The sequence below is a fragment of the Sturnus vulgaris genome, chromosome 10, assembly GCF_052056855.1.
Source record: "Sturnus vulgaris isolate bStuVul1 chromosome 10, bStuVul1.hap1, whole genome shotgun sequence".
Classification (NCBI taxonomy): domain Eukaryota; kingdom Metazoa; phylum Chordata; class Aves; order Passeriformes; family Sturnidae; genus Sturnus; species Sturnus vulgaris.
The window spans coordinates 16,113,587-16,254,559 of NC_142252.1; the positions used below are offsets into that span (position 1 = coordinate 16,113,587).

Consider the following 140,973-nt stretch of genomic DNA (forward strand, 5'->3'; position numbering starts at 1 on the left):
CCTATGAATGTTGAAAACGATAAAAAGAAGCTTATACAGCCCTAAGAGGGTTCTAGTAAACCTCTAGGAAGAGTCTAGGAATGTTCTGGAGATACAACAGGAAGCCTCCAGAAAGACTAGAAAAACATCAATTAAATGGCCAGGAAATGTCCAGAAATCTTCTGGAAAAGGGCTAGAAAACCTTTAATGAGGCCTTGGAAACCTGTGGGATCCTGCTCCTGTGCTAAGGGGTCTGACCAGTTTCTCCCAGGCAGATGAAGCCAATAGCCGCAGGACTGGCTCAGTGCTTTGAATAATGTCATTTAGTTTCAGTGACTCATTAGTGCTGATTTCTGAGGAAGTGCTGCTCTCCTGGGCCTGTCTGAGGATGCTGCAGAGGGACCCACCCTGATTGTCAGGGGCTAATTGGACCTAAATACTCCTGACTTTGCCAGAGGGAGAGGCCGGGGTGACAGGAAGCTGCTTCGATCCCTCCTGAATAATGGGTTTCATCTCAATTAACCCTTGTGCGAATTAAATCACTTCTAAAGCATAGGGCTCTGACAGATCCCAGAGTCCCTCCAGGAGGCTGTGGACATTTCCTTAGCCTCCCCTTTCCACTCCTTAACTCGGGTGCAAGCCCTCTATTTGGCACTATGGTGGGGACTGAGGTGGTGATGGAGATGTTGGAGGTAAAGTTCCCAAGGAAAGAAGTCTTCAAGGCTGAGAGCCCTCCAGCCCCCCAGCATCGCTATTCCTCTCCTGCAGTATTCAGTGGCCTCCTCCTCTCACCTCTCCCCATCACAGCAATGTCACCCTCCCTATCTCTCCCCTCCCTTCCAGGGCCAGGCAAAGCTCTTCCTCTTCCCTTTCAGTGTGAAGGGTGGGCAGTGCTGATAATGATGATAATGTTGGCCATTTATCTCCTGCATCCTGGCAGCTGCAGCGCCCTCCACCCTCACCCCTGCCAGATGCCAGCCCCAGGCTCTTTCCTTGCTTGCTGCTCTTGGCTTTGGTGATGGGTTGGGTTTTCAGCCCAGCTCTGGGGCCACCTTGAGCCTGCAGCAGCGGCAGGATGGGAGAGTTGGTAATCATGGACATTTCAGGACTTTGCAAGGCTTATATTGTTTGCTTGTAACCTCTGATGGGACCAATGGGCCTGAAGGCCCAAAGGTGGTGATCTTTCCCCATGGAGGTTTTATGTGGAAACAAGGGTCTTCGGTCCTTCAGTGAAAGTAATAGGTTGGGCAGACCTGGTTTAATGTGTTTCTCCAGCACTTGTGGGATTAGCCTGGCTCATGCTGGGAGGAGATGCTGCCCCAGCCTCTGCAACTGGCTTGACTTGGCCTCTGAAATCCTGTTCTGTGTGGGCAAATGTTCCAACTTGCAGCAGCCCGGATCTGGAGTTTTGTTTTGAGCTCCATACTGCAGTTCCTGGCATTGCCTGCACATCTAAAGCTCTGGGTCTTGCTCAGAAGAAGTGCAGGGGCTCAGGTGAGCCATCAGTGTCCCTGCCACAGGGAAATCAGTGTTACATGTGGCAGAGGGGAGACTCAAGACCATAATCCCAGACATCTCTGCCCTGTGTTCTTGGTCTGATGGGCCCTGCTGCCTGACAGGGTTTGGTTAAGCAACATGTATGTCTGGGTTTTTTCTTTGTGTTTGCAGAGCATGAGCAGAAAATGGGCACAGGAAGGTCTACACAATAAGGGTCCAGGTGAAGCAGGTCCTGGGGAGCAGGGCAGGGTGCTTGGGGGGAAACCCTGAGCTCACTGGCCACTGCCTTGGTGCAGGGTTGGCCAAGGGGAAAGACTGTGGCTTGGTGGCAATATTCCTAGCCAAGGGTATAAATAGCTGCTCTGGTGACCCAGGGAAGAATGGCTTCACAGGCGAGGTTAATTGTCAGCAGAAATTATGGGGACATTGTTCCTCCCAAGATAACCTGCAAGGGATGAAGCATGGAGCAAATTTTTCCCCTTCACAGTGAAGGAAAAAGAGCCTGAAATATTGGTGCAGTGCCTTTGTTCTCAGTTTTGGGGTGGCTCTCCCATTTAATTGTTTTTTTCCATTCCGTGTCAATGAGAACCAAGATGGATTAACTTTTTGTTTCCCCACCATGCCCTCCCAGAGGGGGAACCAAGATAGCTCCTGCAGGGATGGGCAAATTCTCTGTTTACTTTAACCTCACATCAAGGTCTTTTTTTACTTTTAGCTTAAGCGTGAAATCTGGGGTTCAGGGGTGGACAAGAAGCAGCTGAAAATAATTTGCTGGAAGCATCTGCATTGGACAGCAGAGTTTATGGGTTCCTTCACAGATGAAACCTGATGCTTTCTCCTCTTGCAGGCCTGGAGGGTTTGCAGTTTCTCCCCGAGTAGTTGGGCAGGTGACCATTGGTCTGTGTCGGTGGCAGCACCAAAGCTGTGCTGGTGTGATGAGGGCAGTGAGGCTCGCTGGGACTGGGGAGGTTTCTCCTGATGATGAAGCTCTCTGTCCTGCTGTTTCTGTGCACCCAATTCCCAGACAATTTTGTCCCTATTCTTTTTTTCAAATGGAGCCTCTCTTGGTGTTCCTTTCTCTCAGTCCCCTGCCATTTTTGGCTGGAATGCCTTGCTCTTACTGAAAACCAGCTCTCTCACACATTGGTATTTGCCTAGATTGGGAGTTTAATGACCCATGTGTGAGGTGAGCAGATGCCAGAAAGCCCAGCTGGGGCCCCTTTTGGGCTGGAGGCACTGAGCTGATGTCATTCCCAACAGAGGCACCCCCAGCTTCAAAAAAGCAGTCCATCTCCCCTGGATGTCAGCTCTTTTCCTGTAGGGAATCTCTGAAGGGTGATCTCTGCTGGAAAGGTACCATCAGCTGCTTTGTTGGAAGAAAGAAGTGCTGGAGGACTCCCTCCTTCCACACCAGGGTGGTGGCAGCAGCAGGAAGGTTTAGCAGAGGTTGGAGAAAGCAGCATCTCCTCTAGAGAGCAGTTGAGACACGCAGGGGGCTGACATTGTAGGGGAATAGGCTGTGCCTTGGATGCTCCTGTCCTCATCTGTGAAGTCCTGCTGGGAGAAGAGAGCTCTGGTCCCTTCAGCACTGGACTGCAGGTGCCAGAGAGCCTGCTTCACTGTTTTGAAGTGGAACTGAAAGGAGCTTTTTGGGGATCCACCAGCCCAGTCCCTCCTCCCTCTCTGCTCTGCACTGAGCAGGCCAAGAGGTTTCTGGATCTTAAGCAGAGCTACACCCTGCACCTCCTTCATGCATCCCAGGACACAAAATCAAAGTCTCTGTTGTGCCTCTCCTGGTCAGGACTTGGACAGGAAATTACTGAAGAACGGTGTGATATAAATAACCAGACATAAGCTCATTGAATCTTTCTGGGGAGGGGCAGAGGAGAGCTGAAACCTGAGGCTCAGCAGCAGCCAAACAAGCCCTATCCAATGGAGAAAAAGCAGCTTCATGGCAGCCTGATGTTGGGGAAAGCAGAGAGGTTTTGAGGCTCCATTGCCTTGGTTTTCTGTGCAGAAGAAACGCTTCTGGGGAAGCATTGCTGTGTAATTCAGTGTGTGAGCAGCACTGGTCCAAGCAATCCCCTCTGCCCCCAGCCAGTCTCAGCAGCAGCCAGTCTGTGCTCCAACCCAACCAACAACAACATGTCATCAACTAAAATCTCAAATAACTTCCTATTTATTTATTGCCTCAATGCTCCTTCAAAGTATTAATTGAAAATCCAAACCAAAATATTTTTGGCAATTAAGAGCTGAAGTATGACACAGAAAATAACAGGATGTTTAAGCTTTGAAAAACGTTCCTCTTTTCCCTGCTTGCTTTTAACACAACCACTTGGAAAGGCTGCTGCAAGAAGAAATTTCCTGCAAAATCTTCCTCTTGGGCACAGAGAACAGCCTTCTCTTTTTAAATCAAGCAACAAGTTATGATGCAGTCTGGGATCTGCAGCTGGCAGAGCCAGTGGCCCAGCCCCAGGAATGCTCAGCCCCTGGCAGAGGTGGCAGTGACACCTGCCCCAAGGAAAATCCAAACTGTGGAGCTGGGGTGATGTCCCAGGTGATGATGAATGTCCTTCTTTGGATACACAGGACAGTGGAGGCCTGCTTTTCAGGTTTGAGGCACAAGCTTTGTATCTTCCTGATCTTAGCTCAGATGTTGGCCAGCAGTGGATGTTTGCACTTCCCTGAAAAACTGTCCCTCCCCGAGAAGCTTGGGAGCATGACACAAAGCATAGCAGCCTTGCCTGCTCACTGGAAGAGAAATTCTGCAAGAATGTGAGGAGAAAAGGAACAAAAAAATATGATCAAGCAAAGCCCATATTCCCACATAGCCCTTCCCACCATCCTGCCCAGGGCACGATGTCAGTTCTGTCTGGCTTCTCAGAGGAGAAAGCCAGCTGGATGCACATCAGCCTGGAAAATGAGACTGTAAAACCCTTTCTTTGGCCATGGACAGTGCCTGATCATCACCAAAACAAAGCAGGTAAGAGGGAACACAGGGGAAGGAGCAGCTGACTTTACAGAGAAGGGCAGCTGCAGCTGGTGTGCTTCAAAACCTTGCAGCCACTCCTTAAGGAGAGTATTTCACTCCTTTAAAAAGTTAAAAGGACAGGTGACAAACAGGAGGAGGAGTTTCTAGCCCCATGATATTCCTTTGGCTGGAGCAAGGATGCTGAAGGCTGGACTCACAGTGGAGGTGAGGGGGCTATAAATGGCCAAAGGACCCAGTCCTTCCTTCCCCAGGAATGAGCCAAGTGCCTGATGGGCTCAACCAGGGAAAACCTCAACATCAATAATTAAAGTTTGCTATTGTGGAATCTCTGAAAGAGTGTAGAGAACTGAAAGATGAAACCTCTGGTGTAGAGACACTCCCTCTCAATACAGAGTATATGCATTGTTTATGTAATTAGAAGTTTGGGGTGTATAAACGCTATGCCTTTTTATATACATATAAATTTGGAATTTAGTATAGAATCTTCCAAGCTCAGAAACTCCAGTTGCCAGCTCATCCACCACCATCCTGACGACTTAACAGTGTCCTCAGCAACTTAACAGCTAATTTGAATGCTAATTGTCACACACCTAGGGAGCAATGAGAACACAAACTAATGCTTAGAATAGAAATTTCCTGTTGCTCCTAGGAATTCCCTGGTGCTCTCGATAAAATATCCATGTGCCTTCTAGAAATTTAAATGGGCTTTCTGTGGATTTTCAGTAGGCTTTTTAGGAACTCAGACTGGACTCTAGGAATTTTCCATCACTCACTGAAAATTTCTTTGTGCTTTCTCAGTGTATCCTTGTTCTTTCTAGGAATTGCAGAGAATTTGAAGAGCTTTTGGGCTGGAATTCCAGGGTTCTTTCTGAACACTGTTATAAATGAGAGACAAAAGTCTCGATATTCAGCAAAATTTAGATTGCTTTATTTGATATAGAAAGAGCAAGCAGTGGGCTGGGGAACGTGAGGGGTCACTGCCCACTCCACGCTCCACCCAACCTTGGTTTGCAGCCTCTTCTTATACTGTGGTTTCTCGTTGTAATAAATAATTTTTGGTTTTTTGTTGTCATAAGCAGTGGTGGTTGAATAAACATCCTTGTAGATAACCACCAGCGAAGTTCTGGAAGTCTGGTCCTTGAGATAAGCAGTATTGATCAGACAAAGGCAGGAAGGGCTATTGGGAATTCTGATTTTGCAAGCTGGTAGCCGATACAACTTATTTGGAAAACATAACATAACATAATGTAACATAAAATAACATAATATACCATGACAAGGTGATTTTAAACAGAATGATTTTATCATATAATTTCCTTTATCTAGTGTCCATGCTTCACTTCAGAGTTCAGTATTCTGGTTTATACAAACCCCAATGCTTTTGTGATTAACACGAATCTTTTATCAATTATCACAACACTTTGCTGTCCTTCCTAGAAATTCCACCTTAGGTATTCCACTTTAGGAGACTTTTAAAGGAACAAAGATGATGCTGCGCTGTTTCTGGTTGTCGAAGATGCAGAAGAATGGGTCTTTTTGGTAGAAAACAAGCCTGAAGGAAGCGGGACAGACCCTGGGCAGGATCTAACTGATCATACAATGTTGTTTTAAAGCGTGGAGCTAACTTTTGCCGGAAACCTCATTGAATGGGAAGAAGTTCATTAGCACTGTTAATTGGAAAAGGGACAAGGATTCGATAAGGGGCTTGGCCAATCCTCCCCTTTGCTTTGGTGGGGCTTCCATCACCGTAAGGATTTGTCGGACACGTGCGATCCTGGCACGGCTCAGCCTCCTCCCGCCGTGCCCGGGCCCTGCAAAGCTCCGTACTCCTCGCCCGACATCCGACATCTCCTTCAAACGGAACTTCCAGGCGAGAAGGCTTTTCCCTGCCTAAGGAGGAGCGGGGGCACAAGAGCCCCTGTTAAGGTCGTTCGCCATTTAAAATCCCGACCCGACCCCAGCCCCTGCCGGAGCCACCTCAGCCCGCGGCACCCGGCGCTGCAGCTCCGCCCGCCGCACCGCAGGGGGCGCTGTCCGCCCGACTGCCGCGGGCACGCCCCCGCACGTAACGAGCCGCTCCGGGGTGGCGATTGGCTGAGAGCGGTCACGTGCTCGTGACGCGGCGCGGGGGCGGGGCCGCGGTTGCCAGGGCGACACCGGCGGCGGCTGAGGGAGATTGGGACAGGTGGGAATGGGGGACAGGGGGATTGGGACACGTGGGATTGGGACACGTGGGATTGGGAGACGGGGGGATTGGGACACGTGGGATTGGGAGACGGGGGGATTGGGACACGTGGGATTGGGGGACAGGGGGATTGGGACACGTGGGATTGGGAGACGGGGGGATTGGGACACGTGGGATTGGGGGACGGGGAGTTTGGGACACGTGGGATTGGGGAACAAGAGGGATTGGGACGGGTGGGAGTGGGTGACGGGGGGATTGGGACACGTGGGAATGGGGGACAGGGGGGATTGGGGGACGGGGAGTTTGGGACATGTGGGATTGGGGGACAAGAGGGATTGGGACGGGTGGGATTATGAGACAAGAGGGATTGAGACGAGTGGGACTGGGGGACGGGGGGATTGGGACAGGGAGGAATGGGGGACGGGAGGGAATGTGGGAGAGATGGGACTGGGGCAAGGGAGAATGTGGGACAGGAGGGACTGGTCCAGGGAGGATGTGAGGCAGTGGGATGTGGGGCAGGTAGACCGTGGGCACCCGTATGTATCTGTGTCTGTCTGTCTGTGTCTCTCCTCATGCCCTCTGGAGATGCCGTGCCTGATGGGCTGTGCTGTGTGAGCCCTGTGCTGTGCACTAACACCCCCTTCTTTGTCATTTTCCAGCTTTATGAGCAATGAGAAGTAGCAACAGCCCTTAGCAATGGGTGATGTTTTAGCTTATGAAGCTGAGTTACTTGGACTAGTGAAAGAGGTTCGTTTTCTCTCTTTATTTCTTTTATTTTTTTTTAATTATTTTTTTAAATTATTTTTGCAAGGCAAGATTTCTCGGTGTTTGCATTCAGAGCCAGGCATTGTAACTGAGGGGTAAATTCTGGAGTTATTTATCTGCCTAAGTGTTGCTACACTGAAATTGTGCTGACTCCTGTCATGCTCTGTCGATTCTAAAGGCTCAATGTCCGTTAAATGGCAGCAGTAAATTTTCTTCTTTGGTTGAATGGCGTTACTGGCTAAACCAAGAGGCATCATTCTTTCAGAGTGGGTGTACTCAGTTTTCTCTAGGATGCAGGAGGAAATTTAGAGGCAGTATTTTCCTACCACAAGGTATCGGTTCTTGGTTTATCACTTTGCAGTCTTTGGCATTTATGGACCATCCTTCAGAGAAACTTTGGCATTTCATGGGTCATTCATTGAAGCATTGAATCACCTAAAAAAAGGATTAATTATTTATTAAAGTATTAATCATCTAACAAATGTTGTTCCTCTGTGTTTTTATCTTGTAGTATTTGGATTTTGCCGGATTTCAAGAAACAGTGAAAGTACTTAAAAAGGAATGTAAAATAAAAGGGAAGCCACTAACTAAACCAGCAGATGTTTCCTCAGAAGATACATTTCCTGTTCAGGTAATGCATCATTTAAACTTTGAATAATAATGAAAACAGAGGCCACTAACCACCCTGTGAGTTATTACAACATTGAACTCTCTGAACAGATTCTTGATCACTTGAAGAAATCTTCTGGCAGTCTTCTTCCAGCACAGTGACCTTCAAATTTGGGGTTGGGTTGGTTTTTTTTTTCAGAACTGCAGTAATTTTGAACTCAAGGTGCTAGTTTTGATTTACATTACTTCAGGGTTTTACTGACATGCCTGAAAATTTGGGCTTTGCTTCTTGTATTGATGGTTGATTCAGATTCTCAAAGATACTAAAGATACATGAAGAAAGAATATTTGGGTGGTCATTGAATGGTGGGACATTTTTGAATAAAGCTTTTAATTGGGAATGTTCAGATGGCACTGGAATTCTTCATTCACTAACATACTGCTGAGAAAATGTGGCTCTTCTGTGTTTGGGTTTTCACTTGATGCTTTTTCCTTTCACAGGAAGGAATACTTAGAGCATTTGAGGATGGTGATCAGAAAGTTTTCTTCCAGCTCTGGGAGGAGCATATTTTGTCTTTAGTCCATGACAGTGATCCAGTTGCTCAGAACCTGGAGTTCTATCTCCACATCTACTTTGCCACCTTCCTCTTGAAACAAACTATAGGAAAGCCTGTAAGTTTAGGTCACAATTCAGACCTCAGATTGCTGTTGTTTGTTTTACTTAATTTGTCTTTAGTGTGGATGAGGATGGGATATTTTCTAAGAATCATTCCAAGAATATGTATCCAGTTTTGGCCACAGTCTGCATTTTAGTTCAACCAGATCCTTTGTATTGTGGAGTACAAAGATGGAAGTTGAAGCTGTCCTTATCCCAAACTTCCTGAAGTATTTCAACTTGGAAAATACCAAAATGGCAATACTTTCACATTTGTAATTGTGGATCATAGCAGACTCTTAAAACACTTATTTTGCTCTGAGTTTGGACAGAAGCTGTGAGTTAAAATATAATAATTTCTGATTAAATGGGGAATCCCACTTTTGACCAGCTTAATATATCATTCTGAGAAATATAAATCCCAAGGTGTTATAAAATAAAGTCTCTGTTACATGGGACTTTTATGATGAAGAGACATTTAAGTAGCCTGGACACAGCCAGATCAGCCAGGGCTTAATAGCTCCTGGCCTTCACCTGTCAGCTGCTACCGGAGTATTTGGATGCCTGCAGTCTGTTTTCCAGCCTCTGAGGAGCTTTTATTCTGTTCTGTGTGCCAGTTCCACTTCCCAATGCTGTGCAAGTGGATTTTTTTGTTTCTGCTCTTGCTACAGAAATAAAGCATGTCTGAAGTCAGTGTTTTCTCTCTGCCCTGAGTGTAGCAATGGCATTTTTCTTTAAAAATCTAGCCTGAAGTGAACAGGAATAATTTACATGCAAAAATAAATTGTCTTTCTTTGGACCTGGATGACATAAACAACAGCATTGGTTTACATTTTCGTTTATGACTGGTGAAAACATACGGTATGTTCTCTAGTTAAATAAATACTGGTTTTTAGATAACAAATGTTCTGGAATTTCAAACTCGGTATTAATATACCTGGGTCTCTTATTTGCCAACTTTACAGTGCATTCAGAATGATCGTTTTCTAAATTAAATCTGCTGCTTTATTTCCTAGGACAAAGCTGAACTTGAGGAAAGGATTTCTTATTTCAAGGCATACCTGGAAACAAAAGGAGCTGCACTGAGCCAGACTACAGAGTTTCTTCCCTTCTATGCTTTGCCTTTTGTTCCGAACCCCATGATACATCCTTCATTTAAAGAAATTTTCCAGGTTAGTGTCTGTGTTGCAGAGATGGCTTTATGGCTTACACTGAGCACTCTGCACACCATGTGGGTAGATGGTTAGGACATGACTTCCAGAGCTGTGGTTTGGTGTTCCAAAGTATTGTTGGCAATACCTGTGGGGAAGGTACAGCCACCATTTCACCTGCTGGTAGCTTGCTCCTGCAGTGCAAAACTGCACCTCAGCTTCTCTGTTGTGCTGGACTTGGACTGGATCAAGGAATTGATTTCTTGCCTGTGAATGTGTGTGTAAACAGCCCCCATGTACACAGACCTACACAGATTTGTTTGTAAAGCATGTATAGTATTTTTTAGAATTATTTGCTCTGAATGCTTCCCTGACCATATGGACAGTTGTGCTGGCCTGGCTGAGCAGCTGTGGGCAGCCAGTCTGGTGCTAGGAGATGTCTTCACCCTGCATTGCTGCCACACTGCTTTTGATACCAAATCAAAGCTTAAGTGGTACTTGCCCTAGGGCTGACTTTGGATGTACCAGCTGATGAGGAGCTCTAGTTTAACACCAAAAAAAGGCATATCCTGCCATTTTCCTTCGGGACTAGCTATAAATAATGAGATAGACTGGTTGACCTCAGAGATGGAATATGAGTACTCTTTTTTAATTATACTTAGCAGCATTTTTTTTCATGCCTTATCTAAGATGAGATTCTCAGGTTTATTCTGAGTAACCCAGTGTCCAAGTTCTTAGTCCACACTCACTCATATTTTCTTGTGGGAATTGTTCAACTCATTCCATGTTAGTGTTGAAACACAGATTATTTTATGTTTGAGAAAGAGCAGCAGTGAGTCACTAGTTTACTAAGCAGAGTTCTTATGGCATATATTTTTCTCAGGCATCTGATGCTTTATATAGCTGGAGTTCCTGTCAGTTTGTGTAATACATCTTGAAAAATCATGTGCACTCCTCTCTGTAGGAGACAAGGTTCCTTTGGTAACATACAGTGTGCTATGGTACACCACTGTCTGGGTACTGAGTTGGTGAATGCAACAAGTAAATTCTGTACACTCTCCAGCGTGGTGAAATAAGGGCAAATCTGAGCTGTGAGAACAGCTTGCAACATATGTGTATACAGCAGTAAATTTAGGTAGCTCCTGCTACTTGTTGGAAGACAGAGCTTTTTTTTTTTTGTTGGCTGACTTTTCCTAAAGCAGGAGCCAGCTTCACTGAAGGCTTGAAATAGAAGACATGAGTATTTGGTAGATTCCTAGATGTAGTTTGACTTTTTTCCTTAACTGTTATTTTCTTGTGCATATGAGACACTACGTCAGTCAGAGGCCAGCATTCCAGTTAATGCTGCTGGTCTGTTCTGCTGGTCTGTTTTTCCTGCATGAGCTGTTTTTCTCCAAATCCTTATTTTAGAAACATTGTACTCACCAGTGTCATGTCATGAGGCTTGCAGTAGTTATTGTCAAAACTTAAAATTCCCAGGATGAAAACTCTAATACATGTGAAAATATTTTTTATCTTTTTCTCAAGTTGCTCATCTTTTAAAGGTGCTTTTACTTTCGGGGCAGTTATTGTATGTACATACAAGGCACCAACACTATGTGATAGTTTTGTACTTTATTTAAAGATACATTGTGTTTCTAGAGCTCTTGTCTAGGAATAATACTGAACTCCCTCTGACTTCTGTATGCTTTTTTGGGGAGCGAGCAAACACATTCACTTCAGTAACAGTGAAGGGAAACCCTTTTCAATCCAATGCTGGTTGCCTTGTTTACTAGTGGGAAGTTGCTGTGATCCGAGCAATACTTTCTGCAGAGTGTACGTATTTGGTGAACAACTGTCATTGTTTGTTTTTCTATTCAAGGATTCTTGGACACTGGATTTAAAGACAAGATTGGAAAACTTTCTGTCTCTGACTCTCAAATCCAGACAGACTCCTCGGCTTCTCACTATATTTGTATCCTTCTAAGAAAACACTTTGCAGATAACTAGAAATATTGTAAAGAGGCAGTATAATTTATTGCACAAGTGTGCTGCTAAGATTTATTGCAGAATTGCAGTAACCTTGTATTTCAGTTTTTATGACAGGAAGCATTGTTTATATTCCACATTCAAAAACAAACTTTTGAGAAGGTCGTATAAAGACCGTGTACAGATCCGTATGAACCTGAATTGATCATTCTTTGTTTCCATGTATAAATACAGAATACCCAAAGGCACCAACCTGACCTGACTTGTTTTTTTAGCATTTTTAAAGCTGTTAGTCTTTTAAATTAGCCATTTCAGGGACTAGCTGGAAGTTTTCCAGGGCTTTTAAGGATTCTAGAAATTATTTGGTCACTCACAGGTCAGCAAAATATCTCAAGTCCCTATGCAACATTGTGAGCTGTGCACTTGGGAGATTTTAATCTATTTATTGTTGATTTATGTATTCTGTGGAGCATCAGGCACTGGCTGTTGGCTGGGACAGTAGGAATATCTAGCTTGGCTGAGTTTCTCATTCTGAATCTCTGGAACTCTGAAAAGATGCACATTTTCCTGAACTGTTGCTCTTACTCATGCAACAGAAGGAGAGTGGACAGTGCAACAAAGGTAAATACTGGGCCATGGTAAGGATGTTCTGTAAAATTGTCAGGGACTGTGAAAGTAGTGGGATGTTCACCTGCAGGGGTGGGGAAACCAGTGATGCATGGCAGAAAACCTTTGGAGATCCAGACCCCAGCTTTGGTGATAGCTATTGATAGCTTTTCGAGCTCAGTAAGTGCTTGAAAAGCAGTCGATAAGTATCAATGAGAATGGACTAGAAATGGGAAAGGGCCTTGTAGTGGGATGTGTATTAAACATGTATTCTGTCCTGAAACATGGTAAAAACAAGTGGAGAACTCCATACAAAGTGCATACCACCTGTCCTTTTCTAGTTCTGATGAAGTTGCCTCCGATTCCTTTCCCTTGCTTCCAGGTTTTACGTCTCATTCAGTTGTTCTCATGACTGTCTGATGATCTTAGACAAAGTTGATTTTTGGTTCTATTTACTCATTTTGTTTAAATGGAACATCTTAAAATGGTGCATGTCAGTATCTCCTGAATGTGTTTCATGTGGCTGATGTGTTGCATTTTGAGGTAAGCTGCTTATACACACTTTAATGTATGTTGTGTGACTTGGGGCCCTTTAGAAATAATAATTTCAGCACAGAATCCTGTTAGATGCTGATAACACTTAAAATATATGCCTATTAAAAATCAGTCCAATAAATAGAACTTAGGTTTCCAACTACCTTGCATTCATTTTTTCACTTGACTTTCTGCATACACTTTCTAGTTGGGAATCTCCGTAAGACCAGTTGGATTCTTAAAATTGCTTTTCCCTCTTGAGTTATTTTAATCTGTAGGTTTACTGTGAGGATTTACTTTTTGTAGATTGAATTAAGCAGAAAGTTAGGTTTTCTCCCAGTGTGAGTTCCATGTATTTTCTTTGTTATTTTGTGCTTTGTGTTGTTGCATTAGACTTTCACGGAATAATAGAAAGGTCTTTTGGATTTTTATTTTCCAGAAGTTACACTTTTTCTTGTGGAGGACTTTCCTGAAGGCAATAATCCCATGCTCTTATTAAAAAGAAATAACTATGCAATTGGACCCGACTTATGTGGGACCTAATTATTTTTAATTTGGGCAGGTTCTGTGCATTGTACAGGGACTGTCATGGAATTCAATTCATGCAGATCAGCCTTAATTTACAGATCTGTTATGTACCTTGGAGGTTGAGTTAGTTTGGATTGTTCATAAAGGTTACTTGAGGACTGTCTTGTATGAAGGTTTTGGATCCAAGAAGCTATTTTTACAGTATCCTGCTTGCATCACATGGGATCCACAGCATTTACTCCCTACATAAAGAATATAATGATAAAGAATATTTACTTTATCAGTGAAGGGGAAATGCAAAGAAAATGTATAGGGGACATATGAATGAAGAGCAGTATGGTAGAGTCCCAAAAACAGCCTTTTGTAAATAGTTGCCAGTCATCAGTCTGACATGCTGGAGTATTTGAAGTTTGGGTGGAGTGGTGTAAATGCTTTTGAGGGTATCCTGGAGTGTTCAGTGTGTTTACCTTGCCTGATTTACCTGCTATAGTCTGGCTTTTTACCCATTTGTTAAAAAAATTGAGTTCCTGTGTGACTTCCAAAGTTATTTGGCAGTTGTGCTTAACTTACAGTTCTCCCATATGTTTTCAGTTTGGCTGGAAAGGAAAAAATTGCAGAATGGTTGGCATCTTGCACAGAGAATTTCAGACCTTCTTTGTGTCCTCTCTGCTAACAGGAACTGAGGGAACTAAGTATTTGGAAGTGTGTTCAGCTTCTGTTTCCTTCACTGCCTCATTACAAATCTCTGGATGGGTTCACAGCCACTCTTCCACCATTTTGAGGAGGGGGAGAGTAGAGGAAGTGTGTCAGGCTCCTGCACTAGAGAAGGTGGAGTGTGACCTACCTGTCTGTGAAGATTTGCTGAAGTCTAAATGACTATTTTTGTGGAAAAATGTCAGTTTAGAATATGGATAGTAATTTTTAAGCAGGAAGGAGAGTCCTGCTTCTCCTGTGAGCAAGATTTGGTGTCCAACAGCAGCTCCTGAGACCTGGAGCTCCTCTGCTCAGAGCTCTGCTTCACTTTGTGCAGGAGCTTAGCTGGCTGGAGTCAGTGCTTCTGGACAAATATGTGAAGGTAGGCTGAGATTAAACAGAGATAGAGTAAGCACAAGTTCAGGAAGTGTGTTCCAGGTGTAGGTAAGTTGTAAAGGAAAACAACCAATCTCTCACTTAGAGAGAAAAGGTTATCATGGAATTAAGTGCATATGTGTAACTCTTTGGCTGCTTGTAGGAACTGGAGTTAGAAGACTTGACAATTACACACATGAGAGAGCAGGCAAGAATTCTGGTAGAAACACATAGTAGTTCAGATGATGCCTAGTGCCAGCATCTTAATTTGGCAGTCACAAGCTTTGCTGTATCTTGTATCTTCCTACACTAGGAGGTTAGTTCTCTGTGCTGTATTTTTCCCTCTTTTCCTCCCCATATGAATAATGTTTCTGGTAGGTATTTGGTGCAGAGCTTTTCTTCCCTACTTCATGAGCTTGTCATATGTGCGAAGCATTTGTCAGTGTTGGGAATAGTGTCTGGGAAACAGAGAAGCCACAGTGTTACTCTGGTTCCTGTAATGGTGCAGTTTCATCACTCCTGCAAGGTGACATAAATGTCAGCTGAAATGCCTCTGAAAGGTACAATTTCCTTTTACCAAATCTGGACTGGAATGGCAATGATTTAAACAAGGAATTCAATACTAATTTTTACCTGGGTTGGTAGCTCCCTGATTTGTCTACATGAATGCTGTTATGGGGATATGGCAGGAATGCAAGGAGGGAATGAAGCAGCACAGGACCAGCTCTTCCAACAGCTGTCTGAACTTGGAACAGCTGCTTGCCAGTGATGAGAGCTTCCTGCCCTTTCAGCAAAAGAAGCTGTCATGAAAGACTTTCTCCTTTTCAGTAAATTACTTATGTGTGAGAAGATAGTGATATAAAAAATGCAAGATATGCCAAGATTTTGTGATACCTCTCAGACTCCCTTTTCTCAGCTTATTATTGACAATCCCTAGATTTAACAACCAAGGGGTAAAATTGGACCCTGTTTCTGAATTTCCGAGACCGGCGTTCATGAGCTGCATTGAGTTTTAGTTACATCGTTTTTTCCCTGCTGACTGCAGTTGGAAGACGTATTTTCATCACTGGAAATTTTACTCACTGGGCTATGAAAAGTCAGTAAACTCTGAGCAGGTTTATGCTTTGGGATATGGTGCTTCCAACTTCCCTGAGTGAAAGTCATGCTCTAGATACAACCATTGGAAATTTTTGAATTGAATGTATTGTGTCACAGTTAAATAAAAATGCATTCCCATTTGCTTATCTAGGCAACAAAATAAAAGTCTGGAATAACTAGTTTTGTGCTAGTTTAGGTTTCTCTCAGAATCTTTGTTAGTTTAGAGAAATGGTCTTGTTATGAAGCTGTATCGTGTTAAAGCTGTGGTAGCAGTTTAACAGTAACGGCTGTGAAATAAAAACAAAATCAAAGTTGAATTATCATCAAGGCTGAATAATTTGGTTGTCTTTGGAAGCTATCTTAACTCTTCTGATTTTTAAGTTAATATAAGTGCATTTTTCTGGATTTGAACAGAATCTGTGGCTTGTCACAGCTTCTCTTGTTACTTCACACCAGGTTTAGCTCCCTCCTAGGAAATGTGAGAAGTATCATTAGGGTGGCTTGATTTGCAGCCTGGTATGAGGTATCAGTCACAATCCCTGCAGGTGCAGAATGCTGTGGTTCATGAATGGGTCTCAGAAAGCAACCATGCTTAGAGGAAAGGAGGCTTTGTGAGTAAAATAACTGTCTTGTTGGTTTTTTTTTCCTCTTAACTTGTAGAAGTATGAAAATACACTTTCTTGTACTCCATGTTTTATTTTAAGACTCAGTTTATAGCTAAACCAATGCACATTTTCTCTAGAAGATCCCATTGAAAAGATAACTTTGTTGTATTTTCTGAAAGCAAAAATAGGCTGTTCTGCTACCTACTTTAAATCTCATATTGGGCTATTTATTACTTTAACCCAGAAATATTTTAAATCTGTGAGAGGGAATCCTACTTTTGTCTGAAACTCCACAGTCAAGCTGATTCCTTCCCACTGTTTAACAAAACATCCTATGGTAAATACTGGGTCTGTTTGCAGATGGGCCCCATGCCATTTTCACAACACTAAAGCAGTACTGGCTTCTCAGCAAACTAATTTAAAACATAATGTTCTAGCAAAATACACAGCGTCAACCATAACAATAGAATTATTGTGCCTCCCTTCATGGTTTTGTCTGGTCACAGAGATGTGCACTGTGCACCACGGCTCCAGGTTCCCTGCCCAGTTCCATGCAGAATGCTGGCTTGGCTGGGTCTGAGACTGGGGTGGAGGACACAGATTCTGGTACTTTGGTCTCTAAAGTAATTGAACCTGAAGGAACAAAATGTATCAGAAATATAACTTTTTTATTATTAACAAAAAAATTAAATACATTTTTGAGTTATTTTCAGAAACCGAGGATAATAAAAGTAAGTGACGTAGTTTGCCATCAACCATTAAATAATGCATTATCCTCTTCATAAGTGTATTCAGTGATGTTTACTGCCCTACAGTTGTGTTGCTACTTTAACTGTGAAGCAGTTGGTTCTTTGGACAATTAATAAATACCTAGGTGTTGCAATGAAAAGGAATCTTGCTAGAGGTGTGAAATTATCCTTGTAGGTAAATTCCACACCTCAGAAATTGAGGTTGTCCCTTCAGAGCAGTAAAAATGCTTGTGGGTTCTTTTGTCCTTTTGTTTGAATAGGTGATGCTATTTCTTTTTTTATTATTCTCTTGACAGAAATGATGCAACATCTTCATCAACAGTTAATCAAGCGTGAGCAGAGGTACATGACCAACCTGAAACGACTTCACAAATTGCAGATGGACTACCGTAATCTCCTTGGAGTCACTGCAGAGCTGGTGGATTCTTTGGAGGCCACAATCACTGGCAAGATGGTAAGAGATGACCCAGGTGTGCTTCCACACCTACCAGGAAATGGAGACCAAAGGTTGAATTAAGCTTTGTACTTATGAGCATTTCTGTGAGAGCTTTGGCTCTTTACGAATGAAACACGGCATTTTGGATGAGCAGTTCTTCCATTGCCCTGGTGGTGGAGGATAAAAGAAGTGGAAAAAATGGGTTGAATTGTGCTGTGGCTCAGAAATCTTGAAAAAATTATCACCATCTCACAAGACATCTCAGATTTCTTTTGAGCTTTGGCATCAGCAATGATTAGAGGGCATTTTGGTGATTACTGACTGCAGTCTAGCCCATCAACAGTTGTTGTGTATTTAAAACTTCTGTCGGGTCTGTTTTAAATTCCACGGTAGTGGAAACAAAATTCTTATCCAAAGTTTTGGTGTGGAAAAGCTTTGCTCTTTGTTCTGCTAAATTGGACTTGTTAATTTAATTGATAAAGGGAAAAAGGGAAATAGGAGTGAGTGAGTTATTTATCATGTGAAATGGGCCACATGTATGTGACTGGAGAAGGTACAACTTTCTTAGGAGTGTTTTTTATATGAAGTTGATTGTCTTCTTCATGTGTTGTGCTGTCTCCTCTGGGAGCCTAAGTTCTGTGTAACCTGAAGGCTATTCTTAAGGTAGATGTTAGTGGCCACTAAGTGCTTTTAAAGGACCTGTGAATTGTTAGCAGGGAGAATGACCTGGCATTTCCTGTGCTGCCTGCTGAAAAGTCAGTATGTACCTTCCTCCTGTCATGAGCATGAACACCTTATGGTTTGTTACTCTAGATCTGGGATCACTGCTCACTATTACTGCCGGGAAGAATTTGCCTTTGGGTGGATTATGCTTTACAGCAGATTAGGGAAGGTATCTGCTCAACAATAAAATCCCAGCCATTCATTTGCTGCCTCCCATTTCACACCTCCGTGCTCTCCAGCCGATATCCAATTACCCTCTGTAGCTGGGAACCGGACCCTGCTTGTCTTCGGTTGCGGATGTTGTTCAGTTTCCTTAGTGAGCCTTGTGCAGGGCACTCGTTTGATGCTTCCCAAGTGTGTCCAGCTGAGGGTGCTCTTCCGTTATGCATCCTGGATTCTGTCATTTCTGAATCCAAAGTGGAGTTGAGGTACTGAATAAAGTGATATAGAAGTTACAGCGTTCTGAATTTGAAGGGGTTCGTTTTCCTGCTGAAGGTCTAGGAATATCAGAAGTGTTCCCAGTGGCATTTCTATAATCTCAGCCCTCTCATCTCTCTTGTGGGGAAGGTACTAACTTTCCTGAAATTAAGCTGTTTTGTTGAGGTGTAGATTTCCTAAAACAAAAAACTAAACCCACTGAGATATTTTGCATTGAAAAACAAAGTGCTGTACTGTGTAATTCATATTTATGCCCTCTGCTGTACAGGACGGTTATGTAAATTCTGTTCATTAGGTAAACAACACATCAGCATTGTTTCAAGCTCAAAACTGCTTCATTTTTAAATTTGATTTGAATTTGAACCTTTTGATTCACAAAAGACTGTATGCAATAGAGTTGTGACAAAATCTGGTTTTCTCCTAGATTCCTGAAAGTATTTAGCACTAGTCTTGCAAATAACATAACAATTCCCAGATGAAGAATTTACAGTTTTAAAAATTTCTGTACAGATTGGTAGTTGCAGTATATACCTTGTGCTTGTGTCAGTGAGCCTCAGGTGTGTGATTTCTTATTCTTTAAGAAAACGAAACAAACAGCCTTTAATATAGAAACACTTGTCTGGTAGAAAGTGTAAGTTTTAGGTAATCCTATTCTCACTTTGTTTCCTAATTTCTAGATTACACCAGAATATCTTCAAAGTGTTTTTGCTTGCTTGTTTAGCAATCATTTGAAACAAACTGTAGCACACCACATTGACTTCTCAAGGCCTGGAACTGTAAGTATAAATGTTTGGGATTTTTACAGTAACTGTCTTAAAAGGCAATACTTCTTAAGCTACATATAGAACAATAAATGGTCTGTAATGGGAAAGACAAAATATAATGTGTTCAAGCTTGTGTAAGAATATGGCAATATATTGTTTTGTTGATCTCAGATGCTGGTCAACGACCTGGTTGTCTAGTTATATCTGTGTAAGTATGTCTAATTCTGTTATTGTGAGAACAGTAAGATTTGTATCACTTAAAATGCTAACAAAATGCTTTAAAAAAACCCAAACCAAATCCTAAAACTAATGTTCTGAGTGTGGTTTGATGGCACATCTTAGCCAGTTTATTTTAGCTAAAAAAGGGAGTTGTGTTGCTCAGCTCTGGACTCATGCTCTGTCCCTTTCTGTTGTCAGTGATGCTCCTATAACTCTTCAGAGAATTGGCTGAGCCAGTTGAAGGAGAAGCATCACACAGGATCATGAGAACAAATATGGAAAAGAGGAGGAAGAGCCAGTTTTACATGAGCAGTTAGCTGATACATCTAAGCTACATTACTGATTTATTACTGTTTTTTTTAACATTCTATATGAGAAACTTTGATCTTATTAATAAGCAGCTCAGGATCCCTAGGGCTGTTTTTTGGCCACTTGACCATTCTCTGGTTTCTTTTCAGATGACTGCAGTACACCTTGCTCATTTATGTTCTGCTCAATCACTTCTGCCTAAGTGGGGAGAGAGTTTGGGGGTTATTTTCCAGCAGCACAGCCAGCTTAGGATAGTTTCTAGTGTCTATGAAACTATTTCTGTGAGATTTAAAATTATTTAATGATAGTGTAAGAACTGTTCAGTGGTACAACTTCTTTTAATACCTCGCTTGTTCAAGCTTTTTAAATAAGCATTAATCATAAAACTACATCAAACCATTTTACTAAGAAAATGTTGTCTACCACTGTTTCACAAAGACAAGCCAAAATCATGAACTGTCCTTATCATTTTTGCCATGGCAGGCATTCATGTGTACTTAACTTTGTAGCAGGAGAACTTAGTGAAGTGTCAAAGGAAGAGCAGAAGAAAAAATTCCTGCTCCTTATTCTAGCCAAGGTTTTTAATAACAATGATGCTATGGGTACATTTTGTTCCTCTTGAAAATTTGCTACAGAAAGATAAGGAGATAATACAAATGCTTCCTTTTCTATGTGCTAACATTTTCAGAGATAAGTGTTATTCCTCATTGCTCTTCAAGCTGTTTTAAATCCCCTCACTTTCCTGTTAATGGTCAGAACTCCTTTCTCTGACCTGCCATGAGTTTAGGAGATGCACTCTTATGCAGCCTGCAAAAGCTGTTATTTCAAGTTCCAGGAAGGAGCCAGGATGTGTTTGTTTGCTGCCTTGATATCAGGTGCTGTCTGCTGCTCCCCTCTCCTCAGATTTACATCATATCCATAGCTTATGTCATGTCCTATCCCATAATGTCCCTCCTCCCACCCCATCTTTCTTCTAACCAACGGCTTTCAGAGGTCTTTCCTCTTTCCTTGCCAGTGGCTTTTTGAGATAATGCTTTAGGTACCCCAGTAGTCTTCTGTATTTTTGCCATCTGATGTTGAGGACGTGTGTATTTCTCCTTCCCTGTACTGAGGTCATCCATTCTGTACAGCCACGTGCCCTCTTCTCTCTGTTCCTGTTCTCTCCTTTGCATCAAGACTTCTCTTTTTCTCCTGTGCTTTCAAGGTGTTCCATTTGCCCAGAGTTTTTCCTCATTATTTCTATTCTTCTTATCATACATTGATCCTCTAGTCTCTTGAACCCTTTTAGAAAAGAGGCAGAGGGAAGAGTGTGATCCTTATGCAAGGTTCTGATTTCTGCTTCCCTAAAAATGTCTCTAAAAGCATTTCTGCTCCAAAAGCGCCTTTACCACTGTACTTATGACACTGTGGCCACTTTGACACAGTCTTCAGCTATGCAGATAGGTTAGAGAAAGAGGATATGTTGGTGGTGGATTTTTTTTCCCTGCTGGAAGTAAATTTTTGTCTTCCTTAACTAGGTTAACCTGAGTAAAGCTGTGTTCTTCTTGCACAGTTGTATCTATTTTTAGTACTAAGCTTTGCCAGCAGAACTATTTCTGTGTGACTTTCTGGGTCATTTATCCACACTATTTGAGGTAGTTCCTGTGGCAGCCAAGCTCTCTAGTGGAGGACCAGTCCAGTTATAGCCCTGAGACTGTTTAGCTTAAGGGTTTCTACACTGGTTTAGGTCACACCTTGACATTGCGGTTCTGGCAGCTACTGTGGTTGAACTCTCATGTTGTTTCTATAAGCAGATCCACACAGGCTCTCTGAGGCATTAGCTATGTTTTGGAGGGTTAATCACAGTCTTTGCATATAGATATTAACTGCACCATAATCAGGTTTCTTCATTTTATCCTTTTGTCCCCTCTTGACTGATCATATTTTCTTGTTTATTTCCCATGTAAAGAATTCTGGTTTTATACATGAATGGCAAACATATAGAAACACAAATAAATGTTAGAAGAAAAAATATATATTGTTTTATGAAAAGAAAAAAGAGACTTCTTTATCATCCCAGAATATTTCTAACCACTCCCAGGCTTTGTTGATGCAGGAAGCCAGATGAGATGAACTAAAATTCTGATTGTTTGCCACTACGCCACTCAGGCATGCCATTACTTTTTCTTCAAGGATTCAAGTACTTCTTTGTTATACACTCAGATGTTATTGTTCTACTCTTAAGTGGTTTCAGGTTTTTACATAAGTTTTGGACTAAAGCTGGAGGCACTGTGACCCAGACTGAGTAGTAGCACGAGTTCACAGCATCTGTACTGGATTTGTGTTGGAAGGCTCCTTCACTTTTTGCCCATAACTGCTTAGAGGCCTTCGTGTGGTCTTTGCAGCTACTCCATTTCACAAACCTCCTTCTGCTGTAAGGGGCAGCCAGCTCCATAACTGCAGAGGGAAGAAACTAGCATAGGAGCAGCTACTTTGTTCATCCTTACCTTACCATCATCTTATCTCATTCTCTAGGCAAGATAAGTGAGAGGCTTAAAAGAAGCAGTCATTGTCTAAAGAGTTTTATCAGGCATTAATTATGGTGATTTGTTGGTTTTGTCTTTTTTTTTTTTTCTTCTTCACCTTGACTGTTCAGGATGATCCTATCTCACTGACATCACCAATGTCAGGACAAGACCCTGAAATAAATTGCTTCTGCTGGATCAATATCTCTAAATAAATGAGCAGAAAAAGAAGTCATTAGCAAGAAAATTACTTTTTTTTGTTGTACTGTCATGCAGCCTTAAATTTCCACCGCTGTTATTTAGGGTATGAGTGGACTTGCATTACATAATTTGGAAAGAGGAGGTGCTTGAGTTTGCAGCCAGTTGTACTCATGCAACTCACAGGACAATCCACGTTTTGGGTCAGGTTCTGAGAGCAGAAAATGCTAAAACTTCATCATTCTCTGAGATCTGTACTTGAGTTTTAGAGTATATTTTGTTGAATCAACTACACTAGTAGTTTTTAGTTACACTGGGAAGGAGAATATGAGTACTGTAACCAAAATGAAGTATTGTCCAAGGAAATTAAGGAGTATACCATGGATTATATCCTTGGTAGCATTATTTGCATGCAAAGTTAATTTTGTTCCCAGTACATTCTGTTCAACTTTTAATGTTGGGGAAAGTCGTATTGTGTAGTAGACAGCTGTGAGGTCTCGGGCTTTGAAATTACAATAAAGGTGACCTGTTTCAGTGTTAATGTGCAAACATCAGCTTCCTGGCTTGCCCCCCACCATGGCTGTCCTTTCAAGCTTGAAGAAATTTGTATCAGAAGAACAAATCCCAGAGGCAAGTGTTGCTGACCTGGCTTTAAGACCTGATGCAATGACAGCCAAAAGACTTTTCTGTTGTAATCATACCCCGAAATCTTATTTAGCAAGGGCTTCTAGTGTCAGCTTTATGTTCTCTGGTGAGCTGGATTGGATATCATTCTTTGCTGAACAACTCCATGTCTCTTGCCAGCTCTGTGACCTCCTGGGTCAGCTCGTGAGCCTGATCTACAATCCATTAACAGGATGCATCTGCTGCTTGCAATGGGAGAGAGGCCACACTACTTTGTTACAGTTGGGAGACTTTCCAAGGCCTCTCTAAAGCCGTCTTTTACCCTAAGGTTTTTCTCTTAGCTGCAGTTGAATGTTATTGTCACTTTCCATCATGTCATTTGACATGTGTGGTCCTGAATTGAGAGACAAGAAATCTAAGAAATTTGTCAGAACAGAAGGTGTGCATTTAAGAATAGAAGGTCAGAGCAGCAGGTCTGACAAGCTGAGGAAACATTTATTTGAAGATTTAATGGATTCTTGACTTCTTAGTGTTCCTTTGGATAGGGAACTGATGTGGGTAATGGTAAATTTGAAAAGTATAGTTTCAAGTACAGTAATCTATTACAGGACTATCACAGTCTCTTAAAATTTTAACACTCTTGAGATAAGTCAATTTTTACCCTTTTTTTTTTTTTTCATTTCTAGTCTTGGTTTGGCTGGTGGATTAGAAGCAGCGGTTGTATGTTTTGATGCCTGCAATTTTCTGTTCAATACCCATCATGTATTTGTCAGGTGTTGAGAGGAGAACTTCCAAATATATCACAAGAGAGACACAACAATTTCAGTTCTAAGACATATAAGTGTGAGGGTTGGGAGAACATGTTTATACTTTTCTTTTCAAAGCTAATAGTCGATTAATTTTTAGCTAATTTCTATTGGTTGTTTTTTTAGGACTGTGCATTCCTCTGTGATTTATTTCTGTTAACTTATTTTTTTAATCTTCTTTATTTTAATGTGTGTCTGTTTGCCTATAAAGGGATATTACTCTATGAGCCCTTGTGATGACGGATATGTAAGTGTCTATCTTTATTTCCTTTCACATTGCCTGCTCAGTCTGTCACAGTCTGTATTTCTCCTTATTTCATTTATTTTATTTAATATGCAGCAATTTTCCCACATTTTAACTTTTAATGACATTAACTGTGTGACCAGAAAATGTCCAGGGCTTGGAAATTCTGCATGGGGAATGGAATAGATGTTCTGGGTAACCTTATGGCTTCATAATGCACATAACACAGCATGTCAACATAAGAGCATCTTTGTCCACAACCTTTACATGAAACACAGCTTCTTGCAGCATGCAGAAAGCAATTGTTTCTTCCACGGGATCATCTGTATATAATGTACTTTCTCTCTGAAGTGTGCCAAAACCAGCTGACCCCACAACACCTTTGACAAATCAAATAAATATTATTGCTCAAGATAATCCAGCAAGTTGAGTCGTGCTGTTCAGAGGGGTGTTGTATTCTACATATTTGTATTTTTAGTTCCTAAAGTCAAACTTCCTTTCAGTAGTAAAGATTATGAAATTCTTTCACGCAGTTAAAATGATACTCTTTCACTGAAAACACAAAATTATATTCTCTGTAGTGCCTGTGACTTCTGTAACCCAGATGGAAGTTTGTATTCTGGCAGTACTGCAAGTACACCATAAGTATCTAATTTTGCCCATAGTCAGTGCATTCTTTGTGAAAAAAGGAAATGAGTCGACTTCTAAGTAACTCAGTATGTAATCAATTCATAAAAGAGATTGACACCAATTCTGAAAAATGCCAGTAAATTTAAAATGATACATATTTATATTTTTATCACTTTTTTTAGGTAAAACAAGATTTTGCCTTTCAAGAAAAGCTGCCTAAATTTCAAACATATATATGACCTACAATTAAAGTAAACCCTTGTGGGCATTCAACTTCCCACTTAAAACAACATTTCATTTTGAGAAATAGTCATAGAAGTATTGAATGCAATGGACTATTCCTTACATCTTTATTTTTATCTTGATATAGAGAACACTACCTACATCCACCTATGGTGGAAGATCACCTGTATCAATCAACCTATTCCCATTGGTGACATGAATGTTCATAATGGACACTTTTTGCTTGATGTTAAGCATTTTGTTCCTTCATCTAACGCTCTGTTTTGAGATTGAGAAAGGTTGATGACAGGTGAGCAATTACTAATCAAATTATTTTTGCTGAAGAAGAACCTTTTCCTTATATAGATTAGTATAAAACATTAGTTAAATGTAACTTTATACAATGTAGAATGTAACAGCTTACTGTGCAGATGTTTATAAAATATTTGTAAAGCTGTCTGACTCTGCCTCTGAGGTATTTTTTGAATACATGGGTAGCTTTCAGCTCCCCTCACTGTTTATGTATAGTATTTTATACTTCTTTCTGACATTTGTGTTGTCATTACATTATCACACAGTATTACAGTGTGACTTTTTAATGTACACATCAGATGTCTTAGAGAACCTGTTTTATATGGCAAGTGGGAAGTTTTCATAACAGCATATCTCTAGTATAAATATGAAAAAACCATTAAAAACATTTGCAGATCTTCTTATGAAATAATGCTTTGCATAGCCTCAGTAGACCTGCCAGGTTACACAAGCTCGGGTCTAATCCCTCACAGGCTGCACAGAGCAGTCTTCTTGTTATTAGTGTGTAACAAATGAACTCAACATAGATTTGTGAGATCTAATGAATTGTAGAAATCTGCTCAGATTTTGGTTTTGCTCTTCACATATTCATCACATATCTTTGATTATTAGTTCTGAATCTGCATTGAGTTTACACTGAATTCTTACAGCACATTTGCAGAATGGAAACTGAGGACAGAATCTGGCTTTCAGCTTTGCCTTTAGCATATTATGAATATATACATCAAACAGCAAAGGGGATATGGCTTGAATATGGAGCTGCAGTATTCGATAAAATCAGTTGTGGTTTTGGCTTGCACATGAAGTGCATCTGCTTTCTTTTATAAATACTGATTTTTTTTCCCTTTGAACTTCTTTGGTTTATTCCATGCTGTTCATATTCATGCCTGTCTTTGTTTAAAAATAAAGGGATGCCATCTGTGGCTAATGTGCGTCGTGACAGAATTATTTGACTTAATGTGGCACCTGGTTTGGCTTTGGCAAGAACCAACACAAACATAAGTCATATCCCATGATCCTAGCAGAATGAGCTGTGCTTGGGCTGTTTTTTTCTTGTGTTTCTTCTTCTTTCCTTAAGTCTGCATTAAGCTTAAGACTAAGCTTCTGCATGTCTTTCAGTTACGAAAAATTATTCTCTCTCAAGATAGGTTTTGCATGAAATGTATTTTTTTCAAGATGAAGTCTGTGAGTGTTGGGACATAGGAACATGTTCACCCCAGGTTCTTCACACTCTGTCTTTCATTTGCAACCTAAAGTATACCGTTACTCAAAAGGTTAAAATTATGGTTAGCCTGTTCCAGGAAAGACTGGGGGAAGGGCTTGGGAGAAAATGCTGAGAAAATAAATCTTGTAATCAAAGAAAAATTAGTAGAAGAGGAGCTACTAAATCATTTCTGTTTATGGTGATTGTGCCATAAGCATTCAGTTGTTTAATAGCAAAATGATAACTTTTAGCTCTTGCACTCTGCCATTCATTGGTAGAGCTCAAAACCCAGCTTGTTCAAGAGATTGATGCCTGTATCTGCGTTTCAGATGAGAAAAATTGAGGCCCAGAGACGTGAAAGATGTGTTTGGAATCAGTCTGCAGTTGGTGGCTGAATCAGGACTAGAAGTGTATCTCCTGAGCCAATGCCTTACTCAGCATGCAGATTAGGTTACTTATGACTAATTTCAATAATGCAGATGAAAAGGAAGAAAGGGACCCTCCGCCTGTAACATGGTTGCATTCTTTCTGCTTATCAGTGCTGTTGACCATAGATTGAGAAATGACAGTGCAGTGAAGAACAAACTAGCCCCCCAAAACTTTTGCCATTCTTGTTTAGCCTTGATGATTGAACCTGATATAATCTGAGCTTTATCCTTATTGCTTTCCCAGAAACACCAAAAGCCTGGAAGAACTTCCTTTCTTCTGTGTAGGTTCTAGACTGATATACTGGGTCTGATCAGCAAAGTGACCAGAAGTCTTTCCAGCTCAGTGGTTGTGCCCTCAGAGCCCCCCAGTGCAGGGCCTGCCTCACTCTGGTGCCTTTTTAGTGTAGGAAGAGTACAGAAGGAAACCATAGTAAATACCTTGCTGTGCTCCATCTGCTGGCTAAAAGTAATTTGGGAGTTAATAGGACCTTGTCTGTTTGACCTGAATGTTCTTCCAGTTGAAGTTTCTGTAGTTTGAAATTTTATAAAAGCTTGCAAAATCCTACACTTGACAAAAAGTTTTATTTGTGTAGAAGAGTGATATGTGTATTTTAACTAGTTATCCTCTGGTTAGATTTTGGTTGGAGCACATGTTTTTCTTTCTAAGACAGCAAAGAGATGCATAAAAAAAGACTGTTGACAAGCAGAGAATCTTTATATACATCTATATGGCTGTAGTGCCCTGCTCTGTTTTGTTTCACACTACTATTCTCTGTTTGACCTTCCATCTCCAAGGGCTCTGTAATTTTTTTTTGCATTCAAGTGCTATAGTCACTTTCTTCCTTTGCCTCTAATGGAGAAAGGTGCTGACAGAGGCAATGAAAATGATTTGTGATTTCATTGCACATGCAGCTACAAGGTTATAGGTTTTGACTGGTAAAACAGTTTTGTTTAAACAAAATTAACTTTATACTTATCGAAAATGTAAAGGAAAATGAACAAGGGTGAAATATTCTAGGGGCAGATATGATACTTAGAAAGACTTGTGTATTGTGTAAGAAAAACTATGATGTGAGAACTGCTGGTCCAGACAGGTTACTTTTGAGGTGTATGACCTGCTAATTGTCTATTGTGTACAAGTCATTCATTGACATAATATAAAATGCTTTCCAGTGTGCATATAAGCTTATTTCACATCTGAGAGAGCAGTTCCTTGTATTACAAGGATACCCACGAGGTTGTGTTTTCAAGAATATGTCAGTTGGTGTAATTCAATATTCTCTATGGTATTTCGTGCTTTTTGTCTCCTAAATCCCACAGTTTTAAATCTGACAATAGACATTGATTATATAGTTCCCATTGAAAGAGGCTTGGTTAGGAGAGACCAGTTTTACAGGCATAAGTGGTAATGAGAGATTTTTAGCAGAGAGATCAGCACAAAGAGATGGCATTGAATATTCTGCAAATACAGTGTGTAGTTGACATCAGAATGCATGACATGAGGTGCTCTTATGCCAGAATTTCTGCTTCTTTGGTTGCCTACAATTAAGTCTAGGAACAAATATTTACTGAGGCAAACAACTTTCACGTGGAACTTTTATGTGTTGGTGTTCCTTGTTGCACAGCAGTGCCTATACAGGCACTGTGTCCCCCTGCATCAGAGAAGAAATATCCAAGATTTAATTATAATATCCTAGGCAGAAGCACTAAGAAATGGCATGCCATTTCATACTGATTTTATTCATACCAGAATACATAGTCCTGTCTTTACATATTAATAATGATATATAGGGGTATATTTTGGTAGCAGCAGGCACTTGATAATATTAGTGCTGAAACAAAAAATTACAATAAATTTACATGCAGGAATGCATGCTAGATCTCCAATGAAATATTGCAATTTTAAAGGTATGAAAATTTTGGGCTTCAGATAGTAGTTTCTCTTCACTTTTATTATTATTATTTTTTTAAGTGCTTCAAGCATAGGTAATTTGTGGAGCATGTGGGTGGGGATAATATAACCAGATCATAACAAAAGAGATTTTTACCTGTGAAACACTAAGGGAAAAGAAAGATAAACACTGAAGTGCTCTTTCTTTAGCTGTGTTTCTGGTTTACAGCACAGGTTTTTATAGAAAAAGAACTGCAGAACCTTAGTGAAAGACTTCACTTTGGACCTCATTAGTAGCATTATGTGAAATTTGGATTTATATGCTGTAATTTCCTTTTTTCTTTCTTTTTTGTGATCCAGGCTTCCACACTGTTAAGAGCATCTTTAGCCTCTATGTAAGTATTTGTTGCTGAGCTTCATTTCTGTCTGTAGAGAAGAGGAGGGGTTTGTAAACTGAAGTACACACTGCCAGTTGTCTGCTAATGGGACTCACTCCTCCTCTGTGCTTCTTCTGATCTCAGTGAACATTGATGCAAATGTGTGATCTGTGTTCTTCTGCTGAGCACCTTCAGTAACGTTCTAATTTCAACAGAATATTGTAAATCCAGTAAATCTGCCATTCCACACCTCTGAGGTTTGCTGTGTTTTTAGTATTTCCACATATTTCAGTGCTGTTGTTGTAATTGGTTTGATTCTCACAAATCCAGAAAAAGGAGGAATCACTAATATGGATTTTTAGGTGTCTTAACGTTAACGTTTTTGTGCCTGACTTAATAAATTTTGACATAATTTTGAATAGAGATGGTATATTCAAGGGGAAGTTTTATTAAATTTTTGAGACACTGTTTTTACAAGATAATGGGGCAGTTATGCATAGGACATAAAATTTGTTTTGAAAAGTGGTAGGATGGGAAGATATTAAAACATTTTAATGAATTATATTTAAAAATTAAGATTAAAAGATTGACTGGAAGCAGTTTTCTTAAGGGAAACTTCTATTGCAGTGTTAAGTTTCAAAATAGCAAGATAGTATTGATGCATAGAAAGTAGTCCTGTATTAAGTCTCATGTTAAGCCAGCATATTCCAGCCTGTAAAAATCCATTCAGCCCATACCACCTTTGCCTTGGAGAAGACATTTCTGTGTGCATGAGGGCTCGGAGGTGGAGTTGGAGCTGCAGGTTTTTACTGCATCTGTTTCTAACTGCGTTGAAAGAAAAAAAAAGAGAGCCTGAGCTGGTGCCCTTGTGGTCCAGTAGGGAAGGGAAAAGAGAATGTTACTGTATTGTTTTGTGCCAGCAAAAATCTCAGGTCGCCAACTGGCTGGTTGTCAGTTTACTGTCTGCAAATTATGATGGTAAGCAAGCTGCATGCATAATCAATAAATAACCCCAAATTTAACAAGTCTGTTGTTCTAATACTATAATGGTAATAAAAGTGTGAAAATGTGGAAGTTCTTTTCCTGAAGCAGACTTCCTGTTTTGGCTCTTCTCACCTCAGTAACATCAGCTGCACTGAACGAGGAGAGAGAGTTTTGATGAATGTCTTTTCCGTTTGCATTTAGAAAGTTACAGGATGTGCCATTGCTGCCCTCTTTGGATTATGAGAAGCTGAAGAAAGATTTGATCACAGGGAGTGATCGTCTCAAGGCCCTGTTACTGCAGGCTCTGCGCTGGGTAAGGACAGGGGAGCTTCTGGAGGCATCCAGAGCTAAGATCCGTTTTGCAAACAAGGTTGTTCTGGTGATGAGTTCAGCTTCCCTCTTGGTGGAGCTTGCTAAGGCTGTTGAGATGATGAAGGCAGCCCAGGCAGGAGGTGTCTATTTGTAGTGTAACCTTCTCCTCTGAGGAGAGATATTCCTCACATGAGGAATTCCCAGATTTCTGAGGTATTCAGTGGGAATAATTTCTGATGTGTTTTCAAATAAATTGTTTTAGGCAGTTCCTTTTTCCATATATCCTTTTGGTTTACATTTATATAAATACTGTTGTATCCAAGACATGCCTGACTCTAATCACCAGTTTTCCTTTATACTCAAAGTATTTTACAGGAACTTACCTTTTGGTTGAATTGGGTTGAATAGTAATGACATATCAGAAAAATTACAGGTGACAACAGGAAGTTACATTTTCCTGCTGGAAAGGAAGCTTATGTGTTCAAAGTGACAGTCATGAAAAATTATAATAGTGGAATTCTGATGAAGTTTCAGAAACAATGTTTGTTCTGACCAGTCATGCTTCTAGCCCAGTGCTCTGTCTTAGATGTTTAAGAAAAGCACCACATCTGTAACTATTAGAGGGGCTTTTTCAACTTTATGGGAAGCAATTCTGTATCCTTCCTGTATGGACAATGATGACAGCTCCCAGGTAACAGTTTTGTAATGGATCACAGGCCTGAGGTCAGGTCAGTTAATTTCATCTCTTTCCCTTAGGTCACTGAGGTTGAATTACTGCTCCCCATGAAAGAGGTTTCTCAGCTACAGAGTGTTAGCAACTTTAAAATCTCCAGGGGTCATCAATCCATAGTTTTGGCTTTTTGTGGGTTTTTTTACTTGTGTTGTTATTTATTTTAGCGCTTGACAACATCATATCCTGGAGAACAGAGAGACACTATCATGCAAGCCTACATCAGCAATGACCTCCTAGACTGCCACAGCAACTGTCAGGTCAGCTGAAACTGAGAGTTGTCACTTGTCCAACTTCTGTGTGATAGTGCTCATTTGTGTCTATGAAGTGATGATCATAAAATTTTATTGCTCTCTGGAAGGGGAGAAGAAAAAAAAAAGGTAGTAGTGCCAAAATCAGGTGATACATTTAGCTTCTGCATCCTGGTCTTTAAATGTTGATGGCAAAGCTTTGCATTACAAGAGCCTTTGGTGTAGACACAGTTCTTGCAGCCAAATGGAAGTTTATTACCTCTCTGTGCTTGAAGCCTGAGGTCCTTTAAGTGTTGCTTATCAGATCCTGTGTCTCTTTCTGAGTGATTGTGTATTGTTAAATAATGCACTCAATTAATTTCACTGATCTAAGATAAGAATTTAATTAGGACTTCAGTCCCAGTGCCACTGTGGAATGTTATTGTCCACCTGCAATAGCGTGGTCAACGTGTTTCTGTGAATTTGAGGTGGATTGGCACCTTTCTTTGGAAAGGGGAATTGCTGGTGTCTTGATTTTGAAAAGGTGTTTCAGTCCCTGATAACCAGAACTTGTTGGCAAGAAAAGCACAACTTTCTTCATTGGTTGTAGTGACTTTTGTGCATAATTGAGTTCCCCAGGGATTTGAGGCACTGAGCCTACTTGGTTTATTGTGGCTTCATTGCCTTTGCAGCAGTCACTTGTACCACTAGGAAAGGAAAAGGGTTATTAAATCAACCATCAGTTTTTCTCCCTCTGAATTTCTGTAAGAGGGAAGTTATATGTTAAGCCTGAAATAAAACAGGTGGTGGTGTTGGTAAGTTACTTGAGCTGCTTCCCATGCTCTTCATTGTCAAAGAAAAGCATTCATATTCAGGTAATATTACTGTACTTAAGTTCTTTGGTTTGTGGGGATTTTTTTGTCACTGACCGAATATTAATTTTAGGTACCAGCTTTAACTGGACTGTATTGACTCATTATAACTTCTACTCTACACCATAGAATTTAACAGTGTTTTAACAGACTCAGCTGAGAAGCTGTAATTTGCCTATTTGTTAATTTTCCATCTCTGCTTCAGCCCCCTGCCAATAAAAAAAGATATTGTAAGTAAAAAAGATATTGTTCAAAGAGTTTTTTTTTTTCTATGTAAGTTCAATGAAGCTTTTAAAACATTATAGAAGACTAACTTTTGTGTTTTCCTTCTTTGTGGTTTATTAACATTTGCTTTGTTTTTCAGAGAAGTGTCCTCCAATTATTATATTCTAAGAGTGAGGTAGTCAGACAGTATATGGCAAGGCTCATCAATGCTTTTGCTTCACTGATAGAAGGTAAAAGATTGACTGCAAAAAATAAGATAGCATTTTCATATAATGCTGTCTTATTGGTGCTTCACAAGTGCATGTCAGTGCATGTGGAAATTTAGAGCCTTATTTGCACCCTTTTTCTAGGGATTCACTATCTTTTGTTACCTGCATTCAAAACAGCTTTTCAGTATCTGAAAAGTTTTCATTTTGGCACTGAATATTCAGTATTTCTGACTTGTTTTGATTTGTGATTCGTGTTGGAACTTACTCAGGTACTGCTTTTAATATAGTCTTCAGTCTCTCCATGAGGGTTAAAGAGAAAAATCCCCATTTATTAGGGGTCCTGTGGGCAGACCTGCTGCCAGGTATACAAGAGTAACTACTGTGGCTCCTGCATGTTCCTGGTCCTCACCTGAATAAATCTTTGTGCATCACTGCTAACAATCCAGATGCATATGTATTCAGCTTTGTATCTCTGCCTGTCCCAAAGTGGCTCTTGCTTTGCTGCTATTTTTGGAGCTAAGTATTGCTAGGCACTGAAATCTTATTTGAAGTCACTAGCAGGAGGGCACCTGGCTTTCCCAAGCTCCTTGGATATTTCTGTTCTTCTCGATTGTATCAAACTGATAGATCAGAAAGCATATACTCAAAGTGGATTCTGTGGGGTACTGATTTAGTAAATGTGGACCTCTAATACCCCAAGTGTCTGGATTGAATGCCACTGGTCTGCAACACAACTTTGTGCAGGTCTGTTTGAATCTTGGCACAAGATTGTGGCTTGTCAAGAGGAAACTGAGGTCAATCCTGCTTACTTTCCAAAGAGAAGGAGATTTTCTGTCATAGCTAAAATCTCAGCATCTGTTCTTTCATCACTTTTTGCACCAGGTCGTGCCTACCTTTCTCAGAGCCCAACATTGCTGCAAATGCTGGAGGACAGACTGAAAGCTGAAGACAAGGATTCCCTTACATGGGAGAATGTTCTGGGGGCTCTGCAGAAATTCAGCCTCAGGTGATGAAAGCACAGCGTGTGGTGGTGACAGCAGGAGAGGAAATGCAGGCTAGTTAGGCTCTGTTCGGGGAGGAAAGAAGAGCACTTGATTTTCCCATAACAATCATCAGAACCCCTGGTGGCTGATGAAAGCAATGTCACTTATTATGGAGGAGAACTCAGTTTTGCTGACTGAATTAACCTGACTTCCTAGCAGCTCTCAAGGCTCAAGTAAATGTACATCTCCTGCCACAGCCTTGTGTACTTCCTTAACTGAAGAAAGCGAAAATCCTAACTTAGAAAGCTCTGACGATCCTAAGTGGAAAAAAAGAGTTGTGTTACATTCCAAAGCATAAGGTTTTCATTTTCCTTTCTGCAAACATTTTTCAGGAATTTCATCTTTATCCTGTTGACCCTCTTTCATGAAACTGTCTATGCATGGACTGATGTGTTTCTTACTTCTGCATTAGCAATCTGAGTCAAATGCCCAGCACAAAAGAAATATGCAAAAGCAGGAAAGAGCATGCTCTATGTATCAAATAAATATGATCTTAGGAACTCTGTTTTCACAGCAGTCAGGAGGAATACTGAAAATTTGGTAGTTTTTTATTTTCTGAAAACTAACAATCTTATATAAGGTTAATTCCACATACTTGACATAAAGGAAACTTTTTAATATGTGGTCAGATGCTCTCTTGTTTTACTTAGTCCATGCCATAGACCTGCTGCAATATCCAGCACTAAGAAACATATGAGCTTTCAGGACCAAAGCCAGGAAAGCACCTGCTTTGATCTTTGCAATTTAAATATAATGCTTCTTGGAAATAATGTTATTAAAAATGCTGGTTTTCAGTAAGAGTTTTCTACCAGTATATACTTCTTTTTCTGTATTGTCAAATGTGGAATTTCTATTGTAGATCATAGTTGGCCACGTGGCATTTTATTTATCATAGTCTTTGAGGGCAACTAAAAGTTGACTTAAAAGAGCCTGAGATTAAAGAATTTCTAGAGAAAAGTGCAAATAGATTCAAGCAAAAAAACTCATTTGTCAAATCAACAGTACAAAACTGCTACAGTGCTATGGCTACCTATGACAGAAGAAGTAATTAATTTGTTTTATGGTGTGTAGCTGGCTTTTAAAACCAATTTTAAAAGACAATTGAAAATGCCATTTTAGCTGGAGTAAGAAGCCTTAGAAAACAATGAAGAAACTTACATCAGCAGTTCACAGGTTTAAAAAGAAGAAAATAAAACAAAAGACAAAACCCCCCGATCTATCCAACAACGTTTTAGTCCTCTAACCATATGGGAATCTGCATCTTCAATTTCTTCTGGCTTTATTAATTACTTAGTTTAGTGATTCTGCCAAAATTAATAGTTTAGGGAATTTTTTTGTGTGTGTGTTTGTACCAGCTGTAAATGTATTTGAAAGCTATTTATGTTGTAATCTAACATTTATGATTTGTGATCTGATTTGGTTTTTAATCCTAGGCGTGCACTGCAGTCAGCAATGATCAAAGATGGGCTGATTTTCTGGCTGGTTGATGTTCTAATAGACCCAGATTGCCTGTCTGATTACAACCTGGAGTATTGTGCTGCCTTGCTCATGAATCTTTGTCTGCGGAGTGCAGGTGTCTTATATTTTGAATTACAACCTTATTCCAAGAAATAGGGAGGATTGTGTATTTTTTTTTTCCTGTTTTACCAGGATTCTTTCAAGTGACTACAATAAGCAGCAGGGACCAGAACCGGAGATATTTGAGTGTTATAACCAATGCTTTTGAGCACATCTTTTTTCCCAAGAATTCTAATTATGGGAAGTTACCTTCACGAAATTTTAAAGAATTAAGCAAAGAAATAAGCAATGGCATCCTCTAAGATTTGATTATTTTTCACATTAGTATGTGAAGGCAGCCATTCCTACATTCCAGGCATACTTTTCAAAGGACACTTTTTGTCCACTTACAGACTCTGTGTAAGAGATTTCTTGGTAAACAGAAAGAACTGGGTTGAAGAGTAATGGTGAGGAGCTTAAGCTTCACCTTGCCTTCACTTCTACAATGCAGAGATTCCCCTCAAGAAAATAAGATCCTGTCTGTGTCCAAGAGACTTAAAAAGAGCTTAAATTAAATTTCCTTTTAAAAAGGAGAGTAAGGTAATGGTGAAAATCGTCTGCTTCTTGTAAGCAAAAAAAATGCCTTTGCTAAACTTTTTAATCCCCTTTGTGTTGCATCCTGTCCAAGACTTCAACTGCATCAATCCAGAGTGACTTCACTGATTTCAACTCAGTTATGCTGAGCAGCGTTTGTCAGGAACAGGAAACAGTATTTCTCTGTGCAAACTATATTTAATAGTGATTCTAAAAAGTAAGAAAGAAACTTGCTCTGATCTGTTCTATTTTTCAAGCATATTTATGTGTTCTGCCTTTGCAGGGAAGAAAATATGTGCAAGTATCCCAAACCACATGCTCAGAGTTCTTTCTGGTCTTCTTGACCATGAGAATCCTAAGGTAATTGTACAGCAAACTTTGGGTTAATGAAAAGGTAGAAAGAAAAGTTTAAAAAATAAGAAAGGAAAAAATGTAAAATGTAAATTGGTTTTGTTTCCTTTATTAGACCCCCATATAATTAAGTTGCATGAATTTTTCCTAAACTTCACTAATGTGTAAATTTTATTTCATTGAGCAGAGGTTTTTCTAGACAGAAGCATGTCTTGCTTTGACAAATGTTGGCAGCTAAGAATGGAAGCTTTTGGTTGCAGTTACCATGCAGTCCATGTGCCTTGATTGCATTTTCTGATGTTGCTTAAATGTTGTGCACCAAATCACCTCAAGCTTAACTCATTCGTGAGATGAACAAAGTGTGATGCAAAGTTATTATGCAAAATATCAGGTGCAGGGGAACAGATTTGCTGTAGTTTTAAGGAATTCTATAAGAAAGTAGTAGATTTGTGACATTCAAGCCCTAATATCTTTTTATCTTCCACTTCATTTGACCCGTCACTTTAACCTTTTGTGATTCCTTTCTTTTCTGTCTCAGGGCACACTTGCAACTTAGGTACTTAGAAAATGCTACCATGTTGTTGAAGTCTGTGCTTTAGAATTACTTTGAAACTTCTCTCAGAGTGTGCATTCTTACAATGTGCTTTGCACTTATTGTAGCAGAAATTTTATTATTGAAAAGTAGATAAATTTTTATTATCAAAAGTAGAATACAGTGCTCTTAGGTGTGAGGAGAGCTTCCTGAGAAGCTGTGGAATTCTTATGTAAATCCCAGTCCCTTACCTTCCCTGATTCCCCTGCTCACAGGCCTGCTCACTGTTCACTTTTCCAATGGTACAGACAGAGGATGACTGGAAATGTTAGTGCTTCAGAAGTAACTGGCCATTAGAAAGGCTCACATAAGTGCTGGTAAGACAAGTTTGACAGATCTGGTGGCTTTCAATAGCCATAATTCAGAGCTTTTGTGCTGGCAGGTTTTTTGCCTCTCCCGAGGAACAGTAAGAGGCAGCAGAGTGAGAGGATGTTTGAAGTTCTTTTGGCTTTATCATCCTGCCTAAGGCTACAATGCTTGAAGCCTGTCTTGAGTTCTTGCTGGCAGAGTCTTTTCCTTGTTCTTTGTCCTGTTTTTTGTACTGCCATTAGTGTTTGTCAGAAACTAGCCTTCTTTTTCTGTTTTTCTCTTTTCCTTTTTTTTTCTCTTATGGCTGAGTCAATTTGCAAGAATACATTATCAGAAGCAGGGGGGTCTTTGGGAAATTGGCATGCAGCATACTGGTTTAAATCAACTATATCACAATATATTTGCATCCTAAAAGTTCTCTACTTCCCACGTGGGAATTTTTGCAAGTCTAGTCTAGCCTGGTTAAACTCTTTGAAGTATAGTTATCCTACATTTTCACTCTTGTATTTTGCTGATAGTCAACTGGCATGAATGTAAGAGCTTTTCTTCATGGTATTTCTATTTCTTCTTCTTAGATCCAGTCATATGTGAATGGAGCACTGTACAGTATTCTGGCCATCCCTTCTGTCCGAGAAGAAGCCAAAGAAATGGTAAGAAGTGCTGCTTTGCATAGCCTGAAAATTAACACCTCTACCAGAGATGGCCAGACAGGGACCTGCTGAGCAGGGCACAGCAGGGCTGTGAGGTGGGAGCCAGGACATTTTAAGCAGGGAACCCACAAGAGGCCCTTCTCCTTTCATCCTCAGGGAAGCATGAATGTATGTCTCAAACACTTCTGCCATATCTTCAGGTCTTTCTCCCAGGAGTGGAGCCCCAGCACTGTGAAGGATTCTGTCTGAATTATAAATTAAAGGTCTTTAGAATTGTGTGTCCTTCTAGCATTTTGTAGACTCCTTGTGGCCCAGGAGATGCTTTCATCTGACCTGCTACTTCTTCCCCTTATGTAGCTCATTCTTCACCAGTTAGGAGCCACTAAAAGGTGGCTTCCTGCTGCTTTTCCTTCTGCCTGGGATAGACATGGTTATTTGGGTAAGGCCAGGAGGAAGGTTTCAGAACTAGGAACTGATTTCCTGTGAAAGTTAGTCTAATGGTAATGACTGCGTTTCAACTTCTGTGTTTGAGGAAGCTGCTCCTGGGATACCAGCATGTCTTTGTATCTTAGCGACTAACCAGAGAGTTATGGAGACATAAGTGTTGTCAGATGTTCTACCTCACAGAGCACAGAGGACTGAAAGTGATCTTAAATGCTTAATGACACAACATCAAGGCTATAAGGAACCATAGAGACCAGGTTTAAAGTCAAAGCTGGTTCTACTTTTTGCTTTCCTTCTCTGAACCTTGCACTGTTGTCTCTGTGGATGCCAATTTTATCCTGTTCTGATGACTATTGTGTACTGAATTCAGAAGGCAAAAGCAACAGATCTATTGTAAAAATTTGCTGTTCATCATGGACATGTCTCTGTTTAAGCCTCGAAGCAATCTAGAGTGTATTTCTTTTGTCTATGCAACACTTGGAGCTAGACACCACGATTTGCTTCACACTGCCACTGTGGTCACATGAAATACTGATCTAACAATGTTTTCTGCTACAATCAGGGAATGGAAGAAATTCTGCGCTGCTTTATCAAGGAAAGAAATGAGGAGATGGTTCGACAGATTGAATTTGTTATCAAGCAACTCAATTCAGGTCAGAACACTTGCAGCTATCAGAGCTTTAAATCTCTCACAAAAGCCATAAAAAAGCTCATGTTTTTACTTGGCATTGAAACCCTCAAAGAATAAGAATAGTGTGATGGTCTGAGAGAGGGTGAATAGTGAATGTCAAGATTTGAAAGTCATGTATTTTAAAATTTCCTTTATGTTGTAGTAATAAAGAAGAAATAAAAGGCTGAGTAAGACACAATTCCAAAGTTTTGAGACTGTAAATAAAATGACCTTGGCTGTTTTCTTTCATGCCAGTGGTCTGATGGTAATGAGAGACTGCTGCCAACTGCAAAAATGCAGTAGAAATTTGTAAAACAGGATTTACAGACTAGGTCTGTCTGTGCTCTTCTCTTGCTCTATTGAGGTGTAGCTTTATGTGAAATGGCTTGTCCTGAATAGGGAGCAGAGACTGTCCTTTTTGGAGAGTATGTTCATGGGTTATAGGAGTTGTAGATGCTGTTAATAAACTGAGAAGGTGGAATATTTATTCCATTTTCTGTTGCCTGTGACTGAAAGGAAGATTGAAGAAAGAGAAAGCAAATAATGAAAGGGAGATTAATTCTGGTTGCATCTTTATCTTACAGTAAACATAGAACAAGTTCAGCTGTTTTCTTTGGCTTTTGGAAAGAGAACACAGCCTGTCTTAGAATTCTAGCTTGTAAAAAACCAAATAAAGTATTTAAGCACTGTATTGCCATTATACAATATTTGTTCTTCAAGGCTATAGAACCTTGAAGAACACTCCTCTTCTACCTGGAAATGGTATTTTTAAGAGCTTTTGCGTGAGTCATTGATGAGTACAAGTTGTGCTTTCAGATTTCCAGCATATGCCTGGCCATTTTTTTCCTGAGGAAATAATTTTGTCCAGAAGTTAAAATAAGTATTCTGCATGAGTACTAACTTTTTATGTACAATAGCACTATACTATTAAATATTTGTAGGGAGAAATAGAGTCTCTTATTGAAAAGTAGACAAACTTGCAGGTGCACATGCTTTCATTCAAGTCTTGTCATTAAATACAGTGAGACATCACCATGGATTTAGAAAGTAACTATTCCAAAGTGTTTCTATATCTGCCATTTTCCAAAATATAAAATGATTTCAGTGATTTCTAGAATGCTTATAGGATCAAGTTATTCCAATAGTTGTCCTGAAAAAGACTTGTCTGTATGAGAAGCAGGTTAAATCATAAAAGTGAGGTAATAATGAGATTCTGTTGAGTTGTACATGTTCAATTTAACTCACACTCTTTTGTTTTGCTTCTTTCTAGAAGAGCCATTCAATGATAGTATTGTATCTGATGATGATGAGGAAGAGGAGTATGAGGAAGTAAGTAAAGGCTTTCTGACACCTTTTAGAAAAATCCTTAACCTTCTAGAAAGAAAATATTTGTGTCAATAAACCAGACTTTGCTTTTCTGGTGGGTTTTCCTTTTGGTTTTTATGTTTACTTAATTATTCTTGTATTAACAAGAAAATTGGATCTGTTTCCATTACCTTTTCTTCATTTGAAGCCCTACTCTTTTATTTTGGCAATTTACCACCTCTGTGATAATTAAAGAATTTTAGCTTGACATAAGTGAAGAGATAAGGAGTCACTGTAGCAGTAGAAATCTTGCTTTCAAGCAGACCTATTGGATACAGTTAAAAAAATAGAAGTATGTTACCAGAATAATTTATAAACAGGTTATCACTTTTTCTTAAGGTATCATTATCTATTCAATGTGTGACTTAATTTGCTGTTTGAAAACTTTGAAATATAATTAGTAAATTGCTGGAATGTAAGAAAAGGAAACAGTTATTACAAATAAGGAATAAGTCCCATGAGAAAATAAAATAAAATAAGCATGAGAAACTATATCACAGTGAATATAAACTGATTAGCTCTGTATTTCCTTCTCCACTAATAAATGTGTTCTATACCATTTCAACATTTTTTGAGAAACTGTCTTCATAGAGCCATGGGTGTAGACAACATAACATACTGGATCACCTAAATTAACAATCAAAGCAAAATGTAAATCATGTGAGAGAAATGTTACACCCAGTCTTCACTGGTGGTGTTGCCTTTTCTCTATTGCCATAAGTGCACAGTGGAGGCTTGAAAATAGTGTCAGCAGTTATGTGGGAGTTTTATCTTAAGGAAATCTCCACTGCATTTTTATTTTATCGAGAAGTCTTGCTTGAGAAATTTAAAAGAACAGGTATGGTAGATGTCCTGGAAGCAGTATTTGTGCATACTTAGGTGTGTGTATGTGTGCACATACATTCACAGCCTGTGCTTTGCCCTGAAGAAGTCAGTGACATGGAGAGTGAGTGAACTGCAAAATGTTCTTGTATTAGGAGTGTTACTGCAGAACAGATTAACTGAAAACCATGCTTTTCAACAAAATATAAGCTTTTTGTCCTGTACCAACAAAGAATAAGACAGATAAAACTTAGTCAGTTGTGTCCACGTTGTAGTAGCTCATTGTACATTAATGGGAATGACAGTGACTGGGGGAAACCAAATCTAAAATTTGTCCTGTTACTGCAGCGTGACAGAATGCATTTTCTAGTGCATGTTGACCTTTTTCTGTTTTGAGAGCAGATAAAAATGCAAATATCCTGACTGTAACAGGTGTGGGGTGCTCTCAGCTGCTGTGGGGTGCAGCACCATGCAGGATCCAGCATGGCAGTGTCCAGGGAAGCCTTGCACTGGTTGCGTTATTTATCCAGTTTTTGTGTTGTGTATAGCTTTTGTGGCACAATAGGTGGTGAGCTAATAATCCCTTTGCCTAAAGTTAGAGCTATGTGGAAATTCTAAGTTTAGAGCTACAAAGAAGTTTTATTGAACAATCAGCTCTCCCCTTTTTATTCTAAGGGAACACAGTAATTTTTTTTTTTCTTATAGGATTAGATTATTGTAGTTGTTTCACCTCCTGCAGTCCTGAGTCAGTTTTTTAAAATCTTTCCACTTCTCCAACCGAAAATCAATGCTGTGGTGCAAGATGGGCTTCCTAGAGATTAATCATTAAAACTTCCCTTTGCTTAAAATGCTGCTTAACACCTTTTAACTGATACTTCAAGGCTTTGAGTATCTTGAGTGTATGATGATAATACCTTTGGTTGAACTTTTTAATACTTTTTTAAAGGATACTGTGTTTTGTTGTGAAATCATATAGATAAGGAACTCCTTCCTGAAAGGTGTGGCATTGAATTTCATGATGATGTTGAACACTTCCATCACTTTACCTGTTCCTGGGAATGAAAGGAAGGTGAATTCCGCTTTTCAGTCCTACCCCCTAGATGATCCCCCCTGTTTACAATCCCAGCAAAGGCTCTAGGTCAAATCCTTTTGAAATGTATTGTTGCCACTGGACCATCAAGTGATTAAAAATAACTTCTGGCATTTCTTATTTTTTTACTCAAAATATAACAGTAGGCTTTTTAAACAGACAGATGTCCAACTCCAGTTTTTCATTAGCTTCGCCATTATATTAAAAAGAAAAGCCAAGTTTGAAACTGTTTTTAGTGTAACATTAATTGCAACACATTTTGAATCCTTGTTGCTGCTGGGAACTATAATTCTGTTCTGCTACAGGGACATCTGGTTTCTTAATCCCTCAGTTTAGAAAATATAGTTTACACATATCATGGCAGTGATGCATAATGTTGTTACTTTGTTAAATAAACAAAGATTTGTTGACTCACTACCTCAATGCTTGGAACTCTTTTGTATTTTGGAATTGCAGTGAGTTATTGTTCTCAATGGTGTTCTGTGATAACATCTGATAATGTGATCTGGCAACAGAAAGTTTTGGAAAATTTTATCAAAAGTCTTGCTTTTACGTAACTTAAACTACTACAGACTGAATGCATTTCAGGATATGTCCAGATTTTGCCAATTTAGTGACATGCTTTCAGACTGCTTACTGATGTTAGAATTTGTAGCTCAATGCCTTTATTTATACATTTACAACTTTAAAAACAACAAAAAGACTCTTATGGACCCTTAATTTGCAGGTTTTGCTCCAGCTTTAATTGTTTACAAGAGCATGCAAATGTTCCCAGTGCTGTCACTATTACCTTTCATGGGGTTTTTTTGCTTTTATCTGTATTTAATTTAGAGTAGATGAATTCTCTCCTGGCTTTGAGCAGATCTTGTGGTAATGACTACTTTCTCCTAAACACTGTGGCCAAGACACAGAGCCTGTTAGAGGAAAATTCTGGGATTTCTAAGGGCATCATACGTTCAGAAATTTAAGATTCTGTATTGTGTGACACTGGAGCATATAACCGTATAAAAAAATCTCAGTGTGTGTGCTGCTATTCAGAAATAAATTGGCTTTTGTGTTTGTCTGCTAAGCTTTAAATTAACTATTGTAGAACTTAGGATATACCAGCTCCTGGAGTACATACCCAGCCTTGAGATGTCAGCCTTCTGGGGTGTGTTGACACCCACAGTCACAGTGTGTGTTTCCTGGTGCCCAATATTCTCTTAACTAGTCTGTTAAATTCTAACTTAATCTATCTTCAGTATTTGATTTTTGTGTTCACTTTTTATTTGACTTGGACCATCTTGAAAAGCTGCTTGTAGAAGTGAATATGTGCTATGGTAGCTCTGATTCAAAAGTTTAGTTACAAGCTGGAGCTGTGTGAGGTGACTGTACAGTGACAATTTATCAGACACCCTCTGATCCGCTGTCACTCAGCACCTGGCAATAAAATCAGGGAGCTGCCGTGTGAAAAATACACTTCAGCCACAGGGTACATCAAAAGAAAGAGCTTAATCACAGGGCTTCAAGCCATTACATTAACAGGCATTGCTGCCAACATCTGCTGCAGCCTGTGAGAGTGGGGAACAGGGCACTAATTGTGTTACTTCAGCAGTGGAGTGATGGCACATCGGGCTAAGTCCTTATTTTGTAAAAGGAGGCAGAGGGGGGAATTTTCAGGCTCGGTTACCTGGTAGGTTAAATAATGTCAGGAGTGGGATTGGCTGCGTGAACAAACCATGTAAAGAAAAATGCCCCCAGACCTATTTTTAGAGCTTATCTTTGCAACTTCACCCCCTCTCCTCCCACAATAAAAATACAGTATATTGTGGACTTTGGAGTGTGGTTTCTTGGTGAGGGGCAGGGGATGATTTTTCCTTAATACAGATGATTGTTGCCTAGTCTACAAGTGTTTATCCTTTTGTCATCATCTGGTTTATTTTTCACACATGCCCAGCTTTCCAGGTAATTAAGAGCTAATTGTGACTATTTAAAACTGAGTCTAAATCTCTCTAAAGGTAAACTGCTTTTCATTTTCATTGTGCTCTGGAGTTCATCAGAGTCCAGTGGCCATTGTTTTTAATGGAGTTTATGCCAGACTCTCTCTCTTTTTAGCATGATTCCTTTACTTCTTCTCATTTACTGTGTTTGACAGTCATTTACATTTACTGCTACAACAGGTTTCAAAAGCAAAGGACATTTTCTTCATCTAGAGTAGGTCTATCTTAGGATATCTTGTGCAGGACAGAAGAGAATTCTTTATAGTAGCAAAATACAAGCAAAAATACTTGTTCTTTTTCTTGTACTTTTACTACTGGTTTTGGTTTGCTGGAGGAGTCCCTCAAACTTCAAAATTTCCTGGCTTTTTTGATCTGTAGAAGCTGCAGAGCTTCCATGAAAGATGAATCACCCATAGTTATTCTAGAAATAAGAACAGGAGAGTAAATTCTTGGTAGTTTTTATTTGAAGTTGATTACATTTGGGTTTGTGGAATAAAATCAAACGAGGACTGTTGCCTTGTCATATGATGTTTTTATCCTGAAATACTGATTGAAGCTTTTTGTACCAGCCTCTTATTACCAGCTTTAAAGCTTCCTTGCACACCTGAGTTTCTTGTTGCCTTGCAGGAGGACAGTGACATCCTGGAGCCTGATCTGGACAAAGATGAGGTTTTGCTGCCTCAGATGGGAGAGCTTTCAGGAGAGAAGCTGCTAACAACTGAGTACTTGGGAGTGAGTACCACTCCTTAGAATCTTGAAATAAATTAATTTCCTGTGTTTAGTGTTTTATTTCAGTAGTTTCACCGCTTTCTTCAGTTTGTTGCTTGAAGAGGCAGGTGCTACCTGCAGAGCAGTCTGAATCTTTCAGAGTCTGTGTATGTGCTGCTGCTCAGGAGAAGCAGAACCCGTGTGAGAAAGGAGCTACCCTTTCACAGGGGGTGGTCAGGCTGTGGCTTAATAATAAGCTACAGGCAGCCTTAGGGTTCTAGTGCTACACCAGTGACTCTATGAGCACACAAAGCAAAGTGCTGAGCAGGTTAATACTGGAACATTCTGCTGGTCTGAAATTATTTTAGAAAAAAAGGAAGGTTGAAAAGTCAACTGCTCCTGCAGGCGTTGTGCCGGATCAAGTATTGTCTGCCTTACTTCAAGCAGCAAAAAGCTATTAAGTAAAAAAGCATAAAGTTTGTATGAATGCCATTTATTGTGCTGTGACTAATTCGAGATATTCAGAGGGCTGGAGCACCTCTCCTGTGAAAACAGGCTTAGAGAGTGGCATTATTCAGCCTGGAGAAGAGAAGGCTCCAGGGAGACCTTATTGTGGGCTTTCAGTCCTAAAAGGGCCTACAAGAAAGCTGGAGAGGAGCTTTTTCACAAGAGCATGTAGTGATAGGACAAGGGGGGATGGCTTCAAACTGAAAGAGAGTAGGTTAGATTAGATATAAAGGAAAAATTCTGCCCTGTGAGGATGGTGAGGCTCTGGCACTGGTTGCCCTGAGAAGCTGTGGCAGCCTCGTCCCTGCAGGTGTTTGAGGCCAGGCTGGATGAGGCTTTGAGCAACCTGATGTGGTGAAAGGTGTCCCTGCCCATGGCAGGGGGCTTAGAACTGGATGGTCTTTATGAACCTTTCCAACCCAACCCATTCTGTTATAAATGCAAGCCTTCTGGATTCGAGAGTCCAGAATCCTGACGATGGAAAAGTGACCTGAGAGAAGATGTCCTGAAAGAGCCTTCAGTGATTCCAGACAGTTTTATCCAGTGACACCAGAATGCAATTTAGTTTCTGCTGCAATGTTTCTATAGAATTTTCTCTATGGTTTCAAATACCTGTTTTTCCACTGCATTTTTTTTCCTTCATTTCCATGTATCAGATAATGACTCACACTCCAAAAATGAAGAAGAAGCAATTTGCTGGTGTCCATCAGAGTATAGATGAGCCTCTCCAGAGACCTGTGACACCAGGTTATCACAGAACTGCATATCTAATGTAAGTCCAAACAAATGAGACCAAGTTGGATTTTTTTAAGCTCTTTTAAAAAGCATAGCAACAACAGAGAAGAAACCCATAACAATGCCTAAATAACTAAATCTTCCCTATCTAAAACTGCATTGCCATTGTCATTCATTACGGAGAATTTAAAAAAAATGAGTGGAACATTGCAGGCAGGGAAAGGTTCATTGGCTGAGGTCACGTTCTCAAAATAATTGAATAAATATTTAGTGATGAGGTTGATTTAAATTTGCATTATATCCCACATGTTCTTGCATCTTCGTGTAATATATTCCATTGGAAAATTGCACCAAGCATCTACAATGCTTGAGATCTTCCTCTTCACAAGCAACAAAGTATATTGCTCTGGGGAGGTTTGTTACAAGACAGATGAAAAAGAAAATGGGTAAGGCAAAAATCTTGTTATGTTGGGTTTCCCTGCTTCAGAAGAAATACATTTGCCATCAGAAGTGTGTGTGACACTTTACTCTTGGTGTGATTTGGGTCAGAGTAGAAGGCTTATTGTAAATGGAATAAAGGAGTCTTACCATGTAGAGCTCCTTGAATATTCTCTGCCTTCTGTTAGAACAAGTATATCTTGATTTCTGAGATTTGTCCTGTTCACTGTCCTGACTGAGTAAGTAAAATATCAATGAGATCCCAAATTTAAATGATTTTGTAATTTTCAGTTGCACAGTTTTAGATTTGATCAAGTCCAGGTACCTATGATACAGGCATGTTTATTGTGAGTATTGAATGTTTTTATTTCTGTGGATACTTAATCCGAGAGACTACAAGACTAACAAAGTATGATAATAGTACTCAAGACTCACAAGATTCATATAGGTTAGTATGTTAAAATGAATGAGTAACCTGAAACACAACAATGTAATGAAATTACAGCTGGTTCTTTAAATGCATCAGTCCTGAAGATTGTCCCATGTCATCCCTCTGCCACTCTTTTCTTTCCTGTTCATATTTTCTATTTCTTAAAATACTTTTCCTCCTCATTTCCATGTGGAAAATGGGTACAGAAGACAGTGAGGGCTGATGTGGGCTGTAGTTGCACAGGTGTTGGTGACTCTGAGTGAAGTCTGTTGTTTGAGGCAAGGAGTGGTCATAGCTTTATCTTGCCTCCCACTATCTCATGCTGGAATTAGCATGAAGATAATGGAGTGGAAGCAGCAATTAATTACTATATTAGCTCACAAATAAAATAGTGATTATCTAACAATTTTCATGCCATCCTCCAAAAGAACTGCAGGCCTTAAAAATCTAGACTGGTTAATCTATGCCTAAATATACATTGCCACTTTACTGTGGGGTCAGTATTAGAATTCAAGGTCCTACTTCCCCTGCACAGTATTTTACCCATGTTGGGTTTGGAGACCTGGACTGATTCTGTGGAACTGGCTGTTAGTTTTAAAAGTTGTTAGGGCAGTGTTACAGTCGAGTTTTAAAAGTTACTAGAAATTCCTCTGCCCAAATTAAGGTGCAAACAAGACCATATGCCAAAGTCAATGAGAGAGAGAGAGAAGGAGAATAAGGAAGAGAAGGAAATAGAAAAGAGGTGGGGGTACAGAAAGAGAGTTACAGAGAGAGATTAAAGAAAGTATCACCACTCCATGGATCACATCCTTGGATGTTGATCCTCTCCAGCTCTGCTGTTCTTCGTGGTGAGGGTGCCCTGAGAAGCACAGAATCAATGGATTAATACATGCTCAGGCCAGGTGGGAATGCTCAGGTACCTTCCCTGGGGGGAGCAGTTTGACAAAGTCTCTTGCAGCAGCTCCTGGGTCTGTTGCATCACTTTGAGACACGTGCAATCCTGTGGTGCAAGGCCTTAGGAATGAGTCTGAGGAGTCTTTGATGGATTATGACACCCCCTCAGCTGCCTCCCACATCAGTGTCCCGTGGATGTGGCCTGCGGGGTTGGGGGTTACACAGCTGGGCCAGTCTGTGTAAGGGAGGATGGGTGTCCAGTGCCTCTGACCAGAGATTACACCCCAAACCACCTCCCCCCACTTGTTTTGAGGGGAGTCTGTGCAAACCTGGCCTCTGTGGGCTGTGGTCTCCCTCATCCCAAACACAGCCAGGGATGATTCTGTGCTGCATTTGGCTTTCTTGTGGATGCATTCCTTTCTCAGCCTTATTTGCTTCTCCCTAGATCTGAGATGATTGAACATAATGTCCCCTTTATCTTATCTAGGTGGCTTAACTCACAGTTCAAAGTTCCAGCCAGGCATCTTCAAGGAGGAATGGGCTTCTGTAGCTTCTTTATACAGATTTTGCTGTAGTGGGCAAAACTCCTTCCTAACAATGTTAAAGACATGAACCACTTCAGTCCCTGACAAGCAGCCTTATGGCCTATTTAGAAAGTATATTTTCAGGAATAAATCATCATCATCACTGGAGTGTCTAAGCATTACATTCTTGCTTTATAAGTGGAGAGAAAACCAAGTTTGTGGAAACGAAATTACTTTCTTCTGGGAAGTAAAAAAAATGGTGTCAAACCTGTGAGAGTGGCTTTTATTTCCCACTGTCCTGAACTGCACTGCAATATTTGCATCAGAAAGGATCTCTGGAAGTGATTGCTGCCTCTCTTTAGCACCATCTACCCAGGCAGGGTATTTACTTAAGTGTCCCGGGATTCTGGAGTGACGTGAGTCTTGTATTTTGGCACAACTTGAGTCTTCTCAGTTGTGCAGCTTGTGCCTCTGCAAGGCAGCTTCAGGTCACTGCTGGATACAAATTCAAACCACATTTCCATCATGCTGGTTCTGGTAGCTCTTGTTCTAATAGAAGTGTTAGTTTGATGGTGTGAAGCAGTCTTCACAGATTGCCTCACTATGCAAACTACAGAGGAGAAATGTAAACAGCAGAAATCTAACACTGAAACTACGTGAAAATTGATTTCCCTCCTGCTCTGCTCAAATGGTAGAAATAATATCAGTATTTGGTGCTCCCATGTTTTAAGCAGGAAACAAGCAATACCACCCTGAATGAGAAGTTTGTCCTTTATACCTGATTGGTTTGTGTGCAGGAAACTGCAGTGAGTAGATGAAGACATTCTCGAACTACATTTTGCAGCAGAAAAGGACAAGCTTTGATGGCTTTTATGCTGTTCTAATTTTAGTACTAATTAATTTACTAAAATAAGGGAATACTCGCTTGGAAATTATTGCAGGAGGAAGACAATAAAAGCTTTGCTGCCTTAATTTGAAAGCAATATCTGAACTGGATGTATTTCGTACTTTAAATATTTTAAGTGGCTTTTATCATAAGAAATCTCAGGAAAAACATTAGACCCTTTTGCCCTGGATACAGCTTGTCTACCGGATGCAATTCAGGACAGTTCATCTAAATTATGTGAAATCTCGTATTCAGCTGAGTGGTTAAACTACATTAAAAATTTTTGTAAATGCTTCCATTCTAAATTGAAGTGAATATAACTTGTTTGAAGTTCTTCATGTGAGACTCAATGTAACATATTCCATTTAAAAACAGCATGAAAGAGGAAGCAGTTGATGAGATACTATAAAATGTATCTTTGAGCTGTTGGTTCATACCTCCAAAAGGGGGGGGCAGTGAAGATCTTTACTGCTGAATAGAAGTATTCACACAGAAAATTAATGCAGAAAAGCCACTGCACATGTAGCAGCCATTTCATGCTAATTTTTCTATGACTTTCCAGTGCAGACAAGGCTCTAGTTACTTCAGATGAATTGTCATGGGAACCCTGTATGGACAAGCTCTTGCTGTATGGAGCTGAGCGAGTCAGGAAATACTGGAAAGCTGCCTTCTTTTTCTTTTTTTTCATTTTCCCCTCCTTCTTTAAACACTTGCTGGCTGAGATCACTCAAGGGGGCATGAACTACTTAATATTCTGCTAGCTATTTCCTTAGAAACTGATTTAGCTGTGAAATCATTAACTGCCTCCTTGGACTGCATCCTTTTTACTAGAAATGTAGTTTAGTTACCTTAGCCTGATATTAGGCAGGGAAACTTTCCATGTCTGCCGACGTCTTTTCACACCCCTCTCACTTCTGCTGTGTTTTATTGCTCTACTAGTGAGCAGCTGTGTCCCTGTTCTGTCCTTCAGCTGCTTCAGTTTCCCATTGATCAGCTTCACTTGTGAAATCAAAGTTATATTTGTTGCTTACTTTAAGTCTGTGTTGCATATTGCTCTTTAAAGTGAAATCCTGGTAATATTCAGAAGCAAATCTTAAATCCTTGAAAAAGCGAAGTATTGAAGACCTCTTGGCGATTTCTACAGTCTATTTCTTTAAGTGTCATGGTGGAATTTTGGGGCTTCAGACTGCAGGGAGTTACAGTTTCCTTTCCTCAACTCTTTTATTACAGTAGGAAAAAAATTTAATTTCAAATACGTCTGATGTCAGCTGGTTTGGGGGAGCTACAGTCAAGCAGTTTAATTACATCCTTACTACTGGTTTGCAATATGAAATATAAAATAATTTCAATGTGTACTATGTCATTACAGGCAATTAAAATAAATTAGAATTTACTCTGATTAAACTTTTTATACTGTAAGCATTCACCTTGCATTCTCCTTTCTCCTTCAGGCCAGAAAACGGTACCAATTCTTGTCACAATAGGGATGAGAAGCTGCAGTCTCCACCAAGTGGTCCTTCTTCCATTTGTGGTGGGAGCCAGTCCAGCATTTCTGACTTCTGCATTTCTCCCTCATGTAAGGATGGCCTGTGGATGCTGTTCTTAATTGCTGACATCTTCCTAGAATTTGACAGATGTAGGGGGCCTGGATTGTGTGTTGTAGATTGGGGATTTTTTTTTAGTGTAGTATGGAAATGGCCCTCTGTTTATAGATCCCAGGTCAGTCTGCAGGACCTTGGGGCACATGGCAGACTGCTCAAGCAGAATGAATTACATAGAAGGTAATGTGTGCTCAGCAGACTCCAGTGGTGTCACTTGCCTTGCTCCATCTTGCTTCCTGTGGAAGTGCTAAGGATCAAACCCAGGGCTTCTGATGTATGAAGGATGCTCTGCAATGTCCCCTGCCCAGGGAAGGAGCTGCAGCCAGACACAGTGCACTTCCCAACAGGCAAAGTCCCTGCTTGATCAAATATACCCTTGTTTGGATCTAAATGAATCACTGTCTGCTGGCACCTGCAGGCTCTGTTGGCTGTAGCTCAGTGTTAGAGCTGAAGGCAGCTGCAGTTATCTGCTGAGATTTGCAACTGCATTCAGATCATCCAGGGCTGTGGAGGATGGGCAGCCTGGTGCTGTGTGGCTGCATTGTGGGTGATGCTGCTAAAGATTCTGCCCTTGCAGCTTCAGCTGAAATGAATGCAAACTCAGCTGGGCCTGGGAGCTCAGAAACATGTGATGGAATTTAAAAGGTTATAGCCTTCTGAAATATACTTGATTGCTGAACTTCTGATATCCACGAGATCATGGAACTTTGGATGTAGGAGTTTGAACTGTCCTGCAGGGATTCATTAACATTTCCAATTATGGATCTAAGGCAAAATGTTCAGCAGTCGTAGATAAAGGATCTTGCAGCATATCCGGGACAGAATTATTAATAAGTTCAGGCAAAGTGTACCTTTTCTTTTCTGAAAAATATGCTTTGAAGCAGTAAAGGAATAGCATACTTTTTACTTTCTCTTCTATTTTTTTAAATTTCCTAACGGAAATGAAAAGGATTCTGAGAAAAGTAACCGAGGTCTTGCAGACAGGAATTCGCTTGTGTAATGCCTAGAGCTGATAAATGTAACATGCAGACAGAGAGAGGGATAGGAGCAGGAGAAGCTCCTGTCCAGGTTGGGCACTTGGGTTCTTGCTGTTGTGTAGTAATGAAAGCTGCTGTGCACAGTGACACCCTGAGTACAGCTCGGGGGGATTTGGCCAGCCAAGGGCAGCAACTCACACCAGCAAAGGTTGTTAACCAAGCAAAAACAGTTCTCCTGCAGAGAAGGAAAAAAAGAATGGATTTTTAAATACCAGTGCTTTGTAAAGGAAATTAAACCGTGTAGTTATCAAAGGTGTTCCTATTTGGTGTTTTAAAGTTATTGGACGTAATTCTTAAGGCATTATGCCACCATCCAGAGCCCAAGTGAAGCAGATTTTGATATCTTTCCAGTGAGATGCATGCACTCACCTCTGTCACTTTTGCTGTGCTGCTCATAGTTTGTTTTATAGAGATTTGTGAAGATGTTTAAACAGACAACCTGAGTCAGTCAGCAAAGTAAATGTTATTAATTTTGGATGGATATTGATTTAAAGCCGTCACGCTGAAGATATTTCAGCCAGCTTAAATGTTTCATTTTGTCAGAACTTTGCTTATAGCCTCTGTTTAAAACAGTGCTAGCTGCTTTCAGTCAAAATTACATGCAGGTGGCTACTAATAAGACTACTAGATTATGTTCTTTTCCTGTAGAAAAATCTTTAAAGTCAGAATATACAACATATTGCTACTGTATGTGCATTATACATGTAAAAAGACAAATAATTTTTGTGTGTGACTGAGGAAGTTCTTCCTAGCATTAATCTAGGCTATAAAATAACATTGAGCTACTTGAAAGATAGCCTGAGGTTTGTTCTGGGTTTTTGTGAGTAGCAGTGATCTATGTGCTTGTCTTTCTTGTCTTTTGCGATTTAGAAATGAGGGATTGTAAGAGAAGAGAAAAGAGACTGCACTGCTGGACCCCCAGTTGTTATGTCAGTGACAGGACTTGTATTCTGCAGGGTGATAATTGAGCTGGGTCTTTGAACATCTCAACTTTTCCAAAAGGCAGTGGGGATTGTAATATTTAAATTGAAAAGGCTTTAATTTAAGACAATGAAAAATAAGCCCTTTCTCTTCTGTTGCCTTCTAAGATACAGCAGGGAACAGAAATGTGTAAAAGTAATGGTACTGCTTCTAGAGGCTTTCATGATGCTCTGCCAAACGTCTCAGCAATAAATATGCTGTTTATTGACTTCTGATCTTGTTCTAATGGCCATTCTGTAGTACCAGGAACCTGCTTATTTCAGAATATTTGTTTCCCAGCATCACAAGAGTACCTTGGGACTCCGAGTTTCATGCAAGCAAGTCACAAAATGAATAGTAAGAGACAAAAAGTAAAAAAAAAACCAGGATAAAAACAATTAGCGTCATCAAGGGGCTGTCTCAAGGAGGCTAAGTTTAGCCTCAAGGAACCTTGATCCTCTTTTGTTTTCTAAAAATGAGCATAGTTCTTAATGTCCTCCTGGAAATATTTGGTTGTTCTTGAATTGGTCTGATTTTATCTGGGTCCATCCTTTCCCCCTTTATCCTTTGGTTAAGAATCAATAATTCTTGCACTTTCTTATTTTTTGTCTCCTGTGAGCAGAAAACTTGCGGACCAAAGATGAACCCTGGTCATCTTCCTATACTTATTATGCTGAATGCCAGACAGAACATGTGCTGGGCAGCAAAATGCCTGTCTGAGAGTGACCTGATCTGCATTCTTATCAGCATGAGAGAGCAAACCAGGACAGCAGCCTTTCCAGAGCATGGCAGGAGTAGAGCTAGGGATTTTCCCTAAGCTTTCATTGTACTTGCACACCTTGATAGCCTTGTGATTCTAAGCAATTTGAGTGTCTTTCACTTCAACATTAGTGTAAGGTAGAAGTTGAGTCTGACAGAAGTGTAAAACATCTTTTTGTCTGCAGTGATCCTGTTACTGTGGATATGTACAGACAGCTGAAAGGGGTTGTGTTCCTGTGGCTTAAATGAGATATTGGACATAGCTGAGGTGTGTTAACTGGGGGCCTACATGCTCCTATCCCATTGCAAGTGCACAGTGTAGCCAGTTTTATTTTCCAACTGCAAAGGGCTTAAATTATCACACTTGCAGCTGTTTTGCTCAGGTGATGAGCCATAATACACATGAACTCAGTAACCTGCCAGAACCTCAAGGTTTCCTTCATACAGCAGGAACTGTGATTTGATTGTATTTCTAATAAAACTGTAAGGAGACAACTCCTCACTGAACTGTGTTTCTTTTTTAAACAGCAGTTGAAATGAAGTCATCTGAAGTATTTGCATCAGGCCATAGAATGGACCAACACATCCCAGCTGGTGATACCTTGTCTTCTCAACCTGCTGACTTCACTGAGGACAGAGCAAATGGTCAATCACACAGGTATGATCTATCCAGAGGATATCTAAAATTGTGAGAGGAGTCTGACAGGATTTACCAGCTTATTCCATGCTGCTGTAAAGACAATCTGTGAAGTCATTTGATGTATGATGTAGTCTGGCCTGAGACAGCTGTGGTGGTGCTTGCCAAACAAAATACCCTTTGCTGTGCCAGAGGCAGCTGTTCAATTTCTAAGCATCTGATTCAGAATGGGAGAAGTCTCAAGAAAGACATTATTAATGAACTTCACATGTATGCTCAACACAGCCTTCTCAAAATAAAACTTCCAGATTGCTTCCTTACATGATTCAACACTAGCTCATGAAAATAATTTATTAGTAAAGAAATAGGTAGGACTGTGGGAATAGGACAGGAATTATCATGCAGAAGGAAGAAAAATGAAGCATTTAAGTGGGTTAAGAGTGTTTAAATGCTGAATTGCTAGCACGGCTGACCAGAGTCCCTCATTTGTCCACTAGATGGGTATAGCAAAGGAGGCAAAGTTATGAGATCACCCAGCAATGGGTTTCAACTTTTCCTTGAAATTATTCCTATAAAATGAAAGGTCTTGCTCTCTTTATCCTGCTTATCCTGTTCACCTTCAGTGAAGCCTTTGTCATGTGTGCAACTGTGAAGTTATATCTTGGATGAGAACTAGGAATTAATTAGCAATTGGACCAAAGTCTACCAAAGTTTTCTGGGCCTGCATGTATCCTTCAGACATTAACAGCTTTTTCCTATAGCTAATTAGATTGGGCAAAGTTATAAAAAGTGTAGACAAATTTTAAAAGAAAATATGTTCCAGAACTAAAACACATGGGTGGAGATGTGTTAAAGGAAAGGTTTTACCAGCTTTTTATGCACCCAATTATTCAGAAGTGCTTGGTTATTTGTGTTAATTACAGCTCCAGCACTTCTAAAAGATTCTGTGTCTAGAACTTTGTTTCCTTCAGGCCTACAGATGCCAGTGTGTGGTTTTGGGTTTTTGGGGGAATTGGTGTGGCTTTGGTTGTTTGGTTGGGTTTTTTCCCCAGTTGTGCTGTTTCTATGGTGAGATCTGAGAAATTATACATTGTCAACAAATTATCACTGGTTTCAGCTGAACTGCTTAGTAGTCATACTTCTGGCCCAACATTACTGGCTTTATTTCTGTTGTCTGTTGTAACAGTAGCTAAGCACATAATGGAAGTGCAAATAGACCATTAAAATTTATGGCCAAATTGTTTGCTTTGTGGTATGGAGAAGGATATTATTTTCAGGCTTTGCTTCCAGGAAGCAAGCCAAATTAGTAGCATCTTGTCCCCCACCTTAGTGAGATGCTTTGCTTCTCTACAAAACCTATTAAGAAGGTATATTCCCAGTAATTTTTAATATTTGTTCACAAACGGATGGATGTTATAGCAGTGAAGGCACAGGTGCAGTATCCTGCAGAGGAAGATATCTTTTCATCCTGTGTTTCCTCAGCATGCATGCAGTAATTTGGATTTCCAAATGCAGCCTCGAGTTCCAGATACAGGAATGCAGCCATTCACAGTCAAAGAGAGCACAGGGTTTCTGTGTCAAGGGTCTTTTGTTAATATGTTGGTGTTGCAATAGCTAGACCTGCCTTTGCATTCTTTCACTCCTGGATGCAAACTATAATTTGTTTGCAAAACAAACAGCACTAATAAATCACTGCTTTGCTCATAGTTTTGGCCACTGTAAGAAATGTCTTCTTCTTGGAGGCAAATACCTATTAGGCAAAAACCAAGACCTTTCTAGAAGAGGTATGTATGAGAAAAGGAGGGCTGAGCTGGGCTGTGGAAATGGTCACTTCTCTTTCCCCTCTTCCTTAGCAGTATAAATTGGGAACTTAACTGCACAGAGATGAGTGAAATGAAGCAAAATCAATTGGAGAGAAGAATGAGATCTTAGTAGTGAAATTTCTGCTGCAGTTGTTCTATTTCCACAGGAACAAATGATTGTTCCAGCTGATGTAGGTCAGACTGGCAGCTGGTCTTTCATTGATAGTCCCTGTTGCATTTTGATCATGTGAGAATCAAGCTCTTCTGTGCTTTTTCGCCAGTCAAGGATGAATTTGTAACAGACTTCAGTCTACAATTGTGACTGACTGAAAAAGCAGGGTTTTTTTGTATTGTGACTATGTCCAGTATGATCATGATAAAAAAGAGCTTAAACTCTGCAGGACATTCTTATGTCCCTATTAGCCTTGCTTTTGTGATAATCTGGTAAAAATGGCCAAAAGTCCCAGTGTATTCTTGGAGAAAATTGTTTAAAAACTTGAACATTTATATATTCAAGTCGTGTTTTATTTCCTGGATGATTATTCGAATCCTAGTGTCAGTCTGTATACTTTTTTATAGACAATTATTTCAGTTCTTCCAAGTAAAGAGTTTTCTTTCTTCTCAGTGCAATGTACTGGGTTTTGTTGTGAGATTTTGTTGTGGGTTTGGGTATTTTTGACCAGTTGTTTTTTGTTTTGTTTTGTTTTTTCTTTGAGCATACCTTGTCATCAGTGACTCCTTTGACAAATGCTGAAAAACGTTTCCCACACTAGATTTTGCTGCTTTTCTTCAACTCATCAACTTTTAAAGGATAACAAATTGGAGTTTTAAGTGTTACCCTAGGGATTAGTTATTTTCTGTTGATCTTAACCTATTTATTGATGCAGTAAAAGATTAAGTGGTTCTGCAGTGCTTGAACACATGGAGAGCCAGATCTGCTCTGCATCCTCTCAGAAAAACAACAGAATTTTTTCAACTTTACAGTTTTTGCTACCAGCCTATTTAATATAATCCTTTCCTGAAGAGTTTGCACAGATGTGAACCATTTTGTGTGAGAACTGTGTATCTCTTTCCGTGGTAAAGTGATGTGATTCTGGTTGCATTGCTTTGCTCTGTCACTAGTCTGGCTGCCCGGGTTACTGCCCTGAAACTGTGGAGATAGTTGAATGGCTAGAAAAGCACTCTTTTTTAGTGTATGGGAATACAGATCCAAAGTTTTGTTATCTGTTGTTGAATAAGGAAGAAAAAAACCCCTAATTTGTGGCTCAAAAACTGCCTTGAAGCTGGTGAATCTTTCTTTTTAATCCACCTAAGAACATCACAGTACACATAAGATTATGAAGAGCACGAGTGAATTGAAAACCCAATTCACTTGAACTAACTCACTTTACCAAAACGAGCTACGTGACAAAAAAAGCAATAACAATGACACTACTATATGGAGATAAAGATGTTTAAATATCTCTGTGATCCACGCCTTGAGGTTTTATCTGGCCAGTCTTATTTTTGGTGTTGTTTTACCAGTCTGTTTCTGCTGCCATCTGCCACCTCCTCCTTTGAAGCTGAGGCAAGTGTTAACAGCTACTCCTAGGTAGAGGGCTGCAGAGATGGTTCTTAGAAAAGCAGTTGGCACGTCTCTGCCCTTAATAGTTAGCATATACATATGCAAAATACAGACAATAATGCTATTTAAAATACAAAAGGAACACTTGCTCAAATCTCCCTGCAAGGTGAAGCAGGGCTATGGAAGGGCTAATCAGCACTGACTCAGCAGCATTCCCAGGGGAGGAGGGGAGATTAAATATCTTGAAAATCCTCCCCTTCTGATGGTCACAAAGGGTTCTTTTGATGGAGCTAATAACACGGGAACTTTCTATTTTAATCGCCAATTTTTAGGCAGCACCTATTTTGTCGATATCCTGCCTTTGGCTCTTTTATTTTACTTTTTAAATATGATGAAGTTTTCATGTAGCTGTTACTGTAGCTTAACCTTTTCACCTTTTAAGATAAAATCGACTCACTAGTGCAAACATTAATTCAGATTCAGAATTATTTTAGAGACTTGCTATTTCCTGGTAGCCTCCATTTTTGTAAGTGGGAAAAATGCTGAGGGCAAGGAAGGACAGTGTATCTTCTCACAGTTATTGACTACATGTTAAAGAATGGTATTTTTGCAGCGCGTGCAGACTGTGAAATAGCAGCACTTGGTTTATGTTCTCAGTGTTAACAAGGAACCTGTGTGTTTAGGAAATTTATTTTATAGATGCCATCACAGCTTTTTGCTCTTTTGGCAAAGCCTCCAGGGAGTTCTACAAATCTTATCTCAGATAGGAGCCAGGGAGGCTAGGCTGCATGTATCTGCCAGGATTGACCTATACCTGGGAGAAATTGTGGTGTCTGTGCCCCAAGAGGATGTGTTCCTGAGCTGTAGCATATCTCTGCATTTTTTGCACCCCAGAATGAGTCACTGGATGTGATAAACACCAGAAAGCAATCTAAAGATCAGTTACTGGTTTGCAGGGAATTTACCTGAACCTGTTCACTCCTGTTGTGTGAAGGGTGAGGTTTCAGTAGGATGGACAGGTCAATAGAGGGAGGTTAGAGGCTGTGCAGTGAGCACACGTCCCAGGCAGTACCTGTGGTGGCATGTTCCTTTCATTTGCAGTCTTCCTGAGGTCTGAGCACCTGCTGGGCTGTCACAGCACGTACTGCAGGTTTCACTTGGTTGCAGACTTACTATGCATACATATTCCTCCATGCATTTCTAACCCTTTCCCTCTCTTCCTCCAGCGACTTTGCCTTAGCCTTCACCAGCAAACCTAAGATCCCTCGCACTCCTGACGGGCAGAGCCCCAGCCCTAGAAAGGGAAAGGTCCCAGCCATTGCCCCCCAGTTCTCTCAGTCTGAACAAACAAGCCATCCAAGCTCCTCAGGATCATCCACAAGGAGCAGACAGAGTAAGTGGAAAATGTCATCGTTCTGTTTGTCATTCCTTGGGCTGGGAAAGGAGGTAGCATTGTAGAAACTTCAGGAATGAAATCGTAGGCTACGAATGTGCCAGGAGTCTATGACATTGTACTTGTCATCTGCAGGATGTACAACCATGTAATTATATCCTGCTGAACACTGCTCCTATTTCCAGGCTGTCATGTGAGCAGTTAAGAGACATGCTTTTTCCTGTCTCTGGGTGGAGAAAAGTGGCCCAAATTCTCAGAAGTTTTTGGGGAAGCTTATGAGTCTCAGATTAGACCTTCTCTAGATGTCATCAGAGTTTTTCCTTTTCTTTAGACATTTGTTCATCCCACTGTGTAACTTGAAGTCGGATCCCTGGGTGTCTACAGTGCAGCTGAATGTAAAGCAGATGTCAGGCAGCTCAGGAGATGGCTCAGGGCAGCTTGGTAAGCAGAGAGCCAAGCACAGTGTGCTGCTTATGGCAGTCTCCTTTCTGCTGGAGACTGGGACTCAAGAACCATGTGGCCATGCTGTGGCCTGCAAAAGTTATAAAAAGTACTTCATCTTTGTGGGGGGAGTCAGAAGAGAGGGTGGCTTTGACTTGAGAATAGAGGAAAATGATGGACACCTGCTTTGAGCCAGGCAACACAAGCTCAATAAAAAATTGATCTTGGATGCTCACACATCAGTAAACATATGCAGTGTGTCAGCTGTGGAGTTTTTTGGGGAGGAGGGGGAAGAAAGGTCCATTCTTCAGCAATGAACAAACTTTTTCCCAGGCATGTAGATAGGAAAAGCTGGATTCAAATACAACTCTGTGTCTATCAACAGTTAAAATGGCAGGAGCAAATGCATCATAACAAGTTTGCTGATGATTATTTGATCACAATATAACATCAGCTCTATTCTTTAGCTGTAACTGTTACCTTGAAACATTTGACAAAAACACAGTAAGTCAGTACCTTCCTGAAAAGCTTGAAATGTGTGTATATCATTAGCTACTTACTACTGATACGGAAAATGAAACGAAGAGAATTTAAATAACCCAATAAATCAGTAACAGAGCTGGAAAGAGCATCCTGAGCCTTCTGTTGCTCATTCATTGTTCCACACAGTTGCATGTGCAGAGAAGTGGTGTGGTTTCATTCAGGGAGTACAGGTGAGGCATTGGAAGGGAATGTTCTTGGTGGCAAAATGAGGTTTTGACCTGGAGGCTCCTTGCTTCATCATTCCTATGCTGAGGTAATGCAGTTCTTTCAGCTTTACCTTTGCTGCATGTGCCCTGAGTTTTACCTCTGACATCGGTGCTCTCTGTTTCCTGTGAGAGCAGCACTGTTCTGCCCTGACTGGATGTGGTGTTAACACCCAGGAGTCGTCCCTGGTTCCTGTTTCAGTTCATTTCCAAAAGCATTGCCCATTGAAGAGAAGCCCTAGAGAAGAAAGGAAAAGCACTGTGTGTGTGTGTATGTGTACACAAAAAATCTTCTGCATGTTCTGGTTTCTCCAGGGCAGCTTACACTCCTGGGGAGAGTGTCCTAGGAAAGATGTGACACACCAGTGTTGCTTTCAGGACGCTCTGGAGCAAGATCCTTTTCCAGTGGTAGAAGTTAAATGTATTTTATTTTTAAATTGCTTTAAAGTAATCACTTGGGGTTTTCTGTGGATTCAGTATATGTGATCTGTTAGTCCAGATACTTGAGCTCTTCTAACTTTTATTGTTTTACATTATACCTTTTCTCTTTCCTGGGAATGTATGCTGAATGTATAACAAGCATCCCAACTTGCTCTGTGTCCATTTACCATTTCTCCCAGCTTTTCACTTGGGATTCCAGGTTATAATTTTCTATCTGTCCACATAGACAGTGTCAGCAATTGAATGTTAAACTGTTCTTGCTAAAAATAGCAAATAAATTATTTTGCAAACAGCTAATCTTCCACTCACTCTGTGTATATGTATCCAGTCTTGTTGTCTGCTGTCACAGAGCACCTGATAATTAGTTCTTGTCCATCCTGCAGGGGCTTTAACACAGGTGTTTATAGGTGGGAAGAGTTGCATGATGGTTGTAAGGACCAGATTTTTAAAGGACTAAAAAGGGTTTTAAGCACCTATGCTGAAACTTGAGGTTCTTGAAGGTAATTCTCAGCTGTTACTTAAAGATGCAGGGAAGGGGTCTGAAGCAAGTGAGCCCGTAATATTTGCCTAGTAAAACTCTGTGCTGACTGCTCCTTTAATTTCCTAGCTGACTCATCTGTAGGTCAAAAATGGTATCAGATGCACAGATACCAGCAATCAGTAGATTGCAGCAGTTGCTACCTCCCATTTGCCTGCTGCATAGGTATGTAGGATTTTACTTATCGAGAGACTGTGTTGCAGTGCAAGACTAATTTGTGGGTTTCTTGGTATTTCTGGAGAAATGAAAGTTTTTATAGCTGATGGACATGATGAGAAAAAGATGATTTCTGATTTTACTTCATGCATTCACTTATTTTGGAGGCACATTTTTAGCTTGATTTTAGTATTTATTACAGGTGTATTTTCTGGAAACAAGTTGATTTTATGTAAACCTACCTGAACTAGCTGGACCACTCCTCTTGGAGCACTGGAGTGTGTGGAATGCTTGAGGAATGCAGAGGAAGCCCAGGTACTTAGTGCAGCTACAGGCCTGGGGCCAGATTCCTGCCCGAGATGCAGCCTCTGCTGTTAGCTGAATTCTAGAGCAAAAGCAAGCTCCTCCAAATAAAACCAGCCATGCTGGGATCCTCTCCCACTTGGATTCTCACTTCCAAGCTGCCACAGGGATGGCAGTGGCAGCATGGCAGTAGCATAGGCACCTCTAAATTTAGACCTTTTCAACTGTGTTCCATGTGGACATGGCTGTGTGGTTTAATCCCCTCTGATCCTTATTCTCTCTCTGTTCCAGGCAACTCTGCACGGGTGTGCTGAAGCTGTTTGCAGTACACCAAGTTCTGTCTAAGGCGCTTTGGAGCTAGGGCAGTAAAAATCAAAAATCTCTACCAGGAGAATGGGGAATGTTTTTTGTCAGGAGTGCAACCGGGCCCTGCTGATGCCCTTTCAGTTCTTTCAATATCTTCTGAAAAGGGGTTGCCATAAATACATTCTGCAGTTTTAAGTTGCAGCATCACAAGTTAAAGTGCCTTTCTGCATGTTTTTTGCAATGTTTGTGTCCCTGTACAAGTTGAAGAAGCGTTGCCCTCAGGCAGTTGCTGTCTTGTAATAAATCCTGCTTTCAGCTGACAGACCCTTTCTCGATGTTTTTCTGCAGGCAGCCAGTCCTACAGGAAGTGAGAACAGTTCCTTTCCTCGAGAATCACCTCTCACATTGTTGAAGGACAGAGCCAGCTTCCTGTAATGAGCTGTACAGGTGACCTACAGAGGAGAGTGAGGTTGTTGATACTGCAGCCCTTGCACAGGGATTCAGGATTATCTGATGGGATGCATCTGTGGTCTCTAAGGCTGGCTAAGACAAGGGCCTTGTTATTAGAATTCGAGGTCTCAGCAGCAGCCCAGGACTGACATGGGAGATGGATATTCTCTGATAGTTTACAGTGACATTGCCACCTTGAGAAGAAACTCTTGCTCTCTGCCTTCCGTGTCAGAGTAAATGGCCTTTGGAAACAGAATGTAGGCTCAGCCCAGGAGTCTTATCAAGCAGCTGTATTTTTTACTTATTGTTTGCTGAAGCAGCCTGCCAATTGCTTTTTTAAAAATTTTGCCTGTATGACCGGGTTGGGAAGTATCTGTGTTCAAAGGATCTGTGTGAAGAGGGACAGTGTCTGCCACATGTGCAGAGCCTTCCTGCCTGGAGCAGATCTGTATGGCCTCCAGACCCTGAAGAGGAGGTATTTTATCAACTTCTGGTTGACCTGTAGCAGATGAAAAACACTGTTACAGTGCCCAAGGCAGCATCCATGCTCACCTCTGAGGTCCTTATCTGCAGCAATTACTCCTATTCCTTCTTTCTGCATTTTTTTCTTAATTGTACTGTTTAACATTTGTGGAATGAAAAATCTCCTTTTTTTCCCCTGGAATGAAGGAAGAGCTTTGCTTCTTCATTCATAGAAGAAACCATGAGAATGTGAACAGATCAATAGCAACTTTCTCTTTACATGTAACTGTGCTCCATCTTCTTTGGTCTTTGTTGCTTTTTTTATGTTCTTCACTTCAGAGCAATGAGTGTTTATGTCTTTATGGAATTTGTGTTGCTCTTTGGTACATATGAAGTGTTGGCTAGGTAAGAGAGATCAGGAATCCTTCCACTAAATAAAAATCAACAGTTAGTTCTGCCAGTGAATTACAAAGCTAGTGCTGTTTGTTGTTCTTTTTCTCAACAGTACCAGTGACCAGGAAACACTAAAGTCTTCACTGGGGGTTGGCTTTTCAGTAACACCCCCTCATATCACAGCTGTTAGGACACATAAATGCAGTTTACACTGGAACTTGGCTGCTGCTGAAGCAGAGATGTACAAAAAGCAGACAGTGTATTTGCCATAGTCAGACTTCAGAAACTAATGTTTTAATGAGTATGAAAATGGGGAGGATAAGCCTTTGGTTTGGGAGTTTCATCTTGAGAAACAAACAAGTGGAACACAACCTGAAAGGTAAAGCAACTATGATAGTGACACTGCCTTCCCCTAAAGTAAAGAGTTGTAAGGCCATTTCCATAGAGCCAGAAGAAAGCTTTGTGCTTCTGATAAGACTTTGAATTGGGCCTCTTGCTCTGTGGTGGCAACCAAAGAGCCAAGGCCACTGATGTCATTGCCTCAGACCCACTCAGATCAGTGATGCTGTGTCAAATGTTTGCAGATAGGGCTCCCATACACAAGTTCAGGAAACTCCCAGGATAGACTTTAAATTGGAATGGGGGCGTTTTGTAGGAGAAGACCTCCTGAAGCTTAAAATCCAGTCAGTTCCATTTTACTGCTCAGTAACACCAACCTAACACCAAGCAGGCAGAGTAGGGGTGTTGCTTTAGCTCCCAGACTGCACCAGACATGAAGTGACTACAGACACTTGATAGCCTCTGTCACACAGCTCCCCATGCCAGACAAAGAAGTCACAGAAAATCTCTGACTTGTGCTGAGATTCATCTGCCTCCTCTCAGAGCTGATAAACACATCTAATGGGAAACTGTTCACTGGTTCACAAAAAGGCAGTAATGGAAAACAGCCATAAAAGTTCACCTCGTGGCTTTCCAGGGTGGGCAGAATTTCCTCTGAAATTCTGTTTTTTTTCCAGCAGGTAACAACAGCCAAGTTGTTAACACTGAAGTGCTAAGCAGTTCATTTGCATACATGAATAACACAGAATACTCTAGTAGCTGAGTTTTATTTATCTTACAGCAGTGCTGAGTTTCATGTTGGATCTGTGCTATGTTCATGCTAGATCTGATTCTGTAAGATGGAGAGCAGCTTTTGAAAAGTGTTAAGAGCAGACTAATTTTTTTAGGGGGTGGAGAGGAAACAACAACCCCAAAACCTCACTGATTTTATGAGTTGAGGTAAAAACTTCACCACCCTTTGCCAGACACCCAAAGGTGGTTGGTAGGTGTGGCAGCTGCTCCAGAAGATGAAGATTCATGAAAACTAAAATGCATCTTGCTGAGTTGGACTGAAAGGAATAAACTGAAGAGTGTGTGCTTGTGTGTTTCTTGCTTAGGCCTGTTGCAATGCAGAAGTCTATATGTATGTTTTCCCATGTTCTCTTAGCTTTATGAGTATGGAGTTTGAAATCCAAGACTATTTTTATATTAATGCACGAGAATCTTAATTTTCCAAATACCTGAGAGAAACTATGGATGTGCTTAGAAATAAGTTACCAGCTGAACAGTAATTTGAGAGGCCAAGGAAGTAACATATCCTCCTATCCTCTGTCTTATTCAAAAAAAAGCACCTGTGATGGCAGTCAGAATATTTGAAGCTAATGAAAAATGTCAATTCTGCCTTTGTTCATAGGACTCCACTGTTTGGGGTGAAGTCCCTGAATGGAGGTCAGTAGCATACACATAGCAAATTCAGCACCTCACTCTGAAAAGTTGTTGGGTGCCTTTTGTACATGCCACAAAGAGGGAGCTGCTAGATTCAACATCCTCCTGAGGAATTCATAACAGGAGCAGTGGTGGGAGGGGTGCATTTAGAGTTGCTGTAATTTCTTTCACAAAAAGCAAATAACATTATTGCAAATGACACATGGATCTGTAAGGAAAGATTTTCCAGGACCAAAGTCCTAAGTGGTGCTACCATGCCTTTTGGATGTAACTACTGTATATTCAGTATAATTTTGTTTATGCAGAGTGTTATCTGAGACTGTGTAAGTCTATTGAAGTTTGCATAGAGGGCTTATTCTGTACTAATGCTTTAAAATGATGTTTCTGTGACTAGATAAAAATGTTCATAAAAGGTTGGTTTTTCTTTCTCTTTTTGATATATTTGGTTTGAGGGTCGTGCAACTTTTTTGTGTGTACTTCTTTACATTTCGCTCTGATTTATTATTGATAAATTCTGTCCCCAACAGTTTTTAATCTCCATCTAAGTGGAAAACACAGATCCTTTCAGTTCAGCCTGGCCTGCCTCTGCACAGGTAATGCTGTTTACTCAGAAGTGTTGCAAAGCAGGCATGAACCAACCACTCATTGTTTGTGGTCTCTCATGAGGAGAGCCCAGACATGTGGGATGCCACCAGCAACACTGGGTTGGTGTTAGAAGTATTATTTGTTGTACAATTTAAGTGTGTAAGGGAAGACAAGCAAGGAAGTTCTCTGGAGGGAAAATATTACTGTGATGGGGAGGGGCAATGGTTGCTTGGTTTAGTTTCAGTTGTCCCTTTAAACAAAGTTTCAGTAATCTTTATAAATCATGGTGGAGGTGGCAGTGCAGAGATAAAGAGCTCTGTGTGGTGGTCGTGCTCGTCTTGGCGTAGAAGCAGCAGAAAAGCAAACCCTGCTTTCCTTGCAGGTGTGTAAGTGTATCCAGACTTACTCTTTAACTAGGGGCTTGAATTTATCTTTGAGACAGAACTTCCTGGCAGTTTGGGCCATCCTCACACTTACTTGCAGTCTGACTGAATATTGGAACAAACATTTTCCTGGGAGAGAAAATGTGGGAGAGTTGGGAGGTGCTCCTTGCTTGAATCCAAGGAAGGAGCTCATGAGCCCTGCCAGGCACCCCAGACACCTCCTGTGCTGTGTGGGCCCCTGTGACTGAGGAGGTGTGTGGGCATGGCAAGCACAGAGGATATATTTAATTATAGCCTTGCAAACCTCCACTGATCCTGTGGGAACCCAGTACCAAAATACTTCTGTGATTGAGCCATGTGGACTTCTCTGGGCTAGGCTTCACTTTCCCAACCTATTCATAGAAATTGTGAAAGGAGGGAGACTCTTGAGAGTTTATTGACAGGTGAGAAATAGCAAGATGTTTCAAGATAAACAAAACAGACTAAGACGACACTGTTCTGGCCAAGCTATGTCAATCTGCTGCTAATGGACTTGTAAAAGAAACCAAATTCTGGGTGCAGAACATAGAACATTGTCCTAGTGTGTTACCAGACCAATAATTCTGTAGCCTGACATCTTGTTGTTGGGATCTGATATTTCAAAGCAAGTTTCCTCCCAACTCCAGGCTGCTTTCTACCCTGCAGTGACATTGTATTCAGTTACAGCATCATGATCCAAATTACCACTTTTTGAGGACCTGATGCTCTCCAAACAACAGGCTCAGTGGCACACCCTAGGACATCTAATAACTTTCTGCAACACGTCCTCCTTTTAGTACAAGTTCTCTCAGCAGTCCTTGGCATATGGTCCAAGTTTCCAAGAAACTAGGGCAGTAATTGATGGCAGTGAAAGTGAGAATGCTTCATATAAGCAGTAAAAATCCAGGTGACAACTTTAATGTTTTGTTCTTCTTCAAATTTGAGAAATGCTGTTCTGATGTAATTTTAGGTCAACAGATTTGGGGAGTGTCAGTTATTTTGTTTGCTCTGCATGTGAGTGATCTAGCACTGCATTTAATTTCAAAAATGGTTTTCAGTATGCCTTGCTGGCTTTCATCTTAAAAGATTTTTAAAGTGTTACTTCATTTTATTTGTTTTTCTTTTAATAATGCTTAGAGTTAATTCTTCAGACTAAGCAAATAAACAGGACAAACAAAAGTAGCAGATACCTGAAACAATGAGGTTAATTCTGTAGATGTTTAAGGTGCCTTTTATATTGGGCTGTAGCTGACAGCTACAAATGCTGAGGCTATTTGAAAATCAGACCACCTGCGGAGGGATTTTAGGAGTTTGAGGACACCTCCCTTTACTGGAAAAATTCTGGCCTTTGTAGATCTGGATTTAGTTCTCCTCCTCTGAAGAGTGAAAAAGTCGAGCTGGAGTGAGGATGGGATGAAAGTGCTGGAAATAGCAGCTGTGTGCCAAGTGATAGAGTTCCTCACTGGGGCTGCCGTGTGCCGCTCTGACTGTCCGAGCCCTCGCCTGGATCCGGCTCACTGCTGGCAGAGGTTGAATCCTTCCTGAGAACAAATCACTTTATTGTTCGTGCCTGCTCATGCACTGCCTTTTGGGACCGTGCTTCATGTTGTTGCAAGAAGCAGAACCATTAGCACCAAATGAATTCTTTGTCAAGCAGCACAGTCTCCCTGATATTTTTACTCTTTTCTCCAGCAGCTTTCCCCCAGGATCAAATTTGCAGTATTGGAGGGGATTGGCTCCTGTTAAGCAGATGACTTTTTTTTGTTAATTCTGCAGATCATGGCCTGCCATGATTTTCCATGAAATTGGCTCCTTTCTATTTCTTCCTCATCCAAGTGAGCAGCTGGGCAATGAAATGTGGCAGCTCTGGGACTTGAGGAAAACAGTTCTGTTTCGATTAAGCCCCTTCCACTCTCGAGGCCTGTGGAAACTGGGCTGTTTGAAACAGCCAAAATTTCCACCCTGACTAACTGTACCAAAAGCTCCATGCCAGGGAGCTCCTAGTCATGAGCCACCAGCTCAGGGGATGATCCCTGGCAAAGCACAACAGCAATTCTCAAGGGTCCTGTCATTCTGTGCTACAGCAGCCATCACTGTCCTGTTTCTGCCCAGATCCAGGGATTCCAGAGCAGCTGCATTAGTGGAACCACACTGCAGCTGGGGGCAAATCATGGATTGTGAGCCATCAAAACTGATCCCATGGCTCATAGTCGGCCTCAGTGCTTGTGTGACACAAGGCCCTCAGCAGCTTGGCTTACAATTAAGGCTTTTAGCCCCTAACATAGTACACAGTAACAGCAAGAAAAATTTGGCTTTCTTCTCCCAAAATTCAAAAATTGGTCTGGTTGAGTCCTTAGTCATGTGTGCCTGGAGCTGACTTGACATTTAGTGCCATCATCTTGCTCAAACTCAGGATCTGGCCATTGCAGAGAGAAATAACTGGCTTTGATTTGTTTTCCTCAAGATATTTCCTTGCTCTACATCTCATTATTTTCATTATTTGTTCCTAGTGAGATGGAAATATCTCCTATGTTTCAACCCAGTCCAGCTTCCCCCAAGCAGCTCTGAGGAGGCAGCTGCTTTCCTACAAGCACTTCCTCCTTGCTGGCAGCAGAGGATTGTTTAAACTTTTGCACAGAGCTGGTAAGTTTTGTTCAGGTGCCTAAAATAAGTTTCAGAGGGAACTTCAGCACATTCATAAAAATATGTCCCTTTATCCTGCAGCAGTGGCCTCTCTGAAGAGTGTCCTTGTAGTTTCCTGTCTCTGCTTCCTTCCCTCTCTCTAACGTTTTGTTTTGTTTGGAGTGGGGGTTGCCTTATTTTTTCCTGCAATGGGAATTATTCCATGGGCTGGATCATGTTCATGTATTACAGAGTAAAGGAGGCTTTGAAAGATGCTTGTCCCAAGCTGGAATTCTGTCAAAACTGGCTGGATGATTGGTTCTTGCTGGATGTAGCTCCTTTCCTTTCACCTGTACCACAGCTTCTTCCTGATCCCAAAAAGATCCCAAATTAGAATCCCTGGTATTACGCAGGAATTCCCTTCCTTTTGTGCTGGGGCTGATTAAAATCTCTCATTACCTTTACCTTCTAACGTCAGCACTTTATGCAAAGTCATTTCCTAGTAAGAAAAGTTCAGGGCAACTCAGCCCTGAAGTGTTACCTGTCCAGAGGTGAGACCTCTGGTCTTCATTAGACACCCCTCAAACCATTTCTGGGCAGCAGCAATGGGACAGTGTGATGACAGATGAGCTGGCTTATTTTGCTTTTCTCCCAACACGGACAGTTGTCCTGGACAGAAAAGTAAACTCTCAAGCTGCCTTATCTTCTGCAAAGCTGACTGGTCCTGCAGCTTGGCACAGGTACTGGTGTGACCCACGTGCTGCCTTGAATTAATTTTCTCTGGGCTATGAGTGTGGTTTGTACTGAGAATACCCTGTCCTTGCTAGGAAATCACCTCCTGGGGAAATATGTCCTTGCTTAGGCATGTGGGAGATGATGTGATGAGGGGGTGTTATCAGCACAACCTTTGGGGTGTGTGGTGAGTTAACCCTGGGAGGCAGCTCAGCTCCACACAGCCCTCATCTGCTCCCCCACAGAGCAATGGGGAGAGAAGCAGAAGGGCAAAAGTGAGAAAATCTGTGGATTGAGACAAAGATAGTTTTAATAAGTACAGCAAAAGCTGTGTGCACCAGCAAAGCAAAATAAGGAATTCATTACTGCCTACTGGGCAGGCAGGTGCTCAGCCATTTCTGGGAAAGCCAGAACAGTTACTTCATGATGCATAACTCTTTATTTGTGAAGACACATCATAACTCCTTCTTTCTCCCAGTTTTTATTGCTGAGCACTTTGGCACAGGGTCTGGGACATCCCTTTGATCAGCTGGGGTCAGCTGTCTGTGCTCTCCCCTCCCATTGTCTTGTGCACCCCCAGCCTGCTCACTGCTGGGCCAGTGTGGGAAACAGAGCTGGCCTTCGTGCTCTGTAAGCAACAGCTACGACACCCCTGCCTTATCAGCTCTGTTTTGGTCCCAGATCCAAAACAGAGCACCACACCAGCTACTAGAGAGAAAACGAGCTCTGTCCTGCCCCCAGCCAGGGTCTTTGTCTTTTTGTTGTGCTTTGCATGGGACTGGCCACAGCATGTGAGGAGTGGAAGCACAGCACAATTCAGGAGAGGCAAAAGCTCCTCTGAGCCCAGCTGGGCACCAGAGGAACTGGGTGGGTGGCAGCAGGGGCTGGCGTGGGGCTGCCACCCGGTTACTGGACACTGACCAGTTAGAGAGTAGAAACTGAGGGTTTTCCTGAACACTTTTGGGGAGATCTGAGAGGATGTGGCATACAACCCTGAAAGGAAAGAGGTCTCTTGGTCATCTGCTCCGTCTCCAGAGAGTTGCTGGCAGGGACATTTAAATCCCCTCCTGAACAGGATGGAGCTTTTCAGCACTTCAGCACTTTCAGCACTTCAGGAAAGGTTCATGCTACTGCAGCAGCTCTTTCAAGTCAGGCTGTCACTACCTGTCTGCCAGAGCTATTGCAGGCTCCTTTTCAGCCCTATGGATCAGGATATCGGTTTTTTAATCACAAAGAGGTTTTCTTCTGTGTCTCATCATGAATTGATGCAATAGATCTGTAACTGCCCCAATCAGCTGCTGCTGTGCCAGGCTTTCTGTGCAGATTTCGGCTCTGAAACAAAAGGATGGGGAAAGCTAAAAGAAGATAAAACCTCTGGTTTGCTAAAGTAGCACCAAATCAACAAGGCAGCTGCATTTCGGCCTGGATTATTATTTAGAGCCATTTGTATTCAGCATTCTCTTACAGCAGCTCAAACCTGGAGTTTGACCTGCGTTCAGGTGTGTATGTACCAATTAGTTTGTATTAGGCTTAAGTGTGGAGAAGGTCATACATTAGTCTTGGTGCAGGAAAAGCTGAATCAATATGAAATGGAGACTATTCCTGTAAAGATTCAGGAATGGAAACTTTACCACCACTACCACACCTACTTTCAGAACTTGCACATCACAAAGAAGTTGAGAAATACCTTTGTGGTGGGTGGTTGTCTCAAATGCAAATGTCATAGTTTGAAAGTGTCTCCTTATTCTAACTCATTCAAGTGAGAGAGAGCTTTGCACCTGCCTCAGGGGAGATGGGGAGATTGTAAGAGAAAAACAGGGAAGATATGGGTCTTCCCCCTGAGCCTCGCTAAAGTGTGGGCAGCAGGGCTGTTGGGGACCAGCACCCGAAAAAGGTAGAGAGTGAGTTTTAGGAGGAGTCCTATTGTTATTGTTATTGTTATTGTTGTTGTTATTGATCCTTATTGTTTAATCTAGGGGTCTCATTTTATGCTATGTTATGTTAGGGGTATTTCTCATGATCCCTTAGTGCTGCCTCGTGTGTTCTTGCAGCAAAGTGAAACTGTTTGGGCCGGGTGAGGATGCAAGAACTGCTCTGTGCATAGGGAGGGTGCAGCTGGAGGAACAGGAACAGTGTTTGTGCTTATGGGGGTTGCTGAGATTGTCTGGAGATTTAAAATGTCAACATAACCAGTACTAGCTTCTTCTTATTTTCTTATCCAGGCACAATTTGAAGCTGTGAATGCCTTACCCTGAGGGTGGGAAATAGATGGTGTTTGTCCAGACAACCACGTCTCCCCCACTGGTGTGGTTCAGGAGGGAAGCTCTTACATACTATTGACTTCACAGTGAAATCGAAACAGTTTTGATCCTGCTTCTAGATAATCTTTGCCCGTGCTGTGCCCACATCAGCTAAGAGCTGTTACATGGGATCTGACTTTTCCTCCACATCCACTAACATGCAACCCACGCCAAAGACGGGGGCTGTGCACACCCTGCTCAGGTTTTCCTTTGGTCTGCCACCCTCAGTTAATGGGGTGCAAAGTACAGGTGCTACACATCTTCTCATGCAGTATTCCTTTTGCTCTAAACCTGAATTTTACTTTTTCCTGCGGCATTGTTTTGCGTAGGCAGCATCGGTCAGATTTCTGTTGCATCAGTGGGTTTGCTGGTATTGGGTTTTACTCAAACAATGTGTTCTGCCACAAAGGAGCAGGTTGGAGCAGGTTAGAGCTGTCCAGCCTGGCCGGGCAGGAACCAGTGACGAATAAAGCTCCAATAAATGCATTCTTCTGCCTCTCCCCTTCCTTCACACATATATCAATTGCTTTTCCAGATTATTGAGAAAAGAATCTCTGTGTTTCCTGGGTGTGAAATGTATTGGTTCTCCCTTTGCAAGCAATGAAGATAATGTTGCTGCCAGAGCTGTGGCTTGGCCCAAGGCTCTGTTGCTGGATGGGTGATCCCAAGGCCAGCAGGAGCAGTGGAGATATTTGTGTCAGCGCTGCAAGCAGATTGCTCCACTGGGACCCACCTGGGATTCGGGAGCAGCCCAAAACAGAGCTGCCAGCAGGGACAGGGCTCCCCTCCTCCCCTGCTGACCCCAGCACACAGTGCCCTGCAGGGCTTGGGCGTGGGAAATGCCCACTGGCCCTTCCTCCACTTAAGCAGCACCAGGCCTGGGAAATGGGGTCCCTCTGGGCTCTAGGAATCTCAGGGCTCTTTATATATTTAAACCTCATCCATGAACTGTCCCCCTGTGGCTGCCATCACCCTCCTTCAGCATCATATCTGGCACAGCTACCATTGCCCTGAAAGCTGGGTCTGGTCCTCCCCACACACTCCTTGGGCTGTGCTAAGAGGTTCATAGGATCCTTTCACCTACTCCTTAACAAAAACAGGCAATGTTGGAAGGATAACTGAGGAGAGAAGGAGTGGAAGACGTTTTTGCAGACTGATGCAGCAGCACTTGCTCTCTGCTCCAAGGCAGTTTGAGTCTGTGGGCTGTGCTCACCACAGCATCATGCAGTGTCTGGTGACAAGACACGTCCTTCCCCTGGGGCTGGTGCTGGTGTCCACACACTCATTGCTTCACCCCACAGCCAAGAGTGCAGTTTCCAGGTGACCTTTCCCAGATTAAGCATAGCTTGCAAAACTTCATGCCTCCTTCCAGGCTTTTAAAACTCCCTCATTTGTTGTGGTGGCTTCATTTGCAATAGGAGCTGAAGAGAGACTTCACTGAAACCTGGCCAGTGCCCAGAGGGGAGGGTGGCTGTGATGCACATCTCAGCCCTTCAGCTACCGCATTCCTCCCACCAAGATTCTGAGATTTCCCCTCTCTGGCCCTACTTGTGGAAGAGGACAAACAAACTCTCCAAGTAGAAATGCCTGGGCGAGAGCAGAGTTTTGTCAGGCATTCAGTAGCAAACCCCTTGAGCCTGTTCAGCTGCCTCGTGCAGTGTAGCACAGTCAGGCTTGGAGGTTTGTCCCACTGACCCTGTGCCCACGCCCAGAACTGAGCTTGGTGTGGATCTAAATGCTCTGCAGGTGTAAATCAGCACAGCTTCAGCTACACTGATGACCCTGCCACACTGCCCACAGTGTGAGGGTGAGTGAGGTCTCTTTGTCCCTTTTGTCCTCTTTGTTCTATGCTGAGAGCTGTGATCTCCTGGACAGACAGAGGAATCTGTTTTGTCAGGTATTTTGGGTATTCTGGCAGGCTGAGCAGAAAATGACAGGTGAAGAACACAGCAAGAGGCAGGAAGGAAAGAGGCTGAAAATCCTCATGCAGTCTCATGCCCGGAGGTTGCTGCTGTGTTCGTGCACATCCCCACTGTGTCACCCAGGGTCACAAGAGTTCATCTTGCTCTTTGTGTTCTCTGAGGCATGCATGCCTTGCTGGAGAGGCTGTGGCAGGCTGGCAAGGCTCCTTTTTGGGGTACACCTGAGCACTACCCTCCCCTACAACTTCATGCATGGACTTTCCCGGGCTCCAGCGCTCCACCCCTGGCCATTGGACCCAAGACTTTGGGGAGGGCCAGCAAATCCCTTGCACAAGCAGGGCTCAGTGAAGTGCAGGGGTTGGTGCTGCCCTGCAGGCAGTATGGCTCCAGCCAGCTCTCTGCACAGCCCTGGCCATCAGGAAGTGCAAGTGGCTTTTCCAGCAGCTCCTCTGATGGAGGATTCTGGAACGTTTTCAGGTGAGGGGGTGGTTTGGATGGTGGTGCCCACCCCCCTGCTAGTTTGGGAGCTGGGCAACAGAGAAGCCCCTTCTCTGGCCCCATCCCCGTACAGGAGACAGAGCCCCGCTGTTGGTCAGAGGAAGTTTGGTGAAGGCAGAAAGGAGGAAAAGATTCCTGACAGGTTTCATCTGTCCAAGCCAAGAATGGTCCCATTAGAAGCTTGTAAACCTTTTTCTTCTCAAACACATCTATTTATTTTTTTAACTGCTGGCTGTTGCTCAAAGTGACCTTGTCTGCGCGTCCATCCCATTCGGTCGCGCTCCTGCCTGTGCCTCATCCTGGCCCCGATTAGTCCGGGAAGGTCTTTGGCTTCCCAGCCATGAAAGCGGCTCTCTCAGGGAGGGCGTGGATGGCTCCCCTTGGCCAGGAGCCTGTGCCGGCCGCGGGCGCTGGGGGGGGGGGGGGCTCGGCTCGCTGGGAAGACTGGGACAGTGTTTGGGGCCGAGGCTGCTGAAAGGGCTCAGTGTGTGCTGAGCGTGAGTCAGCCGGGCCGGAGGGCAGCTGGGAGCCGCCGAGGAGAGCAGCCCAGAGCTGCTACAGGAGGGGCTGGCTTCCCAGGGAAAGGTGGTGAAACGGATCTCATTAGCCTGGAGTGGAGGCAGAAGGGCCCGAGGAAGGAGAGAGGCTGAGAGCTGGTGCTTCCAGCGGTGGAAGGATTTGAGGAAGCCTTGCATCACACCTGGGTGTCTGTGTGGGGTTAGGGATGAGAACGGGAAGGGGGCTGGACTTTCATGTGACTGGATGTCAAACAAAGCCTGGGGAAGGACTGGGAAAGCCCTGGAAAGATTCTTGGGGTCCTTGAGATAGGGAGCTGTCTTGTGTCACATTCTGGTGCCCTGAGCACCAGCTTGCAGGGCTGGAGTTCCATCCTGGGTGGTGTCAAACATCCCTGGAGCTGCTGGTTTTCTTTGGCTCAGTTTGGCTGTGCACTCCTGGTCTGGCTGACACACCCAGGTGGCTTCCAGGCTATGCCAGCACCTTACACATCCCCAGCATCCACTCCTGGTCCCTAGGGATGTCAGCTGCAGTGGCAGAGCCAGGAGGTGACTTGTCACTTCCTGGAGCAGGCAACATTGCTCGTAGCTCTGGGCAGTTCCAAAGGGAGAGTGGCTTCCTGGTGGTCCCAGTTAGGACCTCTGTGCCTGGCTACATGTGAGATGAGAAGAAGGGAGGGATTTCTGGTTTAGATTGGATGCAAGCATGTATGGGAAGGTCTGGTTTTATCTCAAAAGCAAACAGTACTGCACATGGTGGTGCTCCCACACAGAAAGGTCCCCATGATGTCTGTGAGGATTAGGCATGTCCTACTGTCTTCCAGAGGCATCATATGCTCGTGTAAGACACCAGCAAGAGAAGAGTAGAGGCCCTTTGGGGTTCAGCTTGCCCCTGTCCTGGAACCCAGAGCTGCTGGGGAGAGCAGGAGGGGGCCACTGGTGCAGAGAGTGTGCAGAAAGAACTTGCAGTGGTGGTTGATCAGGAGATTCATCCTTTTTAATGGGGATTTAGCTAACTGGACTGTGAGGGAGTTGAACTTTGATGAAAAGTCAGACTAAGATATTTTCTTTTAGCACAAATAGCAGCAACCCAAAAGCAGAGAGTCTCACCAGCAAATGGGAGGGCAGCTGATGGCTCAGGGCAGCCTGGCCACATCCCTGTGCCTCCAGACCTGCAGAAAACCACCCCAGAGGCTGGGAATAATCCTGTCAACTTACTGGCTGACATTTCAGGGCTAGTTCACCCACCACACCTCTGGTTTGTTGATCTGTGGAGCCCAGTCGCTGAACTCTGCAGCCACATGCTCAGTATTGGCACCATGAGCTGCTTGTGCCAGGGAGTGTGCCTGCCACCTCGTCTCAAGGACTGATGGGCTTTCCATCCTGCTCGTTCCATGATGCCCAGTTCTCTATCCTTCCTCAACTCTCTCTAGTGTTGGGCAGATCCTCAAAGCTCAGATCCTGCAGGAACGACCTCTTAGGGTGGTGCGTTTCTGTCCTGTTGTCACCAGTGACAGCAGAAGAATGAAGGGAGAGTAAACCATGATAGGGAGCACAGTGTGATGATACAAACGAGCTGGAAGGACCCAGGAGAGCCATCAGTTTGTCCTCCACCCTGTGCAGGAGCTGGTTTCCCATGGTGAGGCAGGGATCAACCCAGCAGCAGTGTCTGGAGCCTCCCTGCTCCAAGACACTGGAAATGCCAAAGCCACGTAAGAGCCGTCAGCCCAACGGATGGCACGGGGCTGTGGCTGCGCCTGCTGAGAATCAGGGAAGGAGCTGGATCCATGCATTAACTCACTGGCCATCTCAGCCCACAGCATAGCATGACTTCACCGTCGGGTGAACATCCCACCATGGAAACCAAACCTCAGGAATGCGTCTGGGTGTGCCGACTCCCTTTTCTTCTCCAGAGGGCTCTCTTATGTCTCAGCTACTCCCAGTCTAGCAAATTGCTGCTGTCACCTCTCCCACCAGCTCCCTGAGCTGGGCTGGGGAGCAGTGCCCATGCAAGGACCATCCTCTGTGCCCGGCGGGTGCTTGCCCAGGGGTGGCACTGCGGGTGCTGCCCTCCCTCCGTGCGCATGCGGAAGCACAGAGCTTTGCCATGGCTTCAGTCCAGTAGCCCCAGCCAGAGAGGGGAAGTCTGCACTCCACATGCCCTCCTTCTCCCTCTCTCCTGTCTCTTGCTGGAGACAGATCCACCAGTGGCTGTAGCAGAGCCCAGGTTTTGGCGACGAGCAGCAGCAGAGTGATGATTAATGCTGAGCAGAGCCACAGAGCCAGGGATGTCTGAGTTGTCTCTGCCTGTCTCCTAAACCGATTTGGCCAAAAAAGGCTAATGTGAGAATTTCTGCATCTGCCAGCCTGGGAGGGGGCTCAGCCAGAGCTCAGGGTCTCAGCAGGCATGTATGGGGCTGTATATTTTTCCACTTGGGCTGGAGAGGGGCCGTGGGCAGGCAGCCACCCGGCTCAGGTGACTCCTGAGCCGTCCTTTCCATCTGACTCATGAGAGATGTCGCGAGTGCTCTCCTGCCCAATGGAAAACACTTCTCCTTGCAGCTCATGGCTTCTGGGCCCATGCCAGTCCCCAGGCAGCACAGCTTCCCAGGGCTGTGCTGGCACCCAGAGCCCAGCTCTTCCCAGGTTGGAGCTGGGATTATCCATAGGATAATGCCCGACCAGGGCTTTACCCTCAGGCTGTGCCCGTAGCTGGTGTGGCAGAACAGTCAGGATGGCAAGGGCTGGGCAGGACAGGCCCCTGGTCCCTGCAGTGGGCAGGAGCATCTCACAGGCAGGGCTCCTGATTTCACTGCTGGCATGACACTGCTTTCCCAACACTCCTCATTTCCTCTTCTCCACCTTTTGAAGGGTCCAGGATGGAAGTGATTGTCCTTCAGCCCTAGGATAGATCTTTCCCTTCCCAAGGCCAAGCACCGCATCCTCCTTCTTCCTTTCTGGATTTGGGCAGCGTGAGAGTATCTCCCACCTCAAATCCCACATTCATGTCCCCTAAGATTTCTCCATGTTATGTCCTCATGGGCTTATGTTTTTCAGTGCCTGGATGCCATCCTACCACAGGGTCGCAGGAAAAACGCAGACCCTGGGGCTTTCTGCACAATGGAAACTGAGGCACACTGGGGTCCGCACCTCTTGCTGGGGCACGTTGGGCTGAGAGAGACAAGCCAGGCTTGTGGCTCACTGTGCCCAGCCTCAGGCTGTTTGCATCACATCCCAGAGCCTGGCCCCTCTGTGCCTGCTGCCCAAGCTGCAGCACTGGGCTCCCCCTGCTCCTCTGGGAAGGGAAATGTTTTCCCTTTCCCTTCCCATTCTGCTCGCCAGCAGTGAGTGAGTCCGGTTTCCCCTGCGCGCTGCCGCCAAGCGCCTCTGGAACCACTGGAAAATGCATAAAAGGCCTGGGCAAGGCTGCGGTGAGGGTTACTCGCAGTCACAGCTGGATCCAGCTGCTGCTTTAAAGCAACAGCACAGCCACACAGGGCTCCCCAGGACACCCAGGTGTCCCAGGAGCTTAAATCCCATTGGAAGAGAAGGCAGCATCCTCACTGGGCAGCAGCCCTGGGGCTGGAGGGAGCCTTTTTACTGGGAAAATGAGGAAGGGGCAGCCCAAGGACACAAACCCTTGGGTGGGTCTGGGCCTGGGGTTTGCTCACCCAGGTGTGCATAGTGCTTCCCCCTGCCCTGCTCCTGTGGCTGCTGGCACAATGAACAGGAGAGCCCTTCCCTGCCAGCCCCATCTGCATCCCACAGTTGGGTCTGCAAAGGGCAAACAGCAGCTTGGAGCATTAGGGGCTGGCACATCCATCACCCTGCAAAGCAATTTATACTCCTCCCCTATTTTTGGAAGAAATAATGCAAATCCCAGAGTGTTTGATTCCAGGCAGGACAGAGGGTGTGGCTTTCAGCTGTGGCTCAAGGTGTTTCGGCAGCCCCCAGTGTTTCAGTGTGGGAGATGCCGAGGCCGATGGAGTGGGATGGAGCAGCTGGCTGTGGCACAGCACAGAACCTTCTCCTGCATCCTGGAAGCCAGCATGATCCCACTCTGGCAGAGGTGCTGAAATTGAAACAGCCCTGGGGCACTGGGGTTAATGAGTACAATAACTCACCCCCGCCCGGGGTCCGGTGTATGGCCCTGTCAGCATGGGCAAGCAGAGGGAGCTTTCTCTGGGGGTGGATGTCTTTCCACGTCAGACTGGTCCATGACGTCTGCTCCACCTTCCAAGACGCAGCAATAAATCAGGTTAATAATTAATCCTAACTGCCTGGGGAACCTTCCCCAGTCCCAGCTCGCAGTATCCCACGTGAGAGCTGCGGTGATGGGCGAGTCTCACAGGGTTGCTCTTTACCACAGCATCATGAAAGGTGCTTAGAAAACAAACATGGAAGGAGAAAGGAACGTTCCCTGTCCTATCACATCCAGGATGTTTGCTCCTGAGTGTGTGCAAAGTCTTGATGTGGTGCGAGTCTGGCTCAGCCAAACAAATTGCCACCTTGACCTCCCTCCCTGCTCCAGGGTACACCACAGGTGAGTGGTTTAACAAAGAAAAACCTAAAAGTGTGACCACCCTGTGCAGCTGGTCTCGGGTCAGGCTGAGCCTTTGGTCCTGCTCCAGGCACTCAGAGGTTTGGGGAGGAGAGGGCTGGTTTGTGTGTCTCCGCAGGGCAACGGGACCTTGGCTTCTGTGGGAAACCCAGTCCAGGGACCACAGTGTTGGCACAAGTGGTCAGGAGGTGTGAGAGTTCCTGGAAGAAGAAGTGAGAGTTTTTTCTGTGTATGTATAATTTGCTGGAATGAAAATAAATCAGAAAACAACACTCACACACACCAAAAAACCCATATCAAAGAAACCAGTGCAGCTTTCCCCAGTGAAACAAATTCCAAACCATCAGTGGGAAAACACTGGCTGGGTCAATCTGCCACTAGCCAGTCTTCTGGGATTACATAAACTTCATAAAAAAAGCTCACTTCTTTCTTTGTACTATTTTTTAAAAATAAAACATTTTAGTTCAGGTCCACTTTGAAATTAAAAGAGGATTCTTGAAACAAAAAAAGCATTGTGGTTCTCTTTGAGAACATTTAGATGAGCCACTTGGGTATCACCCCAGTCCTCGTCCTTTCCCTTAACCCATGCAATGTTCTGGAGCCCTGTTTGATGCCAGCTCCAAAGCTTTGTTATCCCCGCAGGTTGCCCCTCCTCATCTCCAGCAGTGCCACCAGTTGGGAAAATGCTCTGGTGGGGGGTGAGTGTGTGGCATTGGGACTGGCTCTCTTCCAATGGGTCTCAGGAGCCATCAGATGTGGAGATGCCAGCAGGAGCTGGTGTCACCCTGGCTGTCACTTGGTGCCACCCGGGCAGATCCATACACTGCCTTCCCTTCTACGTCCCAGTCCAATGCAACAACAGCATGTCCAAATGCTATTCCTCACAGGTGCCCTACCAGCTCTCCCAGGGCTGCAGTGGCCTGGCACACTTCCAGTGTCACTGCTGTTGTGCAAGGCAGAGGAACTCGGCTTTTCCATGCCCAAGCAGCACCTGCTACACAAGAGTACTTATCCAGAAATCCACAGCTCTGCCTACAGTGCCAAAAAGGCACCTGGTGCCTCCAAATTTCAGTTAATGGCTCAGACCTAAGAAATACAGGTGATGGGTGATGCAGAGGAGGGACAGGGCTACAGATTCAGCTGCTTTGCTGAAGGCAGAGCTGGGCAAGAATGGAAGGGAAATGCTGTTGGCTGAGTCTGCTGGGGTGAATAAAAATATTCAGGTTTCTCTTTTTCATGTTTTATTCTCAGCAGAGCGATTGTGGCTGCTCAAGTGAAACCTCTTCTTACTGGGTGCTGGAAAGAGGCAAATGGAATGTGTGTAGAGTAAGACTTATTTCAGCTGGATTTTGTTCTTCCTGCTGCTTTTCTGCTTTCCCAGGACGAATCTGAAGAGCTGAAAACTTGATTTTGTCCTAACATTTTCTATGTAATGATGAAAAAAATCATAAACAATTCTGCTTCGTTTTCAGGTTTATCCTTGAAACAGGAGCTGGTGTTGCCAGGGATGCCCAGGACTGTGTTTATCCCAGGCATCAGAAGCCCCAGATCTAACAGGATTTAATGATTATCAGAGGTAAAGCTTTGTGCAGCCATCATACCCCAGGCCTGCAGTGCTCTCAGGCAGTGAGGGTGTGCATCTTTTTCCCACACAGGGGGAGGTAGGGGGTTATTTGAGCCAAAACCCTACACAGCAGCATGGAATCATCTGGGAAATCCTGTGCTTGCGGCCCTACAGCTTTCCTGCACGGAAACTGCTGTCAGAGAGGCAGGACACTGGGAGCAGGGCTGGCACAGCTCCCTGCCCCAGGCTGCCAGGAGCCCTCCTTACTCTGCAGCAGTGCCACTTCCCTCCGAGCAGCACAGCCCTCAGGCTGCACCACGGCCAGGCTCTAGGAGACTGGGGCTGCTGGGTGCCCTGGAATGGCAGCAGTCACCCAGGTTATGGTTTGGGATTTACTGCAGCTCCCCACAAGTGGATGCTGCCATTCCTGTCCCCATCATGGTCCCAGGGCAAATTGCAAGGATGAAATGGTTGTTGCACTCTCAGAGCTTTCCTGGTCACATTCCTTCATGCTTATTTGTGCAAGGGCCATTCTCCAGTGGGGTCCTCCTCCACGGTGAGCCCCTCTTTGCAGAGTGAGGTGAATTCCCAGCCATGGGCTGGCATGAACCTACGATCCCTTGTGCTGCAGGGATGAGTTGGGTCCTTCTTACAGCCTGTTCTGGTCAAGCTGATGCTCAGTGAATCTCATGGCCATGATTTTCTTGGGGCCATGAGTGCAGCAAATACCAACTTTTCTATAGGCACTGGGAACAGGCTAAAAAGGAATCAGGGCAGGTATGTATGGACTTTTGGTAATGATAAGGACATGGGATGCTGTAGAGCTAGTGCAGCCCGTTTGGGCAATGTTTCCTGGGGAGCTTTTGCTGCAGGGCACCTGGGAAAGCAATAAGCTGAGATAAGGAGAGAGAAACAGATTTGGAGAAAGCAATGCAATCTTCCTCCCCAAACTGAGCTGGAGAAGGAGTTTTCTTGGTGCTTATTGAGTAGCAGAGGTTGTGTTGGTCCCTCTGTATGTCCAGTATGGGAAAGAAGAGCCTTTCCCATGAGAAGCTCAGTGTGTCGAGGGGGTTGTGAGTGCTGTAGGAGACCCTGACCCTCATCACTCATAAAAAATACAGAGGAACTGTTCAGAAAGGGACTGGGATATCTCTGCTGGACAGGAAAGGAAATACTGCAAATTTCCTGCAGGCTTCCCAGCCTGGCTTCATGGTGGACATGAGCAGCTGGTGGGATTGGGAGGGTGACAAAAGAGGGAGATAACAGAAATTACAGGGACTGATTTTTATGGCTGAAAAACACCTGCGACTGAAATGTTGCATTCAAAAGGAAAGGAAAGTCTTTAATCTGCTTCTTAATGGGCAATGGGATGTCCCATGCTGATACAGCTGTAGCAGGAATGTTAGTGAAACTGCATCTGAACCAGGGCTGAAGGAACAGCTTAGAAGGATACCTCACCTGCCTATAATGCTGTTGGAAATTTGAGCCATGAGAGGTCCCAGCATGCCGAGCAGGTACATTCTTGCTGCAGCAACTCCTTGTCAACTCCCTGCATCCCCAAGTGAGCTGTGGGTCCCAGAAAATGTGTGAGTCCTGGACAGTGTGGAGCTGATGCGACTGGAGTCCTGGGCAGAGTATTGGTTCTTGACAAGGTGTGGACCCTGAGTGTGATGTGGATCGTGGGGGAAGGGTAGGTGCCAGTAGAGATGGGGATCCCAGGAGGCGCATTAAAGACTCTCGGGCAGAGCTAATCCACTCCAGAGAGGGCACAGAGGAGCTGGACTAGGACGCCCCCGAGTTCCCAGATTCTGGCGAGTGTCCCATCAGCAGCGGGGAAGGAGGGGTGTCACCCTTGATCTCCATGCTCTGGGATCACTGGGGAGGTGTCTGTCTGCTGGGGTGGGCGGGGGGACGGGACAGAGGGGCAGGGCAAGAGTTAACGTACCTGCTCTGCCATCCATCTCTAGGCTCCACCTCAGAGAGAGGGGAGGGAAAACAGAAAAAGTAGAGGGGGAAAAAAAAAAAAAAAAAAGAAAAAAGAAGAGGAGGAGGAGGAGGAAGAGCGCAGAAAGAAGCGCCCGGACCGCGGGCAGCCCGGCCAGCAGCAGAGCGGCCGCCCCGTCCCACTCCCAGCATGTTCCAGTGGTGAGTGATCTCCGGGGAGCGCGGAGCTTGAGCCGTGCTCCCGTCCCGCTCCCGCCCCGAGTCCCGGTGTCCCTGTGTTCGCTGTCCCGCGTCCTCGGCTCCCGCTGCCCGGCGCCGCCGTCCCGACTCTGGGTCCTGCTGGGAGCCGGGGGACTGCGAGGTCCCCTCCGCACCGGCTCCCTATCGAAAGTCGCCTCGGAGGTGGCTGGCCGGGGAAGGGCAGCACTGGTGGGGAGGGTGGGCATGGGGAAGCGACTAAGGACGGAGTCTGTCATTTGTGTCCTGTCCGTCTGTCCCCATCCCAGAGCGACCCTCCCGCCGTCGCGGCTTTACAGTGCTCCCAGGCGGAGTCTCCCTGGCCGCGGTACCCCGGGAAAGGCTCTCTGGGATTCCGCTCCCGACACAAATTTCTCTCCATCCCGGGGCACCGGAGCTCCGGCCCGGCGGGAGGCAGGATGGGGGCGACGGGCCGGCGCGGCCGGTTGGTGCCCCCCAATCCCTGGGGATGCTTTTCCCAGCTTTTACCTAAAAAGAGCTGGTTTGTGTGATGGGGCCGGGGACAGCAGTTCCTCCAGCTCTGCCCGGTGGGGGGTCCCTGTCCCACGGCAGCGCCAGTTTGGGGGCAGATGTCCTCACCGGGGGCAACACCCGGGATTTCGGCTCTTTTTTACCGCCTTGTATTTAATGAGGAGAGGACGCGCCTCCAGGCACCCCATGGCGAACTGCGGCCCCACTTGGTGCTTGCACCCAGCTATTGCACAGGCTACTTCTGGGGGCATTTGGGTGCTTTCTGCCCAGTATCTGTCCCTTCTTAAGATCCCCTCTCCAAATCCTTGGCACTGCCAACAGACAGGGTTCTATACTGGCGGTGGCTCCAGTGACTGGGTCTAGTTGAGGGGCCAGAAAAAACCCTATCACATAAATAGACGGCGCTGGGGGATTTCACGTGAATCCAAAGTGAAGGGATAGGGATATAGAGCCCTTGTCTCCCGGGGCCTCATCTGCCCTCAACATCTGAAACGGATACTGCGTACCTCTAATTTGGAGTTTATGTTTAACTGCCTGGTGGCGCAGCCACCTCACAGCGAGGCTTTTGAAGTTTCCTTGGTGGATAAAAGGGAAGAGGAGGAGCTACCTTTTCAAAGCTTTCTTGATGGCACCAGCACCAGCAATTGGGGCAGACAGACCTGGCTGGCACCGATGGGAGTTCCCCCGGTGGCTGCCACCCTTGGACCCTATAGTGCTGGGTGTCCCCAACTCCTGGGGACACCATGGGGACCGGCTGGGGCTGTGCCCCAAAGAAGGGGCCTGAGGCTTGACAGGGTGACTTCTCTGCGATGTCACAAACCCAAAGCACCTCCCTTGCCAGTGTATCCCCAGAAAGCAGGAATTACTTTTTCACCTGTACCTAACGTACTTCCCAGCTGAGGAGACCACAGGGCAGAAAGACTCATAATCCGAAAAGATGCATAAACAACTGTTGCTCTTTTGCCCCCCAAATCCTTGATTTGATGTGGGAATTGCCTGCAGTTGTGGCTCAGGGTCCTCCCAGTCCCTGTCACTTTCCTGGTAGTGCAGGGAAAGAAGCATGGCTTTCTGCAGAGCAGAGGTGGCTGTGGGGCTCCTGGCTCCTGCTGGACCTGGTGGGACCCCGTGGTTTGCAGTCAGACCAGTAGGAAAAATCCCAAAGAGATTCTTGTAACAAAGCAGGAATCGCACTGGTGAGAACTGGGAAACCAGGTCCACTGAAGGAAGGAATAATAAATTTCTGTGCTGTTGTGCAACACCTCACCTATAAACATACCTGGGCCACTCAATGCTCCACCGCTTAATAAAAGCTGGAGTTGTCCCCTCAGCCCTGGTTCAGAACCTTCTGTCTGGACCCAAGGAGAGGGGATCAAGGGGGATCAGTGCACCCATGCAGCTCCTCTCTGTTAGGCAGAGTCTGTCAAGGCTGGGACCATCTGTGCCAGTTAGTGACAGCCCTACCTATGCAAATTTTTAAAATTTGTATTAGTAATTCCCTGCCGTTTGGCTTCTGAGGGACCTTTGGCCATCCTTTAGGCTGGATATTTTATTGCTTGTTGTCCCTGGGTGGCAGAGAGTGTAAGAATGTGGTGGGACAGGACAGGATGGGATGGGATTGATGCAAATGGAATTACTATACAGGGGTGACGGGTTATTTCTGCAGCAGTGCCGGGTATGGATGAGAGGTTTTAAAAATTGCTTGGCTGAGCTTGGAGTACAGTTGTATTGGAACTGAAGGGTTTGTAAGAAAAAGCTCAAAGCTGTGCAGGCAGGGCTGGAGAGGGTTAAGGGAATGGTGAGATCTAATCAGAACTGCTCCCTCATCAGTCTCAGATGAGTGGCCACATATAAAACTGGATGAGGAATATCTATCCATTTATCCTTAATTACTTATTTCCATGCTTGCTCCCACAGTCCACACTAGTGATCACAGTTTTCCCACGACAATGTAAGGCTCAAAAGTTCTTTGTAGTTCAGGGCAAAGTCAGAGACAGGAGCTCCTGAAAGCTCCTGGTTCCCATCTGCAATTCCCGCATTTCAGGGTGAGTGGAATCCCTGAGCACAGTGTTGTCTCCTGCTCTGGGGAATCTCACAACCTATGGGGTGTTCCACCAAGAAGGTGTTTTGGTACAGCCTGAGGCCCAAAACGCCAGCAGCTTCACAGTGGTTCTGATCGTAATCCAGCCCCCAGGTCTAGGAGAGTTTCATAGATTTTTTGGGGGTTTTTGTTGGTCTGGAAAATACTTGGGTTAAATGTTTCAGGTTTCAGCCCCAAGCTCCTTTTCTGGTCTGTCCTGAAGCGAAGGTGCATCTGCCTGCTAGAGATTATTCTGGATCTTTCTGGATCTGACAGGAGCATGGGGCTGAGGTATGTCCCCACTGGGTGTCACCCAGGCTGGGATATGCTTCTCACATTAAGGGGACAGGCACAGGGGTGTCCCAAGACCAGTGCCACATCTGTCTCGGTCAGCTCCACAACCCAGTGGCAGGAAAAAGGTGTCCAGAGACTGCCAAGCATCATCTGTCAGAGCAGAGAGAGGTGGGGCTGCCCTTGGGAAGCTGTTGGGAGCTTCATCTGCACAGGGAGATGGCCCAAGGCGGCTGGAACAGGCAGGAGGGAGTTGGTGCAGATGTTCAAGCTGTGGAGGGAAGCTGAACGCTCAGGAGCTACATTGTACAGCTGGGCAGAGAGGGCAGTTCCACTCCTCTGTGGCAGTGGGATGAGAAACATACCTTTAGCTGTGTGGAAAAGCAGGCTGGGGAGGAATTGTGCATCAATAATCTCCAAGTGCAGCCTTCCTGCAGTCCCAAGGACCTCAGGAGGGTCCCGCTCAAGCCCCCCATGAGTTCCACCAGTTTGTCCCATGAGCCAGCAGCTTCCCAGGGCTATAGGTCTGCAGCAGAGGAGAGCAGCAGGATGGCCCCAGGAAGAACTGGGTTTGATCTACTCATGCCCTGCACACCCTGGACATGCAGACACTTGGTTTGTCACAGGCTAGGAAAATCTGCCCTGCATCTGCTGCTCCTTATCAGCACAAAGGAAGCAACAGGACCCAAGAGCTGCCAAAATGCCCAGGAGTGCCCCAGAAATAGTGGTTCCCAAGGTGGTTGTAGGGTTAAGGATGCCTTTTTCCCACTGAACCGTTAAATTTTACTGAAGTGGTTTTTTTTTCTTTTGTCCTGATGTGCCATTTTGAAATGAAACAGCAATTCTGGTTCCATGTTGACTCTTGTGGTCTTCCCAGCTCTGGTTTCTCAGTGCTGTGTAACTTGTGATGCCAGTCTAGGCCATGGACAGCATGTCTGTCTTGGAGCTAAGGATTCTGTGGAAAAGATAATTCTCTCCTGCTCTTGTTCTCAACTGCAATTTTCAGATGGCCGAAACAGCAGTTTCCCTTGGGACTTTCTTCTGAAACAACTGCCTTGCTGCAACTCTGATCCTGACTTCTCTCTCTCTCAGCCCATTTTCATCTTTCCTGTGAACCCTTCCCTGATCTTAGCAGTGGGGTTACCAGATTACACTGCAGCCACCCCCACATACCTTGTGCCTGTCCTTACAATTAAGTGTGGCCCCAGAGCCACCCCCCACAAGCAGGATGCAGCTGGGAAGAGTATGCATGGAGGTGTCCCGCAACTCTTTCTACAAGTTTTCTGCTCCTCAACAGTTGATAGAACACAGATTATGAGCATCCCATGACTTCCCGAGCAAATGCTTTTGCAGACAAAGCCTCTTGAAGCCTGTAGTTTTTTTCTCCTTAACCCCTTGTCTCTTCCCTTTAGGAAGAAGACCATCTACAAAACAGTTTGTCTCTCCTTCTTACTGATCATTACAGTGACGGTGCTGCAGCGTGGAATGGTCCCAAACCAGTTCATGCAGGGCCAGCAGCAGAAAGAACTGCCCCCTTCAGAGCCCTTGAAATCGCAGAAGAGAGACAATGCCTTCTCCATCAGCAGCACTTTCTGGAAGACCAAGAAGGAGAAACCTCCCGTGAAGGAGGAGAGCATGACAGCAAAGCAAACAGAATCCTGGGATGTCACCACTACCAACTGCTCAGCCAACCAGAATTTCAGCAAGGTGGATTGGTTCAAAGGGCTGGAGCCCAACTTCCAGCAGTTCCTGCTCTATCGGCACTGCCGCTACTTCCCCATGCTGATCAACCACCCAGAGAAGTGCAGTGGGGATGTTTACCTGCTCATCGTGGTCAAGTCCATCATCACACAGCACGACCGCCGCGAGGCCATCCGGAGGACCTGGGGCCAAGAGAAGGAGGTGGAGGGCAAGAGGATCAGGACACTGTTCTTGCTGGGCACTGCCTCCAAGGAGGAGGAGAGAGCCAACCACCAGAAACTGCTAGATTATGAGAACCACATCTATGGGGACATCTTGCAGTGGGATTTCCTGGACAGCTTCTTCAACCTCACTCTCAAAGAAGTCCATTTCCTGAAGTGGGTCGACATCTACTGTGACAATGTCCGTTTCATCTTCAAAGGGGATGACGATGTGTTTGTGAGTCCCAGCAATATCCTGGAGTTCCTGGAGGACAAGAAGGAGGGAGAAGACCTCTTTGTGGGGGATGTCCTCTACAAGGCCAGGCCGATCCGTAAGAAGGAGAACAAGTACTACATCCCCAGTGCCCTCTACAACAAAAACATCTACCCACCCTATGCAGGGGGTGGGGGCTTCATCATGAGTGGAGCCCTGGCCAAGAGGTTGCATAAGGCCTCAGAGACACTGGAACTGTACCCCATCGATGATGTCTTCCTAGGGATGTGCTTAGAGGTCCTTAAAGTGTCACCTGTTGGGCATGAGGGCTTCAAAACTTTTGGCATTGTGAAAAACAAGAACAGCAAGATGAACAAGGAGCCATGTTTTTACCGGAGTATGTTGGTAGTTCATAAACTGCTGCCTCCAGAGTTGCTCCAAATGTGGGACTTGGTCCACAGTAACTTGACATGCTCAAGGAAACTCAATGTCCTTTAGCCCAGTCTCTCTGGAGAGCTGGGACTGCAGGAGCTGGGACAAGAAATCCCTGCTCTGGAGTGGGGTGAGCCTCTGCTGGTGGCACACAAATCCTTCAGGGGCACTGTCCTCCGGAGCGAGGAGGGCAGAGACGCTGCACTCGCGGGCAGGGTTTGCGATAGTGTTTGTTCCTGTACTGTATTGTGGTTCACGTATCTCCAGCTGGGTTGGGGGTTGCTGAAAAAGAGAAAAAACCCAACAAAACATGACAAGTCAAGCACAAAATGGAGAGGGCCAAGAGGTTTGTGTTCTGCTTTAGGTACCTCCTCCACAGCAGCATGATGACTGGAGGGGTGGAGGGAGGCAAGGAGAGATGTGGCACTGGCATTTTTTGGAGATGTTCAGGGTCTGGCTATCCAGGGAAGCTGCTCCAAGGGAGTTCAGCCAATTACAAGTGCATTGGCCCCTCCCAACTCAAAAATCATGTGATTTTATTTGTTATCTGAAATTTCTCCTCCATGCAAGGTTTTGGTAACATTGGCCCTGTGTGCATTGGGTTCATCCCCACCAAAGTCCTCTATGTCCCCATATGCAGCTGGGGAAAGGGGCTCTTCTCCGAGGCTGGCCCTCAGCACCCCTGAGTCCCCATTAGGGTTTCAGCCTGGCAGTCAGGGGACTGGGGTCATTGTCCCTGTCAGAGGCTACCAGGCAACGGTGGCTCCCAGCACCAGCCTAGGCTGTGCTTGGCTCCCCAGCCCCTCTGCAGCCTTAATGCACGTGTCCTCAGAGGAATGCACCCAGCTGAAATTCCTTAGGGATTTGTACCTCCTGGCAGGAAAGAGACTACACCAGCTACCCTTGCCTGTGGCCAAGGAAGTGGTGAAGAAAACTGGTGGCCCCCCCTTGGAGTGTCTCAGGGATTTGTCACTTCTGGGACCCGACTTCCTGGGCATCCCAGGGGGTACTCTGGGGAGACCCTCTGTGTGCTGCACAGCTGCCCTCGTGGCTTTGCCTTGCAGGGGACAACAGCCCCAAAGGCCCTGTATGTGGCTGCTTTGGGTTCAGCCCTGGTTTGTCAGCAAACAAACAGCAAACAGTTTGTGATGCTCCAGGGTAGGTTGGATACATTGGTACTGCTCTGGCATGAGAAGAAGGGTCCAAGGGGACAAAGTGAAGGAAAGCTGGTGTTTCATACGTCTGCTCCTCTCAAGGTTGTTGCAGTGTTTATCCCCTGGGCTGAAATGCAGGAGCATGACAGGGAATGGTGTCACAAGACATGGCCTTTTTTCTTTGGGCTGAAAGGGCCACGAGCTCTTGAGGGGAGCCCTGGGCTGGTTACTTTGGTGGAAACCACCCAACAGAGAGACATGTGGCCACCCAAAGGCCACGGATGCTCTCCAGCCACTGACTGCAGGCATGAGCAAAGCCACAGGAATGTGCAAAGCCACACACGCTCACACACGTGCTCCCAGGCACAGGCTCTGCACACACAGATGTCCCTGTGTGTAGGGCTGGAATGAGCAGATGTCCCTGCAGGGCGTGGGCACACACAGCCACATCCATGGTCCTGACCACGCACTGCGAAACACGGGCACAGATGCCCTTACTCCCTCTCCCTCTCTGGTGCCAGACGTTGAAGGGAAAAAATTTTACTACCTCAAAGGTCCCCCTGTGCAGTGCCTTTTTTTTCCTTTTCTTTCTTAATGCGTTTTGGAAACAGGCCTGTTTCATTTACTCCAAGTACATTCCTCAGATTAGAAAACAAACTAAAAAGAGCATAAACCAGTCAAAAAGGGCACCCACACGCCAAGCCACACCACTCTCAAAATGGCCCTGCTCCGATGAGATGCAGATTTGAAGAGGGGGAAGAGAAAAGAGCCAGTGCTGCCCAGGGCTCAGCTGGTGGTGATACTGTGAAATTGGATGTACAATGCACCGAGTCTCTGGAGCAACAGGGCACAGTCCTGAGGGCATTTTTGGTACCCACTGGGTTTAGGCAGCATGCAACTCTTTCCTTTTTCCCTTCCTTCCCTCCTTCCAACAGGAGTGAGTTCAGAAACACTTTCCAAATTGATACCTCCATAATTTATGTCAGGTACAGTACTTTAGGCTGTACATTTATCCTGGGTGCAGGGTCAGCTCTCGCTCTCTGTAGCAATGTGTACGGTGAGCCAGGGCTGTGTGCAGGCATCTCCCAATGTTCTTTACCTGGTGGGACCTGTACAGAGAAATCTTGTAGAGCTTGGTGAATACTCTAGTTTCTAAATAAAGGTTAAAAGAAAAAAAATCCTACAAGCCTTCACTTTGTGTCGTTACTAGTGAGTTTCTGCTGGGAACAAAACCTGGCAAGGGGCTACAGTGACAAAACTAACTCCTTGGAACGGGCATCTGGGGACTGTAGCTGCCCTGTTCCAGCTTGGCACAGCTTCCTTGTGGAGCCTGGCATGGTAACAAGGCTGATGGGTATTTTCTCTCTTTCAGGCACTCCTCCACCTCCATTTCAAACTAAACTTCAGATCCTCCTGGTGCCCTGCAGGGAAGGGCTTCTCATTTCACCCTCTGTGGCAAAAGCCACCTCAGCAGGGTTGGAAACTCACTGCTTTTGTTCAGCACTCTCTCCTTGTGCAGAAAGAGATGGGCACCTCTTGTCCCTGTTACTCTCCCCACAGCAGGACCTTGCTCACTTCCACAGCCAAAGCACCACCATGGGGTAACACAAATCCTGATCATGAGGTTTGAACCTGGCTGGGGTGGAGAACAGCCACAGTGAACCTGTGCGTCTCACCCTGGCGATTGGACACCAGGGGGGCTCAGTTTCCAGGTCTGGCACCCAGCTCTGTCACTCCTGGTGCTGGGGAGCAGAGAGGCCAGCAACGGGGACTAGGACGTACTGTATGTGGCTGTGCCAACTGTCACTGGGGCTGGCTTCTCCAGGGCCCAATAATGGCACCAAAAATTTCATATGCATGGACAAGACGCAAATGCTGAGTGAATGCACTCATGGATACTCCTGCCCATTCCCTCTCCAGCGTGACCCCACGCTGCCACACGCCACTGTGTGCCACGTGTCCGGGACTGTGCGGGCGGCTGGGGCCGAGGGCTCCCCGGCCGTCCCTCCCCTCACGAACAGCCCCGTCAGGCATGGCGGGAAGGACGCGGCGCGCGGGCGGCTGCTGCCCCCTGGCGGCCGCGCCCGGCCCTCCGACCATTTGCCGCCGGGCCGCGGGTGCGGCTCCAAAATGGCCGATGGCGAGACCTGGGCCCCACAAACCCCGTAACCCTCCAGCTAAGCGACCCCAGACAGCACCGCTTTGGTTTTAGTCACAGGGAATGGCCTTTGGTGAATGGAGAAGTGGCCACAGCAGGGTAGGAGCAGGTGCCAGCACTGGCCCTATGTGCCAGGGGGGTGGAAGTGTGACCACAGCCAGAGCTGGAGGTCACTGGCACAGGCCAAATGCCAGAGCAGGACCTTCCAGCACGGCAGGGGTAGATGACACCGAAGGTCCTATTGGCAGGAAGGCTGAGCTATACACCCCCCTAATTTTCTGTGCCCATGTTTTCTGGGCCCACAGGCCTGGGAAAACCATGTACTCCCAACAGCTGTCACTGCAGGGCAGCACCCTGTTCCTGGCTAGAAAAATCAGCAGTGACCACTGCCACAGGACTGGCCAGGACAGAGTCACTTCATTCCCAGGCCTGACCCTGGGGGAGACAAGGCAGCAGGCCTAAGTTTGGTTACAAACAAGCAGGCACTTAGCCCAAATTCCTGTTTATCTATTTGCTTCACACTTAGGGGCAAGAGGAGACAATTTGGAATGAAGCACAAGAGAAAATGCCTCCAGGAAAGAGCAACTGAACTGCAGGGCCTTAGTACAAGATCTGATTTACTTTGTTGAAAAAACTAGAAAAGCAATCGGCTAGCAAGCACCATCACAGCATCTTCAGTTTAAAAAAAAATAAAATTAATAAAATATGGTTGTGGTTACAGAGCTTACCTTGACCATCATAATCTTCTCCCCTACTTTCTGCTAACACAGTACACATACACTGCTGGAAGCTGACACAGGCTAAAGCAAAGCAGGACAGAAGCTGCTGCTGTGACACCAAGGACCTTAACCCAAAACAGGGAAGGCTACAGACAGCCTGTTTCTCACAGCTGGCTTTAGTGGCACAGAAGTAACACGAACCAGTTTAGGTCCTTTAATCTGTCCAAGACAGGGTGCTGAAGCACAAATGATAAAACATTCTGCATTTTTACAGCAAAAATGCTACAGAAGTTTATAGGAAAAAAAAATTTGTACATGGGTAAAACATTATAAATTCAAGACAACTCACAGACAAGGGGTAAATTCCCACATCTATCACTCTTTGTTTTAAAAAGTTCATTTGGACAGGCAAGCAGTTAAAATAGCTTGCTCTCTCTTCCTTGAAATGAAAATTTTATCTTCCAAGTGGCTCACAGTATGCTTCGCTTCTTGGAATGTCCTCCGAAGGCTCCGCCAAGATCAAAGGAGAGTAAAAGCCCCCGGAGTCCTTTCAGATAGTCTTGGAGAGCAGAAGGGAAAAGTTTATTCAAACTTGATCTTCTTCCCTTGCGGCTTGTGATCTCCACCTCCTCCTCTGCCTCCTCGGAAGCCACCTCCTCTACCTAGAAAGAAAATTTTTGCAAAAAACAGTTACAATGATTCATATCCAATCTCTGTGGTAGCCTCACACCATAACCCAAAAAATAGCTTTGGGTTTGTTTCTGAGCATACCCCCTCCAAACAGCAGCATTTGCTTCTTCTTACCTCCAAATCCACCTCTGCCACCACCTCTGCCACCAAATCCACCTCTTCCTCCTCGGCCACCTCCTCGGCCACCACGACCACCAAATCCACCACCACGCTGAAATTCCCCCTTTGGCTTGGCAAAATCGAGGATCACTTTGTTTCCATCTATCTCTCCATCTTCCATGGCTTCTTTAGCTGCTTTGGCATCTTCTGCAGAGCTGAAGTCCACAAACCCAAATCTAGGAAATAGTTTACAAGAGTGAGAGTCAGTCACATTCCGTGAGCTGCAGCACCACCTACAGGTTCCTGACAGAAATCTTTTCAGAATCAAAAACCAGCATTTCTGCATCCCACAGGATGTGTCACTTGTAGGACAGCAGTGGCTAATCACAATCGATGGAGCCCCATTGTGAGTTTGCCAGTACTGAACAGTTAATCTTCTTCTCGTGCGAATCCATCAGCTGCCACGGAGATTTATTGGCAGGAAGGAGCTCATTGAGAAGACGTTAGCACGTGCTGCCCTCCACCAGTGGACCCAAAGCTGTGCGTTCTCTGGCTCCCACCATATTTACCAGTTTCACAGAACCACCCACAAGAGCTTGAGAAACACCCTGCATTGCAAAGATCAGCTGAAGTGCTCTGTAGCACCTGAACCTATCCCAGGTGATGTTTAACCCACCCTTTAGATGATCCAGTGTCTCTGTCTGTGACTATTCTTGCACTTATTGAGCCTTCAAACGATTCTCTTAATGTCTCCTCTGTGGTGTCCTCAGAAAGGCCTCTGACAAACAATGTTTTGCTTTGCTCTGTGAAAAGGGAACACATTCACAAGTGATTCAATCTGAGCAAGGGAACCTTCAGCTTCATAACATCACATCCAGCTTGCATTACTGGCTCTCCAAGGAACAGCTCAAGCACCTGAAGTCCATAAAAACTTTTTCAGGACTGCAGTCAGAGCCTGACATATAAGGATTTGCATCAGCCAACCCGATCCTTACAAATTAAATTTGCCCCGCTACCTTTTTAAAATAGATGCTAACACCTCATTAGCAACAGTGATAATAACTAACTGTATAGATGCTGCTGGATCAGCACTTGACTATCTAGAGGAATTTGATAACAGTTTCATCAGCATTTCAGATAATCAGTCATCATATCCAGCACACTTGCTTACAATGTTTGGCATGTTTGTTTTGTTCTTTTAAAGCAGTCCCAGATGTGCCTGGATGGTGCCCTCCTGCCACAACTGGAGATCAAACATGAAACACTTACGACCGAATCCTCCTCCTCCTCCTCCTCGTGCATTTGTGTTCCCTTTCTGCCATGATGGTGAACTGAATTCCAGCCTGATTGTTCTGCCTTCGATCTCTGTGTTGTTACAGGAATTCAATGCCTCTCTGGCATCTTCAGCTGTGGCAAAATCTACAAATGCAAACCTACGTGGACAGCAAGATTCCAGTCAGCCTGGGAGCAACAAGTAATTTGCAATGTCAGTCTGGGGGTCAAAAGAAAGGCACAACCTACCCTTTAGGCCTGCCCTGGTTGTTCTGTGGCACCCTGATGGAAGAAGCTTTCTTAAACACTTCTTGGAGAGTCTCTTCTGTAGCAGCATATGAGAGGTTGTTGACAATTAAGGTCTTCGACTCTCCTATGGGGAAAAGTTAGTGGTGTTAAGTGCAAGTTGGAAGAAGGAGAGGTCTCTTCCTTTAGTTACCAGACTCTGCCAAGGGGTAAGAATACTTTGTTATCCTTCCCTCACCTCAAGGTGAGGCACAAAACCAAATCCAACCCTGTTTTATTCACTGAGACCAGTAGCCCTCCTTTGTCTGAAACATGCAGTGGAGACATAAAATGCATAGGACGCAGAGCACAAGTCACACAAAAGATCTAGTGTCTTAATTTTCTTGCAGTATTTAAAATTGCCATACTCCCAGGAACTTCTGAAACAAGTGGAAATGAATCCTGAATGTCACCTGAATGCATATTATCAATATGGAAAGTACCTTTATGATGCTCTTGCTGGCTCTTCTCGCCAGTGAAGTCAATGACCACAGCACGACCCTCAATTTCTGTGCCCTGCTTCTCCTCCAGAGCCTTGTTTGCTTCAGCTTCTGTTTTAAATTCAACGTAGGCCATTCTACAGTACAGAAAAGAATGTAAGCAAACATCTCCTTCCAGGAATGGCAACGTTCACAAATGCGGGGGGAAAGATGTAAAAGACAAATGCTGCAAGAAGTAGGACAACTAATGCAGCAGGTTCCTTTAAGGCAGTCAAAGGACACATAAGCTTATCAGAATATGCTAAGAGCTAAAAAACCAGAAAACACACAGCCCTCTCAGCTACACACCCTTTGCTGTTCCCATCCTTGTGCATCACTAGCCGGACTTCCATAGCATTTTCAAACACCTCCTTGATCTCATCCTCGGTTACGCGGTAGGGCAGGTTCTTCAAAAATAGCGTTCTGGCATCTCTCTCTGCAAAGACAAAGTTACTATCAAGTTACCATTTAAAAATCCCTCCTCATCTACACTGCCAGTTCAGTGAGAGTCAGCAAGAAATTAACAGCAGAAATTAACAGTAAGCATTCACATTTTCAGAAGCTGCAAAACCAACTGTAACAAAAGTTAGTGAAACTACTGTACTTCTCTTAAGGGCATCAAGTTCAAAAAATAGGTACCAAAGTTTCAAAAAGAAAAATATTTCTTCCTCGGCCCTCCCAATATGCACTATTTCTTCGCATCACATTTGCAAATACTCCAGTCTGAACTTGCATACCTGTATGTAAGCATTTTAGAAACTATTTACTGGGCCATACCTTTCTTGTTTTCTTTCATAGTTTCCTTGCTCTTTGCTTTTTCCAGTTTGATTTCCAAACCCATGAACTTCTTTCCATTCATCTGGAGAGCTTTATCCAGATCCTCAGCAGATAAGAAGTCTACATAGCCAAACCGCCTGAAAGAACAGCATCCTTGAGATCTCAGCAGATCTATCTCTGGCAGCAGAGACCATAAACAGAAACCCAACACCAGAGAGGTCCCCACTGGTCAAGTTCCAGGCAAAGTTCAACCCTCATCACTAACAACCACCCCAGCATATTAAAGGGAACCAGCACCAGCACACTTGCACCCCTCTGAACAATCAGTGCCAAATAAGAGAAATAAGCAGCAAAATTCTACTGATGAACTCACTTGGAAGCACCGATTCTGACATCTGAAACTTCAATATTCTTCTTCCCAAAGAAGTCTCTGAGACCAGTCTTCAGCTCATCAAACTCCTTGGTGAAGGCCAAATTTGAAGCAAATATAGAGAAAGCTGATGTGGGCCCTTTAAATGAAAAGATAATAGTTTTTTAAGGGTTTTTTAAGGCAGCTTTTAAAACTGGGAGCCAGACTCAGACAGCTTTAGCACATCAGGTTTTGCTCAAAAGTGGCATCATATTTCAGTATTAAGTCCCTTATAATCATCATTTGTGCTGGGAAACCCCACCCCCTGACATCCTGGATCTTCAGTTACATTCCTCATGCAACAGTCCAGTCACAGTCCATCAAACAAGCATTATTGATGATCCCACACCACTTACCATCTGTTTTCTTTTTCTTGGGCTCTGGTGCACTTTTATTGGCCATTTCTTTCTTCCTCTTTCCAGGTGCTTCCTTAACAGGTTCTGTGACAGAAAACAAAACAGCACTGAAAAATACAGATCTTTTCCTAAATTCAATCAATACAGGAGCATTAATCTTTACACCAGCCATACACAAGATCTCGTCACTCAGCAGCTGCTCCTCAGCACAAAAGACCCTTACATCACAATATTTTTGCTCAGGCAACTTTCCTGTTATTAAAGAGTTATGGTATCAAAAACATTTAAACTCACTTTCATCCTCACTTTCCTCCTCACCATCCTCCTCATCTTCCTCCTCTTCATCATCATCCTCATCGTCATCCTCCTCATCATCTTCCTCATCTTCAGATTCTGCTGCCTTGGCTTTCACTGGTGCAGCCTTGGCTGGAGTGGTTTTCTTCACTGGAACAGGGGCTGTGTCCATGGCTTCATCTTCGGACTCTGAAACAAGATGATCACAGTATTCAGACAAGCTCCTTTTGAAACTAAGAAAACAAAATGCTTAACAAGCAAAATGTTTCTCACGTCTCCTTAAGCTTCTAAGTTCTCAGGAAAAAAGTTTAATGTAGTTAATTTTTACAAAAGTTGTCTCTCTTCCTCAGGTTTTACTGCATTAAAATAAACCCCAATACCTGTTCACCAATAGTGGGAAATTTTACTAACAATAGGGAAATTAACACCCATTCAGCAACAGCTAAAACCAACTGAGCACACACTGCATCACTCCCATTATCCTTTAAGCTACCTCCCTCCCTCAGTTCTCTGTAAGTGTTTAATAATAAACATCTTATACCATCTTCTTCATCATCCTCCTCATCATCCTCTTCATCCTCCTCCTCAGATTCCTGCTTTGCTGGCACAGCTGCAGGCTTTTTGGCTGGTACTGCTGCAGGCTTTTTGGCTGCAGGCTTCACAGGCATTGGTGGTTCCTCTTCCTCATCTGCATCAACAGTACAACAAATCTTTACTGCTAAGGTTCATGGATGGGTGGTATATGTAAAAAGTACTTAGAGCGTCCCAAAATTTTGTCCAAAAGTTCAGGAAAGAGCAATCAAGAAACCAGGAGATGCTTTACAGGCTATGCAGCCCAAGCTCTCCTCCTAACTTCACCCATTGCCCACCTCTCCTTTGTAACCCCTCTTTAATCAATGAACCCCCCCCACAAGTAATACATAATGCAAATCTTTCAATTCCAAAGGTACTCATATTTAATGACTTGATTGAACCAGCTTTAGTAAATGCGTATTTCAAAAGTAACATACCAGATTCATCATCTTCCTCCTCATCATCTTCATCATCATCTTCATCGTCTTCTTCACTCTCCTCCTTCTTGGCATTCTTTCCATTTTTTGCTCCTTTGGTTAGGACAGCAGCCTTTTTAGGCGTTGGAGTAACAGCTTTTTTGGGCTGTGGTGTAGCCACAACCTTCTTTGCAGGTGTAATTGCCTTTTTCGCCGGAGTAGCAACTTTTTTTGCAGGAGTTGCAGCCTTCTTGGCTGGGGTAACAGCAACTTTTTGTGGTTTCTTCTGGGGGATCATCATCTGAAAGACACATGAAAGTCTGTAAGACTCATGCTGGCCTGTTTAGGCTACCATTACTTCACTATCAGACAAACAGAAAGCAACTGAAAGTTACATCCTTCTGACAGTTTCTGCTAAGTTACCTCAAATTCCCACCGTGATCAACCAATAAAGCTCAAAGCCAGCTTTTTCATGTTTTCAAGAACCTACTTATGGAACATCAAACCAACTCTACATTCCCTGGTCCTGAACCAATACCAGTAATGTCTAATAGCATTCAGCTACTAGAATCTTTGAATTTTTACACTTGCATAGTACCTGAATGTGACAAATCTCATATTAGTCATTATTAGGGAAATTAAGTACCCACTTGCTTATCAGCTTTAAGACCCCAGCAGTACTTCCAAAACCCTGGAAGTACAGACTTAGTTGAACTATTTTTCCCCACGCTGCTTTGGCCTTATAAAATCCAGATTATTCTTTAGCCACAGTTTAATGAGGAACACCAACTGTTTATTAACGTCCTGTTACAGTGTAACCCACAACCCTCATGATACTTCTGTAGCACGTGCATGCTTTTGACTCCATCTCTAGATCAAGCACCTCTTCTCCGCTGCTTTCCTCTAGGTCTGAGGACTCCTCTTCCTCGCTTTCCTCGAACTTTTTCGGGGGAGGAGCAGTTTTTTTCTGTTTGATCTGATTCTTCGGAGTCTGAAAGAGAGCGTGAGCAACACGTTTAGCTCCCGTGCTCACCCGGGCGGCCTGCGAGCGCTCGCTCCGGCGGGCAATTGTGCCCACCACGTGGCCGCCCTCCGGCCCCCGCGGCGCTCAAGGGGCCGCCCGGGGATTGCGGGGTCGCGCCCGCCGGTGTGCGGGGCTTTCCCGGGGGCGCGGGGGCAATCCCGGGAGCGCCGTGCGCTCCCACGTGCTCGCTGTCCCCGAGCCCCACGTGGCCGCACTGTGACGTAGCCCCGCCTCCCATCCCGCGCGCGCTCGCACGCGGGGCCCACCCGCGTCCCCCACACACACGGACCCGCACCCCGCCGCCCTATCCCCTCCCGCCCCGCTCCCCGCCCGCGGCCGGCGCACGGAGTAGAGCGGGACGGGGGGGGGGTCTTGAAACCACAGCCTCTGGGCCCGCGGCCCCTCCCCTCGCCGCCATCTTCACGGCAAGGGAGAACAGGCCTGGAGCCACCGCGCGGCCCAAGCGCGCAGCGGCGGGAAAGCGGCGCGGCTCCCTCCCCGATATGCCGCCATCCGCAGCCGCCCGCCCCGTCATGGCGCCGTTCGCACGCTGCCCCCCCTCCCCCAGGGGCTGCGCCCCGGCTCCCTCACCTTCGTGATCTTCACCATGATGGCGGCGGTGCCTGGCGGCGCAGGGGCGGCGGCCGATCTGTGTTGGGAGTGGGGTGGGCGCGTCCGGCGGGACGGCGGCGCGGGGGGATCGGGCCGCGGGCGGGCGGCGGGAGCGGCGGGGACGCGCGAGCGGCCGGGCCGGGCACTGACACGAAAGAGCGAGCTCGCGCCCCTTCCGCCCCCTTTCCTAGCCCCGAGCCAGGCCCCGCCCTCACCGCCCCCGCCCCGGCCAATCGCCGCTCGCGTTGCGCTGCCCGGCCAATCGTAGCCCCCGCCCCTCGATCCGCCGCGCCAATCGCCGGAGCTCTGCGATCAACCAACCGGAGCGCGCGTTACAACCGCGGGGCAGTGCGGCGGGGGGCGAGCGCGGGGGGACGCAGCGTCCGCCCGGGAGGACTCGGTGTCAGCCAATGGGACGGAGGCAGCTCGGCGCCTGCGCACTGATTGGCGGCGGGGCCGGGCCAAGGGACAGCACGTGGCGGGCGGCGGCCACGTGGTGGGGCCGGCCGGGGGTCCCGGGGCCTCGCCGGTCCCGGCCGGCAGAGACCCTGCCTTTGCCCGGCAATCCCGACTGCCCTGGCCAGCCCTGCGGCAGCTCGGTGGCCGCCGTGGATCTCTGCCCGAGCACGCTTTTACCTTCTGATTTGGTTCGCCTCAGCGCTGTCTCTGCCCCAGTGCTGTCTCTGCCGCCCAGTTCTGCCTTGCCCCACATCCCCTACCCGACCCTGGGAAGGCACTAAGCACGCGTGGACAGCTTGAAGAAGCATCCATAGGAGCTGGTCAGTGTGTTGCTGCTGAGATTGCAGTTGGCACAGGAGCACTCTGCAGTTGCCAGCCTCTACTGCTTCAGGCTGGGAGAAAAGGCCTTAAGTGGAAGAAAAAAAATAAGCCTGTGCTTGCCTGATGGATGCTTTTGAATTCAGTCACTGCAAGGAGACGCCACCTGCCTCCCTGTAGATTTTTCCTCGGTAGCTATAAAGTCAGGATAAAAATGATCCCAGGGTCATCAGCACCCCTGTTTCACTTGTCACTCTGCTGGCAGGGCTGAGTGCTGCCTCGCCCCTACCTGACACAGAGTGGCCTCCATTGCTGGGGTTTCCCCACTGCTTTACATCCCGTACCACTTCAAACTGGGCATCCAGCCAGCTCCTGGGGGCTGCTGACTCAGGCGAGGGTGACTCTAGCAATTTGCCTGTCCAAGGCCTACTTGAGATAAGCACCTGACTTGGAGAACAAGAGATCCTAGTAGAATAAAAATGCAGACCCTCAATGAATGCTGTCCTGCATGGCCCTGATGCCCTTGAGGGGACACCCCAGGATTGTTCAGTGCCACCTGAAGCAAGGGACACTCTGTGGGTGAGGCAATATACCTGGCTCCTAGGCTGTCCTAGGGCCTCTTTCTCCTCTGCTGGGTAAGGAGAGGCAGTTTCCAGGCAAGCTGAGCTACAGCTAAGGACACCTGCTCACTGAGAGCTCCAGGAGTAAGCCTGTGGAGAGTCTGCCACCATCAGCCAGTGTGGGGAAGGAAGGAGCTGGAACAGAATGGGATACTGCCCATGTCCCAGCTGTGGTCACATACATGCAGGCAGATGTGGATCCCACCTGGGAAAACCCCTTATGTAGGGCAGCTGGACTCTGCCTGTGAAATAGCAATGTCTGGCTCATGTCCCTCTGTGTGCTGCAGGAGCTGTCCCCAGTGGGGACACTGCATGGGGGAAGCAGTGACACAAACAACGTGTGGCCCAAGGGGATGCAGAATGATGGAAGACAGAGAGACCTGAAAGTGATTTTTAACTGTCTGAAGCGAGAACTGATTGTACTCTCCTCACCATGCATGTGGTGCAACAAAATCATGCACCATGATTGCTTGAACAGCTCTGCCACCAGTACTGGGGCTGGCCTTGGTTCCTCTCCATGCTGTGGGAGGTTGGTTTGTCATGAGAAAGGTACAACTGTTGCTTTAGCCAGGGGCAGTTCTGGCAGCTGGGAGACTGCATGTGTCCAATAAGAGTGCCAGCAGTGGGATCTGCAAAGGGCTGGACTGGCAGTTGGCCAGTCTTGGTTTGCAACCCTGGCAGAGGACTTCTCAGTACGGCCTGTGTTCTGTTTCTTTCCCCAGCAGTGTGTTGGAAGGTTGTCCTTCCCTCTGGCATCTCTGAGGCTGCAGCAGAACCCAGTGTTTGGGGAAGGAGCACAGCACCCTGTGCAGAGAAGTGAGAACCAGCACTGCCCACGGGACTGTGTCAATCCATGCTCTGTATCAATCCATGCACTGTGTTAATCCATGCTCCATGTCAATCCATGCTCTGTATCAATCCATGCACTGTGTTATTCAGACACCGTTGAGCAGGTCTGGATATGGCCCAACCCTGTCAGCTCTGTTATGGCCATAAAGGGCCTGGGATGCTGCACGGAGGAAAGTAGTCAGGACCTTGCAGATGCCAGTGTTTAGGCTGGGCTGTTCCCTGTATCCCATGTGTGGCCAGGTTTTCCAGTCAGCCCGAGCAGTGGGCAGGTGGACAGACACTTGCCAGAGTGGAGCAAGGCCAGCCTTTTTCTGGGGCACACCACATTGCAGGGTTGTCCCACTGGCACAGCATAGCCCAGCTCCTCTGCAGGCAGCTCCAGGAATTTCAAGGCCAAGCGAAGTCTCACAGAGTAGCATCAGTGAGGGGGTAATTTGGCCAAAAGAGCAGGTTAAGCAGCTCTATTTGTGCAGTAAATATACTTTAGGTCCTTTTATGGCTGTCACTTGTTGTAGCATGTCTGTGGTTTGGGAGTGTTGATCTAATTCCACAGTTAAAGGCAATTTAGCTCGTTCAGTGGAGACCCCAGAAGGGATTTGCCATGGATTCCCAGTTTCTGGCATAGCAGATACTCAACCCCTGAGCTTTTCCCGAGCCTTGCAGCGCTGGGAGCTCCTTACCCGGCTGCTGCTGCCCAGGGCTGCGGGGAACTGGGCTGCGAGGCAAACGCGGCTCCCCAAAAGCCAGGAAAATTGGGCGGCCAGCTGGAGGGGGAGCCCCGCAGGAATGACAGATGAGGTGAGTGAGTGTCCCCAGACGCCCTGCTCAGCCTGTGGCCGGTCGCGGCTGTGTGTTTCCACTAGATGGTGACAAAAGGCTGCCGGTCCCGAGTGGGAGCCCGCGGGGACCCCCGGCTCCTCCAGACGCGCCTCCCTGGGCGCAGCGGAGCGGGACATCCTGCCCTGCCTCCTTCTTCCCTCCCAGGGGATCCCGGGACGCGTTTGCTCGCGGGATACAAGCAGCAGCCGAGTGCAGCCAGGAGAGAAGTTTTACATGTGGCTGGTGCAGGCGTCTGCTGCCAAAAAAATTGTCAGGGATCTCCAGCAAACACCCAGTGGGTGCTCAGAAAAGGGGGAAACGAGCTGGAAAAGCAAAGAAAAGTGTCCCTGGGTGCCCCAGCCTGACATCACCTGCTATGTGGTCTGAGCAGTGGCCTGATGTGTATGGCATGGCAAAAGGTGACAGGAGAAAAAGCAACAACAACAAAAACCAAACACCAAAACAACAACAAAAACCAACCAACCAATCAAACAAAAAACCCCACAAACAAACAAGCAACAACTATAAAAGCAAATTTACCAATCCCAGCAGCACCAGGCACTCAGGGCTTGTCCTCTCTCTTCCCAACTGCACAGTTTCCCAGGCCCTGATTAATGCGGCACAGAAAATGAGATGGGACTGTGTAGTAGTCTAATTAAGTCTTTTCTTCATTATCCCCCCGTCTGTGCCAAGAGGAGAGTCCTCAAGGATGATGAGTATGAAGTGGGTGCAGGGCTTGCTGTGACAAATGGCACTTAATTCAAGTAGCCACAGAAAAGAGCATGTCCTCTGCCTTGAAATGGGCAGCTTGGGACACGCTGGCCTGCAGGGATGAAAGTCAACAGTGCCTGTCAGAGCATGGTATTTCTTCTCTGGGAAGCATCCTTTCTTGAGGTGGGATGCTGCAGGAATTGGCATGGGCCCCTGGAGCCAGGCATACCCATTGTCCCTCTGGCAGATGCTGGGTGATTACCCAGCACATCCCTGTGCCATTTCTTGGGGTTCATGGACAAGGAAACCTATGGGTGACTCCCACAAGGGAGTTTTATACATTCAGACTTAGTCTCCACATGACATCCAAGTATTCTTTGTAGTGATAATTTCTGATACACTGCAGAAAAAAAAAAGGGTTTTCTATTTCCAAAAGGAGCCAATTCCCCTAAGATGTCCTTTCTGCCAGGCCAGTTCCTCTCCCCAACACCCCTTGCCTGGAGCTGGGAGGATCTTGTGGTCTGCCTGTGAGCCCTCAGCAAGCCCACACAGCCACCCAGAGCCTCCCAGTCAGGTGGACTCCCCTCTGGATCTGCTCAGCAGGAGAACAAGTGCAGCCCTGGAAAAAAGGGTGTGTGAGAGAAAAGTGGGACTGGAAGAGGACTTGCAGTAGGTGTGAGATAAAGAAGACAAATCAGGATGGAGAAATATGGAGCAGTTTGGGTGGTGAGAGGAGACCTTGGGAGCACCCTTCTCTCTCCATTGGGGTAGAGAAACTCCAAGTGGAGAAAGTCAGTGAGATGGGAATAGGCAGGCATTTTGAAGCAATGCATGCAAATCCTTTATAAACCAGGGGATGTCAATCTGGAGAGCAGCTACAGGTGATCCCAGTTCAGCAAAGCCAGGCCAGCAGCCAGAGCATGTCACAGTTCCATGCAACTGCACATCTTCCTGCATTGCCCTGCAGTATTTGGGAAGGCTTTCCAGGACCTTGTGGAGACAGCCCAGAGGGGGAAGCTCCTCTTTGCATGGGCATTTCTGTGCATCCTACTCATCTCCCAGAGCTAGGGCAATAGGGAATAGGATCCAGACAAGCACTGGGTCCCCAGGGATGACTGTCAAGACATCCAAGTGAAACATTGGCACGCTCTTGTGGCTCAACACATCTGCCCCTTGGTACAGCCCCATGGAGCAGTGACCTGGGACTTGGTCTCAGTTTGTTCACATTTTACCTGCTGGAAGCTCCCTCTGCTCCCAGGTCTGTGTTGGGCTGTTTCCATTTCACGGCAGCTCCCAGGCACGAGGCCAGCAGAAGGCAGATGCTCTGCCTGGAACAAACCCAAACCAGGGGATTTTTTTTCTTTTTTCCCTTCTCAAAAAAAAAAAAAAAAAAAAAAAAAAAAAAAAAAAAAAAAAAAAAAAAAAAAAAGAAAAGAAAAGAATCTTTGTTGAATTCAAACTGGAAAAGCAGGAGTCTCTCTCTACTTCCTTGATAAGGTCACCAGTTTGATCCCCATATGGACTATTCACTTAAGAATTGAACTTAATGATCCTTGTGAGTCCTTTCCAACTCAGAGGATTCTGTGATATCAAAGTTTATTTTTGTGTTTGTATCTGAGTGAGGGGATGGGCTCACCCCTGCTTGGGAGCCACATGAAGCCATCACTCAGCAAAGGCAGTGAGCAGCATGGCATGGTGAACCTGGGGCTGCCTCGTGTCTTCTAGAGCCAGAACAGAGCCAAGTAACATCAGAGAGAGCAGAGCCACACACACACACACACCACACACCACACACATGTCCCCAGTATAACATGTCCCAGCCTCTGCCAGGGAACAAGAGCCAAAACTGCTCTAGGAAACAAGCATCAGTGCCAGTGGGAAGTGCTGCCTGGCTTCTGCAGCTCAGTGGGAAATGTTCTATCATTCCCCCAGAGAGCTTCTGTCCTGTGTTCTCCCAGCTAAAGTTGCCCACTGAGCCCCATCCATGCAGTTTGCAAAGCCCCTCTCCCAGCTTGCTGCTGTGAGGGAACAGCCACCCCAAGAGCTCTCATGGTTGCATGGTTCAGCCATGGGCTCAGCTTTTTGGAAAGGGTTACTTTGCACTTGACTGTGCCTGCAGAGCTGAAGCGACCTGGGCAGGTGTCAAGGTGTACAGACCAGCTGTGAGCCTGGGAGAGGTCAGAGCTTGGGAGTCAGGGAGACTGAGCCCATCCAGATTTCACCATCCATCTGCCCCCCTGCAGCAACCTCCATCAAATGAGGTTAAAAGCAAGAGCTGAAAGTGCCCAGACCACTCTCAGACTATTTGTGCCTCATCCCAGCAGTACACTGGGCTGTTTCACTTACCAGCTGTCACCACAGAAATTCCCACTTACAGGATGTGAGATGAAACTATTGCTTTGAAACTCCCTACGACTGTAGCTAAAAATAAGACTCAGAACATAATTTCCCCACTGTTGGTGCCTCAGACCTGAAAAACCTAGTCCTGAACAAGCCAGTGGTGTCCCATTTAGCTGGGCAAGCTGTGATCATGATGTCTGCATCCTGGGAGGGAGGTGAGAACATGGTTTCTTGGGGAAAAGTCCTCTCCTTCCCATCCTGTACAAACCATCAGCTCATCTCCCTGTGTACGAAATGGCAGAGGAGGCTTAAAGCAGACTGAAAATTGCACTGAAAATTACACTGCATCTCTCCTGCTTGGTTTTAATTGTAGAGCAAAGAAAGAAGCCCATCGATTCATCCCGCTGGGTAATTAAATGCTTAATGCTATTGACTATAAAGACATTATGGTTCAGCAGCCCAACACTAATGCATTAATAATCACTTATATCATGGCAAGGAAGAAGCACGAGCTGCTCCTGAGGAACATGATAGTTACGTGGGATGGGAGCACACAGTGAAAAACCTCAGGGGCTGAATTAGTGCCGTGACAACCTGCAGGAGTGAGAAATTGTCCCAGGGAGGAGGGGAACAGGGAAGGGCTGCAAGGACCATGGAAGCGGGGGCAGGAGGGGACTACCCCAGGGAGGCGTGGCAGTGGGAGGGGAGTCTGGGCTCTGAGCATCAGTGCTGCTCCCAGCACAGCTCTACGATGTTGTGAGCCATGGGATCAGGAAGATGAATCTGAGCAGTACAACCCTTTTATAACAAGTCGTGCTAAAGGCACGAGAATTCTGCCCATCTCCTGCCGGGCTCTACATTCCCAATAATTAGCTGTCTGCTTTAGCATATTTATTATGCACATGACGTGGAGCACAGGGCAGAGCTTACACATTGCCTGGGATGAAGCACATAAAAGTGAGCTGCGTGAGCACTGCTCCAAGCTGGAGAGGCCAATTTGCTTACTAGGAGAAGCAGAGTCAACCCTCAGAACTGCTGTGCTGGTGGCTACTGCACACTTCCCGAGGGAGATCTCACCCAGTAGCTGAGATCCAGAAGGATGGAGACTGCACTGCCTCTACCTGCAGGGACCTCAGAGCCCAGCACATGGCAGGAATCCCATGTCCCAAGGACAGGGGTGATGCTTAAGGGCCATTTATAGAAGGTGAAGGAAGGAAGGACCTCTGGCATCATGGGGAGAGCAGCCCTTTTCAAGACCATCCTCTGCTGAGTTCTTTTCCACCTCCCAGGATCGAGGCATTGCCCCTCCAGCCATGGCACACTGGATTACCCCACCTGCAGCCACTTCAGAGACAGAGCAGACACGGCCTAAAAACTACAAGAGGCAAAATTTCCACCTCAGGTTTCAAACCCATGTCAACAACGCCCTGCCCAAGGACAAGAGGAGCCCACACAGCCCTTCCTGATCTCCAGCATAAAAACCAAAAGCACTTGCAATTTTCTCTGAGCAAATCCAAGTACAGATCATGCTGTCAAACCCCTATTTGATTTGTTTTTCTGGTGGCTCTGCACCATTTGCCTTCATTACTTTCTCTGCCCTGTGCCATAGTCCAATAATGCAGCATCTGCCCAATGAAAGGTCCATGAATATAATTTACAAGTAGTTGGCACCTTCTGCCTTGTCTGGGAGGGCGGGCTCCCAGAATACACTGCTGATTGGAAAAAGTGTGGATTTTACAGTTATTCTCAGTGGGGTAAATATCCTCTGAGCACTGTTTGTAACTTGATTTATCTTTGTGAGGTTGCAATTCTCCCAAACATTTGATTCATGGCTTGAAATTGAACCTTTTTAAGTATATTTCTTTACAGAGTCTTTTAAAAAAATAAGTCTGTAAGGAAAGAAAAGGGAAGGCGCTTTCTTACAGCCCCAGGGATGAGGAAGAAGGTGCCTCTGGTGCTTTGGATATATCTGAAGGGGAACATTGAGCCAGAGGAGAAGGAGCACTGGTACTCCCACTGTCCCACCTCCCCAGGTAAGGCAGCTCTGACTAGGTGAGCTGCTGCACTTACTCTAGAAAAACCTTTCTGAGACTGAGAATACACACCTATGTTGGTACATATGTGTCTATAACAGCCTCAGTAAGGGTTTGTTGGGTTATTAGGAAAGAAATATTTCCTGAGGATGCTGTGAGGGTAAGGGAACACATTGCTTCCTTTGCTCGGAGGCTTCAGGATGTGCCCATGCAGCAGTGGGCAGAGGTTGGGGGCTGTGCTGTGGAGCAGTGCTTGCTCTGCACCCTTTTTCAGGAGCAGAATGAATCATCACCACTATGGGTGCCAAACTCTGCACCCTCTGGGCTGGGAGCCTCATAGCCTCGTGCCTAAACTTGCTGAAATTGGTGCAGGTGGCATCACTCTGTGCCTTTGGGCTGAGGAGCACCCAAACCAGTCCTGCTGCCTTGCTGGGGCTCATCCTGTGCCTGCATCCTCCCCCTGGCTCTGGGTACCACTCCCAGGGAAACTGAGCTCGTCCACACAAAGTGCTTCCTGATGCAGGGCCAGCATCACCCAGACCTTGAAGCTGATAAAAGATCCCCAGTGGATGAGCCACAGCCTGGGAGGGAGAAAATCTGCTTGCAAAAGGAAATCTCACCGGGAGGAAGGTCCAGAAGAAAAAGGGGAAATTTAAGGGAAAAAACAAACATTTCCAGCCACAATGGTGCCAAGTTTCTCTATTTTAATGTGTTTTCTTTGTCCCCATCACACTGTGGGTGAAGGCTGCCTGTGCAAAGAGGAGAAAGGCAGTTTCTGTCCAGGGCTGCCTTGGGCCGTCATGAAAATCTTCAGCAGTGCAGGGCTTAACACAGAGCTTGGTCACCAACATCTCCTGCCAAAGCTTTGGCCAAAAAACAGGCTGGGGCAATTGAAAAGGTCCTGCAGACCCCACACTGCAGGCCAAGTGTGGGGACCAAGACCTGTTCCCACTTCTAACACAGAAAGTGGAGACAAGTGCATCCCCATCCTGCCCTGACACCAGCTTTTATGGAAAACCAGAAGAGCACTGAGCTGTACTTGCAGTGTCATGACTGCAAGATTAGTGCAGTGCTCCACAGCCTGAGCTTCACTCTCTTGGTATTGAAAGGTGCATTTAGCACAGAAATGACTGGAAAGTGCAGAAATGCACCAAGCAGGAATAGTCACACTTTGCTTATTCATATTGAGCCATCTTTCTTTTGTCCAGTGCCTCAGACCAAAGGGGCACAAAATCAGGATTGGTTTTCTACCTCTACTGCCCTTGCTCTCACTTGCAGGAAGGAGGTCCTGCTCCTTCCACCACTGAGTCTGGAGTGAAGGCAGTGAACAGGGGGGTTCAGAGGTACAGCAGCAACGTGGGGGCTCATAGCAAAATGCCTGGTTGTTTTCTGGAAAAAAAGGTTAAATCCTCCTCTTGTGGGATAAGCCTGGTTTTGTGGGGCACAGAGCAGCCTCTTGGAGGAGGGAGAATTAGAGCAGAAGGTCCTGAAGATGCCAACAAGTGCCCTCTGGCCATATCATAGTCATGAGTGTCCCAGTGTCCCTGTGGGGTGACTGTGAATTCACACCCTCTGGTGCTGCAGCATAGGAGGGGACCTGCCCCCACCAGCAAGGAGGGGACACAGCTGAAGCAAGTCCCTTGGCAGAGCAGGACTGCAGTGGGACCGTGGCTCCTTGCAGTCTGTGCTTGGAGATACTCTGGCTCCCTCTGGGTACATCGGTCAATATTGTGACCAATATTGCAACAGCCAAAGGACCTGTTCAGCTCTGTAGCTGTTGGGCTGGGGAGATGCTAACCTTCTGGGGCAAGGAAGCAGGCCAGGAGCTGGGAGGAACAGCAAGAAGACACAGAGAATTCCTCCCAACAACTGAGGAGATGCTCGCCCATCAGACCAATCTCAGCTCCAAGGGTAGGTGGTTTCCTACTGCAACCACTGGCTTTTGGAGTAGGGTTAAACTCTTATCTCCCAGTTCTGTCTGCACAGAGACAATCAGCACAGAGACAAAAATTGTACTTCTAGGAAGAAAAACCTTTAAATGTTTCTACTGTCACACTCACTCCACCCCACTGGGTGCAAATGGGAGCTTTTCATTCCAATTATTACCACTTACTGTGTTTTCTTTCTTTTAGCTTTTTGCTGCTGTATATCTAACTTAACCATCCTTAACTGAATCAGTAGAAATGCATCTTATCTACATCCTTTCTTCCATGGGAAGGGCCTGAGGGAGTCCTCACCCAGCTCTCATCTTGCAGAGGATGCTTGAGCACAGCACTTGCTGCTGTGTTTCAGGTTCCTGCCAGATGGAGTCACCGCCTGTCAGTCGGGATTGCCACAGAAAAATAGGAACGAAACCCAGCTCAAACCATTTGCTTTTCCATCTGTGCAAGGCAGTTGTTTAAATCAATGCCGGCAGAGAGGTTTGGAGCAGATGCCAGAATAAGTTTGGAGAAGTGAAGAGCTGAAGAGAGATATGGATCTTCCTTTAGCCAGAGCAGAAATCACTGGGAAACACCAGAGGAGTGAAGAGCTCACAAACCACGATGCAAAAAGTCAGCTTGAGCCTGGCATTGCTAACAGGCTCCCAGGATGGCTTGGGGCTGTAGGTGTGGGAGAGAAGAGCAGAGAAGAGCAGAGCAGGCAGCAGCAATATCCTCCCCACTCCTTATTAATACAGTGGTGAGGCTTGATGGGGCTCCTAAATTATAATGTCTTTCTTGTCATTAACTTGATTTCTTTCTGCTGACAGCAGCAGCAAATTGGTCCCAGCTATTCTGAGCAAGGGATGAGAAATTAAAAGGAATTAAACAAGCCAAGTGCTGGAGTGGTTGGTGTGCAGGGGAAGGGGTGCTTTGGGCTGGAGAGTGGGGATGGGACGGGACGGGACGGGACGGGACGGGACGGGACGGGACGGGACGGGACGGGATGGGATGGGATGGGATGGGATGGGATGGGATGGGATGGGATGGGATGGGATGGGATGGGATGGGATGGGATGCAGTCATGGGGGTAGTGGGAAATGCCAGGAAGGAGAAATGGGCTCAGGGCTCACTCTGCTCCTTGCAAGCAGGACACTGAAAAGCAGGTGCTGCCACAGTGAGGTCTGTCTGGGGAGGGGACAGCCCTGTGTGTGCTGAGGCTGCTGTGATGCAAGAAGACACATGGAAGCCCCTCAGGGATTCCCCACTCCGAGGAACATTCTCTGCCTGGGGATGAAGGAGGACAATGCTGCTGAGCTTCTTTGCAAGTCGGTACAAGCAAGTGTCAGGCAGCAAGGAGTTTTTATCAGCTGTCCTGGAATAGGTCAGGCACAGAAACTGAGGAAGAACAGATTTATGTCTGTGTCTCCATTTTATGCTGCCTGTTGGCAGTTCTTGCCCCTGAGGCACTTCCTGCCCTGCCAGGGCATGGAGAGTCTTGGAGAACTCGTCCATCAGTCTCTGCCAGATACCTGCTGGGAACCTGTGTCCTCCCATCCTGGCAGCCCCAGGCTGATTCCTGTGTGAAATATAGCTTTTGACCTGGCTTGTAGCCCCAGGGCCAGCTGGAACCATCCTGTGCCTGATGTGAGCTCAGGGGGAGGGGAGGGGATGTCTCATGCTCAGTCTCAGCATCGTTAATTTGAGATGGTCATTAATTCGACACAGTCACTCCACCCGCCCAGGAAAGATAAGAAAGATGAGTTTGGCCTCCAAATCCTCTCAGACAGCTTTCTCCAATGTGCCACATTAAATAGTCCTGAAGTGAGAAGACAAACTCGCCCTGGCTGCCATGATAAGCACAAAGAATGATAAACCCACGTAATTAAAGTCTGCCACTGTAATAATAATGCAGCAGAGACAGCTGGAGTCTAGTCCCGAACCTGGGTCCATACCGTGGATTTTACTTGTTTTCATTCAAACTTATTTTGGAGAGATTTGGCCCAAGCACTGCTGGGTGTCAGGAGGGAGGGGAAAATGCCATCTGGGCATGGTGGAGGGGAGGAGCAAGGGCTGTTGTTCCCTTCCTGGCTGTAACACGGAGAAGTCCTTAGCAGAAGCAAATACCCTCAAAACCATATTTGAAGAGGAGCAGACTTTATAGAAAAGCATATGTTTCATAAGGAAGCATTTCCCCTTGAGGTACTACACCACTGCCCTTAGCAGCCTGGTCAGAAACAATAGGAACTGGTCAGGGACCAGTTTCACTGGTCCTAAATATATAGAACACTAGATAAAAATTCACTTTTTCCAGTCTGGGCTTCCCAGCCTTCCTCTTCATGCTGGAATTTGCTCCACCCCAATGAGACACAGAGGGCTGGTGCCCCCTCACCCACCACAACCCCCCCTGGTGACCAGGGCAGACCCTGGGATGTGTATGCTGGGGACCCAAAGCACAGCTTGTGGGGCTGTAGGAAAGCTCTTTGCAGATTGTTGTCCTCCAGGTCAGTCTCAGGGCCCTGAGCCCAATCCCCCCAGTCCTGCCAACAATCACAGCCAGTTGTTAGCAGTCCCCACTTGCCTCAGGGCTCAGCCATCCAAATGACTTTAATCCACTTACTGCACTGCTAATTATCTTTCCTCATTTTCATTTCTTAACCAAAGTGTCCCCATGAACAAAATTAAGCCTCACACGGGCTTGTCTGACATAAATTCTGCCATCTTTAGCAACCAAAGAGTTGCTGCAGGAGAAGGTGTGAGCTAACCAGTCTCTCTCTTCTAATCCATTGGGATTTTAACCGTGATGGTGGGATTTTAACCCTGCCCCAGCTGATGCCTGTGAAGGTGCCCAGTGGCTTTAATGGGTTGTCCTTGTTAGACTGTGGGGAAGGGCAGAGTTCATTGCAGCTCTGTCCTTCCCCTCACCCTGCCAGCAGGACAGTGGGATCTCAGATACAGAACAGCACAGTCCTTCACTTCTTAGAGATGCCCCACTCTAGCTCTAGTGTTTTCTCTCCCTGTGTGCCCCAAGGTGGGGAGAGGGGGTACAAGGATCCCATCACTTGCCTGCACATGGCCTCATCCCTCCAGGGCTGTTGGGTTTGCTGTGACACAGAGAAGACTGTCCCTAGTGCAGGTGACAGTCGCAGTGCACCACTGCTGAGTCAGCCTGAGCGTCCAGAGCTGCACCTGAGCTGCTCCATCCAGGCCCTTGGCTGGGCTCTGCTCCCCACCTGCCTCTCCCCAGCCTCCCTGCAGTGCGTGGCTGCCTGGAAGCTGATCTCTGTGAGAATCCTGGCTCTTGGGGAAGCCATTGAGAAACCAGGAAGAACGATGGGCTGCCTCTGGTATGGGCCTAAAAAGTGAGCTCAGAAGTGTCCCTGAGGAGCAGAATTGCATTCTACATATATACACTGGGGGCTGGATGAGAAAACATTCTAAGGTCCCTTCCAGCCTGAACTATTCCATGATTCTGTGATTTCTTGCTGTCTGTGCCTTCCTGCCTATCTCGTGCTGCCCATCACCATCTGTAGGCACAATGTGCTGGCTTTTCACCATCACCACTAGCCTGGAATAAGGGGAATAAATGAAATATTTATTTATTGTGGTTCTAAAAGCAGTCTAAGCTCAAAGCCAGCACAGTTTCCTGACATCCACATTTTCCTGCTTCCCTCCTTCCCTAACAAAGGCTGGGATCTTGGTGGGAAAGGCTGCTGTGCTGCATCCGTGGCTGGGCAGCCCAAACCTGCCCCCCCTACCCAGCCCTAGACAGGGACTGCTCATTCCCAGGCTCACAAGGGCTTTGCCAAATTCACACTGTACCGGTTTTCCCCATCTGTGTGAAGGAAGGGAAAAACAACCCTTCCCTTGAAACCATTTTCCCTTGAAAAGGGGTGGCAAAAAAATCCGCTGGCACATTCTGGAGCCATTTATTATCGCTACAAATATACAAGGCAATTGCTGTAAAACTTGAGTTTGGCTCAGTAAAGGAAAAAAATCCCACCCCATGCTTGTTGCAAACAATCACAGCACAAAAAAAAAGCCTTACAAGGCAGGGGCAGCCTCATAGATGGATTGCTTTTTAATCCTCAAAGCTATGGTGATAAATCTTTTCACTGGGAGTTCTGGAGATATTGTGTCACTCAGGGCATGCAGCAGCATGGGGGAAAACAGCTCCAGAAGCTGAGCAGGCACAGGGGGGCAGGAGGGCTCTGCAGCCAGGAGCAGGTGATTAGGCAGGAGCTGGCAGTTGGACAGAAGCTGTTGTAAGTCTGGGAGGACAGATGGACAAGTTTTGGGGAACAGCTCTTCAGAAACAAAGTGTTTGGAGAGGAGATGGTGGCATGGAGCCCAACCTGACCACGTGCTCCGTATTGCAGGGACAGAGAGATGCTTCTCCCAGCTCCGAGCATAGACACAGAGCAATCCACACATTCCCTGCATCTCCTGGCCCTTAATTTACCTCTACTCTGTCCCATCTGGGGTTCCTTGGGTTCTGAAATATTTATTTGACTCCTAGGCAGTGTTTTGGAATGCTCCTTCTGCCTAATGATCCTGAAGCACCAGTCATTCCCCCTGGCCAGTTTCATGGGTGGGAGCAGTGGGAACAACTTGCCCGTCCTTGCCTTCTGCATTTCCCCATCCCACAGGGCCCTTTGCTTCTATACCACCTCCCTGGGAGGAATAATCCCTCTAATTTAAACTGGGAAGGTGGTGGGGACCAGGCTGATCCTGAGGGCTCAGGGCAGTGGGAGCATCGTTCTTGGAGCAAACAGCTCCGTAATTTTCCCTTCCTGGGGACTGCAATGAGCCTGAGGCAGGAAGGAGTCATCAACCACTGCCTTCCCAGTGGTGGAGAGGTGTAAAATGCTCTTCACGAAGCCATTCTCCCTGAGGAGATCAGTTCGTTTTTATTAGGTTTCGTGCAGATTTTACTATTAATTATAGGATTAAAGGACTTGCCCAGCAGCCTTTGATTTCAGCATCTCTTGGGAGCCCTGCTGGCAGGTGGTACCCGAGAAGTCTCCACATCATCAAAACCCAGCCAGGGGAGCAAAGTTTGCCCATATATCTCCACCCAGATGCCACCAGCCATGCTGCAGCTACATCTCTGACAAGCTTTTGGAAAGCTTTGCAGGGTGATCCTGGCCTAGCTGTGCATGTGGAGTGTGTGGTTGTGCAGCCCCAGCATCATCACCCAGTATATCAGGGCTTGAGCTGCATAGTCCCCTCGTGCATCTCAGAGAGGAGAATTTGAGATCGAGGAGGATGGGGAGTCCCAGGTCAGGAGATGCCTGGGCAAGTGGGAACACAAGGCTGGATAAAGGCAAAGCCAGTGCCTCACCTTTCTGGCTGCTCTGGACTCCATCCCAGCCGTGCTGTAATCGAGGATGCCGTAAAAAATCCCTGGGAACACACACTCTGACACTGACCAGGGTGCTTGAGTTGCAGCAGCCACAGCTGTATCCCTGCACAGCCTGGCTGTTGAGGAGCAGCAGGACGAGTTTGCCCGAGGTGCAGCACGAGGGACCCCAAAGCTCCACACAGGTGTCATTACATTATAAAATACTATTGACTGCCTATTAAAAAGCCATTCCCTGGAGATTTGTGGCAGAGGAAGCAGCTGGGTGAAGTGAGATTGGGCAATAATGGCCATCAAGGAGGCATCAGTCACATCCACCCACACAGCAGCAACAAGGAGCCACAGGGCTGCCAGGGTGCTGTCCCCTGCCAGGACCATCACGACAGGAGGGACAGAGAGGATGAAATAGACGGATCTCAATGTCCTCAGCCACACTGACATCCTCCAGAGAGAGGCTGCAAGTGGTCAGCAAGACCCTGAAACACAAAGTTACTGCAGCCCAAAGCACAGCCTCACCATCAGGACCCCTCAAGGGCCAAGGAAGGGCTTTGCCCATGGCAGATCTGGCTGTGGGATGGGGAGCAGGGGAAGCTAGCTGCACTGCCTCTGAACTAGGGACTGAGTAGATGGGGGCAGGAGGGAGTGTGCAAGCCCCAAACCCTACGTCTTCTTGGTCACTGACCTGGCTGTGGTCCCATGCAATGTGCTTAGGAGGGGTTGGAAGCAGAGAAGCAGCTGCCAGTGCTCTGCCTGGGGCTTGCTCATCCAGTATTTCTGCTCAAGCAAGCCTCAGGTTAGCCCACGCTGACCAGAGGCATGGCCATGTGATGGTGAGCCAGGGGAGCCTCCAGAGCTGGCTGTGAATGAGTTGGGGTTGAGTAAGTCGTGCAAAACAAGAGCTCAAAATGCTTGGGCAGTCCCTCAGCTCCCATTTCAGATCCTCAATATTTCATCCTGCAGGACCTGGTGTACACAGGGAAGGCAGCAGCATTGATCTCAGACAGGAAATCGATGGGTCCTTCCAGCCTGGGAGAGCATGACCAGCCAGCCCACACTCCCTGGCATTTTTGCGACATTTTCAAGCCATGTGTCTGGGGAAGGACTGATAGCCATGGCTCCAGAGGCAGCTGTGCCCCAGCCCCAGCTCAGCCTGAGAGACCAGGAAAGGTGCAGGCATCCCCCTTGTGCCCTCCCTGCTGTGCCCTCAGTGTCCCTGGACCTGCAGACCCACTACAGCAGCAGAGCCCCCAGGGAGATCTGGTGAAACACCCCTGGTGTCCATCACCCTGGCACATGGCCCATCTGTCACCCTCCCCTGGAGCATGGCCTGGATTCGGTCCCATGCTGGGAGCAGAGCTGAGTGCTGGGGGACACAAGCAAGACACAAATCAGGCCAGTGGCTTTTTTTAATTCTCAATGAGGCTCAGCCCATGCAGGGCAGGGATGGAGGAGGGCTCCCACATTCCCCACCAGTTCAAGTGACCACGGTAGGCAGAGGAGGAAGAAATTGGCACTCACTACATGCTGGTCAGAGAGGGGAGAGGGGAGCATATTCATGTGACACAGACACTCCTGGAGCTCTGCCTTGGCACTACAGACAGCCTGGAGATCCCTTTGTCCCATATTTTCCCCCCACAAACTCCAGCTCTGGAGGGAGCAGCCGTGCTCCTTCCCTTGCCCTCAAAGGGCTGGGAGTGCAGGGCATGAGAAAGGCTGGGAGCAAGGAGCTGTAGCAGCACCCTGCAGCCAGGCACCAGCTGGCACCACTGAAGAGATGTGCCAGAAAATCAGGGTCACACTGGTGCCAGACAGCCCTGAAGAGGTCTCAAGAGAGAAGCACCCACAGACTGTTTTTTTCCCCATGGGATATTTCCCCAGTCCCATGCAAAGCTCTCACTCTCCCCTGAGTCTCAGCCCAGGTGCAAGCAACTCTGAGGGCACCCATCCATCCCTGTGTCACAAAACAGCCTGGGATGCCTAAGCCCCTGGCTCCAGTACCTGTGGGTTCACCCCACTGGGCTAGGAGGGATGGAATATTTTTAGGGATCGCTGACAGATCCCTGACACAGGAATCAGCTGTCCCCACACCACAAGGGATGCCCTGGCCTTGGCCAGACCTGGTGCTGAGGACGGTGGGATGCATTGCAATGCATGCAGGGCACACCATGTCCCTGGGGCAGTGCTGCTGATACAGCCAGTGGCACAGCACAGAGAGGCAGGGATCCCTCCATCACTCCTGCCCCGCTCCCCACCACAGGATGAGTGCAACAGTCAGATGGATGCTGGTGGTGAGGAAAGCTGGTCCCGCATCTTCAGCAGAGGGACATCGCGTGGGTGGTGGCCTGGCCCCTCTCCATGTCCTCCAGCTCGTACTCCTCGGCGTCAGAGAGGGGCAGCCCGCTGGTGCCGGGCACGGGCTCGCACTCGGTGCTGCGGGTGGTGGTGCGGGTGACGCTGGGCGAGTGCTTCCGTGGCCAGGGCGCGCGGTGCCCGGGCCGGCACATCACCTCCTTGAACATCTCCCGGAAGCGGCTGGACATCAGGTTGTAGAGAATGGGGTTGGCGGCCGAGCTCAGGTAGAAGAAGACACCTGAGATGATGTGGACGTACTGGAACATGTGGAGCATGTTGCTGGTCCAGGTGGAGACAAAACTCCAGACAAGGCGGTCGGTGTGGAAGGGAGCCCAGCAGATCCCAAACACTACCACTAGCACGACTGTGGGGAGACAAAGAGCCGGTGTTATTGGGGGAATGGGGATTACCAACCCCACAGAGATCTCCAGTCCCTGGCCAAGCACTGCCCCATAGCAAAGAAACACAAGAGAGAGGAAGAAGGAGAGGGAAAAGGTGCCCTCAGTGTCTTCTGGACTTGTCATGGAAGGGCTGGAGGTCTGGACAGGATCTCCTCCCTCCATCTCCTGCCAGTGCTACTTCAGGCCCTTCTGTGCTGCACTTCTTCACTCCTTGGCAGGCAGCTGGCCCTGTCACAGCCATGCAGCACAGCTGGGGGACTCACTCCCCTATTGGCACCCAAATCCTGCCACCTTCACCAGCGAAGTCCAAGGAGCACAAGCTATTCCTTGTGCCTTGGTTTTGATTTGTTCTTGTTTTTTGGGGTTTTATTTGTTTGGTAACACAGCTCTGCTGATGGGAAGGAAAGGGTGTAGGTTTATATATGAACAAATAGTCCTGGGGTCCTCTGCCATACCCAGGCCGCAATGCATCTCTGTGGCATGCAGGGACAGGTCCCCCTTTGTCCCCAACGCAGCCCAAGCGCCTTGGAAAGCAGTTACCACTTGTCTGCTGTTGGACTGGGCTGGGCAATCTGCCATGGCTCTGCCATCACAGGACTGGGAGTGTGGGGAAGTCAGCGTGCCGGGGAGAGGCAGCCACCCAAGGGCAGCCAGCTCCCACTCCTGGGAAGGGGGCCAGAGGCTCTGGGAACTGTGCTGGGGAGGAGAGCAAGTGTGAAAAGCAGTGGGAAAGAGGATGTTCCAATCCAGCCTTGGGTCATTGCCCCGTTACAGTCACGGAGGCTGTGGGGCCGGGCAGAAGTGCTGCCCTTCTAGGAAATCCCACCGCTGCCACCGGCATTTGAGGTCTGTGCGGAGGGATGGGGAGCAGGTTCCCCTATCCCAACCCATCGCCTTTCTCTTTCTCACCCTGCACTTCCCTCGAGAAGGGGATATGGTATAGCTTGGAGGGAGCTGGCACAAGCAATCTTTACTGCTGGAATCATCAGATCTGCCTTTGCCCTAACACCCCGCAAACCAGACCCACAGCCTTCCTCTGGGATGACCCAGCCTCAGTTCTCTGGACTGTCCATGACTCAGTTTCTCCCCAGCATCCTCCCAACACAGCCTTGGGAGATACTCCCTGGCTCTGCCATCCCCAGCACCGACTCACACAGCATTTTTGTGACCTGCCTCCTCTTGACTTTCTTCTGTCCCTTGGTGTTGTGGCAGTTGCGACTGCTGCCGGTCTTGGCTCCCAAGGCTTCCAGCATCTTTTCTTTCTTGAGCTGCAGGCCAATAAGAAGGTAGAGGACACTGATGGTCCCCATGGGCAGGAAGAAGAAGATGATGGTGGTGACCTGGATGATGAGATTGTAGGTCAAGCGTGGTTTCACCAGGGTGCAGATCTCTGAATCAGGCACCTGCCCCCGTCCCGGCACATAGAGAGGCTGCAGCCCATGGAGGCTGGTGTTGGGGATGGAGCAGATGACTGACAAGACCCAGATGGTGACAATGACCCTCTTGGCGTGGTTCCTGGTCACCACGTACTTGGCTTTGAGCGGGTGCACCACAGCAATGTAGCGCTCCACGCTCAGGGCTGTGACGTTGAGGATGGAGGCAAAGCAGACGGCCTCAAAGAGCAGCGTCTTGAAATAGCAGCCACTGGCCCCCAGCAGGAAGGGGTAGTTGCTCCACATGTCGTACAGCTCCAGTGGCATCCCCAGCAGCAGCACCAGCAGGTCAGACACAGCCAGGCTGAACAGGTAGTAGTTGGTTGGTGTCCTCATGAACCGGTGCCGGAGGATGACAATGCAGGTGAGCGTGTTGCCCACAGCCCCCACCAAGAAGATCAGCAGGTAAATGACACAGACTGGGACAAAGAAGTTGGACCGTCGAGGTCCCAGGTACTTATCCCGCAGCTGCTCCTCTGTCAGGTTGGCATCCTTAGGGTCGAACAAAGTCTCTGGGTGAGTCCTGTTGCTGAGGTCGGGGCTGGTGGGCTCCACAGGGAAATCTTGCTGGGGCAAGGGGAACTCGGAACTGGAGCAGTTGACATAGGGATTCATGGCTGTGGAGAGATGGAGAGGTTTGTGAGATGCTTTCTCAACTTCTCTGCTCCCCCTGCTCCTGCTATCCCTCTCCTCACTGGAATCAGGGTGCTGGGATTCTGCTGATCAATAGGGCTCTGCACTCCCGCACCCATCCTGCCCCAGACCCAGCCTTTCCTTTGGGAAACCACACAAAACCTCCACCTAAACTCCCTCAGACTTCCCAAGTACTTCCTGCCCCATTTCCCATCCATAGACAACCCTGGCAGCTCCCCAGTCCACCTCAGCCCCTTTGCCCCATCAGGGGAATATCAGCAGGGCCGTCTTCTTTTCCTGTTCTGTAAACAGAGCAGGATATAGCCCCCAAAAATCCAGCCCCAAAAATCTCTCCTGGCCGCAGTTCTACCAGATATGTAGAAGGGCTGGCAGGGCAACCAATAAAACAGCCAGAGGGAAAATTGATTTTCCAACATGATAAGGACTTACGGCTTGTTGGGAAACTCCAGATGAATGCTGAGGTCCCACCACCCCTGCGCCGGACAGGGTCAGGGCTGGGAGGGAGCGTGGGAGGGGATGGAGGCTTCACTGCCTTAAGAGGCAGGCAAATGAAATCCTGCCGCTGCTTCCCCCTCGGAGCTCAGCTCGGAGAAGCCGCCTGCCCTTATCCACCTTCTCCCTCTTGTCCGCTGTCAGCTGAGAGGCTGGGGGCTGTGCCAGGGGGCTTCCCTTCCCACCGCTGGCGGTGCCGACACCCTGCGCCTGCCAGGGGCCGGCTCCTTATCTGCAAAGCAGCACTGCCAAAAAGCTGCCCTTCAGAAAGAGGAAATAACGTTAAGGTAATAAACTCATTGACTCTCGGAGTCCCAGGGGAGGGCGGCATAGGCGTCTCCTGCCCCTCCGGCAGCCTTCGCAACGCCAGCATTTGTCATTTACGTGGCCTCGGTGGTGAGTAAAGCATCGATCAGCCCCGCGGCCGCCCTGGCGCCGTCCGGCACGGGAGCCTGTGCAGCACCCGCTTGTCCGGGCTCATGTGGGGGGAATGCAGATGGACCCAGCGGCTTCCTGAGGTCTCCCACTTCCAGATGTGCGATCCCTGGGTCACCCGAATCACTCCCCCGTGAAGCAGGTGGCTCCAGCCGGCTCCCGTCACACTCGAGTGCGAGGAAGTTGCTGCGCTCGCAGCATCGCCCCGTGCTCCCCGTCCGGCTCGGCTCCCTGCCCGTGCCCGGTGTCTGTCCGCGCTCCTGTCCGCCTGTCCTCCGTGCTGGCACCCCCGTGCCAGGGAACACACACTCCTGCTTTGCCGTCGCGCAGACCCGCGCACACGCACGTACGTGTGTGCACACACGCAGACACACTCACGGACGCGTGTCAAGGCTGCGTGTCCCCGCTCCGCCCGCGGCTCCTCTCTCCTCCACGTGCGGGGCCGGTCCGAGACCCGCCCAGAGCCGGAGAAGCCCAGGGGCTCCCGCTCCGCCTGCGGTGGCCACGGGCTGGCGGCTGCGGGGTGGGGGATCCGGGGCTCCGGGCTCAGCCCGCCCCAGCCCCGCAGCTGGGGAGGAGGGGGCGGCGGATGCGGGGCCGATGGATGCGGGGCCTATGGATGAGGGGTCGGTGGATGCGGGGCTGGCAGCCCATCGTTCCGCCACTCCGCGACGGCCGCGGGCACTGCCACCCCGCGGGACGGGAAGACACCCCTGGGTACAGGGACGCGCCGGTCCCTTCATCCCCTCCGAGGCGGCAGGGCGCAGGTGGACACGGTACCCCCAGGGATGACACCTTGAACGGCTCTGGCACCCCGGGACTTACCTCCTTCTGTCTGTCCCAGCACCATCCCACCCTACACAGAGATTGAGCTGAAAGAGCCCCAGCAGGGCTGAATTCGAGCAGGCAGTACAGGGATCTCAGAGAAGGGACCTGGAGAGACCTGCCAGGAGAGACCTGCTGCCAGTCCCACGCGGGCTGAGCCCTAGCACAGCTCCCTGCCCTGCCGAGTTTGGTGCTTGTGGCCAGGATGTGAGGAGCTACCTGGATTTGGTGGCCTCCAGCACCAGGACACAGCCCCTGGGGTCCTGCACGGCCCAATCCTCCGACTGATGCCAGAGCACACAGCAGATGGAGCAGAACCACTCACTCCTCATTGATTTTGCTCAAAGAAATTCCGGAGCAGGGGAGGGATGACAGGACAAGACCAGCAAAGAAAGCCCTGGGCTGTCTTGGTTGCCCTGACCTGGCCCCACCTCTGCTCCCTGCAGCAAAAAAGCATCAAGCAGAGGGGAGCTGACAGGACAAAGACGCCAAGGGCAGGAAGGGTCTGTGGCTGCCCTGAGCCTTGACTTTCCTCAGGAAACCATCTTTTCCTCTAGAGGAGAGGAACTGCTGAAGCCAAAGGCCTGGAGAGTAAATGAGTGTACACAAGACATTACTCAAGGGAAGAAATCAACAAGCTGGAAATAGTGTCTGAAACTGGGAGGGAGAAGGAGAGGAGTTGCTGCCTGCTTCGACGGAAGTGAAGAAATGAAACTTCATCCCCTCTGGGGATGGAGACACAGTAAAACAGGGTTATGGCATAGTGCTGGTGACAGCTGGGACAGGACACAGGGACAGCAGCCGGATGGTGCTGGCAAGGGCTCAGCAGAGCTGCTTCAGCAGATGCCAGGATAGGTGACAGTGCCAGGGAACTGGCACGTTGCAGGTCACACACCCTGGGTGGCAGAGCTACAAACAGTAAGTGATGAGACAGGGATTTCTTTCCCTGCCTCCAGATTGTGCACAGGCTGTTTTCCCTGGGGGATGCCCAAGGCAGGGAACAGATCTGTGCCAATGCAGAGGCACAAGGAGCCTCAGCATGAGCCCACTTCAGGGATTGCAACGTGGAGAGAAGTATTCCGGAAAATTTCACTCCCTTCTATTCCTCATCTATCTCCTTCTGTTTTCTGACTGCCCTGATGAGCACAGTCACACACAGTCAACTCCCAGCACAGTCCCAGCCTATTCCTCTTATCAGGTATTTTATTTTATTAACTCTGCCTGGGGAGGTAGCAGGGAGGATGGCCAGCTGCACACCAAAACCTGCTCCTCCCCATGGTGTGTCAGCCACAGCCCAGCCCTCTCCACGGCCAGAGCACCTCTGGGTTAGGCTGGAAGAAGACAAGCAAGGGCACCCATGAGGCTCCTTTGTAACCCCAGTTCCAGTGTTCCTCCTGCTCCCTGCTGGACACCCATCCCTCCCATAGGGCCAGCCAGTGCAGGGGTTGTCCCTGCTGGCTCCCCCCATGAGTAGATTAAAACTGCCACACAAAAGCTGAGCAAGGCCCAACTCTGTAGCTGTGCAAGGAGAATTAAGAAGCCAAAAGAGAAAACAAACCTCAGTTTCAAAACTTGAGAGGCACAACCCTAATAACCTACTGCACCCACTTCTGGCTCCTTTCAAGAAGGCATCACACAGTAATTGCAGGGCAGCCCAGCACAGCCTTTTGGAGCTGTCTGTGCTCCATCCCTGTTTCCTCCTGCACTTTGCAGGTTTAATTAACACCCTCTGGTCCTGGAACACGAAAAGCCACCAAGCCACAGAGTGACATTGCATCCAAGAGAAAAACTGTGGCACAGACAGTCCCTTGTCCCCTCTGTGCTATCCTGCAACAGGCAAGAGCCCCTGGACTGCATTCTGTTGCCACAGAAGGAAGCAGATGAGCAGTCTCTTCTCAGGGTATTTCTGCAGCAAATTTTCCAGGGCAGGGACAGTCAGCACTAACAGAACAGGGTCATGAATGAGCAAAAATGAACCCTCTCCCCTAAGACTGCAAGCAAATCTTTTGGCCATTGGGATGCAAAAGGGGTTTCTCTGTCTGCTGGGATCTGCCTACTCAAAGCTGCCCCTCTTTGATCACTTGGAGATGACAAGCCTAGAGGATGCATTTCAGAGAGCAGGAGGATGCTTTTTTTAGATCTCGAGGCCAGGAAGGATCACACAGACCCACAGGGCACTAAATGGGCCCAGACCTGGAGAATTTTGCACAGACAGGTCAATGGGATGGCCTTTGCAAGGCAGCCCTGCTGTGTGTTACCCAGCAGAGCCCACTCACCCATGCTTGTCTGTGTGGGACACCCTCCCGTAATAATTTTGTAGCCATCATTTTCCTGTGCATTTCTACTCACTAACTCTCCAGAGGCCTTTTTCACTGTGTAGCAGCTGTACCAATTCACAAAAATCTCACCTCAGCATTTTTACCTTCTCTTTCTCTCTCACACAGCCTAAGCAGGTGACATCTTAACCTCTCACAGTAGTGGCAGTTGTTTCTAGATCTCCAAATCCCCTTTTCTAAGGTGATGATAAACTGGCCAGCACCTTTTCCAGAGTGCAGGCATCTGGTAAAGGAACAGCACAGAGCCTTTGCTCCCCTGGAACAGCTATCCATGTTCCTCTGGGATGCAGGGCTGGTGCCCCACCCACAGCCTGGTGTTTCTCCCTGCAACAGCTTCTGCACCTAGATCCCCATAACTCATCTGAGGAATAGCTGGGGAGGGACATTTCTCCTCTACCCCAAACGAGGCTGAAAGAAGGAAGGAAAAAAAAAAAAGACCATTTCAATATTCACTGGGATAAAAGCAATCAGCTTTCTAAGGAACAGCAAAATTGGCCTCTACTCCACAGCTTGTGTCCCCTGGGTCTGCTGAGGGGACAAGGCAGGCACTCTATGAGCAGGTATTCAGGCTCCTTGGCAACCATAGTTTTGATAATCAGGGCCAGCACAGACTTGAAGTGCTTTTTCACCTGGCAGGAACACTGGGCTTTTGCCATTAGGCTGAGTTATCCAGGGGTGCTGCCTTGGCTGTGCTCCCTGGGCAGTGATGGAATTGGATGAGGGCTGGCTGCAGGCCAAGTCCTCCTGACAGAAATCTGCACAGTTCCAACTCTGTGTCCTCCATCCAGCTGGGGACCATGGATTTTTTTACTGAGGTCAGAATGAATCACCCAAGATCAAAAAAGGATCAGATAATTTCACCCCAAGCTGTGGATGTGTCTGTTGGCCAGGGCTTTGCTAATAGCACTTTGTTTTCCTGTGTCCCCCTTGCCACCTCTTCTGGCTCCTGTTTGATGCTGCTCCATGGCACCATGCAGGGTCATCAGAGGTGGCAGAGCCAACACTGGGATTGTAACCAGTAATGGAGATTGCATTTTGTACCTGGAGATGACAGATGCAGCTGCAAGAAGAAGAGGGTGTCTCTTGTGGGCCTCAGTCCCACACTCAGGGCAGAGCTACCACCACATTTCCCTTAACCTGAAAAAGCCAAGCTTGGGCAGGATGAGAGGTAGCTCACAGCAGGTCCCAGGGCTGCAGCAGAGTGCTCTGCCAGCCCCAGAAGCAGCAAGCAAGCTGTGATGGAAATCCCTCATCCTGGCTGAAATCTGCTCTCTGACAAAGCTGTGGCACACTCGGTGGGCAGGAGGGACTCGGCACCTGGCCAAAGCAGCCCTGCCTTTCCTCAGCACAGAGCCAAGCTAGGGGACACCCAAAGGAGCGTTTTGCCAGCTGAAAACATCCTGGCCAACATGATAATAAGCTTGGGACCACCTCATCTACAGCAAGTCCATCTCCAAAATACATTTAAATGGAACGTGGGTTTAGAGCATTTTATGAGGCACCAAAAAGTCACTTCATGGCTTTATTTGTTACTTTCCAAGTCTCCTCCTTTTTGAGTTATCAGAAATATGTAACTACATGGCACAGCACAGGGATGGCCTCTCTCCCCTCCCCTTGGTTGAGAGTCACTTGGCACTCACAGGTTGATTTATGGTGGCCTCCAGGCCTCCCAGGATTGATTGCCAGGACTTGTTACATCTCCCACTGGGCCATGGCAGATATTAATTCCCTGCATATGCACAGCTCTCAGCACCCAATTCATGTCTTTAAATGAGCCTGGGAAGAGGTTTTCAGCTGGAAGGAAAAACAGCTGCTAAAGCTCTGCAAAACCTCATTTGCAAAGAACACCGGGTGAGGAAATGACATCTCTGGAATGGGATCCCATTTGCCATGTAGTGACTCACTCTCCAAGCCAAGATCCAGTCATTAAGAAACCCCAATCAGCTACAACAACATCCCAATGAAACACGAGCATGGCAGCAAATAGAGATGCAGGACAGAGAGGGAAACTCATCACAGGACCTGCAGCACTTTCACAGAAATTGATTTGCAAATGAGCATCTCCCAGGTCTGGCATGGGGCAGGGCTAAGGGGCAGGACCATGGGGGCCGCAGGGATGAGGGTGTAAGAGCCTTGTTCTTCATGCTGACACCCCCAGATGCCAATTTAACCATCACATTAATGACACCACAATTTTCCTTATTGCTTTGTTCTCTGTAGTGCAACAGCTGAAAGTGGGGAGCGTGGGAGTATCTTACACTGGTTGTTGGCACTTTTGCTGCTCCACTAGAAGAAAAAAGCTCTGGGGTGCACCTTCCCTATGCAAGAATACCACACTCTGCTCCATGTCCTGTGACAGGATTTTACTCTGAGCCTCAATTTCCAGGTACCAATAAACTTTAGGGCTGTAATTTTCCACTCTTGTTTTGCATCCAAAATAAATTCAACTAAAAAAAAAGTGGGACACGTGCAGACATTCCATTTTTTCCATCAGAAAGTTTATGCTGCATATAGAGAGAATTAAAGCTCAAAGAACTTCATGAACTCTCAGAAATAGTAATATGGAAATTTCAGCATGAATGGAAGTTTCCTGAGCCCCAAGAGGAAGAAAATTTGCCACAAATGTAAATAAACAGCTTGAAATACTCTGTGCACTGAGAGAAGAAAACTAGCAAATTGGTGGCAAGGTTCACCTCCAAGCACAGAAAGCAAATGGCACCTAAATTTGTGAAAGAGCTGCCAGCAGTGCTTCTGTGCCAGAGAACAGGGCATGCTCAGGCTCCAGTGGATCCAGTCTCTTCAGAAACTTGCAGTGTTTTGGTGCCAGCAAATTGGAGCTGGATATGAGGAGAGCTCCACAGTGAGCTCCCAGCTCTTTGTGTAACCTGCCTGCCCATCCCTGTGGCTCGGGGAAAAGGGATCATTGCAGAGGCCAGGGAGACTGAGGCATCCAGGAGTCTGATTTTTGCTCCAGGATGGATCAGATATATGACACCAGGATAGGCAAGAAGCAGAAATTTGAGAAATGCCACGGCCTGGGCTTTCCGGAGGGCTCACCTGCACTTCTCAGGGCTGTCAGCACCACCTCACCCCCTGCAGCAGAGAGCAGAGGTCACTCAGTGTGGCACAGGATGGGCTGAACAAGAAGCCACAGGGCCAAGCCACAGCAGCCTAGTTATGGTGTGACATGCTCAGTGATGGAGCAGAGATGGAGACACAGGCACTGACAGGTTAAACAGACAGATGCAGGGTGGGAGGTCCAAATGACACTCACCCCAGGGGACCACAGCAAGATACCAGAGTAATCCTGCTCTTAACAGAGAGCAGGAGATGGAAGACAATAAGGGATGACATTTTTCTCTAAGTGGAGGGACTAGGTGGAGAGACTCTCAGCCTGATTTTCACACTCTGAAGGAAAGTGGAAGAAATAATTAAACATCCCACTTGCACCCACTAAGGATAATCCCAAACTTACATCTCACAAGTACAACAAGTCCAGCCAGTCCAGTTCCCCTCTCCAGCAGGATGGTGGTGAGTGGGTGAAAATGATCAGGCTGGCACAGTCATAGACAGGAAAACTCCCAGTGCTGTCCAGTACAACACACTCTTAAGCCAAAGAACAGGCTCTGGTGTGGCAGCACAGTTCTGCTGCCACCACCTTTCAAGCCTGGAGACATCAGCACTTCTCCTCTGCCCCACCGAGCCTTTGTCAGGCTTCCCCCAGCCCTTTTGTAGTCCTGGTACCACCTGCACCAGGGCCAGGCTGGGCAGCACCTGGGAAGGGATGGGCTGGGTTAACCCTACAATTGCCAGCCACTTAATGCCACCCTCACTAGCAGCTCTAGAGGAGAGGGTTGGGGACAGCTCTGCATCCACAGGTTTCAACTGCCCTGTCCCACCCCATCCCACCAGTCCACTCTCCTATGCCTCAGTTTCCCTTTGTGTTCCTGCCTGCCACAGCAGTTCTAAGGAGATTCCTGATTTTTCTTCTCTTCCCTCCTTGAGGTATTTGCCATATAAACAGGCAACTTTCCCCATTTCAGCTGTATCATCACACGGCCGGGGACATGCCCATGCTGCTTCCAGCATCTCTGGGACTGCTGTGAAGAGTCTGGAGCACAAACTCAACCCATAGAAGTGTTTCCCTCGTGATGGCCATGTTGGGGTTTCCCAGCCAGGCTTGACAGCCTCCCACAAGTGTCGTGGCCTCTGTTTGCTTCTGTGCCCCAAAGTCCCCAAGAGCTGAACATTTTCAGCCACTTCACCAGGAAGTCAGGATTAAACACCAGGTCTGGCTGGGATTTCCTCTCCTTGTCTGTGCCAGACTGCTCTGGCAGCAGTGCTGAGTAGCAGCCTGGCACTGTCTGCCTGGATTTGGCCCAGATCCCACTTATTCCATGATTTTCCCTGGCTCACAGCCTCTCTACTTCTTGTTGACACTGTGGCAGCCTCCTGCTTTAAGCCCCAGCTTCTAATGTGCCCAAAATTTCCCTCATGCAGGAGAAGGGCTGGAGCCCCTAAACCTCCTGGCTGATGAAGAAAGCAGCAGTTTTCAGAGGAAAACAGGAATCGGAGAGAACTTTGGTAGATTAGACACATAGTCAAAATGTGGCAGCTAATTCACTCAGGACTGGTTTAAATCCCCTTCAACATGGCTGCCACTAATGATGGGCTTTAAATAAACGAGCAAATGCTGGGGAAATGGGAGGGACTTTCCTCTGACCTCATGAAGCCTTGCCTGCAGTATTTCTTCTCTGACTCTCCCTCCACCCATCTCCCATCCCCATCTGGCAGGTTATTTCCGTTCTGCTCCCTTTTCCCACCAACAATGTGTCCAACAGTACCCAAACCTGTGGAACGACGAGGTGTGAACGGGAAATCTTCTGGTGCAATGCCATGAGGCGACATTCCAAAAGCACCGGGAGCATCATTCCAAACCCTCCCTTTCTGGTGCTTTGCGTCTGCATTAATTTGGGCTAACTACATGCACCACAAAGTGATCAGAGCAGAGATGCTTCACCGTGTTATGAATTTGGATGTGGTGTCGGGTGATGGTTTGAATTGGGGGAAATCCACTTGTCAGAGGTCTGGGAACACCCTCTTTGCTGCCACAGCCGCTGTTTTCCGATGTGTCCGGTCCCATATTCCCTGCCCAGGCGCCAGGGCTGGAGGAGAGCTCTGGCGGGGGGGGCAGTCCCCGGGACAGGGATGGCTCACGGAGGGAGAGACACGCGGGATCTCTCCGCGGGGTGCGTGGCGGTGGAAGGAGGTTTGGGGGCATTTGCAAACTGCATGGAGGGGTGACAGGTGACAGTCCCCGAGAGCCTCCCGGGGTGCGGCGTGTCCGATTCGCGTCCTTTGGGCTCCCTCTGCTGGGAACGTGTGGCAGCTCCGGCGTGTCCCGCAGCCACGGGGCCACCGCGGGCCACCCCCGGCGATGGCGCTCCCGGACAGGGCAGGCATCCGCCCGCACCCCCGTGCACCGCTGGAGCGGTGGGGATCGCTCACTGCAGCCCCCTGGGACGCCCAGGGCTGGGCGTGGTGATGGGGCACCCTGGGGATGTGCTGGCAGGGTGACCCCCGGGGAAAAGGGGGCCTGGAGCACATCTGGGCTTGTCCATGGAGAAGATGTGCGGGATCTCCTGGAAAACGGGCAAGGAGGAATATTAAATGGGGGGAGAAGGGATGTAAAATCTGGAGAGAAAATTTGCATGTGGCAGAGCCTCTCTTGAGGCTTGGGGGGCAGAGCAGATTACCCCCAGTCTCATCATATTTTCCATGTCTGGCCATTTGTGGACATTTATTTTCCCGTTTTCCCTTGCCCCAGTCCTTGGGGGATTCTTACCCAGATCAGCAGGTACTTGACCCCTCAATGTAGTCGCATTTTGGGGGTGGCCAGAGCAGGTGGGGTACAGCAATAGGGTTGATGGTTTTGGGAGGGAAGGCGCAGCACTGACGGATGAGCGGGAGATCCAGAGAGTGAGCAAGATTTGGGGAGATTTGGGGTGGTGGGAGTGGGACAAAAACCCCTTTGGTGTTCGGTACAGCCTGGGGGTGCCGTGATGCCAAGCTTGGTCTCTCCACTTAGGGAAGGGCACAAGGGGTTCGTGCAAGTGTCGTGTGTCCACACGATGGCACCAGACGTGGAGCAGTGTCCCCAGCCATGGTGGCATGGCAGGACCCTGTCCCCGAGCCTTAGAGCTGCGTGATCCTGCATCTACGAGCAATGATGGCTTTTTTGGCTGTGCCCCACTCGACGGTAAGAACTGCCAGCAGCTCCTCTCAGCGTACCTCCAGCTTTGGATGTTCCTGTTTTTGCTGCAGATGTAAAACAGGAGAGAGATGTCTAAAACTTGATCCTTGTGTTTCTCTGCTTCATCCCCCAGTTTCATCTTCTGCCTCCTCTCTAAAAGCCTCACCTGGCTCAAGCGTGCACAGAGCTGCCCTGCCTGGCAGGGAATTCCTCTGCCAGGGACAGAGCTTCCCACCTCTACCCTCCAGACAAACCACAGCCCTGTCCCCGGGGAAAGAGGGAAGCAGTGGGTGGAAGAGGTGGATGCAGGGCAGCTGGAGCTTGAGGGTCCTGCCTTGTCCTCCAGCAGCTGACAGGGCACCTGGGGGCTGCTCACTGGGGACCAGGATTCCTTGCTTGGGGTCTGGTAGATGAGGGCTTTGAGCACCCTGTCCCATAATAGTCTGGGTGAGGAGCAGGAGCCAGGCTGGAGCCACCACAGAGGGCTTGGGAGTGTAAGGACTGCGATAATGGCGACTGCAAATACCTGGGTTAAACCACAGGCTCTGTGAGGGTCCCTGTAGGTCCTGCACAGGCTCAGTGCCAGCAGGACTAACCTCCAAACCTCTCAGTGGGCAGTCAGGCTCTCCTCAATCCTCAGTGCGGCCCTTTGCTCTGGTCTGGCTGCTGCAGGACAGGATTCTCTTGGCTACTTTACCTGCTGACCTCTTCCCTAGGGAAACAGGATATCCTTCCTGTCCCTTCATTGCTGCCAGGTTTTTCCCTGAGCCTCTCCCCATAAGGTACCAGAGGATCCTATTAGCAGAGGATAAAGCCACCAGAGGGGACTTTGAAGAGCCCAGAGTTGGACCAGACCACTGAGATGAAGCTCCTGCTTTGCCCATGTGCTATGGCAGGGTGGGTGGGGACTTTCCACTGCTCTCAGCTTCACCTGCTGCAGTTTACACAGGCTTGGTGAGGAGTTTTCCTTGTGGTCTCCGCAGTGATCCAGGAGGTCCGACAGAGCAGCAGTGCACATGGTGTTCCCCGTGCCATCCTCAGGACAGGAACGTGTCCCAGATGGGGCTGTGAGCCCCCTCCCCCCCGCTCCATGCCACAGCTCCAGCCAGAACCTTCATCTCTACGACTTCAGCAGAAAGTCTTTGCCTGCTCTTCCCCCAGCTGCCCCTTTCCCTGGGGAGTCTCCCGAGCTTCCCATCCCCAGGTCCTCTGTCCCTCTGGAGTCCTGCAGTCCCCCAGCCCTGGGAAGCTCAGCAGCTGTTGAACCAGCAGTGAGCCAAGATCCCGTCACAGCAAAGAGCGTCTCGGTGCAGCCTCACACTCCTCTGTCTGCCCGCCTCCGTCTGCCAGCTCTTGTCCTACATCTTGGCTGGCAGTGCCATGTGAGCAACATCTGCCCCTTCCCATCCCTCTGTCTTCTCCAGCCCACCTGCACAGGATGGACATTCGGCTCAAAGGTCCCCACAAAGCTTTGGAAATAACACAGAGACTGAGGGCTCACTGGGGCAAGGGAAGACACTGCAGGACACATGGTTTGACCAAACCCAGGGTTTCACCAAGAGATGCTGAGCTATTAACCCCGAGAAACCCCTTTCCTACTCAGCATCCTTAGGAGGGCTCAGGCCACATGTCCTGACTTTCCCCGTCTCCCTCTCTCCAAACAAGCTGGCTGCTGCCTGCCCAGCGTGGCTCTAAGTAGCTTTGGCTAAATCCCTGTCCAGAGGAAACTGCTAATCCCCGTGGCTTCATGGTCAGCAGGATCACTGGAGTGGGCAGCAGCCTTGGGGGTGACAGGGTGGAGGGATGGGGCAGGTCCTCAGGGAAAAGGGGCAGTGAGCGGACAAGCCCCCAGCAGGATGAGCAAAGCCACTGGCTGTGATGGTGCCTGGCCTTGTCAGGGTCTCAGAGCCAGTGGCAGGACAGGAGCAGGGATTTGTGCCTCAGAAGGAGCAGCTCCATCGATTTCCATGGAGCAGATGTCAGGGTTTAGAAATAAATCGCCTCCAGCAGGAATGCAAGCTGGGGAGATGTAAAACCCACGATCTCCCAGTTGCTGCGGGGACTGAGACCAGAGCAGGAAATGGGCTGCAGCACCGGGACGTGGCTGAGACCCCCAAAGCCCCCATCCCTCCCGTGCCCACTCCCCACGGAGCCCAGCCCCACCGCTGCCTGTTTCCACAGGGAAGAGCGTTTCCCGTGGAACGGGAGGACGTTCCCGACGCGGGCAGCTTTTCCGCCAGGATTTCTAAAAATAGTATCTCGGGACAAGCCAAGAAAACAAAACAAAACAAACACTCAGAAAGCTTTATTTTCCTTTTTTCACTCTTTTAATGCGAAGCTTTTGCTGTTCCCCTGGGAGGGCACCACCCTCCCCGCCTCCGTGCCCGCCCCCCGCCCGGGGGTACGTGGGGGGAGCTCCGCGGCTCCGGCCCCGGGACCGCCCCCCGGCCCCGGGGGAGGCCCCGCATCCCCCCCGCCGCCCCGGCCGTCGCCATGGCGACAGTGACCTCACACGGGGATGGGCGAGCGGGCCGGTCGCGTAGCAACAGCCCCGGTGACATCAGAAGCCCGGTGCGGTTCCCACGGCAACCCGCGGGGCAGGGAGGGAGGCAGGGGCCGTTCGCGGGGGGACTCCGGGCCGGAGGGGCTGGGGCAGCGAAGGGGTCCCCCCGCCCCACCGCCACCGCCTCCCCGAGATCCCCCCTGCCCCGCGGCAAAAGGGGTAATGTGAATAAATCAGCATGCTTAGGGACGTCACCCCCGGTGCAGCCAGCGGCGTCGAGGGGGGGCAGAGTGGAAAATGAGGTCCAGCAGGACCTCATGGGGGTCTAGGGGGGTAAAAAGGGATAACGTACACCACTCGCCCCCAAAATTCAGCATAGCTCAGCAGCACCTCAACCCCGCCCGGGAGCACCAGCCCCCCCTCGGGCCGCCCCCCATGCTGGGCAGGGGATGGAGCTGATGTACTGTGGGGGACACGGCAATAGCGGCTCTTGATGAAGCATGGAAAGGTTTGGGCTGGAGGGGCGGGTGAGTGCATATCCTGGGCGAAGCACCGGGAGTGAGCGGCTTCCTGCCCCCAGGCAAACCCTTCATCCCCGGGAGCTGCATCCTTCCCCCCCACTGAGGGCACCTCTCACCTTGGAAAACGCACTCCCAGGCCCTGCACACACTCTGCCGTGGCTCACAGCTCAGCCTCAAGTGAAGCCAGGGGAAAGGACAGCGTTTTTGGACTCTCGATAAACCTCTCACCATCCTGGGTTACCAGTGCCCGAGCTGGGATGGTAAATCGACACTTAGAGAGGCGCCCGGTGTCACCGGAGGCTTTTGCAGAAGTTAATCCCCAGCATCACCGGTGTCCCCAGTGGGATTAGCCACTAGATTGCACTCTTGCTTTGCGCACGGGAGAGGGAGCTGGCAGGTACTTGGCAGCAGGGAGCGGGATGCTGGAGGCAGCCTGTTCACCCAAGCGCTACCCACCACGCAAGACGCAATTCCAAACGGGACGCGCTGCAGAGGCTGGGAGAGAGCCAGCTCCTCCAGCCCCGCCGGCAGCCAAAAATAACCACGGCAGGGTGACTTTCAGAGGGGAAGTCATCTGCATGGCTCTACGGGCAGGGTGCTGCGTTCTGAAATGCTGCTGCCTCCAGGGCAGCAACTGCTCATCCCCTGGGATGAAAGCGGCAAGGATCAGGGGATACTTTTGGAGGGGGAAAAGGACTGGATCTATTTTGCAGCTCGTCTGGACACATTCCCGTCAGTGGAATAAACAATCCTTCTTCCTGGGACAGCTGGCTCCACAGGAGAGCACCTACGTGCCAGCCACTCGCTATCACTGGGAGAGGCTGGATTCATCCCCATGACCCAGTGCATGCTGCAAATTCCCCTCATGCATTTATTTCCCTCTCGGTCACTGTGACTCACGCTCTCCATCTGCCTGTTTACAGGCTGTTTTCCCAAGGTCCCTGTGGAGGCAATGACTGGTTGGGAGGAACTGGGCTATTTGCCCAGATCCGTGAGGGAAAGCCCCCAGAAGTCTGGGAGCAGGAGGAAAGAGGCAGGGACTGCACGCCTGCACACTGGGACCTCTGAAGGGACAGAGGCCACTGTGTATCCCACAGCCTGGCTACACTCACAAACTGGCTACACCCAGGAGCCCAGGGCAACGCCGAGTCTGGCACCACCAGCCCTGCCTGGCATTGCCCTGGCAGCCAGGTGCCTTCAGGGCACGGGTGGGTACCACCCACAGGACTCCAGCTCCAAAAGGTCAAGTGTCACCAGCCTGGAAATGGCGCCACCACTGCCTCCCTTAATGTCCTATTAGTGAGGGTCTGGCGTGCCAAGCCCTCTTGGGACCGGGATGAAGGGAAACAAAGGAATAGAGGGCTGATGACAAGAGAAGGGCAGGAAGATGGAGGGAGCTCCCAAGGGCTGGCACCATTGAAATAGCTCCAAAGGAAGGTTCCCAGTGTGAGCATCCCCTCTGTGCATCCCGGCTCTGCTTCCCTGGGGATGCTGAGGCACAGAGGAGGGGGAGCGTTGAGGGGGGAGGCTGTGCTTTGTGGTTTCACGGTGCATCTGTGCCCTTTGAATCCCCCTGAGAATGTGGAGGTGGTAAAATGTCACCAGCTGGGCCGCTGGGAACGGGGCTGGACGTGTAAAACCCCAACAAAGGGCGGCCATTGTCTACGGAGAGGCAGTGGGAGGCCGGCGGGGGAGCCCGCTGAGTGCTCCTCGCCCCCCGGCCCCCACTGCCCCACAGCTCAGGTGCCGATGAAAAGGCAGCTTTATCCCCCTGGGCCCTTCGTGGGAGGTGAGGCAGATCCCCGGCATCCCGGGCCATGGTCCAAAAGTGCCCCCTTGGGAAGCAGGGGGAGGTGGAGGGGAGCACGGTGTGTCCCAGCCTCCTGAAGCCGCTCCAGGCTGCTAGGGCTGCTTTCCTCCATCCCATTCCCACTTCCTGGCAAGCCTGACCTGCGTGGGCAGACGGGAAGATCCCATTCAGGCTCGAGAAGCAGCCCGGCCCCCCCCGCCCATCTTCTCCATTTCAGGGCCTTTTATGGCCATTGCCTCAGGCAGGGCGCTGGGTCCTTGCCAGGCAGGGGGAAGGGACAATGGTGGGGCCACCTGGGGATGCCCTGAAGGCGGCTCACCCTCTGCAATCCCGGACACTGGGTTCTTCTGTAGAAGAGCAGCATTTGTGGGGGCACTGCCTCCTGTACACTTCCAAGTTTACTTTGTGCCTGCTGCAGTGCACTGAGACAGATGGATCGAGGGCTAGTCCCAAATACTTGGCAAGTGTTGCAAACTCCACAGTGGAGGAATTGTGGCACAAAAAGCCCCTTTCCCTGTTATCGAACAGGGTTGAACAGCCCAGTCAGACTTTGGGGTGAGGTGTCAGCTGGTGGGCACAGAGTGGGTGGAGGAAGGTGAGTCCTCACCTCCATCCCTGGGCTGTTGAGATCCCATGCTCTACCTTGGAGCCATCTGCACAGGGGCAGAGGCAAAGCAGTTCCCCAGCCACGGGATGAAAGGTGTTCCCGCAAACATCACCCATCATTTCCTCCTCCGTGGTGGGAGCTATGGAACAGGTTCTTCAGCAAGCCCCTGGCACGGCAACAGGACAGGGAGAGGCCGGGAAAGGAGCCAGCCGAGACTTGGCACCGCCATCCAGAACCACCCTGTGCACCGTCGGAAAAGACGCACCCCAAACCCTGTCTGTGCCAGTGGGAAGCTGGATGGGTACTGGAGGGTGCTGTGTGGGCCACTAATCTTGACTAAAACCCCCTGGGAGGCAGCATATGGGGAAAACAGTGCTGGGACCCAATTCTAGCCAGCAGCTGAGCTAGGTGGCCAAGGCTGCATCCTATTCCACTGGCTCAGCAGTGAGATTCTCCCAGCTGAAAAACAGATTCCCAGCCAGGGTTCCTATCCCTGTTCCTGGGCCAGGGGCTGCTGGAAGTGGGGGGCAGACGAGCTGGCAGCTCTGCAGCACATGTATCCCAGTGTGAGCCCAAGTGTGGGAGTTTACGGGGCTTTGACGCAGGAGATGTGTGATGGGGGAATTGTTGCCAGGCTTGGGGAAGGATCCAATCGCACCAGGGTGCTCTCAGCAGATTAAGGATTGGAAAGCTCTGGTAATTACTTTGCAGTATAAAAATAAGCCTGGCTTTATCCCTCACCCTGATCTCTCACTCCTGCCTCTCCCTGCCCCACTCCTTCCCCCCACCCAATGGCGAGCAGATGCCACATACCCAGTGAGCACAACAGGAGAGCACAACACAGTCGCTGGCCTGGTGCTGGCATTTCTGGGTGAAGGGGTAAAAAAGATGGAGAGGAGGTCTGGAATGGGGTGGTGACAGCAGCACAGCAGTGGCATCTGGCTGGCACGTGCAAACTGTGAGGATCAGGAGACTGGGAGAGGAGCTGGGGCACGCACAGAGGTGTCCCCACACACTGCGAGGCTTTGTGCCAGGGAAGCAAGAGCCTGGAGACATCAGCAGAGCAGATGTCTGGTCAGGAGAGGATCATGCCTGTGGGACCATCTGACACAAAGAGGGAACATGACTCTGGCACTGACCATCACCACGTGCTAGTGGCTCCAGCAGGACCCAAGAAAAGGCTGCTCCATGCACAGGGTATGGAGCAGCGTGGATTGATTTGGGGCAGTTCCCAGACCTCTCATTTCCCTTTGCTGGGGTCTGGGAACATGTGGTGGTTGGAATCACAGGGACAAAGCATGTGGAAAACACTCTTGGATATGCTGTCTTCTCACCTTCCCCCACAATAGCTCTGGCCAACCTGTCTCACAGCAAAGTCAGAACATGAACTCTCCCTCTTGTACTTGCACAGTGGTGTATTCGTTTGCCAGAGCCTGGCTGGCCCAAGCCAAAGCAAAAGCTGCTTTGGCACCCTCCCTGTGAGGCCTCTGCAGCACCCAGCAGGCAGGCAGCATTGCAGGCAGCATTGCAGGCAGCAGAGCACGCAGGAGCCTGTAGTCTGGCAGCGAGCCCCAGCATGTTCCATGCAGCCCGTTCAGCCCTGCGAGCTCCCACCCACCCCAGCCCCGCCGGGGAAACGGCTCAGCTGCATCCAGAGGCTTCTGGATGGGGGGGCAGCAGCTGCCAGCCCGTTCCAGGCCGTGCAAACCTCGGGCTAGTGGAGCAGTGCTATAAATATCTCCCCTTGCGAGACCCGGTCACGCAGCCGAGATCACGTAAGGGGAAGCGCTGTCCTCCTGCAGGTCTCCGAGCCTCGGTGCCTGCGCAGCACAGCCTGGAGTCCCCCCACGACCTGGTCACGGCCAGAGCACTGGGGTGCAGAGCCCAGAGGTGGCTGGCACAGCAGTGGGCGGATCATGTGGGCAAGCACAGGCAGCATTTCTGCCACCAGCACAGAGAGTGGCAAATGCCAGCTCCACGGATCCCCCATCTGCCCCCCAGCCACCCCCAACCCTCCTTTACAAGCACAACACCCCTAAACCCAGCTGTACAACACCACAAATGCCCTGCATGAGACCCCCATGCCCACCTACACATTCACCCCTTCCTGCCGCACTCCGGGCACTCTGCACCCCCTGGCCCACGTACAAATCCTGCAGCCCCTCTGTATGTACCATTAAATCTGCGGTAGGGTGACTGGGGGGGCAGAAACCCCTCAGACGTGGGGATGGCTGCAATCCCTGTTCCCTGCAAGAGCCCCCAGCCCTGAGCAGCCCCCAGCCCAGGGAGGGGTGGGGGGAATACTGCCCTGGCACACCCAGTCCTCGCACCACGCACCGTCGCCCCCAGCCCGGATTGCAGACGAACAACGCTCCCCTCCCGCCGGTACTTTTCCATACACACCCTCCGTGGTCCTTTGTTCTGTGCAAATCCCGGATCCAGCCCGCTCTCGGCATGGGGGTTGTATATACCCCCTGGCCTCCCCGGATTCACCCTCCAGCGAATCCCCCCTGGGTGCCCCGCTGTCCTCGGAGGGGGCGCGGGCGAGGGTCCCGGCACTCGGGGGGCTGAGCTCCGGCCCGGCCGCCCCCGCCTCTTGCCTGGCTGCGGCCGCTGCCTCCTTCGCCTCTGCCCGGAGCCGAGACACCGGAGTCGCCGGGGTGCGCAGCCGCCACGGGGCAGCGGAGCCTTCCCAATCGTACCGGAGCCACCCGGGGCACCGGAGCCTGCCAGGAGTACCGGAGCCGCCCGCGGGTACGGGTGGTGCCGAGCTGCCCGGGTGCGGAGCTGCCCAAAGGTACCGGAGCCGCCGGAGCCCGCCGGGTACCGACCCACGGCGGTGCCCTGGCCGCCGGGACCGGTCTCGGTGCCGCCGCTTCTCCTCCGCTCCTCCCCGCCCCGCGCCGTTGTCTCCCGCTCCCCCGGGCCGCCACCGCGGGGCCCGGCCGGGGGGGCTGCGTGCTCCCCGCCCCGCTGCCGGGGAATAGGGACCAGGAGTGAGGCTGAGGAAGGACCCCCATTCCCCCCCGCCTTTCAATCCCCACTGCAGTGGTGGATCTGGTCTCACACACCCCACTTCGCTGCAGGTCTCTCCCCCTCCCCGCCCCAAATATCTGCTTCTGCAAGGTCTGCCTGGCCCCCACACCTCCCCCCCACAATAATGCCGTCTTGCGTATTCCTGGTCTCTGCTCCAGCATCCCAGGTTCCCTCTACCTACGTGCAGAGTTCTGCTCTTACCAGACCCCTTTCTTCCACCCACTCTTCAATCTCTGTTTCCAGGGGTGCTGCTGGTGGGGTGGCCCACAGGCTCTCACATTTCTGGGGTGTAGATGAGCACCCCCTTGCTTCAGCCACAGATACCCCAGCAGCAGCATTCAGTGCCACCATAGACACAGCCCTATCTGTGTCTTCCCCCAGAGAAGTGGGGCTCCCTGCCTCTCGCAAAGCAGGTCTCACCTCCCTTTCCCCTTGCCATAGGGACCATCTGTGCTGTGGGGAGAGGTTGCTCTGCTCAAGGATCTGCAGCTGGAGCAAGATGACAGTGGGGCAGGATGTCAAGGGGACAAGGAGCAGGGGAGAGGGGTGCAGAGCCATCCCGAAAGGGTCTCCCAGTGTGCACTAAGGGACATGCTGGGGCTGAGGACAGGGAGGTTCAGCAGGTACTTGAGGAGCACAGGGAAGGGGTGATCATCCCTCCTGCTTGGCCCTGGTCCTGAGCTTCCCATACAGCGATGGAGAGATGCAGCAAACTGGGTGGGGAGGGATCCCAGCAGGGCCACAGCAGTCCCAGCTTAGGGCTATGCTGAGAAATCCAAGCGCCACCAGACGGACTCTTTGCTTGCCTTGGCTGTGCCCCCCACCCGGCAAAGCGCCCGTGGGCAGCCACAGACCACCCGCAGATCCAACCTGTCTCTGGCCACCCACCTCCCAAGCCCAGTTCTGGGTCACTGCCACCACTCTGTCCCTGCCCCGAGCTGCTGCAGACGAGCTGATGCTGATTTGCTCTCTCCGTGGTGGAGAACGACTCGCCAGAAGGAAGGAAAGCCGAGCTGCTCTGGCAGGGAAAAGGCAAGTTAAACCCCCCTCACTCCCTGTTTTAGTGGGGAAATCTGCACAAATCCAGTGTTATCCTGGTGGTTTGGGGTTGGGGCAGTGCCCAGCTGCTGGCAGTGCCTGCACAGCCTGGCACAGCCCTCCCTGGCCACCCGGTCGCTGTGCTGAGACCGCGCCAACTCGCTTCACCCAGGGCGAGCAATGACAGCTCCCTGCTGAGCATGGCTGGACCGGGCAGCTAAGCAGCCTTGTCGGCTTTGCCTGCTGGAATGAGCCGAGGAGGAGGGCTGGTGCCTCAGCAGTGAGGAGGCTGTCACCAATCTCCTGGGGACACTTGGCCAACTCATTGCTTCCAGTCTCTGCTGTTCCCTTCCAGCTGCCTGGGCTGGACTGGAGCTGCTTGGATGGAGATGGCTGTCCTGGGAGCCATGTGTCCCCAGGCACTCATTAGGGGTCCGAGACACCGTGGATGTGAAGGGGATGAGTGTGGGAGCTCAGGGCTCTTTGTGGAGTGGAAGAAGTTGGATGACAGCAGTGGGATGGAGGGTGGCACCATAGCACAGTGTGCAGGAGGGAAACTGAGGCACAGTGGCTGCACCCAGGGGCAGGTGGGAGGCCCTTTCCAACTCTTTGGAGAGCAGTGCCTGGGTGGAGTGGGCACAGCATTTCCCGGGAGGGCGGCAGAGCCAATGGTGACCGAGATAATGCTGAAAATACGCCAGTGGCTTTGTTGCTGGTGACAATGGCCCGCAGTATTTTTAGCTGTTGTAGCCTTAGCGACAGAACAGCTTCTCCTGTCCAGCTGCTGCCCCATCCAGCCCTCAGTGTCGCCGGGCCCCCGTGGCCCCCCAGGGCTGCTTCCCGGTGCTGTGGATACCGTAACGTTAGAAACTAAACACAAACACCTCACCCGCTGCCACCCCCGGCTGAGTCACGGCACTGCCTGCTCCCCTCTCCCCTGCCTCCCCCTCCCTCCTGCCCAAAAGCAGGAGCTGGTGCCCCACAAGCCAGCCCTGCTCTCACAGGATATTGCCTCTCCCAGGGCAAAGCTTGGGGTTGGCTTCACTTTCTCCCATCTCAGGACTTTAAGAGATGGGGATTT

General features: G+C 47.3%; 4 protein-coding genes and 3 non-coding genes across 13 annotated transcripts; 2 read left to right on the top strand and 5 right to left on the bottom strand.

The window, feature by feature from the left end:
• The first annotated feature begins 6,581 nt into the window (after nucleotides 1-6,581).
• On the top strand, nucleotides 6,582-65,598 carry ARMC9 (armadillo repeat containing 9). Of its 7 annotated transcripts, XR_015805589.1 has the most exons (27): nucleotides 6,582-6,653; nucleotides 7,313-7,400; nucleotides 7,930-8,049; nucleotides 8,529-8,699; nucleotides 9,699-9,854; nucleotides 11,695-11,787; nucleotides 12,398-12,422; nucleotides 17,286-17,443; nucleotides 19,264-19,362; nucleotides 24,222-24,257; nucleotides 29,302-29,336; nucleotides 30,504-30,615; nucleotides 31,512-31,604; nucleotides 32,811-32,901; nucleotides 33,763-33,886; nucleotides 35,357-35,496; nucleotides 36,298-36,374; nucleotides 37,842-37,916; nucleotides 38,923-39,013; nucleotides 40,301-40,359; nucleotides 44,914-45,018; nucleotides 46,158-46,273; nucleotides 50,860-50,984; nucleotides 54,294-54,423; nucleotides 58,995-59,161; nucleotides 59,493-59,602; nucleotides 62,441-65,598. XR_015805589.1 is itself a non-coding variant. In XM_014871632.2 (26 exons), exons 2-26 carry the CDS (start codon nucleotides 7,350-7,352, stop codon nucleotides 62,461-62,463), a joined length of 2,472 nt encoding a protein of 823 aa, XP_014727118.1. In that variant the 5' UTR covers nucleotides 6,582-6,653; nucleotides 7,313-7,349; the 3' UTR covers nucleotides 62,464-65,598. The 7 variants fall into 7 exon arrangements, 4 of the variants coding, with proteins under 4 accessions (XP_014727118.1, XP_088026563.1, XP_088026562.1 ...); XM_014871632.2 differs by lacking the exon at nucleotides 59,493-59,602; XM_088170436.1 differs by lacking the exons at nucleotides 6,582-6,653; nucleotides 59,493-59,602 and adding an exon at nucleotides 54,833-54,842 and having other exon boundaries at nucleotides 7,102-7,400; nucleotides 59,009-59,161.
• Nucleotides 65,599-82,839: 17,241 nt separating this feature from the next.
• B3GNT7 (UDP-GlcNAc:betaGal beta-1,3-N-acetylglucosaminyltransferase 7) lies at nucleotides 82,840-90,776 on the top strand. Its single transcript, XM_014871635.2, has 2 exons — nucleotides 82,840-83,006; nucleotides 87,315-90,776. The coding sequence occupies exons 1-2, from the start codon at nucleotides 82,996-82,998 to the stop codon at nucleotides 88,513-88,515; spliced, it is 1,212 nt and encodes a 403-aa protein (XP_014727121.1). The 5' UTR covers nucleotides 82,840-82,995; the 3' UTR covers nucleotides 88,516-90,776.
• A 1,584-nt stretch (nucleotides 90,777-92,360) lies between these two features.
• On the bottom strand, nucleotides 92,361-99,976 carry NUCLEOLIN (nucleolin multifunctional protein). Its single transcript, XM_014871628.2, has 15 exons — nucleotides 99,746-99,976; nucleotides 99,014-99,121; nucleotides 98,152-98,431; nucleotides 97,683-97,829; nucleotides 97,142-97,330; nucleotides 96,848-96,931; nucleotides 96,456-96,591; nucleotides 96,083-96,219; nucleotides 95,615-95,741; nucleotides 95,270-95,403; nucleotides 94,791-94,914; nucleotides 94,539-94,702; nucleotides 93,946-94,072; nucleotides 93,285-93,505; nucleotides 92,361-93,142 (listed from the first exon to the last, which is right to left on the bottom strand). Exons 1-15 carry the CDS (start codon nucleotides 99,761-99,763, stop codon nucleotides 93,063-93,065), a joined length of 2,076 nt encoding a protein of 691 aa, XP_014727114.1. The 5' UTR covers nucleotides 99,764-99,976; the 3' UTR covers nucleotides 92,361-93,062.
• LOC148222677 (small nucleolar RNA SNORA75) lies at nucleotides 93,631-93,771 on the bottom strand. Its single transcript, XR_015805903.1, has one exon. It is a non-coding gene; the product is annotated as a small nucleolar RNA SNORA75 (small nucleolar RNA).
• On the bottom strand, nucleotides 94,350-94,426 carry LOC148222678 (small nucleolar RNA SNORD20). Its single transcript, XR_015805905.1, has one exon. It is a non-coding gene; the product is annotated as a small nucleolar RNA SNORD20 (small nucleolar RNA).
• On the bottom strand, nucleotides 96,672-96,741 carry LOC148222679 (small nucleolar RNA SNORD82). The gene has a single exon (XR_015805904.1). It is a non-coding gene; the product is annotated as a small nucleolar RNA SNORD82 (small nucleolar RNA).
• A 16,612-nt stretch (nucleotides 99,977-116,588) lies between the features above and the next one.
• Nucleotides 116,589-121,271, bottom strand: NMUR1 (neuromedin U receptor 1). Its single transcript, XM_014871700.2, has 3 exons — nucleotides 120,466-121,271; nucleotides 119,103-119,999; nucleotides 116,589-117,912 (listed from the first exon to the last, which is right to left on the bottom strand). Exons 2-3 carry the CDS (start codon nucleotides 119,995-119,997, stop codon nucleotides 117,509-117,511), a joined length of 1,299 nt encoding a protein of 432 aa, XP_014727186.1. The 5' UTR covers nucleotides 119,998-119,999; nucleotides 120,466-121,271; the 3' UTR covers nucleotides 116,589-117,508.
• Between the last annotated feature and the right edge of the window lie 19,702 nt (nucleotides 121,272-140,973).

Coding starts and splice junctions, on each gene's coding strand:
- ARMC9 (XM_088170436.1), top strand. CDS start 7,350: ATGGGTGATGTTTTAGCTTATGAAGCTGAGTTACTTGGACTAGTGAAA. Junction 17,444..19,263: donor CCACAATCACTGGCAAGATG/GTAAGAGATGAC, acceptor CCTAATTTCTAG/ATTACACCAGAATATCTTCA. Junction 24,258..29,301: donor GCCCTTGTGATGACGGATAT/GTAAGTGTCTAT, acceptor TTTGTGATCCAG/GCTTCCACACTGTTAAGAGC.
- NUCLEOLIN (XM_014871628.2), bottom strand. Junction 94,915..95,269: donor CCAGCAAGAGCATCATAAAG/GTACTTTCCATA, acceptor TTTTCCCCATAG/GAGAGTCGAAGACCTTAATT. Junction 93,506..93,945: donor GACACTGGATCATCTAAAGG/GTGGGTTAAACA, acceptor ACTATTTCCTAG/ATTTGGGTTTGTGGACTTCA.
- NMUR1 (XM_014871700.2), bottom strand. CDS start 119,997: ATGAATCCCTATGTCAACTGCTCCAGTTCCGAGTTCCCCTTGCCCCAG. Junction 117,913..119,102: donor GCAGGTCACAAAAATGCTGT/GTGAGTCGGTGC, acceptor GTCTCCCCACAG/TCGTGCTAGTGGTAGTGTTT.